Source organism: Sceloporus occidentalis, unplaced genomic scaffold (assembly GCF_023333645.1).
Source record: "Sceloporus occidentalis isolate IW3139 unplaced genomic scaffold, rSceOcc1.0.p SCAF_2, whole genome shotgun sequence".
NCBI lineage: Eukaryota > Metazoa > Chordata > Lepidosauria > Squamata > Phrynosomatidae > Sceloporus > Sceloporus occidentalis.
The window spans coordinates 213,283,477-213,427,655 of record NW_028316982.1 but is presented as its reverse complement, the minus strand read 5'-3'; the positions used below and the strand labels follow the sequence as shown (position 1 = coordinate 213,427,655).

Genomic DNA, 144,179 nt, shown 5'->3' with positions numbered 1-144,179 from the left:
GCTTTTTCTAAATTTCAAAAGCTTTGAAAACGGTAGGGCACTGAGCTGTAGCATGTGCTGATTCAAATTACATCCTGAAAATTTAGTGGGTGTATAAATCCTTCTTTGAAATAAATAATAAATCAAGTGCAAGTGCAAGTGCTTAGTTTTATTTTGGACTAATTCAGCAATGATTCAGATTGATTTGCTGTGGACCTAGGGATACAAGTGAGGCTTTAGGGAATGGTCAGGGTTTATCCAAGACTTTCATTCATATAGCACAGCTGTTGCAATGACATTGCACATTACAGAAATATACAGAAAGAAGTTAGCAGCCCTAATATAAACCATGTAGGAAGAACTATGCAAAGAGCACTTAAAAAAATAAGATTATCTGTGTGGGAAAGTTTAATTGGACTGCTTCATGTAGTTGCCCAACTAGCTTTGCCCATACTTCACGTTAGGAGACTTAAACAGCTAATTAGCCAGGACATATTAAGAAATAATAGGAGGAAATTAGTGCTAATTTATTTCAACTTGAAGTTTATATGGAGAGTTTATTGCCACAATGTGCCACAATCCTAGGCAGCTGACAGGGAGTCTTATTGATATTCAAATCTACTTAAAATAACAGTTTATTTTAATTCAGTGATTTATATAAATTATATATGACTATGTAATAGCTGGAAAGCTGCCCTCTTGCAAGCATTTGAGCTTCTAAATATGCACTGAATATTCTTCGGTGATATCTTTTCCTATACATATGCAAATACTATTAATAGCAGGAGACATTAAAATATGAGGAGTCAAAATATATTTCAGGACCATGGACAGTGCCAGTAGAATGGATGCAGGGCAGCATTATAAAGCATTATTGCAAAACATTTTCTCTCTTAAATTACGATCCCATGTTGATGCAATAAAACATGAAACCATTTAAAGTAGCAATAAAATACACTATCAAATAGCAAAGTATATTGCCCAAGTAGAAACAATGGGGATACATCCTCTTTGTCTTGAGAAGCAAGTATTATAGACAACTCACAGGCTACATTTAGTCCACTTTTTCCCAGTAGCATGGATATGATGCATAGAGAGTGGACACATCTGTACCCCACCACCACCATCTATTTTGCTTTCACAACAATCCTGTAAAGTAAGTTTTGTAGGGGGGAAAAACAAGTTTTCTCAGGTCACACAATGAATTTCATGTTTGACTACAAATTGCAAACCAGCTCTCTGTAGTCCTAGTCAAGTGCATTAGCTGCTGTTCTACACTGGCTCTCAATATGAGACACAGTGATTCTATCTCTAGGGCCATTTGTACTGAGGTCCAAATTGTAGGATTTATTCTCTATCCCCCCTTTATTTAAAGCAAAATATCAGGTGACATAAATTGAGCCTGTTCATGGATAACCCACCTTTGGGCTAAGTGTTTGTAGGCACACTTTTTCCATGGTGATAAGGGAGGTATGTGCCAGGTTGGTGTTTAAAATGGTCAGTAGAACAAGTGGTTATATGTGACACTGAAACACAATACACAGCACAGAATATAGTGAAAGCATGTGATATTTGCTCTGGGCAGGTAACTGAGAGTGGTCTTAATTTACCTGTAGATAATCTTTTGAATACAGCTGTATAGGTATACCTTTGTTAACAAACTAGATGTGTTCCTGTGCATTACTTCTTTAACAGAAAATTTGGTACCATGTGAATAGATAACATGGAAAGAATATGGATACATTAGTACATCACAAAAAAAGAGCAGTTCAACATGTCTCTACAAACTTTTTATCCAAAACTTAACAATACGCATATATGAAATAAAGCCACCAGGTTGGATAAGCCACACAGAAGTAAACAAAAGCATTTGGGACTTTCTAAAGATTACTTGAAGGCTTCTTCTAAAATGCATCCTGGGATTGTTTACTTTCACCAGCCTCCACTTTTCTTATGATTTCTATTTTGGTTGCCAAACTTACAAATCTATGGTTTTTTTTAACATTCTTGAGCTACCTGGTGAGGGGCCTTTTCTCTCTGTTTTGCTTTTCACCTGTGCTCAGCAAGGTAATCTGGAGTCCACTGACTACTTTGCTTGTTAGAGGCAGGCACACACATTTACACTAGGATCAACTAGAGCAGAATCTCATTCTTTCACAACTCAAGCTTTATTGTTGACTATAGAACCCAACACTGAAATACTGTTTCGCCTTTTCAATATCAATGATGATGCCACTAAAAAAAACTTCCGGCTAAACAGGTCAAAAAGGAAACGGGGGCTTGGGCACTTGTATTAATTATGACTTTGTAGCTTCTTTGTTATCGAAGGTATGCCTCTATTCATAGAATGTCTAAGGAAGAGAAGAGAGTTTGTTTTGTTTTGCTTGGCAAATATCTTACAATAATTTCAAAGTGGAGAGGTCCAAATTTAAAGGTTACACCAGGAAGACCAAAGGCATACATTAAAGTAACAAACAAACAAACAAACAAACAAGGACACACATATCTGAACAATCCATGCCTAAGTGGCTGGTATGGTGGCTCTAATATAAATAGAGAAAGACCACACCACAGTGTGGTGGGACATGCAACAGGGCCTCTGCTAAGAATCTCAAATTTCAGGCAAACTCCATATGGGAGTTTTTTGTGTTTATTGTTGTGACATGTGTCATCAAGTGATGCTATGAAAGAGAGATCTCCAAGAGTTCCTCTTCTTAACAACCTTGCTCGGATTGTATGAGATCATGACTGAGTCCTTGACCATCTGTTTTCCTCTTTTCCTACTTCCTTCAGCTTTCCCAAGCATTATATCTGTATAGCCTATATTAAATTAACTAGGACAGTTAAATGAAACAAATAAAATGTAGCTCTCCTGAACAAATCAGAACCATAAGTGATCAAGAATTAACTTTTTTTGTAAAAGAGCCTATGGGTGCTACCACTCCACAAAGAAATACTTTTCAAACCTAAGTCAGCAGCTTTCTTATAATCAGACTCAAACATTAGATACTTATTAGTTGGGTATCACAATAGTTTGTTGTTGGGCCTGACATCAAATTTGAATTATCAGATGTCTCTTAAGTTTGGAAATGAAATGGGATCATGAAGGAATAGTATGAAGAAGCATATCAGTTTGCAAATCAAAATGAAATTAATTTGCAAAGAATGTTTAACAAACCACCAAGGAATTCACAACCTAAGGATGGAACAATAAGAAAAGCTGAACACCAAATGCGTTGCAAGATACAATCCATGAAATCAGAAAACTGTGATGATATATAGAGGAAGGTTTCATTAGCCCTGCTGTGAGGGCCTGGAAATATCCTGAAGATATTTGTATGGGTCTAACATAAGTTAAAACTGAACTACTTGTCAGTCTGTAAACTGACTGACTAAACTGCTGTGATGTCATGAAACCATAATGTTGATATATTTGGTAGAGAATACTTTCTGAGATATATTCACAATCACTTCATGCAGATTAATATCTCCTCTGTACAGTTTAATTACTTTACAGTATTCAAGCTCAAGCTTGTTAAAAAGTGATTTTTAAAAGTGGACTTTTACAACCCTTCAGTAGATGGTTATTACCAAAGTAGCTGTCCTCATTGTTTTAGTGTAGTTATGTGAATCCAAAGAACAGTAATTATTTAAAAATTATCAATTGATAGAATATTAAAATATTGTATACATGGAATTTTGCAGGACCTAAAGAACTGGGGAGCAAATCTATGTATTATTGGTAGGACTGTAAAAAGGAAAAAATGAGTGAGCACATTGCTTGAGAAAAAGGTAAATTGTGGATTGGGAAACTGAAGGCACGGGAAGACTAAAATGACATTATAGGTTTAATTTCATCTATTGATTTGAAATTACCAGCCAAAAGTTTGGCTGCAGCTTTCCTTTCTATATTGATTTTCCTTCTGCTTTCAGAAGTTATTTTACATTTGCTCTAACCCACAACTCAATGTGCTTACTCACTGCCAGCTATTTACCCATTTTCTGACTTCATTTTCTACTGAATAGCCTCTGCCTCCAGTCTGAGGGATTGTCCCATGCAGAAATTATGAAAGGATGACAATAGAAATTTATGTTAGAATTTCTCTTGAAAAGAAATCACACATATTTTGGGATACGTTTTTGAAACATATTTTGTAACTGTATAATTTACAATACTTAAATAATCCCTAAAACATACAGTACATCTGATTTCCTGAATCTGCAATGTTCTACATCAGTGCTACTCAAAATGGTGGCCACAACAAATTTTCAGGAAAAAAAGAAATAGTTGCACTCAGTGGGCACAAATATGGTGTTAGTCCCTGGCACACTGGGTGGGGGGATCCCTGACAGTCCCCAAGATGGCTTAAGAAGCATTGCCCTACACTTCTCAATACTTGATATGATGATGAAGAGTGTGATCTGTGCTTTCTTCTTGATTTGATTTGTCTGTGGAATTACTAGATAAGAGCATATATTTAAGGGACCTGTCATGCTTGCTTTTTTCTTTTTGAGACTGCAGCTTGGCAACTTCTGTTAACCTTCCAAGATTCTAAATGAATACTCTCTCTTGCTTTTCTTTGTGAACGAAGATTCAGGAAGGAAAATGAATACAGAGATTACATGAATGGAATTTATTTGAGACAACAAAGTACACAATTGTTATGGTTTATATACTCTGTATATAAAGTGACAGTTGCATAAATCTAACAGCTAGTGTCAACTCGAGTAGACCCATTGAATGAATGGGATCTAGGAACAAGTTGCCTGACCTTTCAGCAACTGATTCAATGGGTTTAATTTTGTTAGCATTCACAGTTGCAAATGCATTGTTAGCTGGGCTGCTGACCTTATTAGGGTCTTCTTGTCTTGGCCATGATATTACAAACACAACTGATTTGTTGTTGTTGTTGTTGTAAAACACATTGGTCTAATTCCAGTGACTGGTATAAACTAGAGTTTTTGATCATCCAAACTTGTTTTAAGATGTGGTCTGGCTGAACATCAGCTACAATATATATTTATACTTGCCATTAATGTAACACTTCTGAATCATCAGTGTGCTTCATATATATGTTCACCCAACATTCCTGTAAAATAGGGCAGGATTAATTTGATATTGCCAGTGGAAGACTGAAGCTGATATAATAATCTGTTTTCTGAGAATAACATGATGGTCTCCTTATTGTGAAAAAACAGCAGCAATGGGTGATAAGATGTTTTTAGAAAACTCCAAAATATATTTAAAATACATATTTTATGATAATAATGCCAGGAATACTGTTAAATCAATGAACTTGAAACCTGATATGACCATTAATCTTTCTGAATAATAAAACCTGCCCTTGAACTGCTGTGATAAATGAACATCTTAAAACTCTTATTCAATTCCTTTCCTACTGAATATGTTTAGTAGTTGCTTGATAGGTTATTAGACAGATTTAATTAATAACCCCTTGAAATATCATATACTTTGACCACAATGTTTGACATCAACATGAGTCCTTTATTGTATCATCAGTACTGCTGGGAACAACTATATATGAACTGCACCTATTAGCTGATTCTAGGGCTCTTTTCTATAAGCTGGTCACACACTGGGTATCAAGTTTATGTACAAAATGATTGAGATTTTCTTCATCCACTTTATCATCATTTTTCCATATTTATCAATGTAGTATGCCTGAAAGGCATTTTGTCATGGCTTTGCACTGAGAGGTCACTTAGGTGTACAGATGGTATGAGATATGAAGCATGAAGAAAGGAAGAAGGCCAATACTATGCTGGAGGTTAAAGCCATGAATTTAGTTATAATAAATGTTCTGTGTGACTTTGACAGGCATTCTCTCAGGGAACCCAGGCATACCAGAACTGTTCCTGGTAGTAGGTAACTCATAAAGGATGCCAACTTATCCACTGAAGACAAGATTTGACATTCTGCCAATATCATATGCTGCTCTACCATTGCTGGCAAAATACAAGTAGAACCATTTTGTCTGTCAGATATTACAAATTTAACAGCTACAAGCCCATATCTGATTTGCTTAGACAATCAATTCATGTCTGGGATGACAGTGTAATGACAATCATTATGGTTCATAGCTGACACACTGAAAAACTGAATCATGAATAATGTATGTTTACAGTACTAGTAGTGTTAGGTGTTTTAAACTTGTACATAGTCAATGGACCAGAGTAGACAGGCGCAAAAGAGTGGTCTGAGTCTGCTCTGGCCAGAAGCAGATCCAAACCCCACTGACCACACAGCTCACTCTGAAGGGAGGACATGATGACTGGGGCTGACCAGTGGTTCCAGGAGCTGGATTATCCTGGTTCCTTTCTGCTCCAGTCAAAAGGACCAGAGCATGGCCTCATTATGGCTTCCAGCCACTTTCGAGGCATACATTGAAGCCACTTTTTTCTGCCCATGTGTTTTTTCCCATAGATAACAAAGGTATATTTTGTATTGTATGTCTTTGTGACTATATATATATATATATATTTAAAGTCTCTGCAAGGCCTCTAGTCAGGATTTCTGTGAAACACTGGGGCTTTATGGGAATGGGAGGGATGCTGCAGGGAAAATAGAAACTAGATAGTCACCTGGCAAACACACATACATGCTGTGTGGCTTGTAAGGAACAGAAGATCTTAACCAATACTATTGGTTCCCTGCAGAATCCGGTGTAAGACACACTTTTAATGTTTGTCTGAATGTATACCAATAATGTTATTGTTTTCTATTTATTTATTTATTTATTTATTTATTTATTTGCATCTTGACCCTCTCCAAAGAGTACGGAGCTTAAGAACATTTCAGTGAAGTAAATAATAAAGTTACACATCCATGAAAAACATCCATAAAAATACTTTAAAACACAGCAGTAATAAAAACATTTAAATGTTTAAAGTCTAGCATGCCTATTTAGGTCCAGGCCTGCCTGCATAAAAAGGTATTGTTACTGGACATGCAGAAGCCAAAGGTATGCCACTGGTGATATATCAACTACAGTTTCCAAATTAGAATGGTTCTGAGTGATTTTATCTGCAAAGTGTCATGTAAATGGTTCAGAAAGAGCAGCTGAGTGTTCAATATGTGCATGTAAGCACATTTTCATCAGAGATCATCACATATGCCAAGTATATTAGTACAGTTGTATTGCTTAGGTAATTACTGACGTAATCATGCTTTTACGGTAGGTGAAAAGCAACACTGTAAAAACCCAGTGACTTAGAATATTAAGCACTTAGACAGGTGTATTCTGATTCTAACATTGATTTTATATCAGCTCTGATTATATCCCATAAAGTTTTGTCCAGTGGAGTTATGGGGGAGAAATTATGTCACAGAAGCATGGATGACGCAAATGTAAAAGAATAGGCTTTTAAAAAGAAATTATTTGAGTTCAGTCTGTAAAGTGCTAGAAGGGCATGAAATGAAATAAATAGACTTCATTTCAGCTATTAGATCACACAACCTAGAACACTCTTAGCTCAGCTAATGATAACTGAAAGATTGTGCAGAACATTTTAAATACCCAGATCTCTTATTACCAATGGAGATCTCATTTGATTGGTGAGGCAGGAGATGCTCCCACTTTCATTCCTTTTAGGAAAGATGTAAAGACAGACCTTTTCAGTCTGACCTTCTAAACTGGTTGCTGTAATTATCTTAAATTCACCTTTTAGTTGTGTCCTTGAGCATTGTGTGTGTGGGTTTTTAGTGGAAAGAGGGATGAAACCAAAATAAATAAACAAACAAGGCAAACTCAGACTAATTTACATATAATCCTAGATTTCAAGCATTCCTGATCTGTAGTATTATTCCAGCTGGACAATAATTGGTATCAGTTTGCATTCACAAGTCAAGAATAGCAATATGCAGTAAGACAGACACTGAGTCACTGTCCATTATTTAGTAAGGTAGTTTTGCAATAATTGTGAAAATATGCCATACAACACTAAAGCATTGATATAACTAGATGCGGACCATGGCTTTTAGGATGTGATGTGGGTGTATTACTCTGTCTATAACACATTTCTTTGCTGCCTAATGCTATATAACAGTACTAAGAAGTGTCACAATGCTGCAGCTGGCAACAGCTCTTCCTGTTGTAGTCCTACATGCTCAGTATTCTGTAATGCTACTTGTATTGAAATTGTGATAGTACAACAATCGTACACTCCTTTAAAAAGTATATGCTGGAATGACAGTTCATCTGAAGGAATGTATATGTGTTGTTTATAGTGGATTTGCTGAGGCTGGTGTCACCTGGTTGGTGTGGGGTGGGGGGCAAATTGCCCCCCATGGGAGACTAGATTGGTCCCTTCCCTGCTCTCCTTTTGCCAACAGGCAAATATATTTTTGTTCAAGCATGCTTTTAACATGTAATTACCTGCAAGGAGGCTTCTTATGGTGGGATGTCCTTTATTTAATATTTTTCATGGTTTTTAATGATTTTATACTGCTTTAATTTATTGTTTTAATGATTAATTTTTAATTGTGTTTTAAAATATGTTTTTTAGCTGATTCTTTTTCTGCACTGCCTTGGGTTCCACTCCAGGAAAAAGGCACATATAAATGAAACAAATAAAATAATAAATAATAAAAACAAATTTGCTAAAATATTGTACATATACAAAAAAGGTCCTGTAATATTTTAGTCCAAAACTCAAACCACGACACCATCCTTGTTCTGAAAGTAACATCGTTTGAAGGCATTTCAAATGGAATAGTTTTTTTCTTAAAATATGTAAAAAAAAAATCATGGATCAATAGACTATTATCAGTTCAGATCTTTATAATTGATTATAATTTATTTGCATTATATGAATTTACTTGCAAGCCACAGTTACCTAGTTTATGTAATTGTTTTACATGGGGAAAATATTGATTTGCTTTTGTGGGGAACGTTTTGCAACATGCATTCTAATTAAAATAATTAATGGGGGTGTTATTTTGTCATTACATATGAAAACCTATTTCCACATAAACTTCTTTCGTAGTGACTCGTGAGTAAACCCTTCTGTCCTCAGTTTTTCACTCTACCTATATTCTAACTACTTAATGCTCTAAAACTTAATTCTTTAACCTGAGCATTGATGCATTTCCAACAATTATAAATGATAAGCAGCTAAAGCAAAGCAAATTGGTCTTCGGATGGGGTGAGAATCAGCAGTGTGTATCTGGTGGTCTCACTTGGACCTCTTGCTGCAGTGTCTATGGGGGCAGGGGGGTGACAAGTCATACTTATATTGAAATTAATGGGACTTGCGTTACTCAACAACTTAAGTCCCATTTATTACATTGACTCTTAGATATGCATCTTTGCATTCCCTTAATATTTTATGTATTAATATCCAGTTTGATTCCCTACTAATGAGTCCATTGTGAATTTAGTGCTACCTAATTGAAATGAGGCTATGTTCTGCCACAAGCATCCACTTCCTCTTGTGATTTAGTAGTAGCAGTTGTATTACTACTACAGTACTTTTTCAGTTATTATAATTGTTCCTCTATATATACTAAGACCAGAACAACCATACTGTCTTAAACTTAATTATTAAAATGTAAGTATAACAATTTCTAAAAGCAAAGTACATAATCCAGTGTGAAGAACTGGTGAAGAAAAAGTAGCAGTTATGCAGTATTTTTAATAACATCTTCCATATGTATTATTTTAGCAAGGCTTACTTCTGTAAGTTTGGCAAAGATGATCTTCATATTACTGGTGGTGTGCTAAGATTGAAAGTTACCAGACTTCCCTAAAACAACTCAGTGAATTCATAACTAAGCACACTGCAGAAATAATCCAGTTTCAGACCACTTTAACTGCCCTGGCTCAGTGTTAGAGAATTTTGGGAATTTATAGGCCTGTTACAGACAGCCAAAATAAAGCTGCTTCGAGTCGCAGTGGAGGTATGGTGTTTCAATGATGCATACGTCCTAAGAGTCCAGAAGTCGCACCAAAGCCATGCTCCAACCCTAAGGACTGGAGCGTGGCTTTGGTGTGGTTTCTGGACTCTTAGGACGCATGCATCATTGAAACACCATACCTCCACTGTGACTCGAAGCAGCTTTATTTTGGCTGTCTGTAACAGGCCATAGTTTATTGCGGCACCATTGTTCTGACATAGAAGGCTAAATATCTCACAAAACTACAGTTCCCAGAATCCCCTAGCATTGAGACAGCGCAGTTAAAGTGGTCTCGGACAACATTATTCCTGTAATGTGGCTTGGAACTATGATTGTAATCATATATGTCCTACTGAACTTTCTATGGTGTTTTTATGCTTAGATGTGTGTAGGATTGTATTGCAAAAGTTCATTAAAATTTGGAACTTAGCGCTAACTTTTTAACTACTATGTAACTACTGCATTACAAGACTTTCACCCCATTTAAAGAACTTGTTAAATTAGTTGTTGTTATGCTTAATAATATGCTTAATTATTAGATTGTAAACATGCACTTAACATGCCACACAACCTTGAAAAGGTCCTTTGTCTACAGACTGTTTGCATACTGTCATGGATCTAATATATGTTGCTTCTGTGGTATTTGTGCTGCTTTGTAAATCATGGAAACCAGGAAATAATGTAATTGACAAAGAGCCCAAAGAGATTTACTGTTATCACCCAGACTGACTACTGTACAAAGAATTTAAATGCAGCATTTCAGTTCCATCTACTCTATCAGCCCTCACATTGTATAACAAGGAAATGAATTCAGTATTGTAAGAGATATTCAGTGATTTGTAAGAAAAGAATGGAGCCACTAACTAAATAAAAGAAAAAATATATTTAAAACTACATTTCCAATTACTTTTGTAAACCCATTTCTAGACAAAGATAACAAAGAAACTCAATATGAATTTTCAAAGGACAGATGGTTTCTTTTATTCTGTTATTAGATGTACTAGGAAATGATTAGCATCTCTCTTTCTCTTTTTTTCTTCTTCTTGCAAAGCTGAACAAGAATTAGAAAGTTGCACTTGCAGGTCATATCCTTTATAAAACCTCAAGTGATTCCCTCAGCTTCTCTATCCATATTACAGAGACAGTTGAAGAAAGCCTAATTCTAGAAAATCACACACAAAAGTCAAAAATCAATGTCAGGTGGAACTGAGGGAATAGAATAAAGAGCATCTGGACTACCAGAATGGTTTATATGTGAATGACATATGAAATAGAAGAAATCAATAAGATACTTTGAACAAGGTAGCTCAAGAAGCAAGGACAGCATATTTGGGGCAGTGTTATGGCACAACAAATAGCACCAAAGCAACTGTTCAATTACTCTCAGGGAATGTCCCATTCAAGAACACCTTGATGACTTTAATAGAAGGAGAGTCTTTGGTGGTTTTGGAGTTCCTAGCTGAGTAAAAAAAAAATGAGGTGAAAGTAGGCCCTTTTTAAAAACAAAATAATTAGAAACAAGAGAGGAAGACATCCTGTATATACATCAAGCTAACTTTTGTGTAAGCAGCATAAATATAATGCATATTAAAAGCATCTTAAATTAACATTAAATGCGGCCTCCTTGTGTTGTGGTGTTTTGCATAATATTTATTATATTTGTATTTTATTTCTATATTGTTTTATTTGGGAAAACCCTCCTAATATTTTTATTTAAATGAGCAACATTTCTTAAAGTATATTTTCTGAAAAAAATAATATTTAATAATAATAATAATAAATTGGTTATGCTGAACCTGTTGACATAATATTCAGGAAAATACAAAGGAAACACATAGTATCACATGCTAGGCAAACTTTCTTTTTTTCCCAATTGTTTGCATGGGTGACGCATCTGACAAAAAAGGTCTTCATTACTATGCATTTTTGGACCAATTAGAAGAGCTATTTTTTGGCTAACATTCTTGCCCAGGGACATTTGAGTGGTTGTTCTGAGCCACTGAGAAAAGCAAAGCCCTTATCATGCATGTATTCATAAGTTGGATACTCCACTTTTAATCAAATTATTCTCATGACTGTTTATGAGTAACAGGTGGTGTATACATTTATCAGCAATAACCAATTCCTACAGTCCAGTAGATCTAATCATTTTAAACACTTTTCCTTGATCTTTGCTGATCCAGCTATTATTAATCGAATTACCAGAATGGCATTAAAAGTGAAAGCTTGTGTGGCTTTCCTTCAAGTTGTTCCCAACTTATGGTGACCCTAAGACGAACATATCATGGGGTTTTCTTGGCAAGTTTCTTCAGAGCTGGTTTGCTATTGGCATCCTCTGGAGTTGAGAGAGTGACTTGCCCAAGGTCACCAAATAGGCTTACACGGCTGAGCTGGGCTTCAAACTCTGGTCCCAAGAATTCTAGTCCCGCACTCAAACCACTACTCCCCAAAGCCTCCTCAATGCCTCACCAAACCACAAACCCTAGAATACCATATGAAACCAGCCACAGTAGTTAAAGTGGAATTGTAGCTCTATAGTTGTGTTGAGTGAAAACAGCCTTAAGATGGAGGGGCAGGGGAGAACATATAATGGATTATAGGCTGTAGTTCAGTACTCAGTAAGTTGGGGCAAAACCTTATTGAACAGAGTGGAACCTACTTCTGAGTTTGTTTGTTTATTGCACTTATATCCCACCTTTCTCCCAAAATGGAATCCAAGGCAGCTTACTATCATTTAAAAAAACACAGACAGTTACAAAAATTAAAAGAGAATTAGATATCAGTATTATGGAAAACATGGTTAAAACAGGTAAAAGGTTAAAACATTTAAAACATGTTTACAACATAGGTGTGTTACAGACCGCCCAAAAGGGCGGCCTGCCGCCGCCCTTGTTTGCTGCGTGAAGGAGCCGTAACGGACAAACTGCACAGCTTCTCCATGCAGCAAAAAGAACCCGAAAAAGTGGGTTCTTCTTGCGGTGAAGTTATGACGCCGCAAGGCGCGAATGGCGCCCTTGCGGCGACACAACTGCGCCACCACATGCGGATGCTAGGTATCCGGCATGTCAAAATGGCGGCACCCATCTGTATAGGGTGCTGCCATTTTGACATCCTCGTCACGTGCAAGGGGCGAGGGGAGTCTAAAAGCGCCACCCCCTACACGTGATGACAGCGCCTCTATGAGCCCATCTGTAAGGTGCCATAGTTTCAATAAAAAAATCTTTTTTTCCAAAGTGGAGCCTATTACATCGCATACACACAAAGACAGGTAGGAGGGGCCACCCAGACCCCCCATGGAAGAGAATTTCTGGGAGCAGCCACAGAGAAGAATCTGTCATGAGTCTTCAAGAACTGTGCCTGCAAAGGTGCTGGGACTGTGAGAAAGCCCTTCCATGCAGATCTTAATGCACACCCTGGCCTATATCAGGAGATACAGTCTTTCAGATAGTCTGGACCCAAGCCATGTAGGGCTTTAAAGTTCAAAACCAAAATTTTAAATTCTACCCACAAATGGACTGGTAGCCAAATCCTGGCTGAAGCATTTGGACCCACTGAAGTTTCCCAACAGTTTCTAAAGGAAGTCCCATGAAGAGCGCATCAAATTAGTCAAGATGTGATATAATCAAGGAATATATCACTGAATCCAGGTCTGATTTGTCAAGGAATGGGCACAGCCGATGTACTAGTTTTATCTATGCAAATGGACTACTCCTAGAACCTGGGCACCCAGTCTCAGAGCTGAGTCCAGGACAACACCCAAGCTGTGGGATTTCAGGGAGAGTGTCACCCCATCCTACAGGCTGAATCTCTATTCTCTGATCTGCCTTCCAACGGACCAGGAGCACCTCTGTCTTGTCTGGATTAAGTTTCAATTTGTTTAGCCTCATCCAGTCTATTACTGACAGTAGACTCTGATTTTTGAAGAAACAGCTTTTTTAGAATTGAATGATAAGGAGAAAGAGAGTTGGGTGTCATCAACATACTAATGACACTGAACCCCAAAACTCTGGATGACCTCTCCCAGTGGTTTCATGTAAATATTAAACAGTGTGGCAGACAGAACTGAGCCCTGATGATTGTGGCCAGGATGTTGTTGAACAGGCACCTTCCAGCACCATCTTCTGGGTCTGCCTCTCCAAGAAGGACTGGAGCCACTGTAAAACAGTGCCCTGAAGCCCCTTCCCAGAGAGATGACCCGGAAGGTCAGCTGAGTAGGCCTGAATAGGAACTGCATTTTAAAAAATGTTCCAGCAAAAACTTTTATTGCACACTGACCCAAAAGTAGTCTCACTGAGTTCAAGAGAAATTCCTCCTAGGAGGGTTGATGCAGGATTGCGGCCTTCCTTGCCATTATGGCTAAATATAACAAGAATTTCTCTATATTTTGTCACCTTCTATCATTTGTTCTGAACTATTTAATGGGGTGATGCTGCAGCAGAAAGAATGGATGGCTTTTTTTACTTGAGATGTATTAAGTGAAGCAGACTGTAAAAACAGGCGATAACAATGGTTCTATTTCTTTGAAGTTCATTCGGGAGGGGAATTAAAAGAGCACTGTAAACATGACAAATGCTTTAGCATACAGAACAGATGGACAAATAAAAGAGAAAATATCCCTCACCTTGGAGTGAGGATTTGTGTAAGTCCAAAAACATGTAAACAGTAACAAATAGGAATGATGGTAATTGAAAATAACGTCATTGTTATTTTTACCAGCACTCTACATATCTTTATAACGGTTAAATATTGCCTTCCATATTAAATATATTGAGTGTTGGAATAGAACTAAAAATTCTCTTTTCTTTCCATCATGCTCCAGTACAATAAATATGCCCAAGTCTGATTATCTGTGGCTATCAGGATTTAAAAGTTTTGAGACAGCATGCTCAGATTCAGACATCATTATTTATGGTTTCCAAATTGTATCAGGGTCTGTTATTTTTCAGACTTTATAGATGTGGTAGCCACAGCATTTTTGTTAAAAAAATAATTCAATTATTAAATAATATATTACACTGGTTGACTAACAGATCTCTATTTAACAAAGCAATTGTTTAGATTTTAAAGGGAAATGCTTCTCCAAATCTACAGCTATTGCATTCAGATACAATAGAGCCATCAAAAATTTACATATTTTTCATATATAATCATCATACATGCTTGGTTTTTAATTGAAATTGGCTAAGGACTCATTTTCCAAGAAGGAAAACTGCTCTGAAGAACAAGACTATATTTGGGGTTTAGGATTAGGATCACTATCATGACAACACAATTATCTCTCAAAGGCTGCCATTCCATGCCTAACTCCTATTTTTGCATATTGTAGCCTGGTATGTATGTGAGGAAGGGAGAAATAATGTTAGAATACTTCTTTCATGACCTCAGCATTAATAAAAATCAAGCTAATCACATCCATGTCCCATGAAATAAAAAAGAACTAATTAAACTCATGTAATGTAAATGGGACCTTTAGGGCCTGAGGCTTAGTGACTGGATCTTAGCAATTTGCATTTGTTTCTTCCTCTTCTCTTGTTTCCCCTCCCTTAAGTGTTGCACAGCAGTTTGAAATTTGGTGACTGAAAACATTCACATATGAATCCTTGACAAACTGTACAATTGTTCCAAACTATTAGGGAAACAGAACAGTGACTAATGGTGACAGTCAAGCATGATTATTAGCAATATTTATATGTGGGTGTATGGAAAATGGAGAAATATAGGACAGGGCTGAACTTTCAGAGCTTCTGTTTCAACAGCTTTCCTTGTTTCAATTCAAGAGGCCGAACATTTTCTGGATTCCCAAGTGCTGCTGACATTCCCCATAAAGAACAGTTAATGAGGCTACAAACAGCTAGTGTGGTGCAGTAGTTTGAGCATTGGACTGTGACTCTGGAGACAAGTGTTCAAATCCCTGTTCATTCATGGAAATCTAGTTGGTGATCTTGGGCAATTCACATTATCTAATCCTCAGAGGAAGGAAATGTAACCCATCCTCTGAACAAATCTTGCCAAGAAAACCCTGTGACAGGTTTCCCTTAGAGTTGTCATAAGTTAGAAACAACTTGAAGGCACAGAACAACAACAACAACAACAATGGGGCTACATCATACACTAGCCTTATTCTGTATAATGTATTGTGCAGGAAATGTCTCACCAGCAGCCAATATGTCTCCTCAATTCCCACAATACATAGTATTTGTTTGTCTTGCTTACCGTCTGTGGCTTTCCTCACTCATTTTGCCATTTGAAATAATTTGCATTCTTGTACTGTATTTGTACTGCCATTGTCCCCAGGCCATAATGCTGGGATTACAAGCTTTGCACCAGTTCCTTCATAATGATAACGAAAGAATGGTAAAAGTAAAACTCAACCTTTGGGGAAAAGTCTTCTATTGGATCTCACAACCTAAGAAGGCCCCCAAATAATCACTACAGAAGCCACGCTGCATTAATAAAGAGATCTAGCAGCAGCACCCAGGCTGCTAAAAGTATGCCCTTGAAAAACATGAAAGAACAGAAATTGTTACTGTATGTTTTAAAAATGAAGTAATGCATACAACCTGTCTAAGGGAGCTTCTCATAATAAGACCATGAAGTCCAACATCTAAAATTATCTAGTTGTTCCACTGCAAAGCAATATTTGCAGGGTATGCTGTCACTATGCAGCAGCAGTTGAGACTAGTTTCAGTCATGTAAGCGTTGTTTCCATCCACCTGTTTGTCAGTATCCTTCACATCACAAAGTCACTTTCTTCTTGACCACAAGATGGACACCTCTCTCTTGCAATTAGTTAATGGGCACTTTCTTTCTGCTGCTTTCTGTTTTCCTTATTCTGTTTCTTTCTCTTTGACCTTCATCCATCTCTGAAGTGCTGCAATTAAATTAGTCTGGACCATGTGACTCTCAGCAAAGTAAAATATCTAAAGTGTACTTTTGATATTTGGGTCCAAAGGGGAAAAAAAACTATGCATGCATTTATTTCATTTCAGAAGGAATCTGAGGGCTAATAAAATTGAGTGGTCTTGTTTTTGAAGGAAAGGTTCAACACCAGTGAAAAGAATGTACACAAGACCACTGCATTCATGTCCAAAAATCAGCATCTAAGATGAGCAAGAAAGAATCTCACTATAACTCATTAACAAGATGGCAGTTAAAAGCATGATCCATGAGTTGAAATGTCCTTCAATCAAATGCTGGCTTGCTGAACTCAAGCAATCTTAGTCAAGTCACTCAGGCTCAGCCATTATGTGCAATATTAAGCTAATAATAATCTACAGCACAGTTTGAAAAGTCTTTTCTTAAAAACAGTCAGTTCCAAAATCCCTATTGGAATAATAGTATTATAAATCTTTGCCTACTAACAGGAGGACAAGAAATGGGCTGGAACTGTCCAACCTCTTTAGAAAGGGAATTCAAGAGCTTAGAAGCAGCCACGAAAAAAGTTCGCAATGAGGCCTTTGAAGTGACCAGTATAACAAAAGTTTGAAATGAAATATAAATTTCCCCACAAGAACCACAGCCCACTGAACAAGGCAGTATGTGATGAAACATCATGGTGGAAATCAATGGGTGTAGTCTTCCATGATGGATTGGACTAATGGCACAATTTTTTCCAGATGTGGACTGTTTGTACTTTTCTATTCCCTTTGGTATGGTGTCGCATGACATGTCATAATTAATTATCTAGCATAAGGCTGGTTGGCAGGTGGCTCTCATGCACAGTACCCCCAAGAAAGGAGTTTGTTTATATCCAGATCCCAGTATAGCCTTATAATCTATCATGAAAAGGAATGAGTATAGAAGGGAGCATGGCTTTAGACATTCAATTCTTTCATAAATGTTTTCTTTTTCTGCAAGTTATTTCAGAAATTTGAGAAGGGAAAGAGTACATTTACAGTGGAAGGAAAAGAAAACAGTAGGTGCATGACATTAGGTTTTTAATGCAAATCCTAATTTCTTTTTCTAAATAATGTGTAAACTGAAAAGAGTATGACTAGAAACATTATTTCTGTGGAATAATCCATTTATTACATTCAAGTGGTCTTAATTTGGGACTTACAAGGCCTTCCCAAATTACTTGAAAAACAACCCACAGTGATGTAGTTGCATTATTTCTAATCCAGTGGAAATACAGTCACCTCTCTGTTTTTTGCAGGGGATCCATTATGTACCACCACCACCACCCCATGAAAATGGAAAATCACAAATATTCAAGCCCCATTGGTTTGAATGGCAGAGTGCACCTGCAGGCGCACACCCCATTTTGTTCCCCTCCGTTTGCTGCCCATGAACAGATGAGGGACACGAACTCCAACTCTGTGAAAAGAGAGGGGTGACTTCAGTGTTATATCCAGTCTCCTTATAACTGATAGGTGGGTACCCTTGCTGACAGGAGAAGCCATTCATCATTTTAAAAAAAAAAATGGAAAAGAAAAATGATAAATATGGGCTTCTGCACACAGAGGGCAATACATAGACTTCAGAGGACAAAATAAAACAAAGGGCACATTCTCACTTCTTTAAAAGTAAAGAATTTTGGTATGGACCAGTATTGCTTCTGACAGTATATTAATCAACTTCCATGCTGTGCTCACTATTACAATTATCTAAAGAAAATGAAACCTTCTCTAAAAAGAGAATGAATATTTTAGAATGCCATGCAGAGCAGCCCTGGTCCTCAGAGTTTGTAGTACCACTCCCACAATCCCTGGCCATGTTAGTTGCTGAAGACCAACAGCATCTAGGAACCCAAGGCTGGGAATTGTTCTAACAAGAATATTCTGCACTGGAAAACTACTGGGTCCTATTTTAAAAACTGCACAATTCTCATGTTTGAAAAAGAAAGTCATTTGCAAAGATCTACATGGTGAAAACCCAGGATTGATATGAATGAAAGTGCAATAGCAGCTTCATTTATATACCTCTTCATACTGCACTGAGCAGTCTTGAAGTGTAAACTAATTACTAATTTTAATGACCTCGGAAGAATGCAAGGCTGAGTCAACCCTGAGCCCCTGGATTGGATTGAATTTAGATACATGTGGCAAATCTATTACTATATTTACTACTCCGATTTTTAGTTTTGACTGAATATTACCAGTTTATTAGTGACAGTATCTTATTATTTTTGTTTCCTATGAGATTATTTTGTGACATGCAGTAGTACAGTTAAATAATTTTAGACTCCTGACTCAGTGGGCTTTCAGGGCCACACCTTTTTGTTACCAGCCAACCCTACTGCCTTGGTGTGTTCATTCTCTTGAGTGGAGTCCTCAACATCTGCCCCAAAGTCCTGCCCTGCTGTATGACCACTTACATCTAGAAGTACAGGTAACACAACCATCTGCAGTGAGCATACAAGACAGGGCTTTCTCCATGGGTTCCTTGCAATGCAGATAGTCTGGCTCCTTCTTTATTGTCTTTCTGCCACCAAGCAATGAACTTTCTAATTAAGACAGTCCTTTAGCATGTATTTGGTCTCTGGTAAAAATGGGATTTCACTCACTGGATGCTAGTTGTTTTCTTCTATTATTTTAAAATGCTTTTAATTGATTGATTGCTGGCTTTGGGGACAATTTTGGTTTTGAATCTGTTTTAGTCCTGACATTGAGTTACCATCTGATAGAAATGAAGGCTATACATTTCATTAGTTAATAAACATTTATTTAGTGAATAAATAAACCACATCTTTCTCCTATTTGCCTAATCGGGGGTTAATTTGGCATTGTTTCATTGTCAGGGCTTCTGTTTTTCAGATCAAGTCTCTAATACCATATTAATTGCATAAATCTCTATTTTTAACAATATGAACAATGTGCCTTTGAGGGTACACAGATTTTGTTCCTATCACCACTGAAATAAATACATCCATTTCCAAAACAATTAGTATTAGAGTGCTTCCTCAGTCAATGTTGCTTCATTTTTTAGTTTTAGAACCAGTACCATCTCAGTCAGACATAATCTGTATTATATTCTATGGCAAGAACACTGAAGTATGTAGGTGTGATCCAAGCTCTGGTGAATTCTTAGCATTATTAACACTGAGTTCAATAAGCTTTGGAACAAAAGCAGATTTGTGAAATTATGAGACATCTTAGAAAATTCAGAGTATGATAAACACCCTTGAAATAGACTATTTTTTCTTATACAATACTTGTACAAGTTGTGCTCTAGGGAAATTCACATATCCATCTGGATAAAAATATTATTCATTTACACCTCACCATGTAAATGAAACTAATAGTTGTGGGTTGGGGGAACAGTTTGGGCTATAGTGTGAATTGTTGTTTTGCATTCTTTGTTCTAATTGTTCAGGGGGAAATATACAATTTACACTTCAAAGACTTGCTATAAATGAGCTAGGTGTTTTGCAACTGTGTGAAAGTTTTAATATCATACCTCTGAAACTCAAAAGATTTTCTGCTCATTAAAATGAGAGTGTTTCCACACATGTTCAAATTGGAAAACTGGCAAGTTTCAATTTAAGTTTGTTTATTTAAGTAGAACATATCATGTTAGAAATCAGTCACTTGAGAAATTCCACCAACTTCCACCTTACCATCATCCTCAGCTTTGAACAATCCACACAACAAATTCACTTTCTTGACACCACTGTCCAGCTGCATATTGAGCTTCCAAGCACCACACTCTGCCTAAAACCCACTGATCACTACCCATACTTACATAGGACCAGTTTCCACCCAGAGCATACTGTTTACAGTCAAGTCCTCTGATATAACTGCATCTGCTTAGGCTCACAAGACAGAGACTCAAGGTGCTTGGATTTACAACCAGGCATTTCTCAGACTACAGTATCAACCAAAGGAGGTGAAGAACACATTGAAAAGGCAAAAATGGCAATATTACAGGGGCCAATTATGTAATTCACAGCATCAGTGATACAGTAATTTACTCTTTCTCTATAGTGATATATTCCATCCTATGACAGAAATGCCCCTCTGCCTTCTCCAATCTGGGCAGTCTCTAGGCAAGAGGATTAATGGACACAAATCTGACATTAGAAATGGCAATACTCAAAAAACAGTTGCAGAACATTTTAGCCTTGTTGGAAACCCAGAAAGTGATTTACAGGTTGTGGCCCTTGAACAAGGAAATTACAAAACCAGACTAGAAAGAGAAACAAATCCTAATCCATGACCAGAGGTATGAACATCTGAAGAAGTGGGTTTACATGCATGAAAACTTAAGGGGGGGAACAGTCTTTCAGGTGCTGACACCTTTCATCCCCCCCTCTTTCCTTCCTCCTACTTCTATATAGCTGCTTCTTTGAAAATTACCACCATATACGATTATGGCACTGCTCACTACCAGCATGGCTGATCTGAGCAATCTTTGTTGTTGCATGACATCAAGTCATTTTTGCCTTATTATGAGCCTAAGGTGAACCTATCATAGGTTTTTCTTGGTCAGTTTCTTCAGAGTACACCATACTGGCTCTCTGAGCAATCTTAGGTAAATACAGTAGGAGAGATGCATTATATGAAGGAACACTCCATGCAGCTTGAAATTGCACTGATCCATAATTTACTGTGCCACATTTGTTATCCTCAATAATCAGCCCTGATAACTTGGTATCACTTCAACTGTTAATTTTCCCACTTCTGGATCACACACTCTCCACCTCCTTAAGGCTCTCTTGCTCCAGAGTTAATGTAGCATCAATTGTAACAGTCCAATCTGATATTATGTAAATATGAATAATGCTTCCCACCAGTCTCTACATGTAAAAGTGAAATATAGGCAGGGCACAGACCACCCAAAAGGGAGGTCGACCGGCGCCTTGTTTAGCCACGTAAGGAAGCCTCAGTGGACGAACCGCATGGCTTCCTCGCGCAGCAAAAAGAACCCGCAAAAAGCGGGTTCTTTCTGCGGCACCCTTGTAATGCCACAGTGCACCAATGGCGCACTCGTAATGTCACAAGGGGTGCGACGTGCAGACGCTAAGCATCCGTCACGTCAAAATGGTGGCACCCGTGTGCACAGGGTGCCACCATTTTGACGCCCTTGTCATGTGCTAGGGGTGAGGCACGTATGAGTGGTGCACCCTCGGCCAACCCTTAGCATGTGACAAGGGCGCCCTATAGGCCCATCTGTCCAGGGCCATAGTCTCTTTTTTAGGTGGTGTGAATGAGATGTTCTAGAAGCTAATGAGAACAATAAACCTCCATGTGCTATAGATTAATGATCATTCCATAGGAATTACCCCAGTAGATTGAGATGGTTTCTTCTCTAACAGGTAGCCACCCAGATGTTGTAACACAGTCTATAGCCCAAGTCAGTCTACATCTGGAGGGTCACAAGTTCCCTGTCCTTATGCTAAACATTATGTCATTTATCTGGGGATTAGCTCCCCACAGCCAGTCACATTGACTTTTAAACACTTTTTACAACTGCCAGCCTGCCTCCCGTGTTGTATTCATTCTAAGCAATGTCTAATGAACTGTCTATTGATAGTATCATATAGGGTTGTTGTTGGTGGGTTTTTTTTTTTCATTGATAATTTTAACTCTGGGCAAGTATATCAGGGTACATTCAAAATGGCAGCCAATAGTTGTTTCATGCTTGTGCACATTATGAAGAAAAGAATCATTATGTTTTAAGAGATCAAAAAGAAAGCCAACGAGGGAATTGCCCTCTTTAATTAAATGCACTTCAAGTGCTAAGTGTTTACTGCTGTAAAAAGCACAAAACAGACTTGATAGCTTATGTCCCAATATTTTAATCGTTGTCCAACCTAAAAGGCAGGGTGCTGTTCTTCAGTGGTGAAAACCCATGATAAACTACAGTTGCCACCATAGTGTTGATTCATTATGCTAACAGCTAAGCATTTCTTATAATTTATGGACACAATGCATTTATTGACGTTTATACTGCTATGCTCAGAAAGACATTAGTGATTGTTTAATTCTATTTAGAAGGATGACATTGGAAGGACAAAGTTGCTTGATCATAGCATGTTTCAATTGCATTGAAAAGATGTACAATAGGATAACTTTGGCAATGGTGGAATATTCCAAGACTGCTTTAAGGTTATTTTAGGATTCAAGAAACACAGACACATATAAATGTAAGTGTATAGAGAAAGAGGTGTGGGCATGCAGATTGGTCCCATATGTGGCATGTGTAACAAGAGAATCATATTCATCCAGAAGCTTTCCTGTGTACACTACATAAAGTCCTTTCCCCATAAAATCACAACTGTAAACACTGATTTCTGCCTCTTCTGTAAAGCAACTGAGGTGACCAGTCATATAGGGATAACATTTCTCTTCTGTTCATTAACTACCAATAAGCTGCCATATATTTCTTACCTTTAACCTTGCCTTATGGCCTCTATTTTATGTACTTTTAAGGAAAGTTTCTCAACATGTAGACTCACTCATCTTCTAAGGTCCGAACTGTATGGATGTTCATCCAGGTAGGATAGGAGCTTACTCCTCCTCCTTCCCCGTGACATTCTGGACTTTACACAATTCTCTCCCTAATAGGTTTGTCTCAGCCCCTCATTCTTCAGGATGACTTATACATAAGAACCAAACTACATAGTGAAGCAGATAATTAAGATCACTGTCAACTGAAAGTAACAGCTGTTGGTTGGTCCCAGTTAGGATTACAGTGGATGGTGGTGGTAATTTAATCTATAGTGTCAATGGCAACTTCCTTCCAAATATATACAGTAGCTTCCCATAGACCTCTTTTTTGTTGGAAAATCAGGTTTGAAGGGTAGACTTCAGAGGCACAAGGCAGTAGGGATGAAATGAAGAGTCATGTTTTAATATTCATGTTTCTATTGAGGCAAATTTTTCTTAGCACCGGAGAGATATGTAGAATAGCAGCAGCTACAGGTTTGTTTGCACTCTTATGGCATCTTTGTCTGATCAAAATAAATATGGGAGGTTTTGTGCAGAAAATACATCTATGCAGAAAACCTGTTTCCCGCACAGGTAACATTGTTTTCACAAGGGAAAATGTGTTTCTTGTGGAACAATCCATTTCCTGTGCAGAAAATTTACACTGTGCAAAACTCTCATGTCTATTTCTAAGTGTCCTGTAGTATGACAATTGTACTTGCAGAAATCTTGATGTTCTTGTGCAGCGGGAAAAAATGTAAGAAATAGTCATTCCTGATAACAAGAAAGGGGAACAGAAAAATGTGCATCCTGTTCAGGAAAAGATGACAAAGCAGAACCTAGGTGTGTGAAACCTTCAAGACAAGTACTGTTGATGATTACAATGACTGTCAATAACTATATAGAAGGTGCCCTGGTGGGACAGTGGTTAAATGCCAGTACTGCAGCCAAAATGTTGTGTTCGACTCTACAAGGCTCCAGGTTGACTCAGCCTTCCATCCTTTCATAGGTTGGTAAAATGAATACTCAGCTTTCTGGAGGCAATTGGCTAACACATTATAAACGACTTAGAGAGTGATGATGATGATGATGATGATGATGATGATGATGATGATGCTTTATTTATATAGCGCTGTAGATTTGCACAATGCTGTACATACAAACAATAAAATAGACAAGCGTAAACCTGCCCATGGCATACAATCTAAGTTTAGTAACTTAAAGCAGTATAGAAATGTAAGTGCTATTGCTATAGCCATTGCTATAGTTGGCAATAAATTAAACAACTGAGAAGAGATTCTGGGATATCTGTGTGAGGAACTAGCACATCCTTCTCCTCCTCTCTCCTCCCTAATCTGTCCATACCCTGACTGTTTCCCCATCGCATCCCAAACCCATGGGTGCTATTTGCAATTAATAATAATAATAATAATTAATAATAATATTAATTTTTATTTATATTTTCTGCCTCTCCCTGTGGATCGAGGCTGGATTACAACAATAGAAACAACATTACAAGATAAAAAACCACAATTTCATATAAAATACACTCAATAAAACAGTAAAACTGCTATCAATGCAATACATAGACTAAATCATCATTTAAAATACATATCTTTACAAATAGAGGTGGGGTATTTCTAACTCTCTTATAGCAGATTGAGTGGACAGGCCTGCTGGAAGAGATCTGTGAAAGATCTATGCAACATTAAATCATATGTTTCGTGCCACATGTAGTCTGGAACATATAGTGCAAGCTTCTACATACACACTTGCTCAGTGTAAGCCCCACTGTGTCTTTCCCTTTGTAAATGAGTATACTGTTTCAGTCACACTTCATACCATTATGAAGTCATTGGACAGATATTAGCTAGAATATGATTTCATCTTCTAGTTGGTTTAGTATGCTGTACTATTTTTATGACAACATTGCCTGCTTCTTAGGAATTTAGAAATAACTTTTTATGATCTCAAACAACTGTGTTTGTTTGTTCTTGTATTTAGACCTGTTCTTGGTTATCTATCTCCTTGTCCAGCTATTCTTTGATTTAAAAGTTGTTTTGATTTTTTTTCTAAAATGGGAAGAAAAATCTCCCCCTAATGTACAGAGCAAAGAAATTTGTCAGATCAAGTGTGATTCATAATTTATTTTTCTTTTAAATTGAGCCATGATTATTAAAAGGGCCACCTTATGAATCTTTAATTGAAGTGTCTGTAATCAAAGATAACCACCACTTACCCCAGCAATTTTAACACTTGAATAAGGAAGACCAATTATAATTATCAGACTTTTGGCTCTTGTTTAATATTGTGTAACACTCACTCTTTTTTTATAAAGGCATAGGCTTTTAATATCTAATTTAATCACAATTCACTTTGTATAATGGAAGTTTGGTGGGCGGGACCCAAACCTAAAAAACATTCAATGCATCATGAGCAAGTGATTAAAGATACCATTTTACCTCAAGAAATTTGAAAGATAAACATTAAATATTTTAATTTTTATACACAGTCTTAACTACAGTTAATTGTTATGGAGTGCCATGACTAGAAAGCATAATGTGGATTTCAGTTTCAGCTTAATGATGTTTCCCTTAAATAATATAACTCGACCACAGTCTGAATCAGAGGCGGGTTACAGACCGCCGAAAAGTGGCGGTCTGCTGCCGCCGCCGGTTGCAGCATCCGGGAACCGCAGCAGCCAAACGGCGCAATTCCCGGACGCTGCAAAGGAGCATGAAAATCACGCTCCTTCCTGCACCCCAGAAGAGACACCGCAAGTGCCGAAGCGCGCACTTGCGGCGTCATTTCTGGGGTGCGACGTGCAGATGCAGTGCATCCACTACATCAAGATGGCAGTGGCCGTGTGGAACGGCCGCCGCCATTTCATACGGACTCAGTCCGTACTAGGGTTAGGGGCATCTGGAAGAGACACCCCTTTCTAACCCTAGTACGGACTGAGTCCATGCTAGGGTGCCCATTTGTAACGGGCCAGAGATAGCCATACTATGAAACTTGTGAAGCTGTAATTTGTGAACCTGTAACTTGTGGGGAAATCAAAGGAATAGGTGAATCAAAGGACATTACTACACATGGCTTTTGAACCATGATTGCACCAGGAAAGAAGTGGCTTTGGCCATGCGTAACACATGATGATGCCTCTAGTCCATAGCTGCTGTGTCCCCAAACCCATCTCTTTTATTGACAGGGAAAACCCATCAATGACACAAGTCCCCAGGTGTAAAACATCACTCCCAGAGCAGTTGCATGATGTCAGTAAAGTGGTGTCAGTGTCCCCTCTTCCCCCTGTCTTCCCTGTCACACTATTCCCAAGCACCCTGATTATCTTTATTTATTGTTTCTATTTCTTTTTTTTTTTTCTTTCATAAAAAAATAAAAATAATGACCATGGACAGCCTACACAAATTCAATGTAGATAATGAGGAAATAGAAATAGTAAAAGAATTTTCATACCTAGTATCAAACATGGATTGGAATGGGGACTGCAGCCAAGAAATCAGAAGACTAAGTATGGGGAGGCAGCTATGCAAGAACTAAGAAAGATCCTAAACTGCAAAGATATACAATTGAGCAAGAAAGTTAGAATCATACAAGCCATTGTATTCTCTATTACCATGTATGAACATGAGAGCTGAACACTTAAGAAGGTGAATAGGAAGAAAATCAATTCATCTGAGATGTGGTGCTGGAGAAGAATGCTGAGGATTCTGTGGACAATCAAAAAGACAAACAAGTGGGTCCTAGAACAAATCAAGCCAGAAATTTCCCTGGAAGCCAAGATGACTAAACCGAGACTGTTGTACTTTCATGAGAAGGTACAACTCACTGGAAAAAACAATAATGCTAGGAAAGGTGGAGGGCAGTAAAAAGAGAAGAAGGCTGAATGTTGGATGGATGGACTCTGTTAAGGAGGCCATGGGTATGAATTTACAGAAACTATGCAGAACAGTGGAGGATAAGGAATATTGGAGATACCTTATCCACAGAGTCACCATAAACGGAGATAAATTTGATGGCAGTTAACAACAAGGTTTGGACTCAGTTAACTCAGCAAAAGGGAGATGAGGAGGAGAAAGAAAGAAATCCTTTCCTTCCCAGTAGGCGCAAACAAAGCAAACTGCTGTAGCCTCTCCTAGCTTGTCTGTTCTTTGGCATTAAAAACTTTTGCCAACTTGGCCATATTCTGATGTAGCACAGCCACACATGTCCCAGTTTTCATATGTGAAATATTGGGGTCTCTGTTTTCAAAATGTGTTATCCTTGAGACACACATTTCCATTGTTTATAGGCATACTTCCTCTGCCAAATAAAGTGATGGTTTAATGTGTGGATTTCTGCTCCCAAAGTGAATTATAAGGATGACTAATTTCCTTTATTCAGTATCATTGTCATCCCAAATCACCAGCATGTTTAAAGAAATTATGTTCTCAAAAATCTTTAACAAACTAAGCAATTCCATCTTTAATGTTAAGAATATTCTCTAGAGTTATTTTGTCATGGCATATTGGAAAAATTAATGAAGAGCTGTACAATAGACACATACTAGACATTTGAAATATAAGCTTGGCAATTATACAAGAACATAATTAGCAGGAAACTAGAGAATAAACACCAATTAAGTCATAACAATTACAGAGGGAATAACAGAATGAATACAAGAAGGGGAAAGGTTTAGTCATTTAAACTTGAAAGTTTCATGAGTTTATATTGATATGCATAGCTGCAGGGCTCAATATTTATTTATAATGAATTAGAAAACAAGAATGATTCTGATTCTAAAGAAAATGCATAGCTGAAGAACTGGAGTGGTAATCTACAGGAGGAGTAGATGTCTCATAATGACTGGGCTTCCAACCTTGTTTGGTCTTGTTCAAGACTTTGGATGATGCTTTGAAAGGCTTCCCAGCCAACAAGTAGCACAACTTGTTTATTTTTATTTTATTTATTTATTTCCCACCTTTCTCCCAACAGTAGAACAGGGAGGTAACAACATACAGTATTTAAATCCATATAAATTAAAAACTATGCAAAAACATTAGTAAAAGTATAAAAATAAGATTTAACAAACACTTAAACCATTTATAAAATTAAAACATTAAACATTTAAAAATATCCCTACAAATTTTAAAAACAGCAGCATACAGTAATTTACTCTTCCTGCTTCCAAGTGAGATACTTTCTACATAGGGCTTTTGATATTCATTGCGGTTTGGTTCCAGGACGACCCCCCCCCCACACACACACACACGGATAGCAAAATTCATAGATCTGCAAGTCCCATTAGTTACAATAGCATATAAAATCATGTCCCTTGCATAAAATAACAAAATTGAGGTTTTTCTTTGTGGAATTTATATATTTTTGAATATTTTCAAGCCAGGGATGATTGAATCCATGGATAAAAAAAAATGGATATGGAAGACTATAGTTGCCTTTTGAGGAGGCCAGGAAACAACTTTCTCATGCCATCCAAAGTGGGGCCTTGTGGTCAATTGAGTCCAGCCTCCAGTTAATTCAGGACCTCCAGTTAAAGCATCCCTAGCTGTCCAGCCGCTTTTTGAATACATCCAGAGAAGGAGACCCCAACACCTTTCTAGGCATCTGGTGTCATTGCTGAATCCCTTTACTATCAAGAAGTTATTTCTAATGCTCAATTGACATCTACTCTCCTGAAGTGATCAGATCTGGGCCTTCTCTTTGGGTCAATAAAGTACAGGCCAGTCTTCTCCTCTGACAGACCTTGAGGTATTTAAAGTGTACAGGCATATCATCCCTCAGTGTTTTCCTCAACATGCTGAACAAGTCCAACTACCTTCAACCTTTCCTCATGCTTGTTACTCTTCTATGAACCTGACCTGACCTGTCTATGTCCTTCTTAAAATGAGGCACCCAGAACTGGATGCAATATGCTTGATGAAGCCTGAGAATATAGTAGGACTATTAATTCCCTCAGTTTAGAAACTGAGGCGGGTTACAGACCACCTGTTTGGGGCGGCCTGCACCCGCCCCTTTCCCCGCTGTATTGGGGCCTCAGCTGCCAGACCGGCAGCCTCCAAGGCCCCAATCCGCCGCTTTGCAGGCCGCGGGGAAGCAGCAAAAGGCCGCTTCCCCGCAGCCTGGAAAGGGGTGTCCTTTCAAGCCCTTCAGGCCCCAAGGACACCCGGCGATGGCGGGGAGGAGGAGAAAGGGGCTGCTTGGCCCCTTTCTCCTCTACGTTGCTGGGCGCAGCCATGTAAAGACTGCGCCCAGCGACACAAACCCCAGAAGGAGCTCCGTTTCAGAGCTCCTTCTTGCACCATGGAAAGGGCGCTCTAGGCACCCTCGCGCGGCGCAAAGACATCATGTCTGCGCCGCCTCGTTTGGAGGCAGCGCGGTCGTGACGTCGTAATGGCGGCGGCTGTGTGGAACAGCCGCTGCCATTTTGTACAGACTGGGTCCATATTAGGGTTGGGGCGTCAGGAAGTGATGCCCCTTTCTAACCCTAATATGGACCCAGTCCGTATTTTCAGGCCCGTCTGTAACGGGCCTATGTTTCTATTAAAGGTAAAAGTAGTCCCTTAACATGAATGTCTAGTCATAACCAACTGTAGGGGGCTGTGCTCATCTTTGTTTCTAAGCCGAAGAGCCAGAGTTGTCCAAGGACTGCGCTGTTGGTCATGTGGCCAGCATCAATGCCCTGAACGCTGTTACCTTCCCACTGAGAAGTGGTACCAGCTATCTACTTGCATTTACATGCTTTCAAACTGCTTGGTTGGCAGAAGCTGGGACTAGTAATATGAGCTCACCCCATCGTCCAGCACCCGAGCCTTGAACTGCCAACTTTCCAATCTTTTGGTCTTCAGAAGTGGCGTCTTAACCACTGAGCCACTGCATCCCTAGAATTTCTATTAACACATGCTAAAATAGCATTTTCCTTTGTTGCCACACATCACACTGTTGGTTGGAATCAATAATAATCCCAAGGTCCTTTTCCCATGTAGTACAGCTGAGCCATGTATGCATCATTCTACACTTAATCATTGGTTTTTGTGGCCTAATTGTAGAATTCTGCTATGTGCTCTATTGAATTTCATTTTATGATTTCTGCCCAGTTTTCTAGACTGTCACCAGTACCATACTTCCTTCAAGAAAATTAGTGTGCATTTTTATGCAGTTTTTCAAAACATAGGCGCAGTACAGCCGCTGAAAAACGGTGGCCTACCAGTGCCTGTTTTTCCTCTGGAGGGAAGCCACAGCCGCCAAACCATGCGGCTTCCTTCTGGCAGAAAAAGAACCCACAAAAAGCAGGTTCTTTTAAAGCCACAGAGGCGGCATAACAAGTGCACCACTGGTGCACTCATTACATAAGCGCCGCTGACAGCCCTTGAGGTATTTAAAGTGTACAGTCATATCATCCCTCAGTGTTTTCTTCAACATGCTGAACAGGGCCAACTCCTTCAACCTTTCCTCATGCTTGTTACCCTTGTTTGAACCTGACCTGACCTATCTATGTCCTTCTTGAAATGAGGCATCCAGAACTGGATGCAATATGCGCTACTGGTGCATTTGTTATGTAAGTGCCTCGTGGCAATGGGCGGTGCTTACGTAACTATGGCAGTGCCCGTGTACACATGCCCTGGAATGCCGCTTATTGGTATGTACTGGGCCATACACATTCTTCCGTGCATTTTTGACACATTTTCCCATTTATGTCCTCTGTTTCTCCTGCATGTGCATATGTTTAGTCAGTACAGTTCTGAGATTTATATACATTTTTGTTTATACTGTATGTATGCATGGTCCATGATTTTGCTTGTGTGGGAGATCAGTGCTATGGTCCTATAGTTGTTGCAGTCTCCTGTGTCTCCTTTTTTGTAGATCAGGATGTTTATTGACCACTTCCAATCTGTTGGCCATCATTTTGTTTCTCATATCTGTTGACATGTTTGTTAGCCATAGAGTTGACTCTATCAATGTGGATTGCAGTAGTTTGATTGGAATATCATCTGTTCCTGGAAACTATTTTTTTTTTTTTTTTTTGGCCATTTCTCTTATTGTAGCTTCCACCTCACTTATTACAATTTGAGGTTCATCTTCATATGGTTCTTCATTCCATGTGTCCTTCATGTTGTCATCTCTTCTATGTAACTCTTTTGTGTATTAGATCCAATGTCTTTTTATTCCTTCCTGGTCTTGAATTATGTTATTCAAGCATCACAGTCCTTGGTTTACTGTTCCTTGGTAGTGGCAGTGGTCTACTTGAAAGTAGGGCATGCAGTGATGGCCCCCTACATGCGGGCAGAACAGCATGACAACTCCCTAATCATGAGCATACTGCCAACAAAGCTCCTACCCAAAGTGGGAAAAGCCTCAGCAGCAAAAATGGGAGGAACACACTCTCTTTCCCGTCCACGGAAGAAGGGCCCATTTGGGTATCACCGGATGTGAGCTACACCATGGCACCCTTAGCAATGCCACTGATTAGACACAGGTTCACTTTCTTGTTTTTGTTATGTGCATTCAAGGCCAATTTGTGATCACTCTATTATAAATTTTTCTTGCAAGATTTGTTCAGAGGTAGTTTGCTATTGCCTTGCTCTAATGCTGGAAGACAGAAATTTGAGATCATCAGTTAGGTTTTCATGGCTGAGCAGAGTCCTAGTCCAAACTTAGATCGATACAACATGCTGGCTTCTCACTTTGCTAATGTCCCAATACAAAGCATTGTTCATTTCACTCTTGAGCAAGTGAGGCATAGTCATTTGAGCAGTGGCTCATGACTCTGGAGATCAGGGTTCACAACCTAGCTCAGCCATGAAAACCCACTTGGTAACCTTCGGTAAGTCACACTCTCTCAGACTCAGCAGATGGCAATGGCAAAACAGCTCTGAATAAACTTGACAAGACCTGGTGATACATTCACCTTAGGCTCGCCATAAGTTGGAAACAACTTGAAGCAAGCCACACACACTTTCACTTTTAATATCATTCTAGTAATTCCATTAATAAGGGTGGCACACCAAAGGTGAAGGGAAAGTTTTTGAAATTATTAAATCCTCTAATATGTGGGAGGTGGAGCATCAACTTAGCTGTGGGGGACGATAGCTGCCACATTAGTGGAACACAGAAGTTGTTTTGAGATTCAGTCCTAACTTTAAATAAACTGTCCTACCCTGTCTGAGTCCTTTTCAAAAGTGGAATAAACAGATTTATAAAGTTCAAACTAAGTACGAGACTGGTCACACCACTGCACCCCACACCAAAAACAAACATGGGAGATAGCAGCCTGCCACTGGATTCTTGTAATGTCCCCAGAAGCTGGAGACAAAGCTTTTGAAATAGGTATCATCTGATAGCTGGTCTAGGAAACACAACAATGCTTCTGAAGACTGCCTAGATTGTGAATGTTCAGATAATTAACCCATCTCCAAAAACAGAAAGCTGTAATAGCTTAGTGACAGCTGCTGTTGTGATGAGAGATGAGATACACAGGCAGAAATAAGCCTGCACTAGTATTCAAGTTGCAGTGTGGCAGTCAACAAGTCTGGCTACTGGAGATTCAAGAAGAGATTATGCTGACATCAAATACAAATCTGAAACCAATGAAGGGGAAAAAATCCATAATCACTTACAAGCCTAGACTACAATGCTAATGAAACTTTGAAAACTCAATCCATCTTTTTAAATATATTTTTTTGAAAAATAAAATAAAATAAAATAAAAAGCTCCATCAGTGGCTTCTCTTATTATCTACAAGACCATAAATATAATATACAATTTCTGTTTCTGGAAGGATTTTCAAAAAGACTCAGAGCTTTGCGGCATACAAATCATTACAAAGGAGGACATGGAACTGAAAATAAGGAGCTCAGAGTGATTCTTTAGATGAAGGCATGCATTTTTGCCTACAGCATTAATGCATTATGCGTTGGCATTTCTGAAATATAGCTGTGAAGAATCCTGTGAATCCACTAATTAATATGACTTTCTTTCATTAGACATTTCATTAACCTACATTTTCAGACTTGCATGGCCATTTTTAACCTCTGTGTGATGGCTTTTAATGTTATAATTCATGGGTTCCCCATAGTAAGAAGACAATAATGGCTTGTGTAGGTATTTAAAAGAAATATGCATAATGTATACTGATGGATACTGTCTAAAGGGTTAGTTCATGAATCATGCATGATCTGTGTATTGAAATGCAAACAGCTTCCAACTTTTTTTTTACCAGTAGCATTTTACCAAGACAGGGAATTGGATAGGGAGATGGCAGGTTAGGCTTTGCTGGTTAATTGCTAGTTGATTTGCAGTAGATATGCAAGGATATCTGCCTCCATTAACAGAAACAACAAAAGCCACTTTATTGTAGCAATAGAGGTGGACAGTTATATAAAAGAGATGACAACATGAAGGACACATGGAATGAAGAACCATATGAAGATGAACTTCAAATTGTAATAAGTGAGGTGGAAGCTACAATAAGAGAAATGGCCAAAAAAAAAAAAAAGTTTCCAGGAACAGATGATATTCCAATCAAACTACTGCAATCCACATTGATAGAGTCAACTCTATGGCTAACAAACATGTCAACAGATATGAGAAACAAAATGATGGCCAACAGATTGGAAGTGGTCAATAAACATCCTGATCTACAAAAAAGGAGACACAGGAGACTGCAACAACTATAGGACCATAGCACTGATCTCCCACACAAGCAAAATCATGGACCATGCATACATACAGTATAAACAAAAATGTATATAAATCTCAGAACTGTACAGACTAAACAGGGCTATCCTGAAGGAAGGAGACTCCGCCCTCCATAACTGCCATCTGCTGGCCTGAGAGGGAGTTCCCCAGGCAGATCCAGCTCAATCAGGACTAACCTGGAAGAAGGAAGAGCACTCCCTCCAATCCATCTACCTTGGTCCAGGCCTCAGAGGGAGAGAAGAACCACTGGACCTCATCCCCTTTCCCTCCACCATTCCCTTCTCCTTTTGTTTCATGTCTTTTAGATTGTAAGCCTGAGGGCAGGGAACTGTCTGATTATAAATAATAATTGTAAGCTGCTCTGAGAGCCTTTAGGGCTGAAGGGTGGGGTATAAATACCTAAATAAATAAATATAAATACATGCAGGAGAAACAGAAGACATAAATGGGAAAATGTGTCAAAAATGCACAGAAGAATGTGCATGGCCCGGTACATACCAATAAGCGGCATTCCAGGGCGTGTGTACACGGGCACTGCCAGTTACATAAACACTGCACGTTGCCACGCGGCGCTTACATAACAAATGCACAAGTGGCGCATATTGCATCCAGTTCTGAGTGCCTCATTTTAAAAAGGACATAGACAGGTCGGGTCAGGTTCAAAGAAGGGTAACAAACATGAGGAAAGGTTGAAGGAGTTGGCCCTGTTCAGCATGTTCAAGAACATACTGAGGGATGATATGACTGTACACTTTAAATCCTCAAGGACTGTCAGAGGAGAGGACTGGCCTGTACTCTGTTGACTCAAAGAGAAGGACCAGATCTGAAGATTTCAGGAGAGTAGATGTCAATTGAACTTCTTGACAGTAAATGGATTCAGCAATGAGACCAGATGCCTAGAAAGGTGTATTGGATGTATTCAAAAAGAGGCTGGACAGCTGGGGATGCTTTAGCTGGAGGTCCTGAATTAAACGGAGGCTGGACTCAATTGACCACGAGGCCCCTTCAACACTATGGGTTTATTATTCTATACCCAGAGTTCTGTACTTGATAATACAAATAGAAATTTAGTAGAGGAACCCACCCATCACACCAAATAGCCGTGGCTCACATCAAACCTGAAATCATATATTCACTTGGAAATCTTCAATGTGTGTTCACAGCCAGGCCAAGTTTAATTATATGAATGACAGAGCATCAGGACAAAGCATTATGCATATACAGGGGGAATATACAGTCGGCCCTTCTTATACACGGATTTTTTTATACACGGATTCAAGCATACACGGTTTGAAAATGTTCCAAAAAAGTATAAATTTACCTTGATTTTCCATTTTTTATTAGGAACACCATTTTGCTGTGTCATTATATTTAATGGGACTTGAGCATACACGGATTTTGTTATACACGGGGGATCTTGGAACCAAACCTCAGCATATAACAAGGGTCCACTGTATATCGCAAAGTCGTAGTACCATAAGAGTTGCCTACCTTAATATCCAATACATATCTCCTGTGGTAATGGCAAACACATGATGGTAAGTAGAAAACAACATCACATATCATGTGTTGTAGCATGATGTCATACCACGAAAACTTTAGGTATCCTAGTAGCAGAAAGGGAATATCCATTACCCCAAACTACATCCTGTATTTAAGTCCCAGTGGATAGTGGTGAATGCAAGGAAGAACACAATAACCTTCACTTCACTTCACTCTTGGTTTCTTGTTATTGTTGTTGCTGTGTGCCTTCAAGTAGTTTGACTTATTGTAACCCTAAGGTGACCCTATCACCCACCATAGGGTTTTCTTGGTAAGTCTCTTCAGAGGGGGTTTGCCATTGCTATTGCCATCCTCTGAGGCTGAAAGAATGTGACTTGCCCAGGGTCACACAGCGGGTTTCATGGCTGAGCTAGGATTTGAACCCTATTCTCCAGCGGCATGGTCTAATACCCAAACCTCCATACTGGTGTGGTATCCCTGGCCAAATATTTATAAGACAAGATCAGAGCTGTATGTCACTGGCGAGAGAATTCCAATAAATTTCCTACATGAGATATGGAGCATTGTCATAACAACCACATTATGTTCTCCATTATACAAATAGTGAAACTGGGACTGTGGTTAATTGGGCTGGCAGAAGCTGAATGAGAAAATACAGTGAGCCCTCCACATTTGCTTGGGTTAGGCAGAAAGGACTCCTGTGAATGTGGACAAACCACCAATTAAAAAAACCTATTCTTTTTATGTAAGAGAACAGCTCTCTATGAATCTCTAGGTCATCCAGTGTAACTCTATGGTCAACATCTGCCAGAGATTGGTCATAGAACCATGCTGGAAGACAAACAAATGCTTAGAGAAGTGTTTTCTTTAGAAATGTCTACATTCTCCAGCACAACTCTTTGGTCAACTTCTCATTCCTGGGGATAACATATTAATCAGACTTACAAATAATCAAATCTGCAAAAGTCAAAGATGCAAATGTGGACAACCAACTGTATCTCATTTGTAACATCCTTTCCCAATCCTTCACTCAACAAACACCCATTCTAGCCACTAATATTCCTTTATTTAGGAGGTAGGGCCTCAGTTGCTGTCTTGTGAATATCACTACACCACTCTGAACACACCGAATTTCAGAAGCTAAACCAGTTCAGATCTGGTTAAAATAGAGATGGGCAAAAGTTAACAAAGCAATTTCATTGTTCATAAGAAAAAAAAGGAAATCTAATTCAATTGTACTTTACCTCTCCCTTGTGAATTCACAGCCCCCTAATAAAAATCTACAGGCTTCCCAGCACCTCTGAAAAACACAGCTTGCAGAAACGGAAGAAATACTGAGATGCCACAATTTTTTTGTTTGCCACTGGAGACCAAGTCATTGCAACCCAAAAAAGAGGCACGCTCACTCTGTAGAATAGTTTTAATCACGTCTTCTGCTGAGAGCAGAAAGAATTAACAAGAATGCAGTCTGTTAACAATCAGGTAGATTGAGTTTAATTTTTGTAATCAAATATCCTTTCCACAATTGCACATGGCATACTGAGCCTGAATGAAAGGAATAATCTAAGGAGATTTTCCTGTTGTTTTGTTTACAATGTATGTGAAAAGGCTGCCCCCTTCTGACAGCAATGTTTTATTTCTTTACTCTTAAACTCCATCTTCTTTGGTTTGAAAAGGTTTAATAACCTGTATGGGTTTTGTGTGCAAGGAATAATTTTAAAAGACAGACTTCATATTCAGGGAAGTGGAGGTGTATATTCATTTTTCTGAGCACATCTTGTCATCCATTGTTGAATGTCTTGTATTAAACATACAGAATAAAACTCAGATACTGCACAAAAGCATGCATTACTGATCAAGAGCCAACATTATAAAAATAACCCTTCCAGATCAGAGTAAAGTTACCACAATGGCCAACTAGTTAGTTGCTTAGTGAATCCCACAAGGAGGATACAAATGCACTGACACATTTCAGCCCATGCTCGTAAGAAACTGGTAGACTTAGGCGCGTTACAGACCGCCCAGAACGGGCAGTCTGCTGCTGCCGTCATTTGCAGCGCAAAGGAGCCCCAGCATCCAAACCGCGCAGCTCCTCCGCGCTGCAAATAAGAAGCCCCAAAATGGGGCTTCTCTTTGCGTTGCAGCTATGATGCCGTGAGGCGCCAATGGCGCACTCGTGGCGTCATTTGCGCTACGTCAAGATGGCGACCCCCATGTGGAACGGGTGCCGCCATTTTGTACGGACTCAGTCCGTATTAGGGTTAGGGGCGTCCGGAAGGGACGCCCCTTCTCAACCCTAATACATACCGAGGCAACCCTAGTACGCTGCTTCAGCGCGTCTGTAACGCGCCTAAGTCATTGCTACCTTTGATACTGGAGGTAATATACAGCCATTGTGACTAGCAGATATTGCTTGCCCTCTCTCTGATTACTTTTGAAATGGATTTAAGGCTGTTTCAGGGCTAAAACTGTACCTGAGAAAAGAAACATTCCCAGCAATGACATACTATTAAAGAGCTATTCTTGTTATAATCCAGAATATCTGGAGAGTGGTTTTACAAAAGTCTGGTTCTTGATCGAGACAAGAACTACAGTGAGCCCTTGGTATCTACTGGGGTTTGGTTCGGATCCCCTGTGGATACCAAAACCCATGGATGCTCATGTCCCATTTTTTAAAATGGCATAGTAAAATGGTGTCCTGTATGGCAAAATCAAGGTTTGCTTAGTTTTTTTAGGGTTTTTCAGGCTATGTGGGTTTTTCAGGCTATGTGAAACTATGTGAAACTAGAAGAGTTTCTTCCTGACGTTTTGCCAGGATCTGTGGCTGGCATCTTCAGAGAATGCTTGCCTGGAAAGGAGTTGGGTATATACATACTGTGTGAAGGCAGGACTGATTTGCATGTGTATTATTCTGTTGCCTCAGGCTTGGAGGGTCTGCAAAAGAGGATTAGTGTCTGCTTGATTAATGCTCACTGTTGTCCAGGTGTTTGTGGATTTCAATGGCTTCCCTGTGCATCCTGACATGGTAGTGGTTGGCATGGTCCATGGTAGTTGTTCGCATGGAAGCCATTGAAATCCACAAACACCTGGACAATTTCAACAGGAAAGAGGAAACCCTTAAAGTAAACATGGTTTGGCTACCAGTCCTGAAAAATAGCAAGAGGAAGACTCAACAAATGCAAATGAGAAATCTCCCAGGGTCAGGGGTTTCCCAGCAGACAATGAGCATTAATCAAGCAGACACTAATCCTCTTTTGCAGTGAGGATAAAATGGGAAAATAGGGGTATGTTGGCTACCCTATGCTCCTGAGTATAAAGATGAGATATAAGCAGAATAGATAAAATAAGCAGAGTTAATCTTTCAATATCCAGAATTCACAAAGCTTTAGGAATGTACAGAAAGTCTCATGAACTTGTATTGGCTTCATTATTTGAAAACTAGGAAGGCTGTGACTGGCAGTATTACCACAGCCCCAGAAGTTAAAAAAACAAACAAATTAGAAAAAAGCAGAGTAAGCAATTGCTCACTTTTGGTTTTGTCTGGACTCCAAACAAGGTACACTGGGAAGGAGGGCTATCCTTTAGATTTAGTGCAAATCACAACTCTTGGAGGCTATTTTTCCCCCCCAAAAGGGACACTGATGGTCGAGCAAGGGGGAACCTGGGACCTGCAAAAACAACCTGGGCACCACGTGCCACCCATAGAATACACTTTACCCACCCCCTGTTGTAGTATGTATTTCCTTACTCTTTTAACCATTTTACTCAACCCTGTGTATTTATGAGCAACAAAGCAGCTGCAGTTGTGAAATCACTTTGGTATGAGTCCCTAAATGGGGAATGAGCACCATCAGCTGTCTGGCATTGTTCTCTATTGATGCTTGGCTAATAGTTACACTGTTTAGTACTTTTTAATGAATTCAGAGGTATGAATCTTGCATTTTTCTCCTCCCCACCCAATATGTACTGTATGCATACCTTAAATCCTAGATAATTCTAGATAACACTTAAGCATCTGGTGAAATGAACTTTGGTCCATGGAAATTTATGCCATTGTAAGTGTCTTAATATTTATAGTCTCACAGAACTCTGGTCTTATCATTTTTTTTCAATCACTCCTTAATCCTGACTCAGTTCTTGGTCTTTTTGGAAGTACTAATTCTGGGCTATATTCTGTGGTAAAAAATAAGAACACTTAAAAATACATGAAGAAGTGGCATTCATGAATTTGACACAGCCTGCACCTACTCTCTCAAATCCATAATGTGACACAATTATGCAGATACATATATTCTATATTATACCCAAAGTCTTTTCAAAGCCACTCAGCAATGAGAGCAGATCTCTTACCACATCTCCATGATACTCTTTACTCTCTTATAGCTACATCAAATCCTAGACTGTTTGAGACTGTTGTTTAGATCAGAAGTGAGGATAGTGATATCATAAATTTAGTTGCAATAATTTTGTCATATGTGTCCTTTTCTACTTCTTCCAGTTTAATAAAAGACAAAAATAAACAGTGCTAAAACCTTCCCAAGCTGCCTAGCATATGGATGAAGAACAGGTTTAAGTACTTGACTACAAATAAGTGCTAATGAGGTCTCTGACATTGCTGCAATGAGCTAGCTCCCAATTCAATGATTCAGCTTTTGCTCCTGGGATATATTTTCTTCAGATGAACCAACACCTTCCATTACTGTTAAAACAGAATTCAGCTTCAACAACAACAACAAAATTAATTAGGAATTTAGGCAGCTGCCAAGTTGTAGACAGAATTAAGGTTTTGCTCTTGAGATATGAAAGATGGAGTTTCAGTCAGGGTGCTGGGGTAGCTTCCCAGAATTTGTCACACTTCCATTTGGCTCTTCTCCTAGCTTATGCATTGTCGGTTTTCCAGTGCTCCTGCTTCAGAAGAGATAATAAAGACAAACCTTCCCTCATTTAAAACCAACACCACAAGTCAGTAAATGAGGGATATGTACAACATTGCCAAAAACAGAATGGCAAGTTGCCCATAAGAATCCTGTTGCCACAGCAACACTCAAATATAGAAATATGCTACCCACATAATCCTTGCTAGCTAGTACAGGATGCCACAGAAGGAAAAGGAGCATATGCAAATCTTGTCAGGAAACCTCCAAAAGTTGCAAATTCTGCATGCCAGAACTTAGCATTCCTTGGCATTAGACAATTCATATCCTTCTCCAGAGCATGCTTATCAACAAAGACCTGCTAAACTTACATCAGTGGATCATTTATCAAAATCTTCTGCTTTTTCCTGTTCTGATTTTTCCATCTCCATATATTATTCCAAATATTTCTCTGACACCCCCCACAGTTGCTGATGTTTAGCTGACATGGGGCTTGCCAGAAAACAACTACTCTTGCATCAACACTTCTGTGTTTTAGACAGTTTTGCCTATTTTTCTTCTTCCCCATCTATTAAATGTGTAATCAAGCTGAGCAATCTAATTTCTCTGCCCTTTGTCTTGGAACTACACTAGAATATTTGGGACCAGCAGAGTTCTAGTAGCAATTTTCTGGTGTTGGTGGCCTGGATGACCCCATCACAGGTTTCTTTTATGACATAACAAAATGCAATTGCTAGATGGGCTATCTAAAGACTGTAAAGCTACAATCCTTTACATAGCTGACCTTAGAAGTATATTTGGGGGCAATTTGGTAGGCAGAGAAATAAAGCAGGGAATCATGAGCCTGCCTACATGTTTATAGATAGCAGCTCCCAGCATTCCTCATTATATGGTATGCTGGCCAGGGCTGCTGGGAACTGTAGTTGAATAACATCAGGAGGCCCATAGGATTACCACTCCTGAAACAAAGGAATAAGAATAGCTTGCATGGCAAGAACAAAGTAACCAGACATCCTCCTTTTCCACTACATGTTACACATTAAGAGCCCTGGTGGTGCAGTTGTTAAATGCCTGTACTGCAGATACTCACTCACAAACCACAAGGTTGTGAGTTCAATTCCAGCGTGGGGTTCAGGTACCACTCAGCCTTTTGTCCTTCCATAGTTTGCTAAAATGAGTACCCAGCTTGTTGGGGGACAATTAGTTTACACATTGTAAACCACTTAGGGAGTGCTTAAATGCACTGATAAGCAGTATAGAAATGTACTTGCTATTGCAATATTTCAAACTTCTGTCCAGGAGAAATTCCAAAATGCCTTCCTTTTTGAGCATGACTAAGAAGCATGAATCTATATTAGAGCTTTTAACTTTCATTTTGGAATGTCCTATACTTTTCTTGCATGTCCTACATTTTTGTCATTTTGCAGTTATGATATCTAGTCATCCTGGAGAAGAAATATACATTGATGTTCCTGCTTCTGAACTACCACTGATGTCCTCTTTTGCATCTAGCTACTCTATTAGAAGCTAGCATTGTACAACAAATCTGATTTCAAATGCAGTGGAACATTCTTTTTAAAGCAAATGGACCAGACTACAAGTTCAGCTCTGTTTGCAATGCAAAGCAGATATCAACTTTCTGTCATAGGCCCATTTTGTAACATAAGTACCATAACTCCAGTGGATATTAAGGGCCCACTTACTTTGAAGAGCTAAGAACTGGACAGCCAACTCTTTGGAAGCAGCACTGGGCAAATGGAAGGCTCCAAATTATTACTCCTTTGCAGAAATAGAAATAAATTTTTCATGCCAAAATAGTCAATAAAACCCAAGCTTCTGCCAGATGATACTGGCTATTTCATATCATTTCCAGGCACTTTCACACTACCTCATTCTTTTAGGAATTAAAAGGCCTTCTTTGAAACTAGGAAGTAATCAGATTTCCTGTTTTGAGAGAGGCTTTTAAAATGCTCCCAGACATGCTTTAATTGCCACCATGTTCTGGAAGCTTGAGGAGGTGCTTTAACTATTTGAAGACAAAGCCATTTTTTAAAACCACAAAATTTGGGGTGTGTTGAGACCCTTAAGTGCCACTTGTAAAGACTACTGAGATTATGTATGAAACACAGTGGGCCCTTAATATCCGCTGGAGTTTGGTTCTAGGATCCCCCATGGATATCAAAATTCATGGATGCTCAAGTCCTTTTTCAATATAATGGCAGAGTAAAATGGTTTTCTTTACATAAAATGGCAAAATCAAAGTTTGCTTTTTTGAATTGGTATATATTTTTGATATTTTCAATAGATGCTTGAATATTTTCAATAGATGCTTGAATCTGTGGATAAAAAAATCCATGGACATGGAGGGCTGACTGCACTACATTTATATATTTGAACAGCCTTTAGCACTTTAGCATAAACTCAATAAACTGAAAGATTTTGTTTTATTGATAGAATTGTATGATTTATAATAATATTTGTGAATTAATTTTGAACTTAATGATGTTTTGGCTTTCTGAATTAAGCTGTACGATTGAATTCTGAGAAATTTGTTGTTTTCAACACCAAAAGCTAATGCACAGTGGTTCCCAAACATTCTCAGGCTACCACCTCTTTTCCTCTTTGGTGGTAACCCTAGTATCCATCCCCCATGTTTATTTCTTGATAATAGGTCTACTGTTCTACTGCAGATTGAAAACCACCAATCTTGGTTGCTACTCACTTTGCACCTGATCACCTACAGAGCAGCAACCAAGCTGCTGGCTGAGCAAAGACCAAGAAATATCTCATCCATGCTAGCCTTGTGGCAAAGACCAGCATGAGCAAGAGGCTTCGCAGTTGCTATTTGACCAACTGCTCAGTTGCTGCTCCCCGCTTCACTGGGGTAAAGAACAATAGCTCCTTCCACATTTTCAGCTTCCCCCTTCACTGTTTTAATGACTTTTCTCTTTCCCTGATCCTGACTCAGGGAGAAGCATTGAGCTCACCCATCTGCTACTTGGACTATTACAAGTGGGAGGGAAAAACAAACACAATGGCTTACATGTGAAAGGGCAGACACATAACTTGAGGCCCTATGCTATCTGATTTAACTCTCAAATTACCAATAATTGTGATGTGGCTCATGTGGAAACATACACATACAAAATAGACCCAGGTAACTGCTTCTTGCTTACAAGAGAAATGCTTTCTGCACTGCTTTGTAATAAAACAACATGGCCATTCCTTTCAATAAACAAATATTTATTAAATGCATATAAAAATAATATTTACAGGCCAAAATGACAGTGGTAATAATGGCAAACAAGGTCATACCACTAAGCATAACCTGTAAGAAAATATGTTCTGCTGAATTTCGTAGACACATTTTTGAATCAATATTTCTTGGGTCAGGGTTGATAAAAGAACATAACATCGAACGTAAGAAGAGCCATATGGAAGATTAGAGCAAAGGCTTCGTTCATTCAGTGATAACTAGATGTCCACAGTAGGATGGTAAGTGCAACTGCGCCGTCTTATATTCACTAGCAAGTGATATACAGAGGCACTCTGCACCTGGTACTGGAAGGAATGTACATTGATCATGACTAATCACTGCTCAATAACCTTATCAGTTTGTCCAATTCCTCTTTAAAACTCTCCAAATTGACAGCCATCATAACATCTTGCAGTAACAAGTTCCTTGTTTTAACAATGCACTGTGTAAGAAGCACTTATCTTCATCTGCCTTGATACTCGCCATTCAGTTTGTGACTGACCCTGAGTTCTAGGATTACGACAGAAAGAGAATACCATCTTCCCATCCACTTTCTCCAGGAGCATAACTTGGTATACCTCCTCCTATTGTTCCTTTTTCTAAGCAAAATGTGTAAGCTTTGTTTGGCATCAATGGGTGTCAAATGCATGAAGTGGCTGTTCAGAAAACACGATCTAGTCCTGCTATATAGTCACTAATGTGCATATCAGTTATGTTCCCCAACTGATGCATGGTTGGCCAGGGGACATAACTTGCAGGTGTGTCAGCCTCTATGGGGTGGGAATAGTCTACATGTCCTGGATAGTTCTCAAATGACAAATGTCTGAATGAAGTTATAGATTTTTCTTTCTTACCCAGTTAAAGAAACATTTGTTTGATGCAACACTTACTACCAACTTCATTCAATAACCTTATTTAGGCTTCACCCACACTGCAGAAATAATCCCGTTTGGCACCACTTTAATTACTATGGCTCAAAGCTATGGAATTCTGCATTTGGTAGTTTGTTATGCCACCAGAGCACTCTGTCAGAGAAAGCTAAATATAAAAAATGACAAATCTCAGAATCCCATAGCATTGAGCCATGGAAGTTAAAAATTGTGTCAACTTGGATTATTTCTGTTCTATACTTTTCAAAAGGATGGCACAAACTAGCTTAGTCATGTTGAAGTGTTCACCTGAAAACACAGAATTAAAACTGGGAGCAGGCATATCAGTAGATATTTAACCCCAGCCCCACATATCCCTGAGAAATCAGAAGTTAGTTAGTTCTTAGTGCATTGAGCACAAGCAAATGAAGAGGGCTTGGTAATCACATTTGGTCCTGTGCATGCTTAGTCACACCTGAAAAGGTCTTTTGCCTCCTGAGTTACTGACCATTCAAATTCACATTAAACAGAGCTACATATTTCCAAAGGTACTGAGGAAAAATTCAAGTTTTTATGAGTTCTGATCCTACATATAGAGATCAAACTGTCATTATGATTAAATTCAATGGAACTACTTGCAAGACTGAAAAGTCTATAAAAGGATGATTCACAGCATTGATACACTTCTTGCTAATCAGAAACTGATTATGGATATGATATGTATCTTAACATACTGGGTATAGCTGAATTTCTTGCAGAAGTTCATTCTGTGATCCTCAAAGACAGAAATAAATTTTTGCAACTTTAGCGTTTCTCAAGAGAGCCAGGTTAACTTAATGCCATTTCTGTCTGAAAATTTATCCTTAAAAGAAGTTACTGTTTCACTCAATGATGTCATGGCATGGAATAGGTTTAAAGGTTGTTTCGATATTTTCAAGCAATGTGAAATCATATCTACATAGCTGAATCCTGCACAGAAAAAAAGGAGGTAAGGTACTTGAAAGAAATCCAACATCTGCTACAGACAGACAGTATCATACATAAATTGATCCATAAAATGTTAAGATCATGAGTATTCTCATTCTCTTAAATCAGGCATGAGTAATTTTTGGTGGGTGTGTGGATTCATATGGGCTCACCCATATGGGCTCTTTGTCAGTGAAGGACAAAGAAACGTTTGTTTTTTTTACAAATGAACCTTCAACATTCTGATTTAAAGGTGAAAAATAAAATGTCAGCCCCTATCTTAACTGACAGGGCAAATCCAGTTTCATAGTGCACCTGCAGTGAAAGTCACTAAAGTGGCTGTGAGGCATCACGTGACTGTCCACTCCTGTCTTAAGGACACCAAGGATATGTCAGGTCCACAAGATTTGTTGGCAGTAGCTCTTCCCCACAGTTGGAATTCTTTACTTCATTTATTCTTTTGCCTTATCCTTGGTCAGAAAGTCAGTTAAAATTATGTTACACTATTTCCAAGAATTTCACACACTCACCAAAGCCCATATCTGGATGTCTTCTAGAACTGACAGAAAAAAACTAAAGGTACTAATTGACAAGACAGTCAAAAAATAGTAAATATATAATATGCAGCATAACATGGTAACTTGGAATAAGGTATATCAGAGAAGGACAAAAAATTATACAGTTACTAATTCTGGGTAATGCAGAGGCGGTAAAATATTTTCAAATTAGGAAACTTGTTAAAATTTGTTTTGGATCAGTTTATAAATGTGTATTTATTCCAATCTATGGAAAATTGTTAGCTATTTAGTTGCTTATGTTTCCTTCTCTGATAAACTCTGTTCAAATTATAAGTATATATTGTTGTGTGTCTTCAAGACATTTCGGACCTATGGCAATCCTAAGGTGAATCTATCGTGTGGTTTTCTTGACAAGATTTTTCGGAGGAAATTTGCCATCCTCTGAAGCTGAGAGTGTATGACTTGCCTAAGCTCACCCAGTGGGTTTCCATGGCTGAGTGAGGATTTGAACCCTGATCTCCCGGCCCATAGTCCAACAGCTAAGCCACTACACTACACTAGCTCTGAGTATATATTATATACTGCATATAAGATGTTTACTAATTTCCCAAATTTGTTAAGTTGGACAGGACATTTTTATTCACACTAACATCTGATCCTATTTATTTGGCACTATTATTTTTTAAGATTAATTTAACTGAAGAGAAAAAAAGAGAGAGAATAATTTAAAGTTTGCCCTCAGCATAACTAGCTATGATAACTATAATTTCTAAGAAGAACATTTGCTTTATATGAATCATCAGACAAACTGGGTTGTGAACTGGCACAACTGGTAGGATGAGGGAAAAGGCTTTTTAACACCAAAATTTAAACCTAAAGAAGATTCAGGACAATACTAAATTTCTAAATTATTTGGTCTTATAATGAAGATTTCATTGTATGTATGTTAATTATTAATTCTAACTGTTTATTGTTAACAACAGTTTGTTACTTTATATTTTCTGATTTTAAGTTTCATTTACTAGGATATATATTACCCAAAAGGCAATTTATAAATCTTCTAAATAAAATACAAAATTTATTAAGAGTGAAATTCTTCAAAAACAAAAACAAAAAAAAATATTTCCCCAACTCCTTGTCTCTCAGCCATCCATCTCTAAGGAAGGAATCTCACAGGGCATAAAATGTATACACCTTTAGTATGTAAGCATCCTGATCATGAAGCCAGGGTTGAACTCTCTGTCATTTTCCCTTGGATTTTGAAAATCTCAGTTCCCTATTCTTATAGAACTGGCTTATTCTCAGCCTTGACCTTGATCTCCATTTGCTAAAGAGTATTTTCCATCATTCGCAATTGGCTAAAAACACACAGAAAAGGCTTGTTCATTTCACACAGAAAAAAGAACCATTTTATCACCTAGGTCCTAGAGTCTTTTTCCCCCCAATATGATTTTGCATTTGGTCAGATTGTATTCATTCTTGCTCCTGGTTTCCTTTTTAATATTGTTACCATGCTATACATTACGCTACACATTTATGCAATTTTTGAGCATTACATTTTGAGCATTACATTCTCATGCCTATGCATTTTCTTATCTATTTTTGTTCTAATTTAATTAACATTTATCGCTCAGTTAAGTACTGTTGTTTTTATGTATCTCTCTGTATTTGTATAATTACAGTAATTATAAATAACTACAGAAGCTATGTGTTCACATCAATTCCACGTGTTTTACCAAACTGTAAGATGCAATTATGTGATTACAGGTTATGATAGTGCAATAAGGAACTCTAGGCAATGTGATAATTCAATTGTCATTTCAGTTTAACCTTCTGAATTGTAAATAAGGCAGATATACATAAAATATGAGCAAAATAAACAATATAAAGGATAACATATCTGGAGATATGTGATGATCACATTCTATCCATATGAAGCATATGTGAGAACTCATCACTTCTGCTGCAATATTCTACTTACCTTTCAGAATTTGAAAGAGACTTTAATCTCATTTCTAGGACCCTAAGCTTGTACTTTGGGCCAACTGTATTGCTGGTTGAGTATGTCAAGGCAATTTTTGATATATTGTCAAAATCTGGGTAGAATCCAGCAAGTATCTTGGCTTGTTTATATTGGTGAAATGCAGCTGCATCACTAAAGGGAAATCAAGATGCAATGTTACATTGGTACCAACATATCCTGATATACTCAGGATGGTCACAATAGAATTGCTGGCTAGTCTGTGAGAGGAAAGCTAGCCCAAGACACTTGCTCCACTTGCTGCCTGAAGTGGTGCAGCAAATTGTGGCCTTTGCTCACCCAAAGCCAGCCAAATTCTTTTGGTACACAACAGAAAATCCCATAAGCACATTTGATCCACCCTGTATCTCTAATATATACTTTGAGCAACACTTAAGGGAACTACTGATAGCCTGGGGAAGACTGAGAGATGAGATTATAGCTATCTTTAAATATCTGAAGGGATGTCATGTACAAGATGGAGTATGCTTGTTTCCTGCTGCTTCCCAGGGTAGGATCCAAACCAATGGATTAAAAATACATGAAAGGAAAGTCTAAGTGAGAATTAGATATAACTTTCTGACATTAAACATTGTTCAATAATGAAACAGACTACCTGATAAAGTAGTAAACTTTCCTTCACTGGAGCATTTTAAACAGAATTTGGTGACCATACTATTATGGATGCTTTAGTTTGCTTAGATTCATGAATTGGCAGGAGTGGGACTAGATAGCCAATGGGCTTATTGCCAAAACTTCTTGTTGTGTACCTTCAAGTCATTTCTGACCTAAGGGTTTTCTTGGCAAGATTTGTTCAGAAGTTTACCTTTGCTTTCCTCTGAGGCTGAGAATGTGTCTTGCTCAAGGTCACTGAGTGGCTGAGCAGAGATTTGAATCCCAGTCTCCAGAGTCATAGTCCAGCACTTAAACCATTATACCATGATGGCTCTCAACACTATGATGCTATAATTCAATTTGCATGGATCTATATTTTTATGTGTTTCCCTATATTTATATGCAACTTGCCACTCCAAACCAAATGTCATTTACCAGAAATAAGTATTCTTGCTCTTTATGGACATTATTTCCTAGCAAGAAAATAGCTTGAAGTTATCCTCATATGAATTCAATTTCAAATCAAATAATAAAACTTACCTATTAATTTTGGATTCTGTTGTGTTTCCTGCATTATCTGTTATTTTGATTTTTATGAAACCTTCCCTACTGATTTTGTTCCAGATAATAATATCCACAAAGTAATGATACACTGTGGGAGAGGGAGAAAGAAAGAAAAACTATAACAATTTTTCTAACATAGTCATACTCAAATGATACTCATTAGAACATACAAGTCTGAATTTTACAGGTAGTCCCCACTAGAGTATACCCACTGAACCACTGTGATTCACACTAGTGTAGACCCATCATTCAACAGTTAATTAGTGGACCTACTTTAGCTGGGACTAAGTATGATTCAGGACATACTCCGCAGTCCTTCTCCTAATGACAAAAGTCCAAGGATTCTTCTTGAGAGTACAGACCCGTGATTTCTTTGTAAATGTGTAAACAAAACAGGAATTAAAACTATTTTAGGCTGCTTCAGGTTAATCCTAACTTAAGAGTTTCCTGCTTTCTAAAGGTTTCTACCTCTCCAGATCTGATAATTTGATAAACCAACTGCCTCTAGATATCCGCTTCTCAGGATAGGATCCGAACCAATGAATTAAAATTACATGAAAGGAAATTCTAAGTAAGAATTAGAAATAATTTTCTGACACTAAACACTATTCAACAGTGAAACAGTAAACTAGACTTCCAGAAAATTCTAATTACTGTCATACCGCAAAGGCTTCAGATAATGTCCAAACTATAAAGAAATATTTAAATTTCTTTGCTCTATCCTGATAGTCCCTCACATTACCAAAGGGGAAATGCACATAGTGATAGACCTGTTAATTTTGACTGAAATAGCACAATTTTATGTTTGTAGCATAATACTAATACTGCATTATAGAATCATAGAATCATAAAGTTGGAAGAGACCACAAGGGGCATCCAGTCCAACCCCCTGCCATACAGGAACTCTCAATCAAAGCATCCCCGACAGATGGCCATCCAGCCTCTGCTTAAAGACCTCCAAAGAAGGAGACTCCACCACACTCCGAGGTAATGTGTTCCACTGTCGAACAGCCCTTACTGTCAGGAAGTTCCTCCTAATGTTGAGATGGAATCTCCTTTGCTGTAGCTTGCATTCATTGCTCCAGCTCCTGTTCTCTGGATCATCAGAAAACAAGCTTGCTCCCTCCTCAATATGACATCCCCTCAAATGTTTAAACAAGGCTATCATATCACCTCTTAACCTTCTTTTCTCCAGGCTAAACATCCCCAGCTCCCTAAGTCGTTCCTCATAGGGCATGGTTTTCAGACCCTTCACCATTTTAGTCGCCCTCCTTTGGACACGCTCAGTTTCTCAATGTCCTTTTTGAATTGTAGTGCCCAGAACTGGATGCAATATTCCAGGTGGGGCCTGACCAAAGCAGAATATAGTGTCACTATTACTTCTCTTGATCTAGACACTATACTTTTATTGATGCAGCCTAAAATTGCATTGGCCTTTTTAGCTGCCGCATCATACTGTTGACTCATGTTCAATTTGTGGTCTACTTGGACTCCTAGATCCCTTTCACACATAGTCTCGTTCAGCCAGGTGTCGCCCATCCTATATCTGTGCATTTCATTTTTCCGCCCTAAGTGCTGAATTTCATTTTGTTAGCTTTGGCCCAGCTTTCTAGTCTATTCAGGTCATTTTGAATTTTGATCCTGTCCTCTGGAGTATTAGCTATTCCTCCTAATTTGGTGTCTTGGTGTCATCTGCAAATTTGATGAGTATGCCCCCAATTCTTTCATCCAAGTCATTGATAAAGATATTGAATAACACTGGTCCCAGGACAGAGCCCTGTGGGACCCCACTGGTCACTTCTCTCCAGGATGAAAAGGAGCCATTGTTGAGAGCCCTTTGGCTTCGGCCAGTCAACCAATTACAAATCCATGTAACAGTTACCTTGTCTAGCCCGCATTTTACAAGCTTGTTTGCAAGAATGTCATGGGAAACCTTGTCAAAGGCCTTACTGAAATCAAGATATACTATATCCACAGCATTCCCTTCATCTCCCAAGCTGGTAATTTTATCAAAGAAAGATATCAGATTTGTCTGGCATGACATTTTTCTCTGAAACCCATGTTGACTTTTTGTGGTTATGGCATTGCTTTCTAGATGTTCACAGACTCTCTGTTTAATTATCTGCTCCAGAATCTTTCCTGGTACTGATGTCAGACTAACTGGACGAATGTAAACCCATATCTGTAATTTTACAGCCTTTCAATTTTTGACATTATGTGAGATGATATTAAAAGTTAGTTATTACCCATAGTATAAACCAACTTTTAATACAGTTTACTTTCCTCCAATGAGCTTATGGCCATATGCATGACTTTCCCTCCTTTCCATTTTATCCTCACAATAACTCTGTGAGGTAATTTAGGCTGCAAGAGGAAGACTGACCTAAAGTCACTCATAATTTTGTGACTAAACAAAATTTTGGATCTCCTATGTCCAAATCCACATTTCTCAAAAATAGTTGTCTTGAAGAGTCTTTAAATACATGTAACCTTTGGTTTGGTGGACAGGCAGAACCAGCAATCCTACCATCATCTCTTGCTTTCCATTCCATGTACACAGGAACAGATGAGAAAATGCACATAGAGTCCGTCCTCGCCTTACGCGGGGGATCCGTTCCGGATCCCTCCGCGTAAGGCGAATTCCGCCTATGCTCGAGCCCCATTGGAAACAATGGGGCTCGTGTGTGGCGGTGCAGCGGCGCGGGCGCGTGCGGGGTGCAACGGGCGCGCGCGCCCATTCAATTGAATGGGACACGCCGCCCCTTCCGCCCTGCGTGCTTGCTGCAGCTTAAGCGCGTACGCTCAAGTCTGCGTATGGCGCGCCCGCGTATGGTGCGGGCGCACTGTATTCATTTATCAGAAATGAAAATTCTTTTAAAAAAACACTGATATACATCTCAAGGCATCAGACCTGTAATGCACGGTTTTAAATCCTTAGCTAACTTGCACATCTTTCATTACACTTCTCTTCTTAAGATTAATCTTTTCCTCATGATTCAGTGCAAATCCAGCTCTTTCTTCTTATCATATCAGCTCATTTCTCATATTTTACCAAGTTGTACAGATAATTTCCCATTTCTAACATTCTCCCCCTCCAGGATATTTCCAGTACGATGGAATTTCATAAATGGCAAAGCAACAAAGAAATATATCTAATCAAGAATGTGCCCAAGGTTATCTAGAAAGCAAAAAAGTGTTTTGTTTTGTTTTCATTATGCTACTAGATAATATAAGTTGGGACAAGCATGAGAAGAATGGTTAATCACTTACTACAGAATGGGTCTTTGTCAGAAGTGTCAAAGTATGCTGTTGTCACAGGAGGGTTCTTTTCAATTAAACGCTCCTTCCATTTATCAGCATAATAACCTGCAATTTAAATTGGAATGTGTTCAACAAAAAATTAACAAAGGAAATATTTTTTAAAGCTTAAAGATAGGTTTTTATTTTACACTGTTCTGGGAAATCAAAACTGGCATCAAGTTGCAAGAACATGGACTCAACTTATGCAAGCTAAGTTCTATAGAAGCAAAATTGTCTTATAGACAATTATACCAAAGAGGAAATTAGATGAAGCTAATATGTGTGATTCAAAATGAAGGAGTAGATATCCACACATTTCATGCAAGCAGTGGTGGGATATAAGCTGAAAACCCCACACTCACCCCTTGCTTTTCTTTCTCCAGCAAGTACAAACATTTTTTATTCTGTCAGGCTTTTAGACAATGACTGTCATGAGCTTTTAATAATGTGGTAGGCTGTTTTTGTTAACTTTTTATATGGCCTTTAAGTAAATTTAAATGGATTAATTATATAAATTGCTTAATTGTTTTTTAAAGTAATGTTTATATTATTTTACTGATGCTTTGTATAATATTTAATCTGTCCTGTAAACTATAAACTGCCTTGGCAGCTGCTTTTAGGGAAAAGTGGGATATACATGTGTGAAGACAGCAGGCAGATTAGTACCTTAGCACTAGCCAATGTGAGCCAAGCAAGGAAGAGGTGGGGGCTGCTCCCAGAATGAGTATATAAGAGGGAGAAGTCAGTTTGAAAGTGGTTGATGTTTAGTGTGCCCTGAGGGGTGAAGAGCCATTGAGGCTAGGTTAGGCTGATGTTAGGGACAATTAGAAATGGTTTTATGCACCCAAGAAAGGGATGAAGAGTGTCCTTAATTATATCGTTGTAGAGTCCTGCAGGAGACATAGTGTTTGGTGACTACTGGAGTCACAGGTAACTAAAAGGGTTATAAGATACAAAAGTTTAATGAAGGTTCTGTGAGAACTTAGTCCATAAGGGAACATATATAAAGATATAAAGAAATAATTACAGTGTGCCCGCATTATACACGGCTTTGAGCATATGTGCAAAGCCGCGCAGGAGTGTGCGGGGTGCAAGGGGTGGCACGTCCCATTCAGATGAATGGGAGGTGCGACGCCACACCGCCATGCATGAGCTCCATTCACTTGAATGGGGCTTGAGCATGCGTGGTATTTGGCTTACGTGGGGGTCCAGAACAGATCCCCGCATAAGCCAAAGGCGCACTGTACAAAAACAAGCTAAAGAAACTGTTAACTGTGTAACTAATAAAGTATTTATACACTGTATCCATTGTGAACATCATCCACTAAAAGAGATACTGTATTCAATCTGACTTGCAAATAAATTTGTTACTTTGTTTCAACAAGCAACTGTCTGAAGTGATTTCAGAAACACATTAAAAATATTATCAACATTTAGAAAAGTCTTTTAGGTTTGAGACACATTAGATAATGTGTGTGTGGCTGCCAAAGAATAGTTGGTGCCAAGCTGGGGGAAAATTTGAAACCCAGAGGGCCACTAAAGAGAGTTATAGTGCAGGAGACACTTAAGAGGGTCCCAGGTTTGAGTCTCGCAGTAAAGAATAGGTGGCATAGTGGCCATCACCTTCACATAATTGATGGCAGAGGTGGGATAAAAAAGACCCATTGGGCTGCCAGCTGAGTAAAGAACTTGGGTGGGTGAGTCTCACCTTGACATAATTGGTGGCAGCAGTGTGATAAAAAAAAAAAGACCCATTGTCCCATGCTGTCACTCTCACAACATGTAAGTAGCAACAACTGGGTTTCTATTTCAAAGTTATGTATAAATGCACAAGAATATGTGTCATAATTCTCTGCAATAGCATAATCATAACAATAAGCCTGAGGGCAGGGAACCGTCTAATTAAAAATAATAATTGTAAGCCACTCTGATAGCCTTTAGGGTTGAAGGGCAGGGTATAAATACCATAAATAATAATAATAATAATAATAATAATAATAATAATAAGTAAGGTAGCTCTTTAATCAGGTTGAGGAGAGTATTCTAGAATGCAAATTGGGGGATGCACTCTACTGTACCTTATCTCCTCTTGCAGCTTCTAAGCATAGGCCAAAAGCTCTAAGAGAAAATAATGATCCATTTAAGGAGAGAGCTTTCACTACTTTAGGTCCTCTAGTCTCAAGATATGGAGCTATCTTCCAGAATAACTCCACTTTGCAACAAGGCATGGTATTTGGAAACCAATGGTAGAGGTTGTTTGGCATTTACAGTGCCATATCAGGTAGTACTTCCGGGATCAATATAGCCAAATAAGCCAAATAACACTAGATGATCATCAAGGCAAAGTTACTTTTTCAAGTTAATGTGCTTGATCTGTGACATCAGATCTTTGTTACTGTATCCCTAAGCTTGCTTTTTATACAATAAACATCTCATTTACACCTGAAAAGTATTATTGTCATCTTCCTTCCTGTGTCAAAAAGACTGCATGTTAATGATCCACAGTTGGCAGTAAATGCTTCCTCTCATCATTCCAGAGAAATGAGAAGCATGTATCAAGGAGTAGAATAAAACATTGTCTTGAGTGGAAGTCCATTCAATTCAGTGGAAGTCATCCCCCCTCCCCCTTTTCTCCTTTCTCTGAAGCACTCTGAAAATCATTTCCAGAGGTCTCTGAATCTTCCATAACTGATTTTAAGGATGCATGAAAGCTGCAAAGAGGAGAAAAAATAACCCCTGATTATTCTGTTGACACAGGCAGTTCTGCTATTGGAAGAACATTACTGGATTCAATCTATGAGACTATCCATAACATTCTGTCCATAACACTTGCAAAGTAATGCATCATTCTTACCAAGAACTGGGCATGGAAGTGGATGAAAAGCTTCACAGCTCACACATTTTCCATTCCTATAATCTACATATGAATCACAAGGGTATGCAGTTACATTACAGTTGTCTTCCAAAGATGACATATACAAAAAAACAGATCTTTGATGATCGCACTTGAAATAATGAGCTATTCCTGAAAGTAAGCAAAGAAAAACAAAACAATCCAATTACTTTCAACAATAATATTAATAGAACACATGTCAATCATGTTTCAACTTGGTCACATATGTTTATGCAAATGTATGCAATTTCTATGATTTTTGGGTTAATATTAGCTTTTCATCTAAGCACACATAAAAAAATTATAAACGAATATGGTAATAGATGTAGGGGCAAACACTGTAGCATATGTACTAAATACTGCTACTATGTTTCAAGGTGCCAAGCCACTTCCAATTTTAGAAATTGGCCTGATAAATTACTCTGTGGGTCATTTTTGTTTACCTACATACAGTTCTTTCACAGACTCCTATTAGGGAAGAAGGTCTGTACACCCCTTTTGTTTCCAGGCAGGTTAGAAGCTGGGACTTTATATATGCATGCACCTTTGTACACACAGTCCCAGCAATCCTCTTTCGTGACTAGGAAGGAGTACAGGGCCTTTGTTCCCTTTCCCAGCAAGCCTGACATAGGTAGCTCTTTCATTAGTGTCAGTGATGTAATTAGTGGGAAATTAGTAGCGGGAAAGGATGTTAAGAATGTTCAAACATTTTCTCCTCCTTGTTGTGAAAAGATATCAAAAAATGTCAAGGTAGCCTATTCAAAGAGGAGTCAATGATGAAAGGGCTTTTCCCCCTTTGTGAGTATGAGAAGACTAGCACATTCTTGCAGCAATAGAAGTAGAAATGTTTACGTGAAAAACATTACTTTGGGGGGCAGGACAAGAATCACATTTTGCATGGCAATGTAGTTTGTTTAATAATAATAATAATAATAATAATAACAACAATAATAATAATATGCAAAAAAGCCACCCACCATTGAGAAATTCCCACAAATTAACACATTACAGTGCGTCCTCGCCTTACGCGGGGGATCCGTTCCAGATCCCTCCGCGTAAGGCGAATTCTGCCTATGCTCGAGCCCCATTGGAAACAATGGGGCTCGTGCGTGGTGGCGCGGGTGCGCGAGTGCGCAACGGGCGCGCGCGCCCATTCAATTGAATGGGACGCGCTGCCCCTTCCACCCCGCGCGCGTGCCACGGCTTGAGCACGTATGCTCAAGGCCGCGTATGGCGCGGGCGCACTGTACTCTTTGGGCAGAAAACATTTGAGGTTTTCCATTTTCATGTGCAAGAAACAAATTTATATCTCTAGTGGGGACAGGGATAATGTCATGGAATGATGATAGTTTGGGGCATGCATCTTCCATGCCACAGATTGAATATCCCTGATATACGTTTGTAACATAGTAGGAAACTAACCTTGGAAACAGTGACAGAAGTGCAACAACACTTAGCAGTGAAGAGTAAAGAATCACTCAGAGAAGGAATTAGTAATAGAGTTAAATAGTCTGTATCCAGTAATTCAAAATGCCCTCCCTTCTTGTTTACCTATCCTGACTCCACTATGATCAAACTGATACTCTTAAGGATGTTTTCTACCTCATCTTCTCATGTCACTCTCATCAATGTACTACAATGAAGCTTCCTTAGTTTCATTAATTTATTCATCTGCACAATGGTTAGGTAACTTCGGAGCTGTGCAGACCGACCCTAAGGGGCAGCCTGCAGCTGTTTCCAGCTACACTGGATAGGGGTTTTGGCAACCGCATGCCATGGCCCCGATATGGCCTTTCCAGGGTGCAAAAAGGAGCTGCAAAAAACAAGTCCTTTTTGCACCCTGGAAAGGGTGTGATAGCTACGACAGCATGGCTTTAAGTAACTCCTTTGACGCTTTGTCGTGTAAACGCAGCACCAGATGAGTGCCATGACGCCATGTGAAGTGGTGCATGGCATAACACTGCCATGGGGTGGAGTCAGGATGTGCGTCGTATGGACACCACACCCCAACTCCACGCCCAGGCCGGCCTTAATGACCAGTCTGCATAGGCTGTGTATCTGTATCTCTAAAACTGTAACTGGCTCCAGCCTTAGTCTTCATCTAGTAGGAATTAGCTTACCGCCAAGTATTGTTTTTGGACATCCAGGCTGATCTGTTCCTCCATTTGGATAGAAATCAATGTTTCCCAAAGGTTTCCTGTAACCCAAAGCTAAGAAAAATGCAACACGCAGTAAAGAAAAATAGAGAAAGAATGTTAGAGTAAATGCTAACAAATACATGAAAAAATTGCCTTACAGAAAATGTAAGAACATAGTGTCCGCCCCCCCCCCCCCGCCCCTTGCTCAGGAATCAGCATCTTCGGGGACAGGGGATTTTGTATCTCTGGGACTTCCTTGGGTGAGAGCAATTGTGCAGGCATAGAGGGGGCAATTTTCCATCACTCAACACTCCTCCAGGTTGCAACTGCCTTGTGTGTACCAAATTCACTTGTTTCATTTCAAATTCTCCTTTAAAATGGTAAGTGAAAAGAGCCAAACATCAAATGGCAGCCTTTCACCTTTCTGGTAGGGAAACAGGAGGCAAATACTTTAGTTGAGAGGGGGCATGGGTTCTGAAAAGGTTTGCAGGTTGGGGAGAATTTGTTTGCATGCTTTTAGCAGGTTTGGGTGTGATTAATTTTGCCTAATTTTTAAAACGAATATGCGAGGTTCAGGTGGGGATGGGAGGCTTCAGGGAACCATAAATGTGGGGTCCAGTGCAGCATGTGATCTACAGTCTGCACCTTCTCCTCCCTGGGCTACAGAGATTATTCCAGGCTATATGGTTTTGAAAAAATGTTATTATTTTAATAAACAATGCAAGTGGACCCTTGCTATGATGTCCTTTCAGCACCAGGTAAACCCCTTTTTATTTGTTTAGGCTTTCTAAATACTGAGTTTTATATCATTTTAGGTAGTAATTCTATCTACACCTATCAGTGAATAAGTTACACTCACTCCATAAGATTTAATTTTGAACAAACATGTAGAAGATTGCACCGGTAATTCTGGAGAATGAGATCCAAGCCCTCCGGAGCTGATTTTGAGGGTTTACAAAAGGGGAACAAAGGGGAACTATCCCTCTCTTGATTTTGATGACAGAAAGAGTTCTGTCTGCAGAGTGACACCCCTAAATCTACCGTTGTCCTTGAATAAACTCTAAAGTACTGATCACTCAAGCTGGATTTACAATTGTGGGAGGGGGGTTGGTGTTGGTTTGTTTTTTTGGTTTTTTTAGTTTGGCGCAAGAGCTGCTGCTCAAAGACATAAAAATAAACTGGTCATGTTCATTCACAACAAACCATATCTGTCATCAGTCTGAGCACATTTTAAGTAACTATTAATTTATCATATTGGCAAATTCAAGTTTTCAGATCTTCAAAATCAAATAAAAATTGTTCTAAAATATAATTCTCAAAATTCAACATGATAATTAACATCAATATCAAAATAAAATTACCATCAATATCAGTATGAATAACATCAACAAACTGTGCATCACTGTAATCCAATCTTTCATGGGGCAACTTTCCAGTAAATGATGGTCCTGCTGGATCAAGACCTGGCACACACACACACAAAAAGAACATAGGACAGAACTAGGTAATTAAAAATGCTGATTAGAAGCATACACTCCAGGATAAAGCACATAGACAGGAAAGCTTTCTATTAAAAAAAAGTTTAATTACTACATACAATATAAAAGTTAATCATAGAACACATTCCCTTTTTAGATAAATTCAACACCTTTTTAGTTTCCTCATCAGTCTGCTTCTAACATCATTACCATAGCATTAACAGTCTAAGACACACTTTCACTTAATCCTTGTTAAGGACTATGAGGAAAAAATGTTAGCAATTTACCATAGAAAATCTTTGCTCCTTTTCTAAACAAAAGACACAATGCATGTTAGGGAACCAAGCAAGTATCCCCTTCCCAGGTGAATAAACGGTGTCTGAAGTGATTATGAGCATTATGTGGCAGACGGACCACTGACTGCAATAGAAATTACTTTCTCAGAAGATGTATAGTTTATTGCTTTTAAAGTAATGAAATGACATTTTACTTCCTCTGAATTCCAGCAACAGCATTTAGCACTAGAAGGCTGAGCTCATTTCCTCTTACCATTTTTGCACACACAACCACACACTACTGAAAAAAATAGTAATTTGGGGACCCAAGAGAACTGCCATTCTTAGAAATTTCCGGGGAGCTTTCCTAAAGCAAGGTACAGCTACTGTTATTACTGTGGTTGGGAGTGTTTTCTAGGCAGCACTTTTGGAAAAAGTGCGTTAAAACCCACCATATTTTGGAGGGCACATGCCACAGTGGGCAAAATTGTCACCCAGACATGTGAAAGTTGTCCACCTTGCTCTAATCATTCCCATTTTACAGAACTGGTGCCTGGGCAACCTCAAAACTAGCTAAGTGCTAGCTTGTGCTGTTTTTCTATCCCACCTAAATGCCTTTTTCCAATGCACTGCTGACCAAGACCCTGGCTAAGGAACTTATGAGACAGGGAGTCATATCAGGCAGTGTGAAGCAGCAGGTGTTGAGCATGTGCTTTTACTGCTTTGCTTTTGTGACATATGTTGCTAGTGACAAAGTAACACAGCAGCACTATTTTGAGTAGGCAATAAATGAACACTTGTGGAACCAGTGCAGAGAAGTGAAGAGTTGGAAGACACAGTTATGAGGGGACTGAGGTGTGCCCTGTGCCTCCTCAGGCTTGTCTGCTTAAGTTATATGGAGTATACTGCTCTGTTCTCTGTATCTACCAATCCAATCAACTTCTATTTATGGAATGAGGTTAGGGGTGGCATTTGCTCTTACCTGTAATTCTCCCAATTTTGCCACTGTATGCCTTTCCAACAAATCCTGCTACATGAGCACCAAGGCTTACTCCAATCATATAAATAGAGTCGAGAGATGCTCCATTTTCCTGTCAGTAAATATTCATGGGTAGAATCAGAGCTTGGAACATTATTTTTAAAATGCTAAAGTATTTTTATCTTTCCAAAGTAATTTGGTATCGGTATTACATACTAGTTAATTACAGCCAGCCCTCCATATCCATGGATTCAACCACCCACTGCTCGAAAATATTAAACAAAAACAAAAACAAAGAGCAAACCTAAATTTTTCAATTTTTCAATTTTACTACACTATTGTATATAATGGGACTTGAGCATCCATGGATTCTGATATCCACAGGGGGAGGGGGGGTCCTGGACAAAATCTCTAGTGGATACCCAGGACCCACTGTAACTTAAATACAAAAATGCCCCCCCAAACATTTTAAAAGTAACAAGTAAATGTCACTTGTTGTACTAAAAAATGGTGTTGCCAATCTTTTAAAATCACTTTTTAAAAATAACAATGTTAGCAACAACTAAAAGTAAAGTGTTACATGATGTCATTACTGGCCATAGCTCCTTCTAATCTCTGGGAACATTACTATAGACATGAGTATAATAGGTGTGTATTTAGTTAAATAGTGTTTTAATCAGGATTTATTCTTTCTAAAATGGGTATGTTTCAATTTTATAAATCCAAAGACTTTTCAAAATTAAAAGAGACCCTGATCCATTTGTTTAATAACTTCAAAAAGGAAGTTGTTAGTTACACAGAATAAGGCTTGTGGGCCACTGTGGCCTGCAGCTCTTATAATCCTTTGCCAATGTCCATGTGCTTAGGGCTAAAAACATATATAAGGCTAACTTTCCTATGATATATACATGTTATTGGCATGTACATCTATGCATGTACACTGGATATACTGTACATATATATCTAATTGTTGTTGTTGTTGTTGTTGTTATTGTTATTATTATTATTATTATTATTTTACTAATGGGCAAACTCCCCTTGGCTTGGTTCTGACATGGCTTAATAGTTACGAGCTTTCTTAATTTTTCAGCAGTGACTAGAATGGGGATTTGCTTGTTTCCTTGAGCTCTCCCACATGGCCTGAGCTGAAGAAGACTGGGAGGAGGGCACTGCTGATTTGTTATATGGCACAGAGCTGTTAAGACATATATTGCAGGCAATGATGTACTTCTGCAAATACTAATGTTAAACATGTAATGGGAGGCTATTATATATTGAGTCCCAGCTTATGTATTGATGATAGGTATGTAGAATAAGCTATCTTGTGCCTAGTAATAAGAACATTTACTTATAACAACCATTACACCAAAGGACAGAACATCAAACATACACAATCAAAGACTAAGGTCCAAAACACACTGCAAACTAATCAAGTTGGAGACCATTTTAACTGTCCTGGCTCAATGCTAGGGAATTCTGGAAACTAGTTTGGTGAGATGTTTAGCCTTTTCTGTCAGAGAACTCTGGTGCCACAATAAACTACAAAAAGATCCTTCATTGCATGTTGTGAAAGGTGATCCAGGTTCAAAACACACTGCAGAAATAATTCAGTTTCAGACAGCTTTAACTGCTGTGGCTCAGTGCTAGGGAATCCTGGGAACTGTAATTTATTGTGGCACCAGAGCTATCTGACAGAGAAGGCTAAATGTCTCACAAAACTACAATTTCCAGGATTCCCTAGCACTGATTCCAAAGCAGTCTGAAACTAGATTATTTCTGCAGTGTGCTTTGGACCAAAGACAGTAAAACAAAACAGACAGTCTCACAGATGCAGAGCCAGATATTAAAAGGCTTGCAACTTTGACAGAGCTGTGCACATTGATGGAACAGAGAATAATCCTTTGCCTTTAGATCTTAAATTCCTAGATCTTGCATACTGAGTTGCTAGCTGAGTTGCCAGGTATTGGGGGAGATTAGTGTACAAAGCCCTAAATACCAAAACCAAATGTTTGAAACAGGCCTTGACCTGAACTGGTAACCAGTGAAGAGATCTAGGGAGGGGGGAAAACATGTGAATATTTAGGGAGATTTACAATCCAGATGGCACTGAATTAAGGCTCAAGGGAGAAGAGAGCAAGAAGGCAAACCTACCAGTATGCTATTACAGTACAATAATCCAGAAGAGACATAACCAAAACTTGGACAAGCAGATGGGTAGTCTCAATGGTCAAGAACCTACAGCTTCTATGGATATTCAAAAGGTGGAAATTACAAGTCTTTGCTGTTGTCCCAATAAAGGGGTGCAGGGACAAATGTAATTCACTAGAATTCTGAGGTTAATGGCAACCGAAATGGGAATCACTGAGCAACCCTGCAAACACAATGAGGGGCAGAGGGTCTATTGGATGGTCAGGCTGAAACACCAAGATCCCATCCCCCCCCCTCCCATATTCTGCTTAAGACATCCACAAAAAACAAACAAACATGTGACAAGCAGTCCATCACGGACTTCCACATACAGGTATCAATTCATTAAATTTTTTGGAAAATCTGTGTGTCATCTGTATAAATGTGATACTGAAAACTCAAATCTGAAATTTAAAAAATCCAAGAGGAAGGGTATAGAATGAAAAAGAAGAGGTCCCAAAATTTATCCTTGTGGTAGTCCTAGAGTTACAGAAAACATTTTAAAAGTAAATCCCCAAAATGAAACAGAGGAGGAACAGTCAAATGAAGAGGATTTAACCCAGGACAAAGTGTTCCCTGTCATTCTCAATGATGCCAACTATAATAGTAAAATCTAAAAGTGTCGAAGGCTGCTGAGACATCCAACAGAATCAGCATAGATGTTTGATGCTGAGCCTCAGCTACTAAAATATCATTCATACATAAGCCAAAGCCATTTAAGCAGAGTGACCTGTACAAAATTCTGACTGAATTAGGTCAAGATTATTGTGTAGTCGGATAAGGAATCAATAGGAAAAGTGCAGCTCTCTACAAAATTTTGGAAAGAAATAGAAGAGATATGGAATGATAACTGGTACAAAGGGAAGGATGTGGAGAACGTTCCTTTAACAAAGGAAGCAAGACAGCATGTTTAAAACAGCCCAGAATACCCTTAAAATGTATTGACTGGTCACTCTGGCTAAAATTATCCTGCACTACTTCATTCTTCAAGGAGTCTAACAGAAGTCTTTCTCTGCCACAGCTTGATACCAGAGCTTGTGTCTAGAATTTTTGTGTGTACAAAGAATGCACTCTACCAATGAACTACAGTACTATCAGATCTGATCTTTTTCTTGCCACTGAAAACCCACTCACATGGGGCTATAAAGAGAGCAGATACTTCTTTTTAAGTTTTGTTTGTTAATTGCTTCAAACTATCTAGCTATTTACATACAGACATTATATATATATATATATATATATATATAGAGAGAGAGAGAGAGAGAGAGAGAGAGAGAGAGAGATAGTGTGTGTGTGTTTGTGTGTATATATATAATGCAGCCACCACATGATGTACCTTGTAGTTCTTAGGGACTTTCCTTTTCCTATGCTGAAAAAAGAGGTCATTTTTGCCAATCTGTGCTGGCCTTAATAAATTTTACATTATGGCTGGAACTGCACTGCAGAAATAATCCAGTCTGAGACCACTTTCACTGCCCTGGCTCAGTGCTAGGGAATCCTAGGAACTGTAGTTTGCTGTGGCACTAGAGCTCTCTGACAGAGAAGGCTAAATGTCTCACAAAACTGCAGTTCCCAGAACTGCACGGCACTGAGCCATGGCAATTAAAGTGGTGTTAAACTGGATTATTTCTGCAGTGTAGATGCAGCCTACATTATAAACATGAAAATCACACATGTCCATCTTTTACTAAGTATACATAATTAGCGAAGTTATTTTTGGCCATGACTTTCCAGCCTTTGTACACTACAAAGATATCTAACAAGATACAACTGTGCATGTGTCCCAGTCCTGCATTTGGGTTTACACATTTTTTTCTCCACGATTCAAAAGTATAAGATGCGAACAATGGCAGATCATGCACTGTATTATCCTTCAGGCGGTGTACATCTCCCAAGACCTAAGCAAGATGATTTCATGACTAGAAGATAATACATTGGGTTAGATGGCATAATAAAAATGCAGCTTCCACCTGCTTTGGACCATAGCAAAAAGGACCCACGATAATCCGGCTCCTGGAAGTGCCAGTTGGTCTCATCTTTAGAGTGGGCCAAGGGGTCGGTGGGGTTTGGACCCACTTCTGGCCAGAGCGGACTCAGGCCACTCTTTCACACGCATCTGCTTGAGCACATAGTAATGTATATTATGGCCCTTACCTGCATTTGGTCAATCATATTCTTCAAAATATCTACCAATTTCTTGGCATTTGAAACAGCGCTAGGATAATTCATTGTTGTGGCACCTCGATTCCAATCCACTATTATGATGTTGACATTTTCTCTTTCAAGCAGTAGATCTTTAATTTTGTCAATCCACACTGGTGGAGCTCCTGTGGGTCTGTAGCCATGGATAATAATTATCGTTTTCTTGGTCACATTTAGATGTATAGATGCTGTTAGATTGTAGTCATCATGGTCACTGAAACTCTCAGCACAGTTTGGATTTCCCCTTGTATACAGAAGTATTTGCACTTTCAGATTTGTACCAATCAACGCATTACCTATATTTAAATCAGTAAATTTAGGGCATTCTTGTCCTACATCTGAAATGTGAGAAAAGAAAGACTGTCAGACAATATTAATTTCTTAAAGGTAGCTAGGGAAACTTTCATGAGAACTATCCTGCTTTAGACTCAAAATAAGTGTGCCAAGTAGGCTAGGCTGAAGATTAGAAAGTTGCTAAAGGACACCCAACATATTGCATAGTTGACAAGATATTTGACCTAGCACTAGCTGGTCCAGATCTATTACTATATTGGCTTTGATTGCACTTGCTGCATTTTCCAAAATAATTTCTTGGATATCACCATTATAAAATTATTCTTCTTTCTCCTTCTTAGGTATGTAAACATGATTTTATAAATATTGTCTGTGGTTGTTAAAAACTAATGGCTTTTAGAAATGAAAAACAGGGATTTGAATTCAAATTTATGTCAGATTTCTTTTTTAATAATATTTATTAATAGTATTAAAATTAGTACATGTAACATAACACTTGGAACATAACACCTATAACCTATCACTTAACACATAATGACAAATCTACTACCTAACCTTCCTCTCTCACCCCCCTCTTGATATCTTACAACAAAACGTAACACAACATATCACAATATAAAACACAACTTAATTTAACCAAAATGTACTTCCTGGACTTTGTTCAGACCTTCTTTCTGTTCTTTATAAATTATCTCGATTAACCATTACTATATCACACCTTAATTATCCAAGCCTCTTAATATACTGTAACAAATTTTAACTGGAATACTATTTTAACTCAATAGCTCAATTTTATTTTCTCATCTTAGTTTATCTACAACTTTATACATTTTAATTTTTTAATTCCCTATTCTTCTTTTGCAGGTAAACAATCAATGGTTCCCAATCACCTCTGCGGACTTTACCAAAAACTGATAGTTATGAGATTACCGTATATACCTGAGTCAAGGGTAGGTTTTGGGGTGAAAATTATGGCTTTTGATATGACCCGTCAATAAATTGAGGGTAAATCTTAGGGGCATGTGACAAAGGATCTAAAAGATGAAGCAAGGAAAACAATGCAAAACAACAGTAGGCACAACTATTTGTGCTCATTCTAAAGGCTGGATGGGTGAGAAAATGCGGGGGGGGGGGGGGGGGCGGTCAATGCTTCCAGGAAAGATTATGCTCTTGCTTTACACCAGTGCATGGTTCTTCTTTTAATAAGAGTTAAAGTATTGTACTTACATTGACCCATAAATAAGCCAACTCAGGTTTTGGGGGTCAATGTTTTGACAACACTTATACACGAGTATATACAATAGGTCAAAGATATTGTCATGACAGCTAATTGTCATGACAGCATCCTGATGCTGGATGCCCATACTCCGCCACCAGGGTGTCATGATGTTGCGTGCCATTCCAGATGGCGCGCAGCATCATGGCGTGCCTCCGACGCTGCATCCAGACAATGCAGCACCGAAGAAGTACCATACAGCCATGCTGCCGCGGCTATGACACCCTTTGAAGGATGGAAGGCCATATTGGGGCTGCAGCGTGAAGTTGCTGCAGCCCCAATCCAGCCAGCGCAGTCTGTACAGCCCCTAAGTGCACAGTTAAATATGGACAACAAACAGAGAATTTGGAGAGATCTGGATAAGGAGTGGTAGTCATTTTTTAAAAAACAATTCACAGTAATTGATTAGAATGTGCCTATCTTCTCATTTTAAAAAAAAAATCTGCATATGTTAAGGTTATATTAAACAATCCTGTATTTCTATTCTGTTAAAAATAATGATTAAGTAGAATCTTCCTCACTAGTTAATTCTGACTGAAATTATTAAAACTGAGCCCTTCAGAGAAGTGATTTACATCATGATTTGACTCAATTTGATTTATATTAAATCAACCCTGATATAGTCTGTCATCAAGTGAACTCTGTCACATTGAGCATTCTTACCTATCTATGCATTGCTGTTCCTTTTCCCAGCAAGGCTACATTTTTTTTTTCAAACTAGAACTGTTATTTTCACCGTTAGACTTCAAACCTTTCCCCCTCCCTTCCTGTCACAAGGTGGCTAAGTCCCATAAAACATAATGCCTGGACATTTAAAAATACTCTGTATAATTCACTAAAGGCAGCAAAAATACATTTGGATACATAAAATGAAATTGGTGTAATTTTGCAAGTTTTAACTCTTTGAACCGCAAATGTAAGCTGTTTGATCATTACTGTGCAATGTTTGTTTTTATTGGCTGATTCTCACTGCACTGTAATTTATTCTATTTGGTTCAATTCAATCCTGTATTGCCTTTCCAGTTTGTCCAATTGCTATGTTAATATATTTTTAACTGGGTTGCCAAGGATTGAGCTTGTTACCTTCCATACACCACTCACCTAGTTTTCTATTGCTTCTGTTTTCACACAGAAAAATTATGTTAGCTACATATTTTTGTACAGACTACCAAAGATAAAAGTATCTTTAGCTTTATAACATTACAGACACTTTTCTACTGATTTGAAAAGGTGGCATTCATTGGACTCACACTTAGAATCACAGTTAAAGGTTCAAACTGTACAAGGAACTTTTAAATTTCAATCTTACCTGCTTTTACTGCCAAGAAACAGGTGAGGATACACAGTCTCAGCATTGGTGAGTTTTGAACAGCGGCACGTACCATCCACATTTGAGAGGACTTTGCTGTTTCCTGGTAACATGCTGGCTTTCACTTCAGTATTCCATTAAGTGTCACTGATAAAATAGGTGTGGTGTACAGAAGGAAGCACTTGGCAGAGTGAAACCCAACACTTTTGCAATCTATGGCTCCTCCTTTCCAACTTAAATAGGCGAGGCAGTTTCTATGCCTTCCACGTACCTGTACCTTTTAAACCACAAAAGCTCCTTCCCACTGACCTGGTTCCACAGAACTTGTTGTAGTATGCAACAGGAAACTCTGTCAGTTCTGCAGAAAAAAGAAGGAAGAAGAATATATTATAACTTTGGTCCTTGCTGCTCAAGAAAAAAAAAATAGAAAATCCCTTCTACTTGGGTTCTTTGAAAGTCTGCTTTCTAAAGCTCAAAACTTAAAAGATGATGTGATTTACATTTATAGCAGAAAGTCATTTGGGTTTTTCAAGTATTATTCTCCCCCCCCCCCAAAGAAACTAATTCTATACTTTCCGGAAAAGACCATGATCCAACCAAATTTTGTTATTGTGTGCCTTCAAATCATTTTCAACTCAAGGCGATCCTAAAGTGAACCTATCATGGGGTTTTCTTGGCAATATTTGTCCACAGGAGGCTTGCTATTGTTTTTCCCTGATGCTGAGAGTGTGACTTGTGGTTTCATGTGTGTGTGTGTGTGTTGTGTGCCTTGATGTCATTTCCGACTTCCAGCGACCCTAAAGCAAAGCTATCATGGGGATTCTTGGCAAGTTTTGTTTAGAGGAGGTTTGCCATTGCCTTCTCTAGAAGCTGAGAGAATGTGATTTCCCTAGTACAGTCCCTTAACTAACCTGGACTCAAACCATATAGGTTCCGTTTCCTCCCTTTTATGCATTCACAATAGTCATGCCTGGCATTCATGTGTAAAACATCTATTTTTCATTTGTATCCTTTTCTTCTTCACGTTTGATTGTCAAGGAATGTACATTTCCTTTAATAAATCCATTTGTCTTTTTAATACTGTTCCTTTTGATCTTACTCCAAGTTCCTAACCATGTGCATCATATATGATAGTGCCTCTATAACAGCTATCTCTCATAGCTAAGGGGTTGGGCCTTAGGTTGGCCATGAGTCAGAAATGACTTGAAGGCACACAACACCAACAATCATGAGCCAATTAGAGTGCTAAGATCAGAGGCCCTTCTGACCTTGCCACCACCCTCTCTTGCTTCATCCACACCACAGAAATATTTCAGTTTGACACCACTTTTACTGCTCTGGCTCAATGCTATGGCATTCTGGGAACTGTAGTTGGTTGTGGCACCAGAGTACATTTCATGCATATGATTTTTAATTTGCTGTGAGCCATCTTGAGTCCCTATAGCAGAGGAAAAGTGGGATACAAGTAAAACAATAATAAAAAAAATATTTTCACTAGGTTATCACAAAAACCCATAGGCTATATAGAGACATCTATGGCTGCATCCACACTGCAGAAACAATCCATTTTGATACCACTGGTCATGGTTCCACACTATGGTATTCTGGGATTTGTAGGAGCCCTGGTGGCGCAGTGGTTAAATGCCTGTACTGCAGCCATTCACTCAAAACCACAAGGTTGCGAGTTCAAGACCAGCAAAAGGGCTCAAGCTCGACTCAGGCTTGCATCCTTCCGAGGTCGCTAAAATGAGTACCCAGACTGTTGGGGAAAATTAGCTTACTTGCTAATTAGCTTACTTGCTGTTCACCGCTATGATCTTTGGAATAGCGGTATATAAATAAAACAAATTATTAATTATTATTATTATATTCAGCCTTCTCTTGTTAGAAAGCTCTGGTGCCACAACAAACTACACTTCCCATAATTCCATAGCATGGTGCCATGACCATTAAAGTAGTGTCAAACTGGGTTGTATCTGCAGTGCAGATGCAGTCTGTGTCAGATAGGCAATCAAGAAAAAGCAGTTCTATAGTATCTAAGAAAAAACACCCAAGTAGCTTATACAGCAAATACTGAGCTATCTGTATAGACTAAAATGTATCATCAAGCAAGTGTAGTAGCCTAAATACAAGAACTAGTACAAAACACTTCCAGAGAACCAGGCGGTCCAAATTTCTATTTGCCTTTGAATACACAAAACTGACAAAGAACACAGCCTCTTTGTCTGTTAGGAGTACACTTGAGCCAGCATGGAGTAGTGGTTTGAGTTTTGGACTATGACTCTGGAGACCAGGGTTCAAATCCTGGCTCAGCCGCGTAAAAGCACTGGGTGATCTTGGCCAAGTCACACTCTCTCAGCCTCAGAGGATGGCCATGGCAAATCCCCTCTAAAGAAATCACCTATAAATCGGAAATGACTTGAAGGCACACAACAACAAAATGTATAATCCATTCTTCTATTGCGAAACATGAGGAAAGTTAAAAGGGGATTAGGTAAATTTATCCTCATGATGATTGTGCCATACAGCCTGCATCAGATACAGTATGCCTTTCGATATGAGTTGCTCAGAAACATGAGTGAGCCAGTGCCACTTCCACTTCAGAGGAAAATGATGGACAAGATACGTTTCTGGCTTGATCCAGAGTGGCTTTCCTTATGTACACTGTTCACCTGTTCACCTATGTAAGCAATGAGTAAGCAGGATGTCTGATTCTTAAGTAGAGAATCCTATGAGTACTCCATAAAGTAAACTCAGCATATGCACTATGAAGATGACCTAGCTTCTGACTAACAAGATATGCAAGTGACATACTTGTCTGAAACAAATTATTCTGGTATCTGGTATTCTACTATTCAGTGAAATTGATGGCAATAAAATAAATTAGAATATTTGATTCTATAAAAGAAACTGTAAAGAGATTTGATATAGATAAGTATTCCTAAATATATATACCTAAATATATACGTATTCCTAGACTTTGACCCAAGGAAAACTGTAGCGCACACCATTTTTATAAAATGCACTATCAGGAAGTGCCACATGATGGCAGCTAAAGTTCAGCAATCATCCCATTCTCCCCTCAGAAATACAGTTACAGGACCACCAATAAGATTATTATTACGGCAGTTCAATAGCAGAACAGTGGAAAACCCTGTTTTGTTATAAATATAAAGACGAATCCTTTTCAGTGTGGTTCTCAAATAAAAAACCACGAACTGAGCTGAAACCAACAGTCCTGCTGAAATCTGCAAATCAATGTTAGCTTAGTTTTTAACCTGAATAAAAATGCACTCAATGGGATATGAAGGCTACTGTAAACATTTCAGCTGTGGCTATGGCCAAGTTTTAAATGGATTATTGACAAAATAAGAGACACAAGAGGGAAGGACAGCAAATGGAAGAAGAAGAAATCAAAAGTGTGATTGCAAACAAGACAGAAAGGGGGAAACTGATCAAGTGGGGGGTATTTAATAAAGGAGCCAGTGTGGCATAGTTGCCTGAGCATTGAGCTAGGACTTTGGAGACCAGGGTTTGATTCCCGGCTTGGCCATCAAACCCACTAACTCTGGACATGTCACACTCTCTCAGCCTCAAGGGAAGGCAATGGCAAACATCCTCTGAACAGATCTTGCCAAGAAAACCCCATCATGGGTTCGTTTTAGGGTTGCCATAAGACAAAAATGACTTTGAAAACCTGGTATGAGAATCAATACAAGCAGAGGCAGGAAAAGGCAGAATTATAGTCCTTGAGAGGCGTTTATAGTTATATCTTAACGGTTTTTATTGGGTGGCTGGGTGTGTGGGGACACAGACTGCAGTCTTAGGGGTTTATCACACAGGAGGAATTTCTCTCAATTTCAAATGGAAAGAAAGTGGGGCCAGAACACATTGGCTAGTTCAGTGAATTTACGTGAATTTGAATTGCGTTCAAACTGACTTCCCATTGCCCAAAATTGCATGTGGTAGTCTATCAGGCAATAATGTTAAACCCCATGATTGTGTTTGGATTACCACTGAATTATACTTCCAATTTCCCTTGTCTGATAAGGTCCTAAGGCTTCACTTTCTCTTTTTGCTGTTTGGCAGAGAAAAAAGAAGGAGGGTTTCAATAGCTTATCTCTTCATGGAAGGGGTTCTCCCTCAGTCTTTTATAAGGCGTTTAGCTCCCGCTCCCTGCATTTTTGTGTGACCAGCAACACCTGTTCTTGGGAAGAGGCTCATTCAGTAAGACTTGCCATTACGTACTTGTGTGAGCCAGTGTAGCATAGTGGTTTCAGTGCTGGAGACCAGGGCTCAAATCCTGGCTCAGCAATGAAACCCACTGGGTGACCTTGGGCAAGTCACACTCTCTCAGCCTCAGAGGATGGCAATGGCAAACCCCCTCTGAAGAAACTTCCCAAGGAAACCATAAGTCAAAAACAACTTGAAGGCACACAACAAGAAGCCATTACTTGTACTTTCTATATTTCATTCCCTTCTCAGCTTTCGGTTGACTCTTCCTCACCTCCTCAACTAGAGTAGACCCATTCAGCCCATTCTTGAAAGGCGAGTCAACTGTCAATGGCTGAATGGACTTACTCTGGTCAGGACTAACAGCAGCATTTAGATCTCCGGCCTATAAGATGGACCTTTTCTACAAGAAAGCTTAGGCCACAAAAAAGCTGGGGTCCACTTTGAGACCGCTTTAACTGCCCTGGCTCAGTGATAGGGGATCCTGGGAACTGTAGTTTATTGTGGCAGAGAGGCTAAATATCTCACAAAACTACATTTCCCAGAATCCCTAGCACTGAGTCAGGGCAGTTAAAGCGATCCCAAACTGGAATATTTCTACAGCTTGGGCCTTGCCGTAAAGCGCGCTGCCAAGTGTCGCGGTGTCGGCGGTGGAGGCGGCCTCCCTGTCGCTTTACGGCTTCCCCTGGCAATCCTGGGCTCCCCACCGCGGCCCCTCCCTCCCCCTCCCTCGCGCTTCCTCATAGCTCCGCTGTTCCTGAGGCGGGGGGAGGCTCCTTGTCCCTGTCGCCATGGCAACCTCAGAACGAGGGGAGGAGCCAGACCGGACCCTTTTCGTGGGGAACCTGGAGAGCCGCGTCCAGGAGGAGATTCTCTACGAGCTCTTCCTGCAGGTGCCAGGGGCGGGGCCAGGTGGCAGAGTGGGCGGGGCTACGTGGCAGAGTGGGCGGGGCTAACCAGCAGAAGGAAGGACATAACTAAGGGACTTGTGGGACCTTCAGAGACTTAAGGTCCAAAACCTATAGCAGAAATAACCCAGTTCGACACCGCTTTAACTGCCCTGGCTCAGGGATAGGGAATCCTGGGAACTGTAGTTCATTGTGGCACCTCTGTGACAGAGAAGGCTAAATGTCTCACAAAACTACAGTTCCCAGAACTCCATAGCATGGAGCCAGGGCAGTTAAAGCGGTCTCAAACTGGGTTATTTCTGCAGTGTGTGTGTTTGGACCTTCCTCTTGTATTGCTATATTGTGTGTGTGTGTCCAAGAAAGATTATGCCATAAACTCACATTGTAGTGGCAGCTTGGGCAGGCCACACTCTCTCAGCCTCAAGAGGAGGGCAGAGAAAAGAAGAAACCTGCCAGGAAAACCCAGCAACACACCACCACCACCACCACCACAAGGCACACAACAGCAGCAACAACAGCACCATACCATATTGTGATTTGATTGGGGACATGGTGACCAAAAGTCCTCCTTTTCCAGGACCTGTCCTCCATTTCAGCCTTTTCTGTCCAGGAGGAGTTCCAAAATGCCCCCCATTTTGGGCATGACTAAGAAGCATGAGTTTATATTTTATATTTAGATTGTGAGCCCAAGGGCAGGGAACCATCTAATTAAAAAGATTGTATGTACAGCGCTGTGTAAATTTACAGCGCTTCATAAATAATGGTTAATAATAATAATAATATTTTTGTGAGTGTGTTTAGCTTTTTGTTTTCTGTCCGGGAAGAAGTCCAAAAGCGCCTCCATTTGGAACAGGACTATGGAGGGCGAATTTAATACTTATAGCAGAGCTTTTAGCCTTTTATTTCATAATGTCCTACAAATGTTGTGGTGCCTTGTGAACAGGTGAAGCGCTTTGAGGCATAAACATACAGTCCTGGGAACAGCAGCTGCTAAGGTCGCCCCTGCCCTGCAGCTGAAGAGTTTCATCCACTCCTTACCACAGTATAGTCTATAATAGGATTTCAAAAGAGTAATAACTGATATAAATGAAGGCACTATACAGATGGTGTAGCCTATGAAGAAAACTCCCAGCAAGAATGGTTGGGACTGAAGGGGTACACAAGGGATCTGATCCCCCCCCCCACACACACACACACATTGACACAATTCCCAATAGGCCTAACTTTTTCATAGTGAGAGGATATGGATTGGATTATCAAAATGCTAATTAATCTGCTTTCTCTTTCTGCATTCTCATCTCTCTTGTGTAGATTCCATTATATGAAGATTGTCAGGATTTCTGACAATCTCCTTTGCAAATGCAACATGGAAAAAAGTATTTCAGTAGCAGAGCTAGATGCAAATAGCTGATAATCTATGCAATAGAGTCTGTTCTGGCTATCTTATTTTTGCTGATAACCTTTACATTTGTTACCTCCTCTGCAATACATGTGATCATTGTTTGCACACTTCTTCTACAACCATCAGATTGTCTTTTAATCAAGTGTTTGGTTTCCATCTTTCAAAAATAGCAACCTTTAAATTGTTTTCCTCATTGCCTAGGGCTATGTGAATTAGGATAGTAAGGTGTTTTTAAAAAGAGAAAGAAAGAAAGAAAGAAAGAAAGAAAGAAAGAAAGAAAGAAAGAAAAGAACAGAGCAGGAGAGATGATTATGTAGGTTGTGAACATAACATGGAAAAGGCATTCTATTGCCTCCATATATTGAAGTCAAATTCATGCCTAATCAGCATAATGTCTTATGTTTCTTTCTGGGTGTGTTGTAATGTTAGCTATCTACATCTGTATATATTTTGATATGGTGAACCAGCAAGTCTTGGCATCAGCAGGTAAGAAAACCCAACTGTTTATGAGAAAGTAATGCTTAAGTTTCTTGCAGGCAGGACCAGTAACCAAAGTGACCATATGCAAGGACAAAGATGGAAAACCCAAGGCTTTTGGATTTGTCTGCTTTAAACACACAGAGTCAGTGCCTTATGCCATAGCTTTGCTGAATGGGATTCGTTTATATGGAAGACCAATTAAACTGCAATACCGGTTTGGTAGGTTTAACCACCTACCAGTAATTCTTTTTAAACATCTAGAAGACCACATCCTGTGGAACTGATATGGCATGCTTAATGTTGACATGAGAAACAATATAGTAAAAGGATATATATATATATATATATATATATATATATATATATATATATTTTCAAGCTGTGAATTGTTGAATCCATGGATAAAGAATTCATGCATATAGAGGGCTAACTGTAAAACATATTCAAGATGGCATTGTCAGAATCTTCCCTTTTACTGTTTTCATCTTTTTTCAGAATAGATGGTGACATTGTTCAGCAATCTTTCCATCAAATTATGAGTTCTTTTTTCCGCTCTGTTTTCCTGCTATCAATGATATCTTTAATTCCGATTCTTCTCTCCACTTCCTATAAAATCTAACAGAAATAATTGTTAATATTTCCTCAATTATAGTTTGTTGTTGGTTAACAAGATGAAAACTATCTTGGGGTTTTTTTTTTATCTTCAGTTAATCTGACTAGTTATTCAGACTCATTAACTGGACAACTGTATATCAATATGTAATGATTCAAAGAGCTGTTTTGGCTAGTATGTTATGCTTTAGATCAGCAAAAATTAAAAAAATATCTTTTGTTTGTATATTTGGCAAGAGTGATAAATATAAAAGGCATCTGAAAATATTCCAGTTTTCACAACCAGTTCATTAAGTTCTTTGAGATTTAGCAGAACCTCGTTTGGTTCTAATAATTTCAAAGGTACTGAGATCCTGCCTATTCCCATTTTTTATTATTTTAAAAAAGTTTAAAATAAACTTGTATAATTTTTTAACTTTATTTTTCTATAGGAGTCCTGGGTTTCAGAGAGAAATCATATTATTATTGTTCTTGTTCTTGTATATAAAAATCGTAAACTGTCAAATTTTAATCATAATTTGTTTTCTTGTTTCATTCACAGGAAGTTCTCATTCTGTAGATTTAAATAGTCCCTGCAAAGTTATGGAAACTGATGTACAGCCACCAACATACAGGTATCCCCCCCCCCCCCCCCGGTAGTTATTACATATATACATGACTTGTACTCTTTACAGTTCATTATTCTTCATATACCTCAAATGTATATAATTGTTTAGAGATAGGTGGGTAACTCTGAGAATTCAGCCTTCACATATCCATGCTTCCTGCTGTTCCCTATAGGACTGGAGAGCCTTATGGTGGTAGCCCTGTTAGTCCTTTTCAGATGAATAATGGTCCATATCAGAGTTATTCTGCCTATCAAAACATGGTAAGTTTGGGATAGTAAATAAATAGTAGTAAATACTGTAGGCTGGGGTGGGCAAGTGCACCAGTTCCAGGAGCTACTTTTATGCCCGGGGCCCCTAGGAGAGCCACGTGGACTACCAAAAAATTAAAAGAACTCAAAGAAACTGGAAGCCCACTTCTGGTTTCAGATCCATGGCTGCACTTCGTCCATCCCTGTTGTAAACAGATTTCATTGGCTGTATAGTGGGTAGAACAACTGCTGAATGCACTGCGTGTGGAATCTCTGCCCCTACCCAGAGGAGACCGCTTGTAGTGCACTGGAAACTAGGTTTTAGCTCTACACCTGCATCTATACAAGATTTTTACCAACTTGCTAGTGAATCTAAGATTATATGTACCAATGTTCCCCTGCATGCCAGTTGTACCTGTGACATTATATTTATAGAAAGAAATCAGGTGGAGCTTCCAGTAGTACTTTTTGTACCATGATGCTGTCTCTGGGAACCTGTAATGGCTTAGCTTTGTTTGGGTTGAGACCAGTGCTTCTGTAATCACTTTCCCCTGTTTTTTCTGCACGCATGGCCTCTGGAGGCTTGATAACAAGGATTCAGGGCTGGGACAGTAGCTTGAGAGAGTCAGCTAGTTATAGTTGCACATCAATTATTATACATGACAAAGGTGATTTATTCATACACTGTAAATAGGTGTCTGGGTGAGATACAGATTAGGCAAAGCAGACAGTGGCATGTCTGCTTTGCCTAATCTGTATCTCTTTCAAAACCCCGTTTTGTGATCCAAACTTGTTTGTGTTACATGCATTTAAAATAGAAATGTTTTCATTAGCTTAGCAATATATGTTTTGAAGCGACAAACTCTATATCTGTAGCCAACCTTATTGTCAGAATGTAGAGCAAAGAACTAATTTTTTTAAAAAAGGATATAGTGTAATTCAAAAGCTTGTAAACCAACAGAACTAATGGATCAATAACTATCTATGTAGCAAGACTTACATTTATAATTTGTTTCCATTTTCTAGATGACATACCTCTTAGCACAGCAGTATGCTCCTTTCAGCCCAATTGGACAACAATTTCCTTGCTACCAGATGGCAACACCACCACCTCCGGGTTTTCTTATATCACCGTACCTGAATCCAGGACAAATCTCTTTTGACTCTGTTTATTCAGAAATAAAGAATCACACAAAGAATCTAATGAAGGCAGGCAGATATAAAAGGAAAAGAACTCAGGAATCTAGTGACAGTGACAGTAGCATGGAAAATGAAAGGAAAAAAACACGGAGAAAATGAGCAAAACTATAAAGTGGCACATACAGTGAGTGGGTTTGACTACATAGTTTAAAGCGGAAAGGCCTCTTTATATTTCATTATAAGGATTAACAAGATATATGAGACACTTATTATAGTAATTTCAACCCAAGGAAGATTTACAGAGGTTTGAGGTTACGTATTACAGAAACTGACTTTCAGGTGAAAGGTAAGAAGTACCTTATTGGAGGCCGGCTTCATCATTGCCATATACTTCATCGGTATATAGAAGTATACATGCTGCTTAAAAGACTACATGAAGCACTATAGTCTCATCTAATACTTTTATTCTTGGTAAACTAGAGATGCCTTTAGTCTGCCTTGTAATTACTCAATGCTGCTGTTAAATAGTTAAGAGTTTTTGTCCTGCCGTGAGTTTCATGTGACTCATGGAGCTCAGCTATTGAGACACACAGAGCTGCATGCAGAACTGCCCCTGTTGAGCTCTTTCTCTGGATTGGTAGAGGAAACCTTTGTGTGAAGAAACATGGTTAAATATCTTCTGCACATACAAATCTGGCATGTCATACTTAAATTTACTTTTCTTAAGTTGCTACTTTGCCTTGTGGAAGAGCTCTTTCTTTTGCTTAGACAAGGAAGCATTGAAATTTATAACTCTTCTGATGCAGATTTTTAAAAGGTTGTATTTCTCAGCTGTGCATGCTTGAATTGGCTTTAAGAGTGATAACATCACACTTTGTGTAGAAAGTATCACTGAGTTCAAGGGGCCTTACTCCCATATAAGTGCACATGCATTTGCAGTTTCACTTGGAAACACAAGAATTTTTTTGGAATCAGTGAGATGTCATTCTGAGTAAATATTTGCAGAAAGACACAGTGAATAAAGAACAGGAATAAAAAAACCCAAGGCTTAATTGTGTCTATTAAAAGATGCAAGAGAATGAAGTAATCTTCTCAAAGAAAATTTGGTCGCACATGAAAGAAAATAAGTCTGACTCATAAAAATATTTGTAAACTTAAAAGGATAGATATGTATTTGTATGCCAAGGATTTTTGGTTTGCAAAGTATGTATAGACACATGTTATGTATATTTTGTTTTTTAAAATGCAAATAAAAGACAAATCTTGAGTTTTCTTGTAGTGCCACAATGGGATGCAGATACATTAATAAATTTTGTGGTTGAAATCTCCTTTTTTGATACTCTAGGAAGTATTATATAAAGCTCATAAACTGTACTTGTTTGTTCTTTCCAATACCCAGAACAATAGTAATCAAAGGAAAGATGAAGCAGACTGGCACAATATGTTGGCTTGGGGCGGCTTTGGGCCATCCCCAAGCCAGCATCATCCTGCATACCCAACACAGTGGGCAAAATTGTGTCGCTCTTGTAATGTGGCGTTCATACACCGCACGCCAAAGGAGCACAGAAAAGCCGCCACCATGGCAGAAAAGCCACTATTTTTCTGGCATCAAAAGGAGTGACATTTTGTAGCTCCTTTTTGCGCCAGAAAAAAGTCGGATTGAGGGTGCGGCATGTGGTTGCCACAGCCCCCAATCCGGCACTCAAAGGGACAGCATCAAGCCACCCCTATATGGCCGTCTTTTTCAGCCCTTAGATGCAAAATGAGCAATTTTATATGAAGAGCATCTTCAAGTGGTAAACCTCTGCTAGTAGAATGGCAGTATCAGGAAGAAGTCAGTTGTGCTCCCCCTGCAGTTCTAAATACATCTCAGAAGTTGACATTGAAGGAAGATATTTGCATGGAGCTGGATTTTGGCAGCTAAGAAAGAGAAAAAGTTTTGTTGCAGTGTCACTCAACCAGGCTTTAATTTTAGCCTTAGGTTTGTGCATCTTACCATTGAAGGAAGTATTCAAAGAGACATAAAGGAATCCAGTAATATATTTGACGCTAACTGGAAAGAAGACATTTCTGACATAAGCTTTCATGGACACAGTCCACTTCATCAGAGGCAATTTCATTTTTTAAAAACTATTGAAGTGGTTAAAGAAACGTTACATGGTGATTATACCATCTGCAGAGCCACCTAATGATGTTAACACATTTTATACAACAAAACAGTATTTTGTTGGTTTGGTCCTTCACGTTGTTTTGACTTGTGGCCAATCACAGGACTTTCTTACTGCTATATATCTTGCTTGGTGTAGCAGAGCTTACTTCCTTCTACTGTACCTCCTTACTAACAAGTCACAGGTAATTTTGGAATTCCCAGTCATCATATGCTTTGCAATAGTTATTAAAATGTATTAAACACAGGAACTAGTTAAGGATATTACTTACCTTGTGAAATACCTGGAGTACACTGTATATGTTTCAAGTTATTACATTTTGATTTCCAGCTGTATGTAGTTTTGAGTTAGATTTTCTTGTCTTCCTAACTTCGCAAAACAATTTTGTCCTTTGAAACTCTGAAAAGCAAATATGGATAAACAGTGTAGTGGTTTGATCGCTGGTGTCTCTTTTGCTTTTGTGAGTCTTCAAGGCAGTTCCAACTTATGGCAATCCTAAAGTGATCCTATTGTGGGTTGAGAGTGAGTCACTCAGCCAAGGTCACACAGAGTTGTCCAATGCTCAAACCACTACACCACTCTTTGGTTTGTCTTAGAGGTGCCATAAATTGGAAACAACTCAAAGGCACACAACAACAACAACTCATCATTGTCACCATCACCAACCACCCAGAAGGGATCGTAGAGCTTCTGTTTCATTTTACCTTCAAACAAAAATAATTCAAGGAAGAAAACTGCAGTGCAATTTTCTTTATGTAATGAAGCTGATTCGCATAGCTCCCATCGATCGGTGTACAGAAATCATGTTATGTTTCAGTACATGAGACCCAGTGCACAGCTTCCTGTTGTTTCGTTGCAAGAAGAAGATATTAACATGGAACTTAAATTGTATCAAGTCATGCAATTTCAAGTGCATATATAGGACTTTAGGAGGGGGACTAAAATGGTGTAGGGTCTGGAAACCATGCATTATGAGGAGAGACTTAGGGAGCTGGGGATGTTTAGCCTGGAGAAGAGACAGTTAAGATATATGATAGCCATTTAAGTATATGAAGGGATGTCATATTGAGGATGGAACAAGCTTGTTTTCTGCTGTTCCAGAGAACAGGACACAATGGAGCAATGGATGCAAGCTGCAGGAAAAGACAATCCACCTCAACATTAGGAGGAACATTAGGAGTGGTGGAGCCTCCCTCCTTTGAAGTCTCTAAACAGAGGCTGGATGACCATCTGTCAGAATGCTTTGATTGAGAGTTCCTGCATGGCAGAATGGGGTTGGACTGGATGTTCCTTGGGGTCTCTTCCAACTCTACAAATCTTTGATTCTCTAGGACTAAGACTTGAGACTAACTAGCTCCAAGGCTGGCCCTCCAGGAGGAGGAGGAGGCCTGGCCCTGGCCCTGGCCCTGGCAGACTCCACCCGGGAGGCTGGCTGGAGCAGGGCCCGGCCTTCCAGCCCAGGAAGAAGCGGAGGCAACGCAAGGGAGCTCTTGGTCGATGGCGGAGATGCCGGGAGGAAGGCAGGGAGGACGGAAGGTAAATGAAAGGGGGCCATATAGGAGGAGGGAGAGCAACACACTCGCACTAGGGGGACAGGGGCACCAGGTATGCCCTGGGCATTCCAGCACAACTGGAGGGCATGGCCCTAGGTAAAGCTCAGAACAGTCCTCTTGGCCCTGCTCCAAGGGGAGGAGGTTTGGCAGTTCCTCCTGGACAGAAAATAGCATCCCCCAGACACTCCAAGAAATAGAAATCCGTGCTTCTTAGCCCTGCTCCAAATGGAGGACCTTTTGCAATTCCTGCTGGACAGAAGGCTGAAATGGAGGACAGGTCCAGGGAAAGGAGGACCTCATCCTGCAGTCACCCTGGCCAGAGGCTGCTGCCTGGATTATCGTCGTTGTTATTATTATTATTATTATTCTGTTTATTTATATCCTGCATTCCTCCCACAACAGGGATTCTAGGCGGCTAACAAATTTAAAACAGTCTTGCGTTAAAACAGTATAAAACATTAAAAATACAAAGTTAAAAAAACAATTCAAACAATTCAAAACATTACCCTATTAAAATTTAAAAACTTAAAACTCTTTAAAACACACTGCAGAACTAATCCAGTTTGAAACCACTTTAACTGCCCTGGCTCTGGGCTAGGGAATCTTGGAAATTGTAGTTTATTGTGGCACCAAAGAGCTCTATTCCCCATACAAAAATAACTCTGTTATCTTGTATTTTCCTGTATTTTATCCAATAAATCTGTATTGTTATCCTGAAACTCTGCAGCCCTCCACATTTTAAATAAATAAAAACTTGAGACACATCCTGAGCTCCAGTTATCCATTTTCTGCCTCAGGCTTTCTTCCTCTGAATGTGAGTCTTTCTCCTGTAGTTTGTGCCCGTGTTTCAGTGCTACAGCAGGCGAAGAAGAGAATGGTTTTTCCCTTAATAAAAGTATAATCTATCCCATTAATTCCCAGTTTATATCTTGCAAGAGTGTAGTTAGTATGTAGAGAGATCTTGTAGTACCTTTGAGACTAACTGAAAGAAAGAAGTTGGCAACCGTCAGTCTACTTCCTCAGATGCATAGTGTGCCATAATACATGTTCTTTCTTACATTTAGTCCTGTACATCTCTCCTCAGAGGTATGCTCTGTTGTTTCCTGGTAGGTATAGCAAGGAGTGCAACCTGAATTAAACTTTGTTACCAATATGCTAAATGTGTCTATACTTTAGATTTATTGGTTGTTGTTCCTTTAAGTTGTTTCTGACTTAGGGTGAAACTGTCACAGGTTTTTCTTGGCAAGTTTCTTCAAAGGGGCTTTGCCAGTGCCATCTTTTGAGGCTGAGAAAGTGTGACTTGCCCAAGGTCATCCAGCAGGGTTCCATGGCCAAGTGAGGATTTGCATCCTGGCATCCAGAGTCATAGTCCATCGCTCAAACCATGACACCAAACTTCTACAAAGACAATATTGTAATGTTTGCAGTTCTATTTTTTAATCTTTCTCCTAAGCCATGATTTGCCATTTTCACTACTGTAGCCCACTGAAGTGGTATTTTTGAAGTACTGTATGTTATCAATCTTTCCTTAAGAGTTTTCCTGGATAGTTGCTACCAGTCCATATCTCATAGCTATCTATGCAAAGTGAATACAGTGGACCCTTGTTATATGCTGAGGTTTGGTTCCAAGATCCCCTGTGGATAACAAAATCTGTGTATGTTCAAGTCCCATTAAATATAATGATATAGCAAAATGGTGTCCCTTATAAAAAATGGAAAATCAAGGTTTGATATTTGAAATGTATACTTTTTTGAATATCTTCAATCCATGTATGCTTGAATCCATGTATTAAAAATTCTGTGTATAAGAAACAATATCTGTGCAGCAAAATAGTCTTCTCTCCTCCCTTCAGACCTTTGCACCACAAAAAAGACTTTGGCCTGTTACAGACTGGAGCGTGGCTTTGGTGTGGCTTCTGGACTCTTAGGACGCATGCATCATTGAAACACCATACCTCCACTGTGACTCGAAGCAGCTTTATTTTGGCTGTCTGTAACAGGCCATTCTGTAGAAGGTCTCCTTGCACTTTGGAGAAGGTTTGGGGAGATGATTCTTGTCACACTTCTGGTTGAAGCACTATCATCGGTGAACGTGGTCCTCAGATTTAGGCTTGCCTCATACCAAGTCAGACCATTTGTCCACATAGTTCTTCTTCAGTACTTCTCTGGGATTTCTGGTGTAAAGATCCACCTGGAAATGCTAAACATTGAACCTGGGAAGATTTCCATGCAAGGCAGGTATTCCAACCTACAGTCCTGAACCCACCTGGAGTAGTGCTACTTTGAGGAACAGTCACTGAAGGGAGAAAGTATGAAGGGGACAGATGCCCCCCCAAAAGTTTAAAAAATGAAATTAGAAACAGCAGACCTCATAAAATATATAGAAAAAAAGAAATAGACACAAGAGACATACAAGCATACTTGAGAGATGAATGGTGACCTGGGCAAACTATTCAGTCAACCAGATTTTACATACTGGTTTGACTAAACAAGTCACATCTCTTCATTTTATAACTTTCTAAAAGTTTATAACTAAAGACCCATTTTAGCCAGGGAAGAGAGAGACAGAGAATACACAAATCAGCCTTTTCCAAATCTGTACCCATTTTAGTCTATTGCATCAAAACAAAGTGGGACTGCAACCCAATTTGACAAATTTGCTTATACCAAAGAGTTAATTATTGTCAAATAGAGTTAATCTTTGATGTATCAAAACATTCTTTCTTGATTACGACCTGCATTGTATCACATGAATAAGAGTTTGGCTGCTGTTTTCTTCACAGAATTTGAAACAGTTTTTAAACCTCCTTTCTCAGTATGTCACTTTTAAACTTTTATCTTGCCTAATCATATTCCTGATCAGTTACAGAATTAGCTGGCCTTCCTGCTTTGTAACTTAAATCTGGTCAAAGGCCTAGCTGACCTTGACTGGGATGACAAGAGTCAACTGTGACAAGAGTTTCGTCACTCTTTATATTACAAATATTTATGTACCTACTTTTATAAAGACCAGAGGCTCTAAAAACTTTCACTTTGTAAAGTACTGTGAACATTAACAGTCCTATTAAAAATATGCAAATTGGAAGTGTGTTGTGAGACATTGTATTAGCAAGCTTTTAGGCTGCACCTGCATTGCAGAAATAATCCAGTTTGGCACCACTTTATTTACCACAGGTCAGTGCTATGGAACTCTGGGATCTGTCATTTGGTGCGGCACAAGAGCTCTCTGATAGAGATGGCTAATTGTCTCACAAAAATACTATCCGCCCCCCTCCCCCAAATAGCATTGAGCCATGGCAGTTAAAGTGGCGTCAACCCAGATTATTTCTGCAGTATGGATGCAGACGTAATCTCTTGGTAAATTTTATTTTATTTTATACAGGCTGCAGATAAAGACCTTAAAGTTAGAATTAATTGCTTGTTTGTTTGTTTTTACAGAAATGCAGTCCTGAAGAAAATGCTTCCTTTTACAGCAAGCTAACATATTCCTGGTTCAGCAGGTAAAAATGCTAGAGATGCTGTTTCTAAATTTTCACTTGAAGGCAAGGCAACGAAGCTTCTTGTTTTTAACTTGAATCTGGGAAGATAGGAAGGAATCATAGAATTGTAAGAGCTGGAAGAAACCACAGTGGCCACCAAGTCCAGCCACCTGCCATCTGTTTCAACTCAGTGGCTGGGTAAGGATGGCATTAGCTAACTATTAGCTGAAACAGATTATTACAGTAGTCTAGTCTGAGGATAATGAGAGTATGGATCTGTGGATGTACTTTGACACCACTTTACTACCAAGACTATCCTACAGAATCCTGGTATTTCTAGTTTGGTGTGGTATTCTGTCTAATAGAAAGCTTTGGTGCCTCACAAAACTACAAATCCCAGGATTCTGTAGGATAGATTCCTGGCAGTTAAAGTGGAATCAAACTGCTTTAATTCTGCAGTATGGATACACACTATATTTCTTACTACTAAGCTTTTTTAATTGCACATATCTCAAAATAAATACATACACGTACTTGTTGGAGAGTAGAGCTATGGGTACAATCCACTGGCCTTGCATCTGTGGTGCAATGCAGTGGCATGACTAGGGCTGGTGTCACCCAATGTAGTAACTCATAGTGTCACACACCCCACCACCACCACCATTGATCTCCTTCCATAACACACTATACAGAATTGGTTGGACCAGTACATACCTTCCTGGATGTCTGGAGCGGTGGCAGCGTTTTTTCCTCCACAGGGAAGCCAGAGCCGCCAAACCACATCCTTCCCTGCGGAGGAAAAAGAACCCACAAAAAGCTGGTTACGTAAGCATCGCGCCTACATAACAGTGGCGATGCCCATGTATACAGAGCACCCCCATTGTTATGGCACTGCACCATAGTAGTGTTGGGGGACCTTATGGTTGCTGTGCGGTCCCTTAACCCTAGTATAGCGTCGGGTGTACCGCGCCTCAGTAATGTTTTTGTATTAATATTATTCATAAATCATAATTCCCTTATATCACTGCATGTAATGAAAATAGTTGTGTCATAAACAACTAGCAAAACTAAAATTATACCTGTAAATTACAATATCATACGCACAGCCTAAATGTATTTACATACACATAGGTTCATGTGTTTCAAGTGAAAATTGGGTAACATGTCATGTTTTCAAGAAAATATAAAAATAATAAATTTTTGTATTTATTTTATATTTGTATTTATTTTTTTTAAAATGAAACATTTAAAATTTAACATTGTAATTCTTTTTTTTTTTTTTTTAATCTTGGGATCTCTCCTTTTTCCTCCCCCTGAGCCTCACTCCACTCACACCATCTCTTATAGCATTTTAAAGGGACACATGGGAATGCCACAGCCCTTTCTGCCAAAATGCAGATGTTTGAGGAGGAAAGGTGTCACCTGGTGTGGCCCGCACCCCACTAGTGATGCGACTAGTGCAGTGGAAGATGACATCATGTGGCTAGTATTGAAGCAATACTTAGCTGTTGGTGTAGTTGACTTCTGCTCATGGAATGGGAGGAAATGCCATTTTTGTGCTACAGACAACAATATATCATTGGTCAATCATGGAATCGCAGGAAAGCTGAAAGAATGAGTATACACCTGACTCTCATTTTGAGTTACACCCATAAAATGAACACTCAGTATATCCTGGTGCATTCCTTATTCTTGTGAATTCAGCAAGTGCATCTCTAGGCTAACCGTGTTTAGTTGCTTGGGCTGGATACAGAAGGAAGAATAGCCACTGTAAGCATAACTTGTTTCACTAAGTTTCTTTTATTCAGCCCTGAGCATTGCATGTTTTTTTATTGTTCATTTGTTATCTGTAGCATATGTCCATTAGACTGAGTCAATATTGAGCATAGAGAACTGACCAATGTTTAAATAAGTGAATCATGCCTGTACCTCTCCTGTTCCAAGTCAGTAGAATGCATTTTAAGATAAATCTCTTTAAAATTGTTCCTTAAAAAAATGCCATATATAAAAGTTTAAAAGTCAGCTTTGTTAGGTTAGTTAGTCATGACAGAGTACTTACAGTATAGGCTTTGAGTCACAGGCTTATTTCAAAACAGTCTAGATTTTAAAAACAACATCAACCATCAATTATGTAAATTCTAAAGTGTGGCAATGAGTGAAATGTTAATATAAATGAGACTAGATGTCCCTTCAGCTGTATGACATTGTCTCATTGGAATTTATAGGGCTTGTGCATGTTATTTTACAAGTTCTGAAACATATAATAATAATAATAATAATAATAATAATAATAATAAATTTTATTTCTACCCCGCCCTTCCATAGATATGATCAGGGCGGCTTACAAAATTTAAAAACATTACAATAGAAAGACAAAAAATTCAAATATAAAAGTTAAAAACCTTACTTACAAAAAACAGGAACAGGAAATCGATAAAATACACATGTCAAGGGCAAAGAAAGGGAAGAATTAATTTACAACGAACCGGGGTCGAAAAGGAAAAAAATAAGGGGCAGGAAAATAAACAATCTAACTAAGGTGGGAAGGCCAACCGAAATAAATAAGTCTTCAGATTTTTCTTGAAGATAGCTAGTGAGGCGGCGGAGCGAAGCTCCACGGGGAGCTTATTCCAAAATGAAGGGGCAGCGATGGCAAAAGCCCTCTGAGAGGTCCGTACAAGGTTTGACCTAGGGACCTCCAACAGATTTGTCCCGGATGTTCTGAGTGTGCGGGGCGGATTATATGGGGAGAGGCGGTCCTCCAAGTACCCTGGGCCCAAGCCATTTAGGGCTTTATAGGTCAAAACCAACACCTTGTATTGAGCTCGGAAGCGAATAGGCAGCCAGTGGAGATCTTTTAAAATAGGTGTTATATGGTCCGACCTGGAACTACCAGCGACCAGTCTGGCTGCCATGTTCTGCACCAATTGCAGCTTCCGGGTTTGGTACAAGGGTTGCCCCATGTAGAGCGCATTGCAGAAATCCAATCGAGAGGTTACCAAAGCATGTACAACAGATTCAAGGTCCTTGCGGTCCAGGTAGGGACGCAGCTGGCGTATCAGCCGAAGCTGATAACAAGCACTCCTGACCGTCGCATCCACCTGAGAAGTCAGCTGGAGCGACGAATCAAGGAGCACTCCCAAGCTGCGCACCGAGTCCTTCAGGGGGAGCGTGACCCCATTCAGGACCGGGTGACAGATCTCACCACCCGAAGCCGGGGAACCTATCACCAGTACTTCCGTTTTCCCTGGATTCACACTGAGTTTGTTCTCCCTCATCCAGCCCATTACCGACGCCAAGCAGGCATCTAGAGGAGAGATGCCATCCTTAGTTACTGCATCAGTCGGAGACATAGAGAAAACTATCTGGGTGTCATCAGCGTACTGATAACACCTCGCCCCATGTCTCCGGATGATCTCTCCCAGCGGCTTCATGTAAATGTTAAATAGCATAGGGGACAAAATCGCTCCCTGAGGGACACCAGATGTCAGGGCCCTCCTATCGGAGCGACAGTCCCCCAGCTCCACCATCTGGGATCTGCCCGAGAGGTAGGAACGGAACCACCGCAAAGCAGTGCCCCCGATTCCCAACTCCCTCAGGCGTCCCAGAAGGATACCATGGTCGATGGTATTGAAGGCCGCTGAGATGTCCAAGAGCACTAACAGGGACACGCTCCCCCTGTCCATGCCCAGACGGAGGTCATCAACTAAGGCGACCATGGCAGTCTCAACTCCATAGCCCGCCCGGAAGCCGGTTTGAAATGGGTCCAGAAAATCGGTGTCATCCAAGATCGACTGAAGCTGGAAAGCGACTGCTCTTTCGATCACCTTCCCCAAAAAAGGCAGCAGCGAAATGGGCCGATAATTATTATGAATCGGGGGGTCTAAGGAGGGCTTCTTTAGCAGGGGTTTGACCACTGCTAATTTTAATTTGGATGGAAACTGACCCTCACTTAGAGATGTATTAATTATGCGATGCAACATAAGTCGCACCCCATCTCCCCCCTGGGCTGTCAGCCATGAGGGACAGGGATCAAGGGAGCAAGTCGTTCTCCTAACACTTCGAAGGATCTTGTCCACTTCCTCGGTACTAACAAACTCAAAGTGATCCAGTATAACAGGGGCCACGGAGGCTTCGGACACCTCTCCTGCAGGATCTGCACAAATACTGGCGTCGAGATCAGCCCTTATCCGAGAGATTTTATCCGCAAAGAAGTTGTTAAAATCATCGCAGCAGGCTTTAGATGACTCCAAGATAGGGCTCAGGGAGGGAGGGAGCTGAGTTAGCTCCCTCACAACCCTGAACAGCTCTGCCGGACGCGACTCTGCGGACGCAATACGTGCAGCATAGAACGAATTCTTTGCTGCACCTATTGCCACTCCATAAGCTTTCAAATGAGAGCGAAGGAGTGTCCTGTCAGACAAGCGCTGATGTCTTCGCCATTTACACTCTAGTCGTTGCGCAGCCCGCTTCCTTCCCTGAGATCTTCCGTATACCATAATAATATAATGTTGGGCTGATCACAGTTTTGGCTCTGAGAACAGCTGTTCAACATGTCATGTATCACCCCTTTCCCCAAATATTTCCCTCCACCCCTGAAGCGTTCCTTACTTTCCACTCTGCTTCTTTTGAATGCTGTTTCCAACTTCTTCTTCTTTTATCTTTTCTTTTACAGTATGTCTATTTTGAAATGGAAAATATCAGCTACTGTAGTGTCAACATTTTCTTTTGTTATTTTCTCCACCATCACCCTTAGCTGTTTTCTTCCAGTTTTCCTTGTCATACCTTGGCTGGGAGCCATCTTGTCACATATCATCTCTTTGTGGCCATTTTGGCTTCCATGCTGTGCTTCCCACATTTGCACAAATTCACATTTTTTATCACACAGGCTTCCTTAGAATACACATGTGTCCATTTGCATAAACTGAAACAGAAAATACTATGTAGATCAGCCACAGCATAGACACTCTGACCTTTCCTTGGGCTGTGGAAATTGCTTGTTTTAATGTGTGTTTACATTGCCGTTTTATTTTAAGGCATATGTACTATGGCCATGCTGATTGGCGAGATTATGGGAGTTCTGTCCAAAAAGGGTAATCTCTTTCAAGCTCTGCCACAGGCACAGTAACACTTTTGGGCATTCTGCTCCTCCACGTATTAGAATTGCATGAAAGAAGAGCAAGAACAAGTATATTACCTCTACCATCCAATTATCTATGGATTGGATGGCAAAAACCTGCAGTAGGTATGAAGCTCACATGCAGCTCACAGAGGCCTAGGCTCTTTGAGGCAAGGATGATTCCTTCAAAATGCCAGGGATGATAATGACAGAAGCAGAATAGGTCTTGTATGCTTGTCCCTACTTTTTCTCATGTAGTTCTAATTAATTGAAGGAGAAGAATATTTAAAGAAATTTGGAACCAGCCAGTTAAGTAATGGTATATATAGACTGAAAAATGTATGCATTAGCCTCACATATTAGTATTAATATCTAAGGCCTTCTTCTGACATCAGAAATGGGTACAGTATTTCTGGATATTGTGTCACCATTTCTCCATATTTTTCTGATAAGGTGACATTTTAGTCAATACAAAGAAAGGGGAAAGGTTTCCCATATTGTTTGCTCCTTATTTTGAAGTTTTAAGACCTGTTCACAGGACAAATGTGGGGAGATGAATACCCTGCTGTGTTTGCTTTTGTAATTGTCAAAGTATGTGCATGAAGCTGATTCTTCTTCTAGCCATCTTACTTCACTGATCCTGTGATTTTTGTTTCATAAGAGAAGTTGTGTGGGAATTTTTTTAAAAAAGCCCTACATTTCCATGTTTAAATATGGAAATAAATCTGCTTTCTCAAGACAGTCCTACCCTAACATCTTTATTTTGCCTGTAATTATTTTTCTGCTGTGTTGTTGTTGTTGCTTCATATTATTTAATAATTAACTTGTGTGGTTTTCTTTTTAATCAGACTTATGACTTTAGGCTACAAGAAACCACTGGAAAGGGAAGACCTATTTGAACTAAATGAAAGTGATTCAGCCTACAATGTATGTCCAGTTTTTGAAAAGCAATGGAGAAAGGAAATTTTTAAGTCAACCAATGTCATAAAGGTACTTGTGATGAAAATGTATACACAACTTTCTGCCCTGTGTTCCCAGATGTATACACTGGGCCTTGTAAAACTTAACTCATTTTTCATCTTTCAGCACATTTCTCTGTGACTGCAGATAAGCTGCTTCTGCTTTTTAATTCAGTGCTTCTTTTGTTTATCTCCCCTCTGTGCTCCCTCCCTCCCTCTTTCTCTCTCTCTCTTTCTTTTATTTTCAGTGCCTGGGAAATGTCCAAGAAGTCTCCTTGCCTAAAAGTTTCAGCTCCTTTCTAGGTGGCTGTACCCTAAAGGCACCAGATCCCCTCTGATCCTGAAAGCTAAACAGGGTCAACTTTGGTTAGTACTTGGATGAGAGACCACCAAAGAATATCAGGTGCTATAGGCCCCTTTGCAGAATGTATGGGGGTGTGTGTGCCTTTCACAGAAAATAGTGACAAAACCACCTGTGAGTGTTCCTTCCCTCATAAATGCTGTGAAATTCACGGGATCCCCATAAGTTGACAGGCAACTTGAAGGTACATACGCACATACATTCTGCAAAGCTGCTTTCAGTAGGAGGTTAGTTGTTGCCTCACTGACATTTAATTCTTGAGTGGACCAAAAAACTGAATGCTTCCTGGGTTCAAGACTATTTTCACAACAATTTGTTCCCCTTTAGGTTCCTTATCCAGCCTTGCTACATGACAGTACTCCAGAGATTATCCAATGATTCTTCTGTAGGTCAGCTGAATCAATCACATGTACATCAGGCCATCTTCTGTAGAGTCTGTGGGTGCTTCCAGACAAGCTTCCACTTATCATAAATAAAAGACTGAGTGCAGCTTTTTAATCTTCTTTCCTTTTTGGAGCTTCTTTTTGTAAGAAAAAAAGAAATGAAAAAGACAGGAGAACTGTAATTTTAATGGAAGTTCCTTAAACGTGGAATGACACAACATGATGCAAAGTAAAAACCTCATCTGAAGTGCTTAGTGAAACATAATACAGGTGTCCTTTTAGGTATAGCCAGAGTTGCATGGGACCTTCTTGTACAGGGAGTGTTTATGGCTGGAGGCTCTTTCCAAATGATATAGCTCATTGAAGTTATGGAACTTAGGTAAGTTTTCACTGACCAGGTTCCCAGTGATTCGGTGGAACTGTTAATTACGATTGTGATTAGTTCTGAAAATCATGTAGCCTAAGTATCCAGTAGCCATTATACCTGAGGGGTCTGGCATTGTAGCCCACAAAAGTAACTTTCTTCAAGCTCTTTAAATCTGACTTTCCTATATTACATACAAACAGAATTTACTTATTTTCAGAATTATTGTGTCTATGTAACCCACAGACTTCTGCATATAACGATGTGACGAAGAAGCCAGTTTCCCCAAAGCCATCTCTTCTTTCACCACTTTGGCAGACATTTAAATTGGTATTGGTGAAGGTTGCAGTTCTAAAAGTTGCAGCTGACATTTTAGCCTTTACAAGCCCACAGATTATGAAGTAAGTTTACAGACAAACTTTAGGTATATAATGCCAGACTAGTAGGTCCTAATACTGACAACAAATCTTGTTGCATTATTAGATCTTAGTGCAAAAATGTCATATAACAGATCTGTATACTGGAGTTTGGGAGCCAGTATGGTATAGTACTTTGAGCACTGGGCTATGATTCTGGAGACCAGGGTTTGAATCCCTGCTTAGTCATGGAAACTCACTGGGTGACCCTGGGCATGCAAGGGTCGCTATAAGTCAGAAATGACTTAAAGGTATACAACAGCAACATACTGTAGGATATATAGGTTCTCTAAGAAACTGATAAAATTAGATGTACAGATATAAATTGCATGTATATGTATATGTAATTACATGTATATGTAGGCCAATAGCTGGTTACAAGATTACACACACTGATAAAAAGATTCCATATAGAGATGTAAATTACATATATATGTAATGTATATGTAGTTTGTATCTCTGTATGTAATTTGTATCTTTGTCTCCGTGTGAATAATCTTGTAACCAGGTTTGTAGGAAAAAATGGCTTGTAGAAAAAATAAATTGCTTCAAATCTTGCAGTAGTGGGCCTGAGAAAGTTGAAGATGAATTATTTCAAAGATTCTTCATCTTTTCTGCTCTGGTGCTTGAGCCAGTGACTCTTCACATTATTGTGCCTTGGCAGTAGGCTGACCTCTGCTGGCTCTGTACATGCATGCTGTTTTAAACCACACTGCCTTGCATATTTTTAAATGACACAGCTATTTAATGCTAGATGTTTAAGTTACACTAAGGTCATAATTTTGTGGCATTTGCATCCAGAATGCAAGTTTCTCCTGCAGTGCATTTGGTATTTCAGAATATTTCTGTGCATTGGAAAGGGCCTTGTGCCTCGTGATATGCTGTATACATATTCATCTTGGTAGGTAAGCTAAGCATGGTTGGAACACATACAGAACCATAACTGTTTATAGCTAAGCTGTGCATAGGGAGCTGTGCCATAATTTGGAAATGATTTGAAGGTACACAACATACACACACATAAATATCTGTGTGTGGACCTATCATATTGCCTCCTTCCAACTTATTGAAAAGTCCCTAAATCTGCTTCTGTACTTTGCAACATGCAGGCAGGGTTAGGGAAACATCTGACTACATGACCATACCCAGACATAAAATAATTACAGCAATTCTGAAACTCTGGAGGACCTCAATTGATTTTAGCACTCATCATTTCACATCTGGCTACAGGTATATAGCCAGATACATATCCAGTCTTGCCTGGTCACTGAAAGCACAGAAGGCCATGTATGGCAGCTTTAGAGGCTTTTCAGTAAACGGAGTGGGGCTTTGGGTACTGCAAAGGGAGGAAGGGAATATCAACTTTTGCAGAAAATGAAAAAGTTCATTGCCATATGTGCATCTCTAACAGAATGCTGGCCTTTGTTATGATTCAAAGGAGATTGCCTGCTATAGTATAGTCTTCCCAGGCTCCTGGTCACTGCCTAGATGGAGTTTTGTACCTTAGATTTTATGTCTTCCACATTTTAGGAATAGGAGGGACTCCATACCATGTCATAAACAGAGGTTTGGTGATCTTATGCAAATAATATCCTCTAGATGTTTTCAACTACAACCTCTGTGAGCCCCAGTATCATAGATATAGTTGTGAATTGTGTGGATTATATCCTCAAACATCTGGAAGGCATCAGATTGCTTGCTCATGGTATAAATATACAGTTTGAATGCTAAATGGAAAAATATTCTAGATTAGAGAAAATTAACATACCTGCTTTTTCTGTTCAATCAAGAAGAATAGAGGGAGTATGTTGTTTGTTTTATCAAGCTGATCTAATGAAAGTACATTAATAGTTTTAATGAGGATTGCATGTGCATTAAAATTGTTTTCCTTTACAGAGAAATGATTCTACAATATGAACATCATTCTGATTCATACTCAAATCATTATGGATATGCCCTAGCTCTGTTCCTTGTGGTGATTCTGCAGACACTTGTCCATCAGGTTTACCATCGTCTTAACATCCTTACTGCTGTAAAAATTAAGACAGCTGTTGTTGGACTTGTATACAAAAAGGTATTTGACTATACATCATAACAGCAGGACTAATTTTAGAACTTACTACATAAATATTCATTGATTATTTATCTCTTCCTTGGGTACAGGCCTTAAATTTATCCAGTTCTTCCAGACAAAAATATACAACTGGTGAAATAGTTAACCTGATGTCTGCAGATATCCAGCAACTCATGGAACTGACCCTCAACCTCAATCTCTTATGGTCAGCCCCTTTCCAGATCCTGCTGGCCATCATCTTCCTTTGGCAAGAACTGGGACCTTCAGTATTGGCTGGTGTTGGTGTGCTATTTTTGGTCATACCTATCAATGCTTTTTTTGCTACCAAACTGAGGCAACTCAAGGTAGGAGATCTCAAATGAGGCATCACTGCTGTTTGCTGCAGTACAGGAAAACAGTAATTGTATGAAATGGTTTACACAGTCCGTCCTTCTGTATAAGGGAATCAGTTCCGGAACCCTCCCCCCACGTAAGGGAAAAACGTGGATGCTCAAGCCCCATTCAAATGAATGGGGCTCATGTCCGTGGCAGTACGGCAGTGGTGCGCGCCACGGGAGCACGCACCATTGTTTCCTTCTGGTGCACGCCTCCCTTCCGGCGCAGCTTCCAGTATATGCTGGAAGCCATGTATAACGCGGGTGCACTGTATCATAAGCTATCTGAGCAAAGGTCCTAGTTGTGTAATGATTCTTTGCCACCCCCTCTTCTTCACTGCAATTCACTATTGTGCCCACCAAAAAGCCTCTTCTGAAGTTTGGAGGAATCTCAAGAAAGGCCTGGAAAGTGTGGGGAATTGCAGTGAAAGGCAAAATTCAGCAAAAACTGGGCACTGATTGATAACAAGCCAATGTACTGAACTAAGGGGATATTGCTAATTGATATATAGCTAAATTTCTCTTCATAATTGTTATGGAACACTATTTAATAATAATAATAATAATAATAATAATAATAATAATGATGATGATGATACATTTATTTGTATCCTGCCCCTCTGAGAACAATCAGGGCAGCTAACAAAGTTAAAAATACAAAACATAAAATCCCTGGTACCCTCCCCTCCTTAAAAAAGTATTAAATCCAATGCAAAAAAAGGGCCAAATAACCCTTAATAACATATTTTACTTTGCCTTTCCCAAATTTTATTCTTTGTGTTCGCATCTGCTTTATCACTTGTATAATATGGTGTCTATTTTGGTTATGTTGCTTTTAAAATGCAACCATTCCTTTTTCATTCAGAAAAACCAAATGAAGAATAGTGACCAACAAATTAAACTCCTAAATGAAATTTTGCATGGAATAAAGGTAAGACAAATGCATAGTCTGTTCAGTGGTTTAAGGAACTTTCTGAAAGCAAAAATCTGTCTCTCTGATGCTTGACCACTAGGCCTTTGGAACCTTCTTTACTTTTATTGCTGAATAATCTTTGGAGGGTCTCCTCTCAGTAGTGGGAGCTGCAGTAAGAAAGGATTTCATCTCCTTCCTAGTTCCACTGACAGAGGGAGATCTGTCAGCTGAACCATCCCTTTGGATACTGAACAAATGATGTATGATTAAAAGGTTCTGTTTTGTAACCCATAGATCAGTTGTGATCACCTAACTTTTAATGACACAACAGTACAGTGGGCCCTTGCCTTATGCGAGAGATCCGTTCCGGACCCCCCCCCCCCGCGTAAGGCGAATTCCGCCTATGCTTAAGTCCATTCATTTAAATGGGGCTCGTGTGCGGTAGCGCAGCGGTGCGGGAGCGTGCGGGGTGCCATGGGCGCGGGCCCCATTCATTTGAATGGGACGTGCTGGCCCTTGTGCCCCATGCGCTCCCTGCGGCTTAAGCGCATACGCTCAAGTCCGCGTAAAGCGCACCCGCGTTATACGCGGGCGCACTGTATTTTATATTTCTTTATATGTTGTTTGAGTCTTCCTTATCTAAAATGCTTGGGAGTAGGAGTGTTTTAGATTCTAGATTTTTTTTTAAAATTTTGGGATACCCATATTTGCATATATGCATATAATGAATCTAAACACACAATTCATTTATGTTTCATGTCCATTTTATAAATATGGCCTGGAGGTATTTTTATACAATATTTTAAAAATAATTTTGTACACGAAACAAAGTTTGTGTGCATTGAACCATCAGAAATCAAAGGTGTCACTATCTCAGCCACCCATGAAAAATGTTTGGTTTTTGGAATATTTTGACATTCTGGATAAAGGAGGCTCAGCCTGAAGTTGCATTTGTTATTTGTTTGTTACTGGAAATATTTATCTTACAGTATTTAATACAGACCCTTTTAGTTCTTCTAAATTCTTCTGAGATGATTGCCATTTTCTTAAATTGTTTACTGTGTTGTGTTTGATGTGTTGACGTAAACTGCCTTGCAAATTTTTGATGGAAGAGAGGGTAATGTTTTCAGTATGGGAAGAATGCTTTAAGATACCTTTGTTTAAAGATATTAAAAGATCATAGAAACACAAGCATATGACCTCTGCCTCTGTGACCAACTGATAAAAGCCAACCATAGGTAAAACTGAAGTTTGGTTTGAAACGTGACAGTAAAGGAATACAATGCCTTTAGATTTCTAGATCTGAATAATTAAAGCTCTCCTATTTCAGTAGGCAGTTCACAAAAGATTTCTACAATGGAAAACGTCTTTGGGATTTTTGTTTTGTTTTTTGCTTTTAGGTGAGATTTCAGAAACAAAAGCCTTCATCAGAACAAACCTGTGTTTACATAGTAGAAAGGGAAGCTAGTTGCTGGCATTCACATACATTTCAACTCATGGATGGGGAAAGTGTAGGCCACTTATGGGCCCCAAAGACCCTCCCCCAAAGTTCTTTCCTAGCCCCTCCTTTCCTAGCCAGATCAGGGCCACAGACTTTGTGGCTGCAGTACTGGCATTTATTAATCACTGTGCCAACAGGGCTCCCCTGGCAGATATGACCCTCTGGCAAAGTGGAGGATGCAGTTGTGTCATCAGCTCAATTACCTGTGTTGGCTTCTCAGCATAGAATGGGACTGGTCTGGGGGCCATTGCAATTTGTATACTTCCACAAATAGCAAAAAGGTCTTGGACAAAACCTATACATGTTTGCCACTTATTTTTTCTGTGCCTGTACAAAACATTGAGCATACGCTGTATCTCAGAATTCTGCAAGAGTATTAAAATATAATTCTCTTTTTAGATTCTCAAACTATATGCATGGGAGCCATCATACCAGAGAAAGATTGTGGAAATTCGAGAATGTGAAATAGATGTTTTGAAATCAACCGGATACCTGACAACATTATCCATGCTGACATTGACTTGTATCCCCTTCCTGGTGCGTTTTAAAACAAAATAATTAATTAATACAGTTGTTTAATCATGTATTCTTTATTCCATTAGATACAAGGTAACTCAGTTAATTTTTAAAAAGCACTTTACCACCATGTGGAATTCAGTACACATATCTAGAATTTTAACCTGATAGTGGTTAAAACCATCGGTGTATGAAAAGATATTTCTAGCAAAGTACAGATATTAAATGGACAAATTTACTTGGAATTAATTTTTCACTGCAGTGTGGGATTTTGTTTTTACGCTTCTCTTTTGAATTGCTGCAAGAAAATGATAATGCTTTTGAATGGGGAGGTGCTGAAAAAGATATGGATGGAATAAAGGGAGTGAGAATAAGGTTTTAGGGAAAGTTTGAGAGATGATACAAAAGCTTGCCTGTTACTGTTCCTTTTATGATAATACTTTCTGTCAGAAAATTTGCTCTTGAATGTTGAAATCCCTTGGAAGCCTAAAGACATGGAAGTTGTCAGAAATTATATTGGAGAAAACCCCCAACCCCATAACAGCAACATAAGAGATAATCCAATGTGTCATAATAAATGTAAAACTTTCCTGTTTATCAAGGCCTTTCGTCTCACTAGTTCTGCCCAAACACTGTTATACATAGATTTCAAAACTTTTAAATCTTTTAATTTTTTTTAAAAAAAATCACATTGTTTAATGTGTTTTAGTATATTTAAAATATTTATTGTTTTTAAAATGTTTGACATGTTTTGATACAATTGTAAGCTGCCCTAAGATGTTTTGATTTAGAGCAGGGAGTAAATATTTTATAAATAAATAATAACTAGCTAGCTAGCTGCTGGATACCAATTGTAATTACAGTTGGATTTACTGGAATAACTTCAGTAACATTAGGAGGAACTTTCTGATAGTAAGGGCTGTTTGACAGTGGAACACACTCCCTCGGAGGGTAGTGGAGTCTCCTTCCCTGGAGGTCTTTAAACAGAGGCTGGATGGCCATCTGTCAGGTATGCTATGATTGAGAGTTCCTGCATGGCAGGGGGGTTGGACTGGATGGCCCTTGCGGTCTCTTCCAAATCTATGATTCTATGATTCTATACTGTAGAAACATAAAACAGTGGATAATTATGAACCCTATTGAAATGAACAACTTCTACCATAGAATCATGCTGGAGAACCTAGAAATGCCTAGAGAGAACACCTCTAGTACTCTTTAGGTCTCTAATGTGACTCTGTAGTCAACCTCTGGTGATAGCATACATAGAATTGCACTAGAGAACCTAGAAAATGCATAGAAAGAATTTATTGGGGGGGGGGTGTAACAGGTAAGTGAAACCATGGGTATTGGCCCCATGGATACAAGGCTCTTACTGTACTCTGGTGGATTGATAAGGTTGGTTAGCTATTAGAACTTTTCCATCTTGTTGCTATGTTTTGGCTTTAATAGTGGCTCAGGCAACATCCTTTGCAGAGCAAATAGTCCAGGTTTATGTATTACTCATAAAACCTGTGCTCTCTTTGAACATCAAAATGCCACATTTTCATTTTAAATAATCATTTTAAATAATCAACAGATGAAATGGTACACAGGGGCTACAGTGTGTGTGCATTTCTGAAACTATCTTCCCCAAATCCTTACTTTGAATTAAGATGTTTTAAATTTCAGTCATGGTAATTATTAGCATTAAACTGAACCAAAGTTGCTCAGGAATTACGACTGGAAATATAACTCTAATCTATGGAGAAATTATGTGTTTGTCTTAAAGGTCTCTTTGGCTACATTTGGAGTGTATTTTCTGTTGGATGAAGAAAATATTTTAACTGCAGCTAAGGTGTTTACTTCTCTCTCCCTATTTAATATTTTGCGACTGCCTTTGTTCGATTTGCCTACAGTAATATCTTCAGTAGCTCAGGTAAATATACAGTCCATATGTGAGGCACAGTGCTTAGTTTTTTGTGGGTTTTTCGGGCTATGTGGCCATGCTTAATTTTTAAATAACATTGTGCATATTTTCACTTTTCCTCATGTTTAAAATAGATCTGTATTTTAGTGCTAGATGAAATTAGGGCACAATCCTGATTTTAAAGGGTTTACATAAATTGCTTAGACATGTAATTTCTTTTAAAGTTATCTTTGCATAGCTTTATGTTTTGAAAAGATAGGTTCATAAAAATGTAAACTTTGATGTAGCACTTTCTTAGTATAATGCGTATGCTGTCTTGAAAGCAGGGGCCAACTACATATAATGGCAAAAGGCCTATCAGTTTTCATACTCTATCTGAGAGGAAACAAGCTCTCTAGGTTGTAAAAAAAGGGGTGTAGCACAGCACTGCTTAAATTTTTTACCCTTGGGACCTCCCCTTTACATCTACATGTACTCATGCATACGTCTAGAAATTTTAGTAAAAAATTGACTCAAAAAACCTGAGTCGACTTATCCACAGGTTACTGTACTTTAATTTTTATAAGAAAGGGAACCATCCCCTGGTGAAAGGCAAGAGTGTCATCTGTTCTGTAAGCACTTACACCCCTTTATATTCTGTCATTAGTGAAGCCTTTAGTATGAGCACAAACAGTTATGCCTGCTGGAATGTTGTAAGTTTTCTGGCACTGCTTTCCTTTGCTTAATCATTTGCATCGTTCATTCTCAGGGGTGAAGCAGATGTCCTGGAACAAGCAGCCAGAAGCTGCTCCAGCTGTGTTCAGAGCAGGAGAGCACTGACCACATGGACCACTCCCAAAGTGGGCTGCCACTGTGGTCCTAAGCCAGTCACCGCCAGGAGCCAGATTTAAACAGCTCTTTTTTGACACAGCTTCAGCCTGCCTTTGGCTGCCTCGGAGCAGCTTCTGGCTTCTTTGGGAACATGCATCATGTAAATGCCATGCCCCCAAAGTGTCCGGAAGCTGCTTCTTTTGGCTCATGTGATTCAGGCCTCAGACTCTTTAACTATAACCAGTAGTTTTGGACTTTTCCTTATTTTGGAAAACTAATCTGTGGAGGAAGGTCCTAAAATAATTTTTAAAATCTGAATTGGCTAAGTTTGCATTCATTTTTTTTTTCCTTCAGACAAAGGTTTCCCTGAGTCGTATGGAAGAATTTTTGTCTTCTGAAGACCTTGACCCTCAAAACATTAACACAGACTGTGCTGGAGGTAAGCCAGGTCAAAACATTCTTCTTTACATGCATAATAATTTCAAACTCAGCCTGATCAGCCTTCTGTTAACTCCAATTATTTTGTTTCTGGATCTCAAGATTATGCAGTTAGATTTGTTAATGCCTCTTTCTGCTGGAAGAAGATTGGAGCCTCGACTTTAAATAAGTAAGGAACCAATTATATTTACAATATAATGTTCAGGTATTATTTCAGTAGGGGTAATGCTGCATTGGCAAGGATGGCTTTTTGCCATCACTGAAAGGAGCTGCATTTTGCTGTTGTTTTTAGAGTGGACAAAGCGCTGGATTGGGGTGCAGCATGCAGTTGCCATAGCCCTGATCCGGCACTGAAAGGGATGGCAGGAAGCTCCTTTGAGGCCATCTATCAAGCCCCTAAGTTGTTAGAGAAGAAAAAAAGCAGCTACCCAGTTTCCATTCTATAGAGCCAGTGTGGTGCCATGGTTTGAGTGCTGGGTTAGGACCCTTGGAGACCAGGGTTCAAACTCCAGCTTGGCCATGGATATCAACTAAGTGACCTTGGGCAAGTCACATCATACTCTCTTAGCCTCAGAGGAAGACAATGGCAAACCCCCTCTGAAACAATATTGCCAAGAAACCTCCATTATAGGTTTGCCTTGGTGTCTTCATAATTTGTAATTGGTTTGAAGGTACACAACAGCAGTAGCTTCCATGCTACTTTGGGACTGAATGGTCCTGAACACAGGTCCATGTTACTAGATTTCTGTAGTGGCTGATGACTCCCATTATCAGTGGTATGGTAAATCGGAGGCATTGGATAGCTTTAAAAGAGCTTCACAAATTACTGTATCTTTTGGGGTGGGATATGTTTTAGTCACTTGGAGAGTTCCTTTTAAGCTAAAGGTTATTATTCAGTGCTCCATTGAAATGAGAGTCACCTACCACCATTACAGTGTATAGGAACATTTATAGGAATACTGTGCTAAAATTAACCATGATTCAGTAATAAACAACAAATCAATTTACTAAGGCTCAACAAACTCAAGGATTTAAATAATAAGGTCCTTAGGATATTGTCATTCTGCAACTCTCATAAACGTTAGCCAGCACAGCCAGTGATGAATGATGATGGAAATTTGAGTCCAACAGTGTCTGGAATGCCTACTCTTAGAGGTGTCAAAAGTAAGGGCATGGGAAGGTGGGAAATTTTGCTGCATAGGCCATGAAAACTCCCCTGCTGCATGGTTTGTACAAGAGCTACTGTCTATGGCTCTTGTAGATAGTAGAAATTAAGTTTAAGAAAATTTGGGATGAGGAAGAGATCATGAGTGGTATAACACTTATAGTTGAGAATGTCACTTTGGAAGAATGGAGGGAGGTTTTCAAGTGTGAGATGAGAAAAGCCTAAAAATGTTTATGGGCCAGGGATAACTATTAAAGGAGGGCTGGGAATTGTGTAGCCTTCAGACCACATGGGTCCTTTTTGGGGAATCCAGTCTCTCTTGGCACCCCCTCAATTTTCCCTCCCTCCCCCCTCAAAAAAACCCTTGGTTTTCAGCTAAAACAAAGTGCTTAGAAATTCACTTAGGAATAGTATTGGATGGAGATCTCTCACAGCAAAACAGCTAAAAAAATCCTTCCTACTCTCAAAACAGTGAACAGAAGTGACCAATGGTGTCTAATAATGACAGTTCCAATTGCCCCGAACAGCAAGTATAACAATTCCAAAGGAGACCAAAATGTCTAAAGCAACAATATAACATGCTATGTGTAATGCCTTTTTAAAAAACAGTGACAACAACAACACTAATATTCTTTTGTATCCTAGGTGATCCAGAGATTCAAGAAGGAGAGATCTTACTATTAAATAAGAAGGGTTATTCTTTGGACCAGCCACAAGAGGAACCTCTTTTTGCATTTTTTAAATAAAGGCAATAAATCTTATTTGTTTTCTTGCATCTTTCTAGACTGAACCTAGAGATTCCAGAAGGTTCTTTGGTTGCTGTTGTGGGCCAAGTTGGAGCAGGGAAATCTTCTCTCCTTTCTGCTATTCTGGGAGAAATGGAAAAAACGGAAGGAACTGCTCAGAGAAAAGTAAACTGGATTTTTTTTGTTCTCATTTCTAGATCTGTTTAACAAAGTTTTTTCTTTAACAAAGCCTTTTAAAGGTTTCTACGTGTTTGTGTTATTTTAAACATTTAGTTCTCTTTCTGTGGATTGTATCCAATCTCTCAACATTTTGTTGTTTCTTTAAATTAATATTGGGTTTAAGCAAGTCATATTGTTCGTGACACTTGCACCTAGAGGGCAGGAAGAAACACTCTTCTGCACTTAATTCAAGTTCAAGACAGTCAGCCTCATAGCAGGATGGCCTTCTGGATCTTTGTGCAGCAGCAGCAGCAGCATTCAGTGAAGCTTTCTCAACAAAGTACATTTGTCATCCAACTCTGCCCATCTCAGCTGGTTATTGAAAAAGCAGGAATTCAAACTGTTTTGGTTACACCACCACCCCTATCCCCACAACCCAGCAGAGCCTTTCTTGAGCAACATGTTCTTTTGGGGTTTTGACCTGTCTTCCTTGTTTTCATTCCATCCTGACTCCTCTATTTGTCTCTTCAGTCCTTAATTGTTCTTAGGTCCCAGTCCCTAGCTTCTTCAATAGTTTCTGGTTTGAGGGATATGACTCAGCACCTCGGATAACTCTTAAATTCTGGAATAAAACCCAGAGGGGGTTCACCACATCTCTGATGAAAGCCACCAGCTTTCCCTATTCCTAGCTTACATCATCCTTCCCATGGACCTGGGAAGTTTCCATAAAAAGAAATGAAATGCAAGTGCATGATTCTGTAGGGCACATCCAACCTAAACTGTGGAATGTACTATAGCCCAGAAAAACTTGGAGTGGAGGCAATGGAAGGTAACCAGCTCAGTATTTTGTAGCAAACAACAAAAAGTTTTCTGACACCTTAAACAATAAATGTTTTGTTTGTTATAAGCTTATGTGGACTGCTGCCCACTTCATCAATATGGACTCCCAAAGGAAAAACTGGGAGTTTGTTTTGACACACGTTTGTCTGGATGCTAACCCCGCAGTAGGACTGAATGAATTAATATATTATTTAAGGTTACCCTCCTTGAAATATTATCATGCTTGGTATAAATCAGTGTGTTTCTTTTCCACCTTCATTCAGGGCTCAGTGGCTTACGTTTCTCAGCAAGCCTGGATACAGAATGCTACTGTACTAGAAAATATACTCTTTGGCTCAAAACTGAACCAGCTGAGTTATGAAAGGGTTTTGGAGGCCTGTGCTTTGTTGCCAGACTTGGACCAGTTACCGACTGGGGATCAAACAGAAATTGGAGAAAGGGTGAGTGAAATCCCACAATTGTACAAAGTGAGGTATGCATTTATTCTGGTTATTAAAATGCTGGATATTAAAATACTGAAAGGACAACTAGGTTTTACTAGGGATCGATCCAAGTAGTTTTCACATTGTTTTCTCCATAACCTTGGGAGAGTGATGTTTCTTTCTGCCTAGCTGAAACTAAGAGCCAGTACAGACTGGCAAAATATGCTGGCTTCCCGGCGGTGTGGGGGCATGGTATACTGACGCCAATGCCACCCTGAAGCTGGTGTGATGCTGTGATGCTGCCCTGCTGCCTTCATGGGAGCAGCTTTTCAGCACTCTGGTGGTGCAGCATTTAGACAACGCAGGAGTGCCAAAAAGCCATAGCAGTGGTGGAAAAGGCAGCTTTTGTCTGGCCCAAAAAGAAGTGACATTTTGCCACTTCGTTTTGGGCCAGAAAAACACCAGATCGGGGCCACAGTGTGTGGTTGCCACGGCCCTGATCTGACGATCAAAGTTGTGGCATCAAGCCGCTTCTTTAGGGCCATATTTTCGGCCCTAAATTAGAAGAAAGGGATAAACCCCAGAACCCACCTCAAAAGTACTAGAAAACAACAGCAAACTCCTGCTGATTGAGTTTGTTTGTTGGAAGCTAATTCTGATAGTGCTGAAGCTGGCTGAGACAGTCGTCATTTCTCGTGGACTATAGCTGCATATTATTGCCATCCTGGTACTGTTTGGATTAAGTGAAGTGAAACATTGCAAGTAAAAACAGATATTAACAGCCTGAGAGAACTCCTATGGGAATATTAACATCTCAGCCTCTAAGGACTTTCTTTCAAGTAGCTGATACAATTCAAAGGCCTATTAGCTGTTTTCTAATTTTAGGGGTTTTCATCCAAGCTTGTCCAGTAAGAATTCAGATTAATAGCTTTGTCAGTTTATGCTTTTCTAATGTATGTTTTTGTTGATTAGCATTATAATATGTGTATGTAAGTTCTAGCGGTGAGCATAAAAATGCATAACAGATACAGAAATTGTTCTTAAGTTAGTCATTACTGCATATAATAATAATAATAATAATAATAATAATAATAATAATCTCTAAAACAATCTTTCAATTACTGTATTAATGTTTAGACATAGCTACACCAGATCCTTAGTAGCTCTTTAGTCTAAGTCTGTTGTTGTTTTCAAGTTGAAACTATGCACAGTGTTTGTTCTTGCACAGTAAATTATGCACAGTAAGGCCATTCTTACATGAAGTGCTATCAATTAGTGGCAAATTAGATACTTGTATCCCATGTAGGCTTCTCCAGTAAAGCTGGCACAATTTAGAAAGTCCTACAGAGCTCTTGTATGTGAGACATGACAATATTTTCAGTGGTTTGACTTGGTAAAAGGCATTTTCCTATGTTTACACAATGAATGGGATGACTCTTCTTTATTTTCAGTCTTGCAAATTTAAAAGTATAGGCTATGTATGGCATAGCCTTCTCTAATAAAATCCAAAAAGCAGACCAAAAATCTTTGCACACAGTATTGTATATTTAGTACAGTGCACCTGCGTCATACGTGGGCGTGCTTTACGCGGCTTTCAGCATATGCTGAAAGCTGTACTGGGAGAAGGGGCAGCGCGTCTCATAGGGAATAATGGGATGTGCGCCCATGGCGCATGCGCACTGCCATGGTGCTACATGCACAAGCTCCATTCCTTTAAATGGGGCTCGAGCATAGGCAGAATTCGCTTTACGCAGGGGAGTCCGGAATGGATCCCCTGCATAAAGAAAGGGCAGTCTGTATAACACGGAAAATGGACTCTGTGGTAATTTTCATGATTAGTCAGTGTGGGGTGACAGGCATATACTGTGATGTAGTACACACTGGCACACATCCATCCCCATCTACAGGTCCAATCTCATGAGCTTTCACCTGTATTGCACTCAGAAGGAGTGGGAAAGCTCATACAAAAGCTAGGGTTTAAATTCCATGCTCAGCCATGGAAAGACACTGGGTGACCCTGGGCAAGCCATGATTTCTCAGCCACAGAGAGAGGCAAACACAAACCCTCTCTGAACAAATTTTGACAAGAAAACCCTATGATAGGGTTATTTTAGGGTTGCCATAAACTGGAAATTATTTGAAGGCACCCAATAACAACACTCACTAGGTTACACCTCCAACAAAAGTATGCCATCTCATTTATTTTTCTAAACTGGAAATGACCAAAAGAGTATTCATTCATTGAGTTAATGAGGGGAAATGTAAGTGGAAGATGGATCTAGGTCTCAGGTACACACAAGAAATTGTGTCCATCTCACACATGGACACGTTACCCATCCCTGGTTTCAGGAACACATCTCTCCATAGATAACATCTCAGTTGGAAGGTAAATATTAAACCTCTTGTTGCAAGAGAGAGAGAGAGAGAGAGAGCGAAAGAGAGCATCCCATCTCTGTAACAATCAGAATCTTTTTTTATAGCTCAGTACGTCCTCTTTTATAGGATCAATTTTTATGTGTTACATTAAAGATAATTCTAAATATGAAATAACAGCCAGCATTTTATTTTTTAAAACAAACAAACAAACAAACAAACATTGTTTGTCCTTTTTATCTGTCTTTAGGGTATAAATATAAGTGGTGGCCAAAAGCAGAGAGTAAGCCTAGCAAGAGCTGTGTACAGCAATGCTGACATCTACTTACTGGATGACCCTTTGTCTGCTGTAGATGTCCATGTTGGAAAACATCTTTTTGAGAAAGTGATTGGGTCCACAGGCATACTGAAAAACAAGGTAGGCAGGAGAACATCTTAGATTTTTGAATATTGTTCACATGTTGCTTCTGTTTTGTAATGTAAAATGTGAACATGATTTGCTTTTTCTGTTTCCCTAGACTCGTGTTCTAGTGACTCACAACTTGACACTGCTACCTCAGACAGACTTCATAGTTGTGATGGAAGATGGGAGAATTACTGAAATGGGGAGTTATAAAGAGCTGCTCTCTAAAGGAGCAAATTTTGCTGAACTTGTTCTGACCTTTGGTGGAGGAAAGGAAGATGAAGAGACATCCTCACTGTCAAGTGAGTAAATAAAGTTGACTTTCATGTGATAGCTTATATGATTCTGTTCAATGAAAACTGAAATCTGTGCTCAAATTGGATAAAGCCAATGTAGATGTAGCAGAAAGATGGTGTGTATCTGTGTCCCTCAATACCTGGAATAACCAAATTTCCTACATAGTGTATTGGTGCCTTATCTGTATCCTTATTTTGGAGAGTAACATATACATATTGGCTGTTATACACATGTAAGCACCTATTTCATTTTAATACTGTTACTTCTTCAGAAAGCTCAAGGGAGAAACATATTGGAATGAATCCTATCGTTAGTAGAGTATATTCATTGAATCAGTTGCTAAGTAGTGAATCAATACTCATATAAATCTCACTGAGTCAATAAGTCTACCTTAGATAGGACTGCAGTAGGATTTAGACAGTTGTGTATCCTTCCACTTTTACTTTGAAAAACCCCTTAAGGTAGTTTAGGTTGAATGTGTGACTGAGCCAAGGTTCTGACCTTTGGTGGAAGAAAATAAGATGAAAAGTCTTAATTTTGCATCACAGAGATGTCAGTCCAGATTCCCCTGTTTTAAGTCCAGCAGTTAATTATCCACTACATTGCTCTGACTGTAAGGAAACTAAGGGGGGATACAGACAGGGAGAAAGGAGTGCCGAGACGCCACCCCTTTCTTCCCTGGAAGGAGGCCGCAGCAGCCAAACTGTGCAGCCTCCGGGAGCCCATAAAACAGGGGTCGGCAACCTCTGGCCCGCGGGCGCCTTCCCACCAGCCCCCGGTCCCTCCTGCCGTCGAAATCGCCGCCAATTTCGGCCGCTCCGGCCGCCATTTTGTCCTTCAAAATGGCGGCAAAGTCTCTGAAACGGGGCTCCAGCAGCCGCACTGGGCTTCTGGGAGGCCCGCTGCAGCAGCCGGAGCCCAGAAACGGGGCTCCAGCAGCCGCACCGGGCTTCTGGGAGGCCCGCTGCGGCAGCCGGAGCCCAGACACGGGGCTCCAGCAGCCGCACCGGGCTTCTGGGAGGCCCACTGCGGCAGCCGGAGCCCTGAAACGGGGCTCCGGCAGCCGCAGCGTGCCTTCCAATGGGCGCCGCCCACCTCCCTCCTGGCTCCGCCCTCCCTCCTCCCTCCTATAAATGGAGGGGCAGGGGGGAAGGAGGAGGAGGCAGAGAGAGAGAGAGAGGGAGGGGGAGGGAGGGAGAGGAGGAGGAGAGAGAGGGTGGGAGGGAGAGGAGAGAGAGGGAGGGAGGGGAGGAGAGGGAGGGAGGGAGGGGAGGAGAGAGAGAGAGAGAAAGGGTGGGAGGGTGGGAGGGAGAGGAGAGAGAGGGAGGGGAGGAGAGAGAGAGGGAGAAAGGGTGGGAGGGAGAGGAGAGAGAGGGAGGGGAGGAGAGAGAGAGGGAGGGAGGGAGGGGAGGAGAGAGAGAAAGGGTGGGAGGGTGGGAGGGAGAGGAGAGAGAGGGAGGGGAGGAGAGAGAGAGGGAGGGAGGGAGGGGAGGAGAGAGAGAAAGGGTGGGAGGGTGGGAGGGAGAGGAGAGAGAGGGAGGGGAGGAGAGAAAGAGGGTGGGAGGGAGGGAGAGGAGAGAGAGGGAGGGAGGGGAGAAGAGAGAGAGAGAGAACGGGTGGGAGGGAGAGGGAGGGAGGGGAGAAGAGAGAAAGAGAGGGTGGGAGTGAGAGGGAGGGAGGGGGGGAGGGAGGGAGGGAGGGAGAGAAAGAAAGAAAGAAAGTGGTTTGAGACAGTGGCATGCATTTTTTGCTGTTTTGTGGCCTTGCCTAGTAGCTTCCATGTTTGCAAATCTTGCTATCGTTATGCTTGTCCTTTGGTATTCTCTTTGCAAAATCCCCCCACATGGACTTGCTTGCTCTTTTCTGGGTTGAGACAGTGGCATGCATTTTTTGCTGTTTTGTGGCCTTGCCTAGTTGCTTCCATGCTTGCAAATATTGCTATCATTATGCTTGTCCTTTGGTATTCTCTTTGCAAAATCCCCCCACATGGACTTGCTTGCTCTTTTCTGGGTTGAGACAGTGTGCATGCATTTTTCCCGTGTTATGGCTTTGCCTAGTAGCTTCTTGCAAATATTGTTATTATTATGCGACTCCGCCCCCAGAGGGTGGAAACTCCACCCCTGACATGTGGCTCCGCCCTGGATAGTGGAAGCTCCGCCCTGGCATGCGGCTCCACCCCAGAGGGTGGAAGCTCCACCCCCCATGTGCGGCTCTGCCCCCGGAGGGTGAAAGCTCCACCCCCCCGGCTTCGGCCCCCCAGTTGTCTGAGGGACAGCAACCTGGCTCCCGGCTCAAAAAGGTTGCCTACCCCTGCCTTAAAAGAACCCGCTTCTGGTGTGTCCTTTTTAGGGTGCATGCCTGGCGCCATTGGCGTCCTCATGCACAACAATAATATCTACACGATGCTGCACCATTTGGGCATGCACCCCATGTACATCATGGCGGCCCCCATGTGGATGGGGGCAAGCCAAGATGGTGCCTGGATGGCGCGGTAGGGCTCAGGAGCATGCGGGTGCTCTACTCTCTCAAGCCCTAAAATTGACCCCAGGCCAGCGCATAATGCCAGCCTAAGCATTTAGATCATGAAAACGCTCCCAGCATTCCTCTTTGTTGGTTGTGCTGGCTATGGCTTTGGTCCAGCAAACATCTGGAACATTTACCCACCCCTAATTTATGTTATACCAAATAAAATGTAAAATGTTTGGTGTGGGCAATATGCTGGAGTTGTTGGGTTAAGTGTGACCCTACTGTCCCAGGAAACATTTGCCATGCCCAGTTTGCTGTGTTTTCATTTCTTTTTGAGATCTTTTTTTTTTCTGCCAAGGGACTCAATAGCAAAAGAGTTTGGGCTTTTTGCACCACTAAGATTCAGATTGTTATTCAGACCTAGTATGTGTAGATCAGAAATTCCAAATATTTGAGCTACAAATTATTTCTGGCTAATGTAGATCATTTGCAGTCAACTGTACTTGGGTACTGCAGAGATGAGGAATCTGAGACCTTCCAGATGTTACACTCTAACATTTGTCTATGCTCAGTACATTGGATCCAGAGGTTTCCTTCCTTTCTGCAACAGTAGTTCCTCCTTTGTGCAAGGGCTTTTTCTGACTAGTGCAAGACTGAATTGGGGCAAAATGGAATCAAATGCTAGAGTTGCTTGCAAATAAGCTCTTTCACAACTCTTTATGGAACAATGCCATTGCCAGAATTTCTTCCATAGGAGCATGTCTGTATCCAACACAATATATTGTAGCTTTTGAAGTGGATAGTTAACATTGTCATTATTTTTTTTAAAATATTTTTCTGTAGAATCTTGTCCCAAAGATATTAAAATAAAAGACTACACCTTACCAAAGAAAATGCAACATCTGGAGCATAAAGATAGGTGAGTACTTAAATATAGGTCCTTGAACTAGTTCATAAAACAGACAAAAACAGGGGAGAGGAACAGAATTAAAATGCATCATGCTTCTGGTGTTGCATTAAGAAAGGAACCAGCACCTGTCTCACCTGTACAGAAATCTGTATATACCAGCTCAGTCTTTTGGTATTCAGCTGGAACAAGGCTCCCTCACTCACCATTCTCAGACTGGATGAGGAGAAGAACAGATCTGAAGTGGAATTTTTGGACTGTTATAGTACTATATAGTTTTGCTTATTGTCTTACTTTCTCATTACAGTGTGACCCCACCTAGACCATAGTGCACAAAATAAGTTGGGATTGTTGTTGTACTTAATAAAATGACTTCCTATTCCAGCTGAAACCATTTGCTTTGCATTTGTCATGTAGCTCTCTTCAGTGTGGATATATCATACATGCACAAAGCATAATCCTTACTGATAATTACATAAATAACTTCGATAATCAGACTGGGGCTATGTCCTGACTCAGTTCACTGATGCCAGTGGAGTAGAGAATCCACTGTTGCTTTTATTCTGAACCTTGAGGAATTATTGAACTTTCTGAATTCTGCCATCAAAATCAGTTCAGCACTTTGGATATTTCCTTTGAAGTCCTCCTTTATGTTCTAAAACCCAAAGCAAATTCACCACTCCAGTGGCTGCTGTGAGTGGGGGTGGGGGGGGTGGGAGAGAGACTTTCAGAATGAAGTGGACTGTAGTATGTAGCAGTAGGTGAGTGTGTTACAGCAGGAAGGAGGATTCGAATAACCCAGTCCCCCATCAATGAAATGGCAATGGATTCTACTTGTTTTACAGACTGGGATTCATATAACATGAAATAATATTTTTTTGCCATTTTTGTTCAAAGGAGCATGTTCTCAATGAAAAAGGAAAAAGTTGCTGTTGGCGCTGTAAGTATTTTTTTAAATAGCTATTTACATCTTCCCAGAATAAGGGTGAGGGTGAGAAATATGTGGTCACGGGTCACTTGCAATCTCCCTGAAGCCTGATTTTGCTAGCTGTGGATATTGGGAGTTATACTCCAAAGTAATCTTTCCAGGCTCTGATCTGAGTGAATGAAAGACTGAAATGACCTGCCATTTCCAAATCCTTGCTGGCTCAAGTAGGAGGGGGCATTCTTGAAATAGGCCCAAAGGCTGTTCGGAGTTTTACTATCCCATGCTATTTGAAACTAATTAATTATACTAGCTCCATTTCTAGGACTTCTTGGGGTAATAGAAGTACTTTGGGTCTTGTGAATCTGAGGCCATATCCAGCCCATAGCTGGTACGCCCTCTTTAGAGATACACCACTAGCAGTTACAGCAATTACATGTACCTTTCAGTGACGTACTAGGTATTCTGGCAGGGGGAAATTTCCACTTCATCCAAACCCCCTCCATGCAGCAATTCAGGATTGCACTGTTACGATTAATGTTCCAAGATCTTCCTGTTTCTGTGTATCATAATAACTCTCATGTGTATCTCTTACACGCAGGTGAAAATGTCAGTTATTTTGAAATACCTACAAGCTTTTGGCTGGTTGTGGATGTGGCTAACCATAGCAGCTTGCTTAGGTCAAAATGCTGTAGCCATAGGACAAAATATGTGGCTCAGCACATGGACAAAAGATGCAAAAGAAATTAAAGATTTTACGGAATGGAAACAGTTAAGAAACTACAAGCTCAGTATCTATGGATTATTGGGATTCATACAAGGTAAACATTTGAATAACTAGACCCTTTTCTTTTCAGTTTTTAGCAACCTTGATGTTCCTTAACTTTAATAATATCAAACTTTTCTTGTAATCAAACAGCATTAACTGATCAGTCATTACATGCAGGCATGTAGTTCATAGTTTGTGCTTTGTAGCAAGCTTTCATGCAACCTCTTTCTTGCTAACTGGGTAGGACTCACAACCAGCATGGTCAATGGTGAGAAATTCTAAGAGTGGAGATCCATCAACCTCTAGCATTTCCCCAGTAGAGAACTGCTGATGGCTCTAGGCAGGCAGGGGAATGTATTTTTTGATGTTTGCATGTTGTGGCACTGTAAACTTCCCACCAGTGTTAAACAGTTGTTTGAGCCTCATGGATATTTGAAGGGCATATTGAACCGAATTCTAAATTTGTCCCACTGAGCTCCACCGTTATTTATTATCTCTTCCTTTCTCATCACTCAGGAGACCAACAGAAAGGGGGAGTTAAAGACTACCGAAGTAATATAAGTAGTGTAGTCAATAAACGGGAAAAGAAATCTGCTCTTCTTTGGAAGAGATGCCTTAATGTGGAAGCAGGTATCCTGTTGTTGGCTGGCATCCCCTTTTCAGTGCTAAATGCCCAGAAATCTGTAGTAGGCTCCACTATTGTACTTTTTTGGGGGTGCACGTGGGGGGATATTATTTACATTATTTAAACATGGATTTTATGTCACTCAGGATGGAATAAAATACATTTGTGTCTACTTTTAGAAACTGAATAAAGCCAAATTGTAACAATCCCCAGATGCAAGGCTGATGGATGGTTAGATTTCCTGGATGGGGAGACCGCTATTGTGAAAAGTGCTAATACTAATTTTTATACCATTTACCCAAGGTCTTTCGGTTTGCTGTGGTTCATATGTCGTTACTAGAGGATTGGTCTGTGCCTCTCGGGCACTGCATCGCCAGATGTTACATAATGTGCTGCGTCTTCCACTCCAGTATTTTGAAACAAATCCTGTAGGTCAAATCATCAACAGGTTCACCAAGGTATAGAACAAATAAGCACCATACAGTGTCAACTTGGGGAGATTGGGTAGGCGCTGATACCTCTCATCCTTGACTCATGGAAAAGTTACCTGCATTTCATTTCCTTTCCTCTCAGGCGGTTTTCCCACCTGGTATAAAAAGATATAGAAGGAAAAGAGCAAAACTTGTATTCATTCCTCATGTTTAGCCATTATCATGTCTGGAAGTATCAACTATAGAAGACATTTTAGAAAGTTTTAAACTTCACTTACCATAGAGCAAGGGCCACTAAGTTCTTCTGTCCCATAAGAAATACCAATATTTACCAAATGCTCCTGGGCTATTCCTGAGCTCCTGTTAAACAAGCATCAGTGCCAAACTTGGACACAACTGGAGAAAGCATAGGCAACCAGCCAAAAGGTGGGATATAGTTCTCTGCTGGTTGGTTCAGTGAGAGTTGAAAGCCTGTTTCTACAGGTTGAGTCTCATTTTTCCAAAATGCTTGGGATCAGAAGTGTTTTGCATTTTGGAATATTTCCATATACCTCATGAAATATCTTGGAGATGGGACCCAAGTCTAAACATGAAATTTATTTATGTTTCATATACACATTTTACACATAGACTGAAGGTAATTTTATATACAATATTTTAAATAATGTTGAGCATGAAACAAGTTTGTATGATGAATAAGAAAGTAAAGGTGTCACTATCTCAGCTACCCATATGGACAATTTTGGAATATTTTTTATACAAGCATGTGGAGTAGAGAAGCTATCCTCAACCTGGTACTTCCTCCAGATGTTTTGGAATTCATCTCCTATCAACCAGCATGGCCAGTGATCAGGATGGCTGAATATCATGTGCCAAAACATTTGGAGGATACCAAGTTGGTGAAGACTGTGACAGAGTGAGAAGTGAGCATTTTTAGTTTTTTGTGGGTTTTTCGGGCTATGTGACCATGTTCTAGAAGAGTTCCTTCCTGACGTTTCGCCAGCATCTGTGGCTGGCATCTTGATGCCAGCCACAGATGCTGGCGAAACGTCAGGAAGAAATTCTTCTAGAACATGGCTACATAGCCCAAAAAACCCACAAAAAACTATGGATGCTAGCCATGAAAGCCTTCAACTTCACAGTGAGCATTTTCTTCTTTAAATATATGTATGAGACGGAGGTTTTCATAATGACTTCAATTATTCTTGTGCACTATTGTAGGACATGTTTATAGTTGATATACGTTTCCATTATTATCTACGGACTTGGCTGAACTGTACCCTGGATGTTGTTGGAACGATACTTGTAATTGTGTTTGCATCACCCCTTTTCATACTGGTGGTGGGTCCATTGGGCTACTTGTATTTCACTATCCAAGTAAGTTTGCTAAAGACATTATTCTTGTTTTCACAATTTCATTTTGAGAATTATTTTACCTTGTCACAAATAGATAGGGAATGAGATTCTCTTGGGAAGCTGACCTGTATATCACAATGCAGAGAAAAAATTGCTGTTTATAATACTAATAGTATTGTTATCCCTAGTTGTAAAGGATCTAGAAGGCCCAAAGCAAGCTTGTTGCAGACAAGCCAGATGAAGGCTATGTTGAAAGAGCTTCCATATACAGTGGTCCCTTCCCTTACGCGTATGTTCGAGCCTCATTAAAACTAATGGGGCTCATGCATGCGGTGGCTTTCAGCATATGCTGAAAGCCGCGTATATCGCAATCACATATGATGCAGATGCACTATAGTAGAACATCTCCCTATTGGAGAATTGGAACTATACCATGTTTATCAGCACTTGGAGAAACTCATTACTAATCACCAGTAATTACTTCCTTTCCCAATATCTGAGCAACTATCACATTACTTATGATTGTAACTGCAAGCTATTTCTTATTTTAAAGAGAGAAAAAATTCTCCATTTGCAGTAGAATTAACCTTTTGGTTATTGTGATGGATTTTCTCAGCAATAAGTATTGTTGTATGTCTCCTTTTCATTCAAAGTATTTGGGCCTAGGCTTTAGAAATACCTGTTAGAGATTAAAATGCTAGAAATAGATTTTGATCACCACAGCCACCTGGACCTTTGGCCTCTCTATTGGGGTATTGCTGTAGAGCACTGGCAGGCAACTGTGTAGGAGACTAGAGGGTTGCATTAGCCCCTCAGGAAGCCTTGGAGGGTTGTAACAACCAAAAGAAATAGTATCTAAATGTGACTTCATTTTTAAAGGCCTACCTTGGGCCTGAAATGGCCCAAGGGGGTCTACAAACATGGTAAAAATGTACCCCACACCCCTAGATAAAATGGCCTTGGAGACTGCATGCAGCTCATGGGTGGCATGTTGCACACTCCTATTATAGAGATTATTGTGTTATGGACCTGCACTTCAAATTTGCCCATCACACCACTGATCCACACAGAACTAAAGTTATGACCTTATCTGCTGAACATGATGTCATTTTGCAGCATTATCAATATAACAGCTGTTAACCATGTCCATGAGTTTCAGTCCCTTGCTGCTTACAGGTATTTTTAAAGACAATTTTTAAAAATGCATGAACAAAAAAGGACCAACAAATCTATTGCTTTTTGGTATCAGGCTACTATTTTCTTCCAGCCAATGTAACATATAGGGACAAAATATCCTGTGTCATTTTCTGGCCAACCTTGATGTGGTGAAGCCAACATGAAGTACTTCAGTTGTGGATGATGTGTTAGCAGCAAAGTGCGAACAATGTAGCTCCTCCTTAGCAATTTCTATTGCCTCTTGACCTCCCCAATATTACCAAAATAAAATTAAAAATAAAAAGTCCCACATTGAAGATCATGCCTCCTACAACTTGTTTTGTTCTCTCCAAAGTATCTTTCTACAACCATCTCATTTTTCAGTTTTGTTTGAGTTCAACCCACAAGGGCATGAATCAATAGAAAATAGCTCCCAAGCTCTCTCCATGTGTTTTGTGTGGAATTCTCAGTTCTTTTGGGAATGAAAAAAAGTGTGAAGATTTACATCTCTCACTACCAGGTGGCTGATTTTTCTCTTTGCGACTGAAACCACCACTGTGCATTAATCCAGAAAGTCCCCTACCTACTGCCTGGGAGACACTCCAGTGCTGGCATTGCAGACTGTCCTGGCTTTTTCCTGGCAGATGCCTAGCAACAGGGCACATGAGTGGCTGACAAGGATAGCCGGGAGGTCTCCAAACAGTTGGTAGTGGTATGTGGAGACAGCAGAGTACTCACTCTACCACTCACTACCCAAGAAAGGAGTAACAACTTGCCTCATGGTATGACCAGATTTGCTGGAAAATGTCAAAGTCATTTCAGCCTAAACTGATGAAAGATTCTCAATACCACTTCAGTATACACCGCAAAGGCCTGATCGATTAGTATCCTAAGATCTTTGATCTTTAACTAAAAGACCTAATGTCTTATGGCAATTGGGCTAGTTGGTCTCATGATAGGTAGGGGACTTTCTGGATTAATGCACAACTTAAAATTGCACTTCTGAGAAAGCCATTTAAAATGAGTGTTGATCATAATTTGGCATATACTGCAAAAACATTTGGAACTTGGACATAAGCATACCATACGATAGTCTGTGACAATGCTTGTTTTTAGATCTTTTAAGCCTTTAGATCTATTCTTCACAAGCATGAGTCTCTTTTAGACAGAACTAAAGAAATCTGTGTCAATAGAGTGTCAGCTAGTGTTTCAACACCTATAGATAGGATGATTTCATATATTTGTGGGAAATAGGTACCACTGATAAACTGCTAAGAGTTGGAAGGCTTGCTGTTAGGAGAACAAGTACACAATGTTCCTTGACAAAAGAAGATAGATGCTATTTAATTTTTTTAAACTATGGTATGTAAAATATATACTGTGAAGATGCTCCAACAGAACAAGAAAATCAAGTGAAATTCAGCAGGGGCAAGTAGAATTTGACAGTGGAAGTGGCTCAACCAATCCAATTTCATTCATAGTTTTATAGATTCATAGATGTGACACATATGCAAGTGTGGCTTGTCTATCCTCTAACAAGCCACAGTAATAAAGCAAGAATAAAAAATATGTCATTTCTCTAGTTTAAAATGTGTGAGACAAGCCAATGTTGGATTCAGACACCACAATAAAGAAAACAGAGAAGGAAACAAAGGAAGGTGTGCAGTTGATACTACCTCATACCTTTATTACTACATTTATGTCAACATGGAAAGTTTGCATAGATTTTTTTTATCTGTGTGGCTCCCTCTAACTTGTTCTTCAATTTTTATGGTTTTTATTAGAGATACTATATATCTAGCTCCCGTCAAATCCGACGTCTGGCTGGAGCTTCACAGTCACCTATAATTTCACACTTTAGTGAAACACTTCTGGGTGTATCTACTATTAGAGCATATGGACACGAGGAAAGATTTATTGCTCAAAACAAAGATGTGATCAATGAAAACCTGGTTTGCTTCTACAACAATGTAATCGCAAACAGGTAATATATTAACAATCTAGGATAACTGGCATCAATCTGTGGGCCTCCCAATTGTTTTAGACTATAGCTTCCAACAGTACCTGTTGCATAGCCAATGGTTAGGGATGAAAAGAATTGTCGTCTAACATCTGGAGGGTACCAAATTACATGATCTCTCATGAGATGGTTTTTATATATCAAGCTAAATTGCCTATTTTAATCAGAAGAAGATAAAATTGATGATTTTATAATATATTTTATGATCCCATACTGTGATTGTGATTCTTAATTTAGGGATAATGCACAAGTGCTGGAAATAAGTATTTTATTTGATATGACAACCTATCTAGTAATGTGTCCCCCTACCAAACCTAGCTTTATCAAGAGATTTAATTGACCAATATATTGTTGAAACTTGCCTACTAGTTTGATTTCTACAAAAATAGCATTGTATCTGCTCAAACTTAGTTTCATTTCTTATTATCTAGCATTTTAAAATGTGCTGGGGTCAGCATCTCTTCTCAGCGAAGTTATATGCATGTTTACTCAGAACTAATTCCCTGTGCTGTTAATGAGGATTACATCCTAGTTTCCATAAAATGTAGTCCTGTGGAATCCTACATGAGAGTAATGCCCAGTAAATACTAGAAAACCCATGCCTCAGTCAACATACTGTACATAGGTTCATACATAGGTAAGCATACATAGGTTTAGTAGTGGGACACATGGGTGTGCTCCAACAAAAGTTACATACAAGATATCATCAGTTTGAAGGAGTGAGCTGACTCTCTTTAATTGTTTGCCTGTGAAAACAACACCATAGACCTTAGCATTGACTATAAGATCATTCTCTAAGTGAATAGTGTGTACACTAAAACCTATTTTTAAAAAGTTGATCAGGGTTTTTTTTTTTAGCATTCAGAGCATTAAATGGTTGTTTCTACAGAATAGTTAACTACTCTTCAAACTTAAATGAAGCATAAGTACTGCCTAATTATAAATGAAAGGTATTAACTACTGGGATATTTAATATTGTTATGATCAGATCCATGTGGAATAGATATATGAAATGCCTGTCACACTTATATTTTAATTCTGGTTGTCTGGGTGCAATTGTTGCAGATGGCTAGCTGTCAGACTTGAATTTCTGGGCAACTTGATGGTATTTTTTGCTGCACTGTTTGCAATGTTTGCTGGCAACAAGATAGATTCTGCCACAATGGGATTATCAATTTCCTATGCACTAAATGTAAGTAAGTTTATTTTTAAGTAAGCATTTTTTCAAAATGTAATTACAGTATTTGCAAGCAGGACTGAAAACTGTATTTTCCATCATGTGTACTCTATGTCATTTATGTGTGCAGGACCAACAAAAACCCAAGCACTGAAGTTGTTCCAGTTGTTTAGAAAGCATTTCCTGATGAATATCTTTGTTATTCATCTGTTAAGGGCACAAAAGACCTGCCAGAAAAACTGTGTAGAGCATTAGAAGTAGGATCCAACCAGGTGTTTCTGTTGGATTCCACTGCTTCCATCAGTAAAACTCGGAGGGAGGTAATTTCCCATTCTTCTTGCACCCCGTTGGCTGACCTAAAAATTACTATGAAGGGTTAGAAAATCCTATGGAGCAGCTTTTTGGTGCCCTGCAGTGGGAGGAGAACAATAATCCTGAGTGTTGACCAACCATGAAATAATATGATGAGACATAATATTTGGGATTAAACAAGGGATATTTTATTTACCTTTATTGACATTTAAATAGGTTAAATGTTTGAGGCCTGGCTGAGCAAACAAAAGAAGAAGCAACCTGGTGTGGATTTAGCTGTAGCACAGCTATTCCTCTCCTGCCACCTTTGGGAGAAACACCAAACCCTGAAGACATTCCAAAGATATTGGCTGCTATCTTGGATGGTCAGTTTTGAAAGAAAACTTGGAGGGCTCCCTCCCAAGCCTTGAGACTTTATGGCCTGTTACAGACTGCCAAAATAAAGCTGCTTCGGGTCTCTTTGGAGGTATGCTATTTAAATGATGCATGGGTCCTAAGAGTCCAGAGGTTGCGGCAAAGCCACACTCCATTCCTAAGCACTGGAGTGCAGCTTTTGTGCAGCTTCCGGATTCTTAGGATGCATGCATCATTTAAATAGCATACCTCCAAAGAGACCCGAAGCAGCTTTATTTTGGCAGTCTGTAGCAGGCCTTTAAGAGAGAGTAAGCCCCCAGATCAGCTCCAAGGGCAGACTCCAGTCTAGATCTCCAGTCTATTGCTTTCTCAGTTGAGCTACTTAAAGAGGCCTCATTGGGAGGACTAAACAGCATGTAAACCTCAACTCCTACAAATTAATAACCCAAAGGGTTTTAATAGCCTAAACCAAAAATACTTAGCAGCAAGGACATCAGCCAGCCACCAATGTGATCCTTCACAAAGATCAGGGAAAGGGGGGCATGAGGGGACAACTGGCCCTTAAATAGCCCCTTCCCTTAACCCTCCATGTGACCTCACTTGGTCCCATGGGCCAAGCACAAAGCCTCCTGATCTCCTTTCATGGAGGCCAACAAGCAGCCCCTGGCCCCACAGCAACAGTTGCTGCATCACTCAGGGAACCATTCTGCTTATAGAAGCAGTGGAACCTACCAGGAGACCATCTTCAAATTCTTGCCATAATTGTATGATAGTATGTATTAGAAATGAAGATAGTGACATTCTAGGCAACCAGACAGTAATAATTCAACAGTTGCCAGTTATATCAAAGTACATCCAACACACTAATCATGTTTATACATCACAGCAAGCCACCTTGTGGGTTGTTGAAATCTGGGTTGTTACATCTGAACCTATCGTATAATTTTCAGTTTCAAACTTTTGGTTTGGTGTGATATCGGAACTGGAAGTCATGGCTTATCGCTGATTTGGTTCCTTAGATACCCTTCACCATTGAACAGAAGCTGAGAAAAGAATGCAGAAGAATAAACCAAGAAATGTAAAAGACGTGTCATAGTTTTCTTGGTTGTCTGCCATGCAGCAACAAGCCATAGCATGACAAAACTTGACATGATAGCATATCTAACCACTGTTTCTAGAAGCTTAAAATAAATAGCTGTTTTGGGTAATCCAAAAGCATTTGGTCCTGTATTTTCAGTTTACATAGTGGATTTCTTTAACTACAAGTATGTAACAAGAAAAACCATTGAAAGTTGTTCAATAAAGAATCCTTTATTTCAGATAACTCAGAGTTTGAATTTCTGGGTTCGAAAAGCATGTGAAATTGAAGCCAATGGAGTCTCTATTGAGAGGGTTTGTGAATATGCTAAAATAGACAAAGAGGTAAGCATTTCTCAAGTAATTAATATAGCATGAAGTTGAAGGCCTTCATGGCTGGCATCCATGGTTTTTTTGTAGGTTTTTTGGGCTATGTGGCCATGTTCTAGCAGAGTTTCTTTCTGATGTTTCACCAGCATCTGTGGCTGGCATCTTCAGAGAATGCTTGCCTGGAAAAAGTGGGTCTATCTATTCTGTGTGAGCCTGGGAATGCAGGAGTGATTTGCATGTGTATTGTTCTGTGCTGATGGCAGGCCTCAGGCTCGGAAGCTAATGCAAAAGACGATTAGTGTCTGCTAATTGGTGATCATTATCTGCTGGGAAAGCCCCTGACTCTGAAAAGTTTCCCATTTGCATTTGCTGAGTCCTTATTTTGCTATCCCTCAGGGCTGGTAGCCAAATTTTGTTCACGTTAAGGCTTTCTTCTTTCCGGTTGAAATTATCCAGATGTTTGTGGATTTCAATGGCTTCCCTGTGCATCCTGACATGGTAGTGGTTGGCATGGTCCAGAATTTCAGTGTTTTCAAACAGTATTTTATGCCCAGGATAGTTTGTGGCATGTTCTGCTACTGCTGATTTTTCTGGATGGCCCAGTCTGCAGTGCCTCTTGTGTTCCTTGATTCTTGTTTGCAGGGGGGAGTAGGGCAAGGAACACGAGATACACTGCAGACTGGGCCATCCAGAAAAATCAGCAGTAGCAGAACATGCCACAAACCATCCTGGGCATAAAGTACTGTTTGAACAAATTCTGGACCATGCCAACCACTACCATGTCAGGATGCACAGGGAAGCCATTGAAATCCACAAACATCTGGATAATTTCAACCGGAAAGGAGAAACCCTTAAAGTGATCAAAATTTGGCTACCAGTCCTGAGGAACAGCAAAATAAGGACTCAGCAAATGCAAATGGGAACCCACTCAGTGTCAGGGGCTTTCCCAGCAGATAATGATCACCAATTAGCAGACATTAATCCTTGTTTGCATTAGCCTCCCAGCCTGAGGCCTGCCATCAGCACAGAGCAATACACATGCAAATCACTCCTGCATTCCCAGGCTAACACACACAACTTTTTCCAGGCAAGCATTCTATGAAGATGCCAGCCACAGATGCTGGCGAAACGTCAGGAAGAAAATCTTCTAGAACATGGTCACATAGCCTGAAAAACCCACAAAAAACAATGAAAATAGCTTGTACATAATTCTTTAATATTCATTTAAAAAATAAAATAAAACTGGGCCTGAATCCTGTTGGTAATTATGGTTACAGTAAACGTACTCAATCATTTTGACTGAAACAACTAATTGTTCGATGGTGAGTCAAAGATTATGTAAATCTCTTAGTCAATGATCATGCTCTAGCTGGGACTAACAATGCAATTCAAACTGTTCCCTATTTAATGAACCATGTGTATGCTTTTCCCTGCATTTATCTCTTTTTAATTGGTCTGAGAACCAGAGACTCAAAACATTATATGGGCTCACACTGCAGTCCTGTGTCCACTTACCTGGGAGTAAGCTCTGTTCAATTTAACAGGACTTACCTCTGGGATTTGGGTTTTAGTATCCATGTTTGCTTTGCTGTTAGGTTTAATTTTCTTTGTAAGCATGGCTGAAGAAAAGCTAAAAATAAGAGAGAAGATCTTATGAAAGCTGAATCACACTGAGCTGTATGCATTGCCATTTTCTCACTATTTTTTTAAAAAAGGAACTTTTTGTTTGTTAGCTAAATTTTTAGTGGCAAACAATTAGCATTTGCACGGTGATTCATGAAATCACTTCCCATAAATTACTCCCATACTTGCCCTGGTTTTCATCCCAGAATCTGTTAACTGCTGCACAGTTAAACCAGCATGTGTAGTGGTTGGCATTGGATGGGGAGATTTGGGTTCAAATCCTCATTGAGCCCTGAAGGGGCTGAGAAGACCCAATAGACTATTTTCCAGTCTAATTGACTACACAGTCAGTGTGGATAAAACAAGGGCTGGCATGGGGGCAGGGATATATGCCACATATTGCGCTTCTTGGAGGAAAAATATAAATGTAACAAATGACTTAATTATTGCTTGCTTCCTTATTTATTTATTTTATATCCTACCTTCTTCTAATATGGGACCCAAATCACAGAATAGGTTCGAACAACATACTGTGTTGTGATAGTCCTGAAGGGTTTTAAAACAAGAGCTTGTTAACATATGGTCCTGAACTCTGTGGGTAATCTCAACTAAAATAGACCGATAGGGTCAATTGCTAAATAGTCTGTTAACATTTATGTAAAACCAGTTGATTCTGTGGGTTTACTCTAGTTGGGTCTATTAATAAGATTCAGTCCAAAGGGTTTGCATGCACAGATTTGTAGCCTTTTTATATTAGTAATTTTAGTAATGCTCAAAGCAATGCGTAGGCTGATTCACAACTCACCCAGAGGATGAGTTATGTCAGAAAATATAAAGCAAATTTAATTATTCAGATTTTTGCTAAATTGTGACTTGTTTACTCATTGAATGGATCAAATACTGGTACTCATGTGTAAAATTCTGTATGTCTTAGAGAAGGAAATGTTGTTTCCCTATCTTTTCCATTTTAGGCCCCCTGGATACTATCCAACAGACCACCTGTAGGATGGCCCAATGAAGGAGTGATACAATTTGTCAATTACCAAGTTCGGTACAGACCAGATCTAGACTTAGCTCTACAGGACATATCTTTTCAAAGTCACAGCGAAGAGAAGGTAACATATGCTAGATGAAGTACTCTCCATATCCTCTTTCCTTTTTAAAAGTGAAACAGATTTTTAAATATATTTTCAAATAATTTTGTATAATCTTACTGGTTGCCCTTGGTATGAGGTGTACCTGTGTGTGGCTTCACCCACCACAACACTCCTCCCATTTTGGTCACAAGCTGCCCCATTGATTTTAATGGAGAGCTGTAGCATGTTTATATAGTGGACCCTGCCCATCTGTGTGGTTTTGGTTCCCTCCTCACCACGGATGGGAAAAACATGGACGGTTATGTCCATATTATTCAGTGGATGGTAATGTCCATGTGTCTGGATGGTAATGTCCATCAGCATACCCGCATGCACATGCCACCATTGAGTAATACAGAGTGTGGTGATCTGTGAGCTGTCGAATCCATGGCTTGCTAGCCTGCCAATATGGTGGAACCGCTGTATTCAGTTTTACCACTGGTATGTCTCCTAATCCATTGCTGTATGAAAAAAAGTCCATCCACTGCAGCTCATTTGCACATTAGAATATAAATACAGTGGGCCCTTCCCTTACGTGGGGGATCTGTTCTGGACCACCCCGCATAAGGGAAAAAACGCGTATCCTCAATCCTCATTAGAAGTAATAGGGCTCAAGCCCACGGGCACCATTGCTTTTTCTGGGGTGTGCCAGGTTTTTTTTTCCAGCACAGCTTCCAGCGTATGCTGGAAGCTGCGTAAGGCGCACTCGCGTATGACAAGGGTGCACTGTATATAAAATAGTAAAATGAAGAAGAAGATACATTTCAATTGGTTTGACAACCAGTATCCTTACCAATCAGAAATTTGACCACTTCTTTCAGCTTTACCACACTAGGGGGCAAACAGGATTTAAACTAGAGTTAAACTAGAGAAAACCAGGAAATGCCTGATTTTTATCACAGGACATTTCCTGGTTTTCTCTAGTTTAACTTTCGTTTAAATCCTGTTTGCCCCCTAGTGTGATAAAGCAGTTAGTCAGGAGCATGGTGTGCAATCTAGACTGACATGGGTAGGCTCCCTTGCCATTCATAAACACAGTGATAGAGGGCATATTGATTAGAAAGTAATACATACCTTATGCTGGTGTTGCTGACTAATTTATACCTGGGTTAGCAGAGATCTCTTGTTTTGGAGGCTTCTAGTTTCCAAGAAGGAATTGCTGTTTATTTTGAATACAGAATTGTCTCTATGCACTGTAAAATGGTATTAACTACAGTCAGCCCTCCTTATCCATGGATTTTCTATCCATAAATTCAAGCATCCATGGCTTGAAAATATTTTTTAAAAATACAAATTCCAATTAGCAAACATTGATTTTGCCATTTTATATAAGGGACACCATTTTGCTAGGCCATTGTATTTTATGGGACCTGAGCATCCATTGATTTTGTTATCCATGGGGGTCCTGGAACTAAAACCCAGCAGTTAACAAGGGCTCACTGTACTTCAAACTTTGCATAGATAAAAAAGAATGTGCATGCTTCTGACAAAGACTCTCATTACAGATTGGAATCATTGGAAGAACAGGAGCTGGAAAATCAACACTCACCAACTGTTTGTTTAGAATCCTGGAAAGAGCTGGAGGCAAAATAATAATAGATGGCATTGACATAGCAACAATTGGTTTGCATGATCTACGTGGTAACCTCAACATTATTCCACAGGTATTATCTTTTATGCAAACATGTGGATCATATGCAAATTATAAAGTACTAAATTTTGTTTCAAGCCTCAACTGAAAATTCTCCTTTGAGTTCTATTATTTATTTCAAAGCAATTTACAGTTGTTTGTAAGCAGGCATTTTGGATTTATGCCTGTACATAGCTGAAGTCTATGGAACAGAGGTTAATTGGATTGACCTAAGGATTTTGCCAGTGTTCTAAGATTATTTGATTTTAGAAGTTTGCATTCAAACGAGAGACAAGCTTTTTCTCTGGCTTAGGTTAAATTCTAAGTCAGAGAAGGATTCCTGGGTTTCCCATTACCCATACCAGCAGTCTCCAATCCACCTTGAAAAACATTAACACTGCTACAGACCTTGAGGCAAGAGCACATCTTTCTTAATTCCTTGGGCTGTCTACCTGCTGCTCTGATAAGGAGTTAAGAAAGTGAAAAGCTTCCTTCTCTTCTCTCTCTACATTCTGTACAACTGCTGCCTGTACTACTTTTAAATGAAGGTGAGAGATGGGAAGAAGGGCTTGTAAGAATCATAAGGACTAACAGGGCAAAACATCAGAGTCCTTTCCATCCTTCCTTTCAGTTCTGGTTGGATGTTGTTTTCATCACCCATCTCCATCCTTTCTTCCACCATCTTTTAACACTTTCTCAAATACAACTTTGATGTGGGTTGTTATGCATAGGTGACTGATCATAACATTTAATTTAACTTAACAGTTGTAGCATAAATTATTATTTGTATTGTAAAAGATGAGGTAGCAAGTTGTTTCATATTTCATATATTGCCTGATATGAAAGCACCTGATGGTGATGGTCTTTTTACTGCCATTATGCCTTTTTTCCTATTTCTTTTCCCCTCTGGCCCTTGGTGGCTTGCAGCTTGGGCAACCCCCTTAAGAGAAAATTGTTAGAGGTATCTTAGCAAGTCTACACAATGTGTGCAATATCAACAGCTCTTCCTTTTCCCTTTCAGCCAAAGTATGAGGCAGACAAAGGTCACAGTTTTATGCACAGTTAACACAAGAATAAAGCCCACAGAATATAATGTCATCACCAAGTAAATATGCACAAGATGAGCATAACCAATATCTTGTTTCTTTCACTTGCAGCTTGTCTGTTTCTTTGCTCCCAGACTGGTGTGTGTATTGTGTAATAAACTCCATCAAACAACTTTACTTTTTAAATGTGAATGTAGAAACGTAATTCTCCAAAGTAATGTTCACTTTATTAAAACCTTTTTACAGTTTCAAACATTTTAATATAATATCACAATGAAACCCATAAATTCTTCATATGTGCTTTTTTTAAAAAATCCTAATAACTGTTTTGGTCTCAATGTTATTCCATAGGACCCAGTCTTGTTCTCAGGGACACTCCAGTCCAACTTGGATCCACTTGGAAAATATTCTGATCTTGAACTATGGGAAGCACTAGAATTATGTGACTTGAAAAATTTTGTACAGTCACTTCCAAAGAAGCTTCTTCATGAAATATCAGAGGGTGGAGAAAACCTAAGGTGTGGCTTAAGCTTTCTTTTGAAATGGGGCAAACAGGAGAATAGTGACCTAATCTTGCTAATTTGCTCATGTAATCCTGGTACTTTTAAAATAGTATGGCCTTTGCAAAAGCCCTGTCAGAGAATTCATTTTGTAGTTCCCAGTTGGGGTTTCCAGCCTGTATACACAGCCCAGTTCCAGGTGTGTACAGGTTGGTCACAGTCAGACTGCATAACATCTGGATGTAAAATGTAGGCAGAGTGGCAGAACAACTCAGAAGATCAGAGAAGTTCTCTACCTGAGAATTCTAAATACCCCTCCTTAAAACTGCCAATCCCACAATGCAACAGGAGGCAGCTAGAGGAGTCAAACTGGAATTGTAGCACTTTAAGGGTATAGTGTGATAAACATCATAGAGTTGGAAGAGACCGCACGGGCCATCCAATCCAACCCCCTGCCATGCAGGAAATCCAAATCAAAGCATCCCCAGCAGATGGCCATCTAGCCTCTATTTAAGGACCTCCAAGGAAGGAGACTCCGCTACACTCCGAGGGAGTGTGTTCCACTGTCGAACAGCCCTTACTGTCAGGAAGTTCTTCCTAATGTTGAGGTGGAATCTTTTTTCCTGTAGCTTGCATCCATTGTTCCGGGTCCTGTTCTCTGGAGCAGCAGAAAACAAGCTTCCTCCCTCCTCAATATGACATCCTTTCAAATATTTAAACAGGGCTATCATATCACCTCTTAACCTTCTCTTCTCCAGGCTAAACATCCCCAGCTCCCTGAGTCGTTCCTCATAGGGCAAGGTTTCCAGACCTTTCACCATTTTAGTTGCCCTCCTTTGGACACGCTCCAGTTTCTCAATGTCCTTTTTGAATTGTGGTGCCCAGAACTGGCTTGCAACACGAAGCTGCCTATACAGAGTTGTTAGTCTATAATGCCCAGTCTGGTAGTGGCTTTCCAAAAGGGTGTTGGATACTGTTAGCATGTGAGATTCTTTCAGCCAGAGAGGTCAGAGAATAAACCTTTTGCTGCATATGATGTTTTCTACAAATTTCACTCTTGAAACTTCTACCACCACCAGATGTGATCAGCATGTGTGTGAAGGCTGATATTATTAGACTGTTGTCAAGCACCCACATACCTAGATGAGGCGTAAAATAGTTCATTCAGATCTGGATAGGATGGATTTGTTAGATTTTATCCTGTTTATTATCACAATTTGAGTAGATCCACTGAATCACAGCCTTCCTTGCTATGCCCATTTTCAAGAAGCTTAAGCAGTCTGCAGCTGCTCATTACCCAGCTGAGACTTGTGGCTGTTTAAGAAAACACAATTAAAATTGTATTTTTGTTTTAACAGTGTGGGACAAAGACAGCTTGTTTGCCTTGCTCGTGCTTTGTTGCGGAAGACAAAAGTACTAATCTTGGATGAAGCGACAGCATCAGTTGACATTGAAACAGATAATCTAGTGCAAGCTACAATCCGGAAAGAATTTCACAACTGCACAGTACTAACCATTGCTCACAGACTACATTCGATAATGGATTCTGATCGGTAAATTGTTGGGACTGGCTTCTTCCCTGACTCTTTAAACACACACACAAACAAATAATTTTAAAAAACCAGTTAGCTATTGAAAATAAATGATTAAAATGATTCAGTGTAACTGAATTTGTTGGAGCTTGATTATTGTAACAGATATAGGAATGCTGATGTTTGCTTGGGTTAGGAATCCTAGGTCAAAATCATGTTGGCACACTACAGTGGCATAACCATACCAAAAATATCTGGTAGTGGGAGGCAGGGAGAGAGAGGATTCAGATTAGTGACAGTGAAGTGAGTCAGGCATTAGTTGGAGCATTCAGATTTTTGTCTGCCTTGTCTTGCCATTTATGGAATTCTGAAAAAGATGTAACCACTAGTGTAATGCAGCAGCTGGATAACACTTAAAGAACTAAAGCATGATATTTACCTGAAAAAGCAGCTTCATTAATCAGAGCATTTTTAGAAATGTCTTCAAAACCTAGAAAAATATCCTTTACCAAGAGAGACTACTGTATTTGTCTATTTAGACCAATATTATTCACTGACTGGCAGTGTCTCTCTAGATTTTATAGTTTTTTGTGAGTTTTTCCAGGCTATGTGGCAGTGTTCTGGAAGAGTTTATTCCTGACATTTCACCAGCATTTGTGGCTGGCATCTTCAGAGAATGCTGACATGGAAGTGAGTTTGTGGTGTATATATATACTGTGTGCCCCTTGGTTGAGAGGAAGCGATTTACATGTCAATCTCTATGTTGGTCTGTAGTTGAATGGCAAGACCTCAGGTGTCTATTTAATTAGTGATCCATTGTCTGCTGAGAAAGCCCCTGACCCTGGGTGGTTTTCATTTGCACATGCTGGGTCTTGATTTTGGTGTTATTCAGGACTGGTAGCCAAAGTAGGTTTACTTTCAGGGTTTCTTTTTTCCTGTTGAAGTTGTCTAGGTGTTTGTGGATTTCAGTGGCTTCACTGTGCATTCTGACCTGATAATTGTTGACATGGTCCAAAATTTCAGTGTTTTCAAATAGCATTTTATGCCCAGGATGGTTTATAATGTGTTCTGCTACTACTGATTTGTCTAGCTGACCCAGTCTGCAGTCTCTCGCATTCCTTTATTCATGCTTGAACACTGAGTTTGGTGGCCCCTATGTTGACTTGTCCACAGCTACATGGTATGCGGTAAACTTCTGCAACCATGAGAGGGTTTCTCCTATCCTTCACTGAATGCAGCATTTGCTGGATTTTCTTGGTCATTCTGTGGATCATTTTAAAGTTGCGTTTCCTCACCAGTTTCCCTATTCTGTCTTTGACTTTGTTCATGTATGGTAAAAAAAACAAAAAACCTTCCCTTTGGGTAGTTGTTCGTGTTCACTCCTATGGGTTCTTCTGGGTCTGGCAGCCCTTCTGAAAAGCAGAAAATGGTAAGGAGACAAGCTCCATGTGCTCTGAGATGGTCTGTTTATTTGAACTTTATTTGTTTTTAAAAAGTACACTCAATGGTCCTATGTTTTAGAGAATGTTCTCAATTCCATTGAATTCTGCTGAAGACTTTTTCTCATTGAGGCTGAAACACATTGGGATTTTATAAAACAAATAAAGAGTTGACTGTCTCAGAGCACATGGACCATTTTCTTCTTCAGTCTTTCACATCACCTGCTGTTTGCCTTTTAAACACAGATGCCATGATTGAAAATGGGACTTTTTACATACCTAGCTATTGTCGTTCTCCTCAGAGGTAACGATAGGTTTCAAATAAGAGCCAGCATGGTGTAGTGGTTTGAGATTTCGACGAGGACTCTGGAGAACAGGTTTTGAATCCTTGTCCAGCCATGGAAAACCACTGGCTGACTTTGGGCAAATCACACGCTCTCAGCCTCAGAGGAAGGCAAAGGCAAATCCCTATGAACAAATCTTGTCCAGAACAAATTAAACACTTAATGTAAAATATTTTTATTGTGTATGTTGACCAGCTCCCGCTTCCTTGTTTGGCTAAAAATAGAACAGGTTCTTTTGTTCCTCCTCTAAAATAAGCCTGTTTTGTTTTTCTTTTACAGGGTGCTTGTTCTGGACTCTGGAAGGATTGCTGAATTTGATACTCCAGTCAGATTGTTACAACAGAAAGGCATGTTTTATGAAATGGTGTCCAAAGCTGGAATACTGCAAGAAGACAGCTAATGTTTTTGGAACATTGTGTGTACATGTTTTCTCTGAATTCTACTAGAGGAATAGTGTCAGTAATTATTTCATTTTATAATGAAGACAGTGATTTTAAACAAGGGGTAGGAGTAGGGCAAAGAATAGTAAACTGAACTGCCTACAGTAAAGTTTTAATACAAAGTATATGTGCCTTTATAAATTATTGTTATTAGTGTTAGAATGAATACACCAGATTTATGATATCAGAATGGTCATGGTGTGTCATGACTTTGCTTGGACTACAGTTCTGGATTGCCTTCCATAGATTGATTACTGTTCTGTATATATTAAATGCTGAAGGGCATATCAGTGATCAAACAGGGATCAGTAGAGTTCTGTTGGCGATCTGTAAACAAGGTGTGGATAGCCTCTTTGTGGAGAAGGGCCTTATTTCATTGGCAAAAATTCATTGGAGGCTCCACTCTCTGGGTCCAAACTGGGTGAGGCCAATGCCCTGTCCATTTGCTCTATGCACATAGCATTTACTCCCTGTTGAAAGTGCTAATCAAGCATTTTCTTAAAGAATTTCTTGTCTCTGTATTCAGGTAGTGGGGGAACTGTTCCCCACATATTTAGGAAGGGACAAGCTTGAAAGAATGGAGCCAGCAGGATCAGCACTTCCAGAGGGTTCTGCCACTCCTGCCCTGGCAGAGATAGGACCACCTTTGAAGGCAGTTCCTGTGACAGGGATAAGCTCAAAAGACAAATACAGCATCAAGTCTCATTTGTAAGGATACTGCATCACTTTAGTTAGTATCCAGGCACAATGCACAAGTTTACACATCCATTTCCCTGCTTGCTTGCCAGTCCCTCTTTGCACTAGAAATTAGTAGTAAGAACAGCTCTGAAAGAGTTTGGTCTTAAGATATTTAATCCAGTTCTTGCTGGCTGTGCCACTTGTCCTTTCTTCCCAGCTGTATCATGGCTCAGTAGTGGACTTCAGGATCATAGGTTACTTTAAGGGATGTGGTGGCTCAGCAGTTAAGATGCTGATGACTGTAAGATCAGCAAGTTGGCAGTTCAAGGCTCAAGTGCTGTGTAACAGAGTGAGCTCTCATCACTAGTCCCAGCTTTTGCCAAGTTAGCAGTTTTAAAGTATATAAAAGTACAAGTAGATAAATAGGTATCACCTTGGTGGTAAGGTAACAGCATTTCCTGCGGTCATGCTAGCCACATGATCAGTCTTTGACAGCTTAGTAATGGAGATGAGCACTGCCCCCTTCTCAGACATGACAAGTGAAAACCTTTACTTTTATGTTGCTTTAAAATGTGCCCTTCACTAGATCAGAGACACATGCCCATCTATAGCCAAGATAAGATTTTATTTAGGAAGGCTAATCTATCTTGAAATCTCAGCACTGTCAAAGTAACACATTGGGCAGCTTATCTAATCATAGGATGCTCCTGTCATTAGGCAGTAGCACCTTTACAGTAAGTCACTTGGAAAGTTAGGAAGACATTGTGGCACAGGCTTTCATATACTAAGATCTACTGACATTGACCTTATGGCCTGTTGGCTGAAATAAAGATTATTATTATTATTATTATTACTGACATTGAGGGAATCTTGGTGTCTAATCAATTTACAGTTGCTGATCATTTACAATCTCTCACAAGGATTATAGTAGTTCCAGTGAAGGTACCTATTGAGAGACCATATCTCTGCATACGAACCTGCTGGATCCCTAAGATCTTCTGGATCTTTCTCTCAGTCCCTCGACCATCACAGGCTCCCCTGGTGAGGACACGAGAGTGAGCCTTCTTGGTGGCTGCTTCTGCTCTCTGGAATGCCCTTCCATAAGAAGCAAAGCTGGCCCCCTCCTTGCTTGCCTTTCATCAGCAAGCAAAAACAGCTTTATTCAGGCAGGCTTTCGACGTATAGTCATGGGGTGGCTTGGGTGATGGGTAGGTATCATGGTTTTAATGTGTTTTTAATGTCTGTAATTTTATATTATTAGATGATCATTTTAATTGTTTTATTGTAACATATTTTTAGAATTTTTATTTGTGAGCTGCCTTGGGTCCTTATAGGGAGAAAGGCAGGATAGAAATCAAATAAATAAATAAAATTAGCTAAGAATGCAGTAGCAGCTACAACAATGTCTTTTGTTGTTCTTGTGCTATAACAGAAGTGAGGAAAGTATAGCCTATGAGACACCCATGACAAATTGGTCAGTTCTCACCCCCAAGTTGCATTGGTGATCCCACAAGTAAGCAAAAATAACTCCGAAGTTCATTGAAGTCCCTTTCAAATAACCAGAAATTTTATTACAACACTCCTGGTTGGTGTTCTGATGATACAAAAAATTCCAGGTATTTTGGTGCACTGACAAGCTGTGCCCAGGAGTGGATGGGTTGGAGGCAAGTTCATGCAGCTGTTCACCTGTTTCAGTTGGTCAGAATAGTAGTTTGTAAAGGGACACTGTATGAGTATGCATATGTAAGAGACTCCTAAGTTCATTATTGCATGGTTTAATCACTATTATTTGAATATCTGAATGAACTTGGTAATATTGCAGAACTCAAAATAAAATGCTAGAAACTAGAAAAAGCCTTTTATTTTAATACAAAAAGCCCAGTTCATATATGCATTCTCCAAAGGCAGGGGGCCATGTTTTTCATCTAGAAAAGATGTTTCACAGTCTTCATCCATTTTCTGTGTTGCAATTCAGTAGCAACTGTAGCAACAGCAAAAAATAGTGAGTCAACATATTAAGATTCAAAGGAAGGCATGGAAGGAAGTGTAAGTCTTGTTTTCCATAAACTGCATAATTTAACAGAAATCCATGAGAGCAATTGAATACTTAAGCATGTTCTTTTTCTTTAAATGGCAGTAGCCTGGAAAACATAATTTTACTATAATTCTTTCATCTGAAAAATATATGGTCATACCATGGTTTAAGGCCTTGCTATTCCAAGTGGTGGCCAAAATCTATTTAACTCTGTAAAAATAATCTAACTCTGCAACTAAATCTCAAAGCAACCAGTCCAATTCTACAAATTACTACAGAAACACAGGTAGCTCGGGTTTCAGGATGCTGGGAAGAATGCTCCCACTTCATCTGCCAGCATTAGGAGCACTTAGCAATTGCAATAACAAGTACACTTCTGTACTGCTTATCAGTGCACTTAAGCACTCCATAAGCAGTTTATAATGTGTAAACTAATTGCCGCCAACAAGCTGGGTACTCATTTTAGCAACCTTGGAAGAATGTAAGCCTGAGTTGAGCTTGAGCCCATGGCTGGTATTGAATTTGCAACATTGTGGTTTGTGACTGAGTGGCTGCATTTAACCACTAGGGCTCCTCAAGATGCCTTGGACTTCAGTTTCCAGAAGCCCAATCAGCACAGACAATGGCAAGGAATGACAGGAGTTATAGTCCAAACTGTTTGCAGGGCCAAAGGTACCATTTAATGGTAAGAGGGAAAAGCAAACAAATCTATCCTGCTTCCTATACACAGAAGCCTACCTGAACTTCCTGTGCAAAACTGTATTTGCACAATAGCTGTTAAATAAAATCCTTAGAATTTGGCCCAACAGAGACGGTTTCCCTGTTGTTCTTCAGAAATCCACAAGAAATGGATTTTTATTCCTGCTAAATGTGAGTTTAAAATACTAAAGTTGTTCCCTGGGTGATAATCTTCTCCACTTTAACTAAGATAAGAAAATAAAATAAGATTAGCCTGTTACCCATATTTGATCCATATTTCATGGTATAACTTTTAACATGTTTGGGCTACATAAAATAATTACATGGTAATGAAAGATTCTAGCTTATTATAAAGTAGATAATAATAATAATGAATAAACAATGTTTACGATAAACTGTGAAGAAAATCTTTCCTTTTCTTGCTAAACTAAGCAAAACATTATTTCTGACCCCATTAATATAAGTTAGCACTGCTAGAAATGTTGGAGGCAACATGAGTGGGCCTTGTGTTGGCAAGAATACAAAAGGCTAATCCCATTTTCCAAATGTTGTTGGACAGCAATGTCTATTATCCCACTTCATAGGCTATATTAGCTAGGAACAATGGGAGCTGAAGTTAAACATCTGGAGTGTCACATGTCCCCCAGATGCATGAAGACTTAAAGGTACAGTCCAAAACCAAAGAACATTAAGGCTCAGACAAAGACCAGTGGAATGTTTGGTACTTTTGAAAAACAACACCCACATACCCAGAATTCGTCACAGCTTGTCACAAACTAAATTTTGAAAGCTGTTCAGATTGGCAACAGAGAGATTTGAAAAAGGAAAAGAAACAACGTTTGAGTCCTTAGAATGTATTTCCCAGCTCCCTGCAAGCTAGGCAAGTAGGTGCTGGTCCTGCTACTATCAATATAAGCTTTGCTGCACACACAAATGGTTCTAACATTCTTAATGTGTTCACATAGACAAGCATGTGTTAAATAGGCAGTCACTGATATACTGCTTGTGAATATTTCCTCAATTATGCTGAAAAGGTTTCCAGCCACTACAATAAGGAAAATTATTTTGCCAGATTTCAAAATATTTCTCCATGTGAATGATAATAATTAAAAAAAAAACAAAAAGGAAAAGAAGCTCAGTATTACTTTCATGTTCAGTCCAACCCTGGGTAATCTTTTTGACATTTTAGAATTAGAGGGTAACCCCTATAGCCTTAACCCAGTTGCTAATCCCAGTTAGAGCAGGGCCACTGAATCAACTGCTCATGTACTGTATGTACATCTTGATTTAATGGGTCTACTCCAAATGGTAATTGCAAATGATTTGGGCCAATATTTTTAATAACAATCTTGAAAGCAATTCTAAATCTAAAATAAGCAGAACACAATAATGTGCTCAGCAGCTTCAAAATACTAATATTGTTATTAGCAAGCATGGAGTGTTCTCATTTCAACAGTCATGGAAAAGCTCTCTCCAATACAATACTTTTAACTAAAGAAGCAACTGGATGTGCTATTTCAAATGGGTTTTGAAATGGAATGTTAAACAAACTGTTCCCTAAGATGCGAGAACAGTTACAACTAAGCCATAGATAAAACTATGTGTATTATGGAATAACTTCAGTACAGTATCAAGGGGTTTGGCTCCAGGGCCCCATGGACGCTCAAAATCCATTATATATAACGGCATAGTAAAATGGTGTCTCTTACATAAAATGGCAAAATTCAAGGCCTGCTTTTTGGGGTTTTGTTATTTTAAATATTTTCAATAAATGGATGGGGGAATCTGTGCATAGGGCAGGTCTACTATAATATTAGTTCATCAGAACTGCAAGACTGAGATTCATACAGTACCTTTATTTTAACATCCTAAACTATGGTTTTATACAAGGATAGGCAGATTGTAGCCCTCCAGATGTTTCTGTACTACAACTCCCATCATCCCACACCACTGGCTGTACTAGTCTATGATAATACAGTGCGCCCTCGTCATGTGGGCACACTATACGTGGCTCTCAGCTTATGCTGAAAGCTGTGCGACGGTAGACACAATGGTGCGTGTGCCCATCATGCATATGCTGCACCATGCTGTGCACACGAGCCCCATTGTTTTCAATGGGGCTCAAGCATATGTGGTATTTGTCTTACACGGGGAGCTATGGAACAGATCCCCTGCATAAGGGCACATTGTAGGATCTTTAATTTAGAAACATCTGGAGGGTCACAAGTTGCCCATATACTCTCAACCCCATATACCTCTCTTATTGCTGGGTTAGGTGAACCTGACCAACTGTGGCTAGTCTTTTCAATGGTTTACTGAAACAAGTCAGCTTCAAACAGCAGTTTATTAAGATGACTCATATCAGTAAACCAGAGTTACAGACTGGACATAATGGTAAAACTGCAGGTAACTGAAAATAGAAAGCAAAAGCTTCCAATTCTGACCTTGCTACAAGTGTATGAGCCCAATTCATGTAACACTAAAAATCTGTTTAGCATGACATTTGAATTACATCAAGTCACACAATCCCTGATATTTCCAGCTGATAAAATGCCCAGCTACTATAATCTCTCTCTAGACTGAGAGTCATTGTACATAGCCATTACTTCTTACTATCCCATGGCTATTGCTACAAAGGAACACATCAGATGATAAATGTTGATAACAGTATTTAAAATGTTCAAGTTTGAATGCAACATTGAGAAAGTGCTTTTAAATGTCATTTAAGATTAAATTCTGAATTAATACTGCTATGTGCCACACCAAGCACAGACAATACAAATTCCTGGGAAATGCCAGGAGACAAAGCCAACACTATTGCCATCATAACTCCAGAATTATGTAAATCCCTTTTCAAGTAATGAAATCTGGAGGCTTTGGTGATTACTCACCTGGGAGAAAATAAAATCCCCTTTCAAGAACAATGTTCCTGACATTGGCTTTCACAAATGAGCCCACACTTTTCTGCAGCTCAAGTAGAAACAGACCTTCCTCAGTTTCAAATTTCCAAATGTTTACAAAGGAAAAAGAGGGATGAACTAATGGGACTCTGTAAAGCCTGGTACCATGCAAATGGATTAAAATTAGGAAGAACAGAAAGGGAAAAGAACACTGAAAATCAGTTGAAATTTCTCTTTCGTAAATGCCTGTTTGGGATTTCCACAGCACTGACTTGAAGAGGCCAGGATCCTCCAACAATTCCTGCTTGGATAGCCACCCCTATTACCACAGCCAAGTCTGGGTCAACAGAAGTGTTGGGTTTCTTCCCAAAGAACTGTGTAATAACTTTACGTATTCTTGGTATTCGGGTAGAGCCTCCAACTAATACAATTTCATCTACTTCAGTCTTGTGTAGGTGTCCTTCTTCCAACACCTGCTCAATGGGCACAAGAATCTTCTCAAAAAGGTCTTCGTTTAATGTCTCAAAGAGTTTCTGGGAAATTTCTGTTTCAAAGTGAACCTTTTTCCAAGTGTTGCTTTGTGTTTCTGAAAAGCTGTCCCTGATATTCTCTTTCATGCCAGATTCTATTTCTGAACCTATATTTTCATTTTTGTTCTCCTCCAGCAAGTGTTGATGTTGGTTCGACTTGCCTGGCATAGTCAGAGAAACTCTGATGGTGGAAGAGCTGTGCATTGTCAAATTTAGTTTGACGGCTTCTATAGCCTGTCTGAGTCTATGTATCTCTTCCTTTCTGGAAGGCAGAGAGCCATACATGTGATAGATCTCATTATACAAGTACTGCATCAACCGCTGATTGAAGTCTTGCCCACCAAGTTTGTTGTTACCTAAAACACAAAGATCAGTTACATTAGACAACTCACATTTCAAGATAACAAGGATATATAACTTGAAGAGCACACAACACTTAGAAAGTCTTGGTAAGCTATACATTTTCAAAACCAGCCCTACTAAAAATTCGTTTTGTCCGCCATGTACAAAACAACACTGTTCTTCTCACAGGATACAAGCTGACAAAAGAAAGGTTCAATATGCTACTGACAGACAGTCTTACACAGGTTGTGGACAGCATTTTGCTCAGTGGGTCACAAGCTGTGCAAGCCTCCTCTGTAAAAGTCACACATGGCTTGGGTTACAATTGGGTGTATTTATATCCAAGTACTCAAGCAGAAATCAGTAAGGCAAATTTTCAAACAAATATGCTGAGGAATGGAGTCATAGGAAAGAAGAGTCTGATATACACTGAAGCTGTTATCTCTGCTTTACCACTTCATCATAGGGTGGACACACATGCAGCTTTAACATTTTGACTGTAAAAGTTAGCTTACAAAAAAGTAGCTCCATTAATAGAATATCTGTATCTCTTTCTAAAATCTGAAGTGAACACTTTTCACTGCAGTCAGTTCACATATACAGACACACGTATCATGTGTAGTCAACTTCCAGGTCAAGGCAATATCATAGGCAGGCAACATCTGGGGTACATCTGGTTCAACAAATGTCCCATACAGAACCAACCAGGTGCCAAAATCTATTCCTGCATATCTGCAGTGCCCCTGCACCATTTATCTTTAAAAGAAGACATGTGGGGAGTACATATCATTTCCCCCCAGTTAAAATGTTCTGCCTATTGTGTAATTCACCTTGAAAAGAAATGTGCATCTTATTTTAAAGATAAATTGTGAGGGGGTTTGCTACCATTCCACCAAACCTCAGCAGCAGAGAGATCTACTTGGTTGGGGGCAGACTCGCATGTTTCTCATCCTGATCTTTATCATATATTTCTAAGTCACAAGGTAAATAAACACACGCAACAAGCTCACAACTCACCATATGAAAATTGCAATGTAAAATATTTTTCAGAATTGATACTATGCATTATTAAATATTATTTTCTTTACCTGCCATGCTTCGTGTCAGAAACATTCCTCCTTGCTTGTTCAGCAGAGAAACATCAAGTGTACCTCCACCCAAATCTACCACCAAAACATTGGATACATCAGCTTTGTGGAGACCATATGCCATTGCTGCAGCAGTAGGTTCATTAATTACTCGTAAGATTTCCAGCCCTTCAAAGGAAAAATAGCAGTCAATAGTCTGATTATTTTTTTAAAAAAAATGATTTATCCGTATGTTCAACAAAAGAGCCATTAAAATAGTAAATTAATCATTTTACATGGTAAATCAGAGCACTGATGCACCCTCTAGGCATCAGTCTGTTTTTATAACGCTTTCTTGGGTAAGAAGCTGTGAGGAAACAACAGGCAGATTAGAAACTTAGCACTAGTCAATGCGAGTGAAGCCAGGAAAAGGTGGAAGCAGCTCCCAGGAGTGAGTATATAAGAGGGAGGAGCAGGTTTAAAGGTGTGGATGTTTAGTGTGCCCTGACAGGGGAAGAGTCATTGAGGCTAGGTTAGGCTGCTGTGAGGGGCAGTTAGAATAGGTTTTAGGTATCCAAGAAAGGGACAAAGAGTGTCCTTAATTACATTGTTGTAGTGTCCTGTGGGAGACATAGTGTTTGGTGACTAGTGGAGTCACAGGTAAACAGAAGGGTTAGAAAATATAAAAGATTAATAAAGGTTCTGTGAGAACTTCATTTGTAAGGGAACATATATAAAGCTATATATAAAGCTATAAAGAAACAATTACAAAGACAAATTAAAGAAACTGTTAAACAGTGTAACTAATAAAGTTTTTATACACCATATAACTGCATGTTATGTGAGGACCTCGCAACGGGCCTTTTCAATCTCGGCCCCAAGAATATGGAATAATCTCCCTGATGAGCTCCGCTCCACCACATCTTTGGACTTGTTTAAGAAGAATCTCAAGACCTTCTTCTTTTCCCAAGCTTTCCCCCCATGAGATGCGACTTTGGTTTTCCCCCTCTATTTGGTAACGACTCTGGCTATGTTTTTCTGGATTCCCCTACTCAGCTACTCGAGTATTAGTTTTATATGCTGTTTTATCTCTTGTTTTATCTGTTTTATTGATTATTGTAATTTCATCTTTGTACGCTGCTTTGATCTGAATTGGAAAAGCGGGATAGAAATAAACTATTATTATTATTATTATTATTATTATTATTATTACATTGTGAACACCATCCACTAAATGAGATACTATATTCAACCTGACTTGCAAATAAATTTCTTGCAAGTAGCTGTCTGAAGTGATTTCAGAAATACATTAAGAATGCTACCAACATTGAAAGTTTTTTAGGTTTGGGACACATTAGATAGTGGGCATGTGGCTGTCAAAGAATCATTGGTACCAACCTGGGGGAAAATTTGAAACCCAGAGGGCTGGTATCTAAAGAGTTATAGTGCAGGAGCCACTTAAAAGAGAGTCCTGAGTTTGAGTCTTGCAGTGAAGAATTGGTGGGATAATGGCCATCATCATCATATAATTGGTGGCAGCAGTGGGATCAAAAAGATGAACGGGCTGCCAACCAAGTAAAGAAGGTGGGTGAGTGAGTCTCACCATAACAAGCTGTATTTCATTTCGTTAAAATATTTTTGTTATGTATAAACATCCCACTAGCCTCCACTGTAATCTTAACAAAGGTTTATATTACTATGCCTGTCATTCTGGAAATTTGTTGTTGGCTTCTAATAAAATGTGAACATAAGCTATGATGTCAATATCAAACTATTATATGTCTTCCCAGTATGTCACTAGGAAAATAAACGAGTTTAATAAGAGTGCTAGAGAAAGTGTGCATCACCTGCAAGGCTCGCTGCCTTAATTGTGTAATTTCTTTGTCTTTCATCAAATTCGGCTGGCACTGAAATCACTGCTTTGGAAACTGGCATTCCAAGGTAGTCCTCTGACATTCTCTTCAGTTTCAAGAGCAGCTGAGAAGCAATGTATTCTGGTGTTACACTATAAGTCTCATTTGTTGAAACAGAAAATTCAGCAGCTCCTTTGTTATTAAGGACCTGGGAGGAAAAGAAAACAGAAGTACATTCAAGCACAAATCATTGTATCATAAGTTATGGACATATATCTTTTAGTCTGATCCTATGTGCATACAACTGTATACAGTAAGACTTAATTCCAGGTAACACTGAGATGTAAAAATTCTATACATTTTGAAGCCATGAGGATTTTCTGGTTTTTATAGCGAGGAGTGCAAAATAATAAACTTTTGGAAACATTGAAAAATCAGTATTAACACTCAATTATTTTAAAAAGAAAACCAAAAATATTATGCATAGTTTGGTTTTGCACAAAATTATCATATTTGGAAGAGTGAATGTATCATTTATTCAAACAGTTATAAGTAGCAGGCAAAGAATAAAAAACAAGGGAATCACTATCAACATTAGTAAAACAAAGATGATTATTTTGTCTCCATCTGGTCAAGCAAACAAAGCATACATTCCCCAAAAAATAACCAAGAAAAGGAAACCAAGGTCAAGAACTGTAATGACAAAAATACTTGGCAGAATTGTGCTTCCGCTTTCTGCAATCATGGATTACCATAACACATAAAATGTAGTTTAGATCAAAGGACTGTGCAGTAAAAATTAAGCAGTCCCAGCAGCATTTATACATTTCAGTGAAACAAAATGATAAAAATATGCTCTACACAGGGATTTCTCATGAAAAGACCTCAATGTCACCTATTTGTTTCAATATTGTTGTTATCAGATCCTGTTCAACTTAGTAAGTAGCTGGTAAACAAAGCTTGTAACTCACCTTAAATGGGTATCTACTGCTTTCTCTTATTAGTTCCTCAGGTGTGAAGATCTTCCCTATAAAGCGTTTTGCATCGTAGACAGTGTTCTGTGGATTGGCATCTGCCAGCTCTAGCCCATCATACCCCACATGCACATCTTTCTCAGTGAATGACACAATACTTGGAATGCTGTTGTGCCCATTTTCATCTGGGATCACCTTCACCTGTCCTGTGCCAGGAAGGAAGACTCCCACTGAGCAATACGTCGTGCCAAGGTCAATCCCTATTACTTTTGGTGTGGGCATGGGTAAATACTGTTGGGCCAAATATCCGGCTAGCAGAAGGGTCAAAATGGCAGAACCTAAAACAAAAAACAAGCAAAGGGGGGGGGGGGGCAAAGTTAAAGGAGGATACCAGCAGAAATAAATACAGGTATCCACTTGTACATCATACAAATTTATAAATGTCTGTCACATCCTCTTTCAAAAGCTATGTTAGCTTTTCTTTGCAGATAATGTTCTACCATTCCATTCATATCTATTTGGTCCCTTTTCTGCTCTACTACATGAGATGTTTTTGAACTGCACTCAGGACTGTATACTGTATTTCACGATTTGGATTAGGCATTTTTATACTGCCAGTTTTCTTTCCTGTCTCTTCCAATAATCGCTTGCATTTTTCTATCCTGTTTTCCCATTCTTCCCACTGTTTTATTATAATAAAGCAAACAATAGGAAGAGAAAACATTCAAAACACCCCACTCCTCTTTGTCTTCTGGCTATTTAGTAAACATTTACTTTCATGGACCTTCCAAGAAGAAGGACTGACCTCAGACACGATCCACTGACCAAGTCAAGGTATATTAGCCTTCATGGCATGTGCCCCTGGGCACAATAAAAGCCCTAGGCATCCCTGGACCCTCCAGGGAAACTGTGTGCTCAACACCTGCCAGAGGTTGATGCACAGGAGGAGATACAAAGGCCAGGTAGAGCATTCTCTCTAGGAATCTCTAGGCCTTTCAGGGCAACTTTTAGTTACAGTCGGCCATAGAGTTGCCCTGGAGGAGGACCTAGATATTCCTAGAGAGGACACAATCATCAAAGCTGCAAATACGAGTGTATGCAAAGTCGTGACTACGGTCGCGTTTCATCCAGCGCAGTGGTCCCAGGCACAGGGGTCTTTAAGGGGCTTTTGGACTATGGGCCAAGGCCGCTGAGGCTTCTGGGAGCTGGAGTCCCAAATCTCTTAAAGGGCCCAGAGTTTGGGGACCACTGTGTCTGGTCCCGAAGGTTTGGGACAAAGGAGACGCCACCTCAAGAGTGGGGTAGGCTGCCACTGAACGTGGAGGCTCCGGAGTTCCATAGCATGGTTAAAGCGGGACCAAACCGGACTGTTTGTGACGTGTGGGTGCCAACGTGGTCCAGGCGTACCTGCCGCCCTCCTCACACTCACCCAGCACCGTCATTTCCCCGGCCATCTTCCCTCGACCCCAAAGACCCGCTTCTTCTTGTTGTTGTTGCTCTTCTTCTTCCTCCTCCTCCTCCTCCTCCGAGTGGCGCTGACCAGCTTCTGCACTCCTTCGCCGGTTTCCTGACTGCACTACCTTCGTTTCTCCTCCTCCTCTGCGCGCGGCATGCTGGGAAATGGAGTGCGGGACGGCCAGGACTCTAACGGAGTCCAATGGGGAAAGGAACTACCATACCCGTCAGCCAACGCGGCCGCCGGGAGAGGGGGAAAGAGACACGTTCTTGAGCGTAAGGAGGACGAAAGACACGTCCTCGCAAGCGGCGCGAGGGGGCTGACGGGAACGGGGGGGCGTGGCTTCTTAGTGACGCAAGAGTTGAGGGGGCGGGGTGGCGGGTAGCAGAGATTGTGACGTATCTTCCTGCGCTTTGCCTGCCGGGAAATGTAGTTTGTTGTTTGATGAGGGAGGGGACTGAGGAGGAAGCGGCCAGGCTACAGAACAGACGTAGTTTGAGCCCACATTAATTGCTATGATTCTACCCTACAGGCTGTTGGGGTGTGTGTAGTTTTGTGTTGAGGCACCAGAGGCCTCTGAATCATACCCCTCACAAAAGTGCAAATCCCAGAGTTCTGTAGAGTCAAGCCATGGCAGTTAAAGCGGTATCAAACCGCTTCAGTTGTGCAGTGTGGACAACACACCCTTAAAGTTAACCCAGTTTGACACTGCTTTAACTGGTTCTTTGCTATGGAATTCTGGGAGTTGGAGTTTGTTGTGGGGCCCAGAGCTGAGCCTAAGAAGCCTTCTCTGCAGTCCATCTGGTGCCATCCAGCCATGGAGGGAGATATGCAGACCCAGCTCCATTGGGCTTGTCCTGGGCTAAGAAGCAGAGCCCTCCCTCCGGTACATCTGCCTTGGTCCAGGCCTCAGAGGGAGAGAAGAACCACTGGACCTCATCCCCTTCCCCACCACCATTCACTTTTCCTTTTATAAATCCTATTATAATAAATCCTATTATAATAAATCCTATTATTATTGTGTCCTGCCTTTTTAGATTGTAAGCCTGAGGGCAGGGAACCCTCTAATTAATAATAATAATAATAATAATAATAATAATAATAAGCTGCTCTGAGAGCCTTTAGGGCTGAAGGGCGGGGTATAAATACCATAAATAATAATAACAATAATATAGTTCCAAAGGTAA

The 144,179-nt window shown here is 39.6% G+C and overlaps 4 protein-coding genes across 8 annotated transcripts; 2 read left to right on the top strand and 2 right to left on the bottom strand.

Moving 5' to 3' along the window:
* Positions 1 to 43,625: 43,625 nt before the first annotated feature.
* Positions 43,626 to 72,593, bottom strand: LOC149319677 (lipase member H-like). 5 transcript variants are annotated; one of them, XM_089512182.1, is made up of 11 exons: positions 72,557 to 72,593; positions 67,495 to 67,852; positions 64,568 to 64,953; positions 60,230 to 60,338; positions 58,856 to 58,957; positions 57,477 to 57,566; positions 55,318 to 55,488; positions 52,434 to 52,529; positions 49,140 to 49,251; positions 47,946 to 48,119; positions 43,626 to 45,449 (listed from the first exon to the last, which is right to left on the bottom strand). In XM_089512182.1, exons 2-11 carry the CDS (start codon positions 67,574 to 67,576, stop codon positions 45,362 to 45,364), a joined length of 1,410 nt encoding a protein of 469 aa, XP_089368308.1. In that variant the 5' UTR covers positions 67,577 to 67,852; positions 72,557 to 72,593; the 3' UTR covers positions 43,626 to 45,361. The 5 variants fall into 5 exon arrangements, with proteins under 5 accessions (XP_089368308.1, XP_089368305.1, XP_089368307.1 ...); XM_089512179.1 differs by lacking the exon at positions 72,557 to 72,593 and adding an exon at positions 72,002 to 72,360; XM_089512181.1 differs by lacking the exon at positions 72,557 to 72,593 and adding an exon at positions 71,743 to 71,796.
* On the top strand, positions 72,448 to 78,337 carry RBM11 (RNA binding motif protein 11). Its single transcript, XM_089512184.1, has 5 exons — positions 72,448 to 72,620; positions 74,574 to 74,736; positions 75,671 to 75,743; positions 75,910 to 75,997; positions 77,012 to 78,337. The coding sequence occupies exons 1-5, from the start codon at positions 72,519 to 72,521 to the stop codon at positions 77,282 to 77,284; spliced, it is 699 nt and encodes a 232-aa protein (XP_089368310.1). The 5' UTR covers positions 72,448 to 72,518; the 3' UTR covers positions 77,285 to 78,337.
* A 2,453-nt stretch (positions 78,338 to 80,790) lies between these two features.
* LOC149319675 (multidrug resistance-associated protein 1-like) lies at positions 80,791 to 133,057 on the top strand. Its single transcript, XM_089508437.1, has 28 exons — positions 80,791 to 80,829; positions 84,285 to 84,346; positions 90,293 to 90,434; positions 91,758 to 91,912; positions 93,824 to 94,001; positions 94,091 to 94,345; positions 95,241 to 95,306; positions 97,189 to 97,326; positions 99,074 to 99,220; positions 100,376 to 100,460; positions 100,562 to 100,628; positions 102,409 to 102,535; positions 103,633 to 103,809; positions 106,415 to 106,582; positions 106,683 to 106,869; positions 110,174 to 110,249; positions 111,135 to 111,177; positions 111,764 to 111,983; positions 112,860 to 113,014; positions 114,209 to 114,364; positions 117,283 to 117,482; positions 118,584 to 118,710; positions 120,682 to 120,783; positions 123,363 to 123,506; positions 125,033 to 125,191; positions 126,555 to 126,721; positions 128,062 to 128,256; positions 130,298 to 133,057. Exons 1-28 carry the CDS (start codon positions 80,791 to 80,793, stop codon positions 130,416 to 130,418), a joined length of 3,858 nt encoding a protein of 1,285 aa, XP_089364563.1. The 3' UTR covers positions 130,419 to 133,057.
* On the bottom strand, positions 132,983 to 143,122 carry HSPA13 (heat shock protein family A (Hsp70) member 13). The gene is made up of 5 exons (XM_089512178.1): positions 142,966 to 143,122; positions 141,534 to 141,874; positions 140,557 to 140,770; positions 138,731 to 138,898; positions 132,983 to 137,656 (listed from the first exon to the last, which is right to left on the bottom strand). The coding sequence occupies exons 1-5, from the start codon at positions 142,988 to 142,990 to the stop codon at positions 136,989 to 136,991; spliced, it is 1,416 nt and encodes a 471-aa protein (XP_089368304.1). The 5' UTR covers positions 142,991 to 143,122; the 3' UTR covers positions 132,983 to 136,988.
* Positions 143,123 to 144,179: the final 1,057 nt, after the last annotated feature.

Coding starts and splice junctions, on each gene's coding strand:
- LOC149319675 (XM_089508437.1), top strand. CDS start 80,791: ATGGCGGAGATGCCGGGAGGAAGGCAGGGAGGACGGAAG. Junction 100,629..102,408: donor GGAGCCTCGACTTTAAATAA/GTAAGGAACCAA, acceptor GCATCTTTCTAG/ACTGAACCTAGAGATTCCAG. Junction 110,250..111,134: donor CATCTGGAGCATAAAGATAG/GTGAGTACTTAA, acceptor TTTTGTTCAAAG/GAGCATGTTCTCAATGAAAA.
- LOC149319677 (XM_089512182.1), bottom strand. CDS start 67,576: ATGTGGATGGTACGTGCCGCTGTTCAAAACTCACCAATGCTGAGACTG. Junction 58,958..60,229: donor CAAAATTGGGAGAATTACAG/GTAAGAGCAAAT, acceptor TGTGTGTGCCAG/GTCTTGATCCAGCAGGACCA. Junction 45,450..47,945: donor TCTCTTTCAAATTCTGAAAG/GTAAGTAGAATA, acceptor TTTTCTGTGCAG/GATTCAGCTATGTAGATATG.
- RBM11 (XM_089512184.1), top strand. CDS start 72,519: ATGGCAACCTCAGAACGAGGGGAGGAGCCAGACCGGACCCTTTTCGTG. Junction 74,737..75,670: donor TAAACTGCAATACCGGTTTG/GTAGGTTTAACC, acceptor TTTCATTCACAG/GAAGTTCTCATTCTGTAGAT. Junction 75,744..75,909: donor GTACAGCCACCAACATACAG/GTATCCCCCCCC, acceptor TGTTCCCTATAG/GACTGGAGAGCCTTATGGTG.
- HSPA13 (XM_089512178.1), bottom strand. CDS start 142,990: ATGGCCGGGGAAATGACGGTGCTGG. Junction 141,875..142,965: donor CGGGGAAATGACGGTGCTGG/GTGAGTGTGAGG, acceptor TTTTTGTTTTAG/GTTCTGCCATTTTGACCCTT. Junction 138,899..140,556: donor TAAGGCAGCGAGCCTTGCAG/GTGATGCACACT, acceptor TTTCCTTTGAAG/GGCTGGAAATCTTACGAGTA.